We start from the raw sequence: 138,499 nt of genomic DNA on the forward strand, positions 1-138,499 counted from the left end.
GGGAGAGGCATCGTTGGTGTCTGCTTGAGGCTATAATGCAATGCTTAAACTTGCACATATGTAAGGAAATATAAGCCTACTGAAGAAAATGCAAAGCTGACACAGCAAGGTGGCTGCAGTCTTGGAAGCTGACCTGCAGTAAGAATGACATCTGCAAAGGAGTGGAGGATGAAGTGAGGTTCAAGTAGCACGTAGGTGTCTTTTCATACACGGCTTGTTCAATCCATTTATTCCATGTTGGCTGGTGTCACATCTCCCCAGAGGTCTCAGGGCCCTTCTCTGCCCCAGGGTTTCAGAGCGGTTTCAGCTGCAGAGCCACAGTCTGCCTTCACCAGGCAGCCGCGGCTGCCAGCCTGCAATCAACTGCAGCATCTGCATCGCAGCCAAACTCCTCCAAAACCGTGGCCAGTCTCTTCATTAAGGAGCTTCCCCTTTGGACTGACACGACGTCAGTTTTCCCCTGCCTGTCTCTCCCTACTCAGCCAGGGGCCAACCTGCCGCAGCCGAAACAGGGGGTGCCCTAGCTGGGACCTGGGGCAACCTCCACAGCTGCATGAAATGGGCGGTGGTTCAAGCGAAGCCAGTGAAAATACTGCGGTTCACACCACGGAAAGAGACTCTGCCCCGTTATTCTTGAGCTCTGCCCCTCGCTTTGTCTGCACGCCACCTCCTTTCCCATCTCACAGTTTCTTCAACCTCCATCACAGCTCAAGCCCCCCCCGGCTGGTCCGTGCCCTCGCAAACAGCTCATGCCAGCAGCACCCTGGCCACGGGCTATATTTTTCATTCAAATATTTTTTTGTTTTGTTTTATTAAAATACTCATGGTAAATACATTAATTAGGAAGACAGGGCAAGTAGGAAACACGAGTTGGGATGGAGAGATTTGACCAGCTATAAATAGCGGGTAGAATAAACAGAGAACTGTGAATTATGAGCTGCAATGCTGGGCTTAGCGCGGAGCCAGCACCTGCTACTGGGAGACTTTCACCAGTTTATTTGTTTGCTTTTAAAATAAAAACTGTTTACAGCGATGAACTCCATGCTGACGGATTTGCCACTTTCTGGGAAAACATTACCACACAATGACCACTCGCAGGTGTTTCTCCTGCCTGCTTTGCAGTATTTGCCCCACTCCACATGCCAGAGGCAAGGTAGGGCTTTCGGCACGGACTCCCCTTACCCCAAAGCCTTGCGATGTGCTGGCAGGCTGGGCAGCTGCCTGCAGATTAGCAGGACGGGTCACAGCACATTAGCTGAGCTTATGGGAGGCTTAGGGCGTTTCACAGAAATGAAGGTTTTGGGAACAGGCGGTGTGGTTAGATGAGGGGAGAGCAGGGAGGGCTCTGCCCTCGGGGGTGCACAACAAGAGGGGACCCCAAAAGACCCATTGAGGGAAACATGCATTAAAGCTGTGGATGAGCCTTGGGAAGATTTTTGAGCAGGGGAAGGAAAGGATGCCAAGGCAGAGGCTTGTCTGAGATGAGCCTTCACGGAAAGGCTTCCTGGGCAGCAGGGACGGTGCCTCTGAGCAGCCCGGGCACGAGCTGCCGGCAGCACTTACAGGGTGCAGAGGCTCAAACATTTTGTTTTGCCTGGAGGGATCGCCCAGTGCGGCTCTCACAGTGGCTGGCGCCAGGTGGATGTGTGTGAGCAGCAGGCACGTTCCTGCAACACCGCAATGACTTCTGGCCCCACGCCTCCACTCAAAGACCGCGGCCTGCGGCTGCTTCCCTGCAGACTAACCCCGCTTTCTCCTGGGCAATAAAAGTATGCACGCTTCTCTCGGCCATACAAGCATCACAGCCCGTTTTGAAGGTGACTGCGCTCGCCACCACCCTGGGACCATCCCTATGGATGAGCTGTTTGGGTCAATGGTGTATTTTTCAGTCAAGCCTCTCTCTGCCTGAATGAAGAAAAGGCAGGAATTCTTAGCCTGACTAATGCTCTGCCATACATCACCGGTCGCTGAATTTCAGTCATCGCTGCAGTTGAGCTCAGTACCTGGTTTTTATCTCCCAGAAAATCAGCCTGTCTGGACACAAAGCCGTTAAGAGATGGGGAGCCTCAGACCCCTCCCGCTCTGTTTCGATGTGTGCCAGCACCCCCTGTGCAATGTGCTTCATTTCTTATTTACATTTGCCTGGCTTTAAATTGCAATCCCTGCTGCTTGTTACGCCTCTCTCTGCTAGATTAAAGAGCCCTAAAATGTCACCCTTTCAGTGTTATCATCTGCCCTCTGCTATTATTGCCTTGCAGTAAATAAAAGGGGCTTCCCAGTCATTATTTTATACCCCACAATCACGGTGCTTTTTCAGATCAATTAGTTTTCACTCCTCTTATCTGCATTCAAGCCTCACCTCCCTTTCAGTGTTTCCATTGCCTGCTCAGGGACCTTTCCTGTGTCTCCTCTGACCTCTGGGAGAGGAGCTGAGCTGACTCAAAAGGGGGGCTCGGTGAGAGAACATCCGATCAGCTTACGGACCAGCCGACCTAACGTTGAACGCAGCCAATGCTTTTGTGCATGTCTGAGCTTCTCACCGTGCATCCCAGGAAGATAACATGATTGCTTGCTTGCCTGCAAAGTTACATCCCCTTTGGCACAATCGGCTTGTGTAAGACATGTCAGATTGTGTGAGTTGGTACTTATCTATAAGGACTTTCATCTTCTACCTTGTGGCCAATTACCTTTCAATAGGATACTCTTAACTGAAACCATTTTATTTTATACACTCTCCCTTTCTTTCCTGGAGTAGATAAAAACATCAGGGCAAAATCCTTTGTGCAAACAACTGCGAAAACTAACTTGACTGGGGATGCTCATTGGATTTTCTCCCTCTCTCTTCTAAATCAGTATTTTTTCATTTTGGCAAGAACCCACCCAATTCCCCAATCACTACTCGATAACACATGGAAACCACAAATTAATCTGAAGAGGGCCAGACCAATTTTATTGTCCAGCTTGGGAAAAGTTTAAAATCTAAGCTATCAAGAATGCATAGCTAAAAGCACATTGGAAGCCATTGAAGGCCAGTTTGGACTACATGCCAGCAAAATGTCTTTTAAGGGCTGGTATGAAATTATTTAGTTTTTAAATATAGCTTTTCAACCCCCTGGTATGATTTTATGAAGTAGAGGCAGCATCACTGTTCCCCAAAATATCCTAACCACATCATGTTAGAAACAGAGCTTTACTACTTCGTTTCCTAGCTACCGACAATTTTTTTTAGCTTAGTAGTAGAGATGAGCAGTGAAATTTGGCATTCAGACTATGTCTTCATGAAATCCTTTTAAAAAAACCTCATACATATACATATATATGCATCTGTAACAATTACAGTTGCTCGCGTAGTCACTCTTTTCAGAAATGTTTCGATTACTGACCTCGATCCTTGATGCCCACTCATTTCTGTCTCACCGCCCCCGCCAGCCCAGCCCCAGACCCCCCCAGATCTTCCCCTACCCCACAGCCCCCTCCAGCCCGGCCCCAGCCCCCCGGCTCTGCCCTACACCCCTTTCCCACCCCAGCCCCATCTGCTGTCAGAGCACTCTCTCTTCTCTCCTCTCACCCTTCCCAGCTCTACCAGTCCCTTTACATTCATCACATTAAAGAAAACATTTCATGGTCATCTCTTTTATCTCCTTCAGTGAACAGTTAATCAGAAAAAATGCTTTCATGTTGCTAAATCAGGGCCAGTGGGCAAAGCCAGGCTGACAAGAGACATTTTCCTCTGCCACTAACCTGGGCTAAATAGTATTAATTACAGAGGCTGGGCTTTGATTGCTGGAGTGTGGTGGGGCTGGCAAGAGCTCTCTCCTCCCCCTCCGCTCCCTCCACCCCAGGCCCACGCTGCATGTCCCTTACCTGCCTGCCCTTTGCCGCATCCCCGTCCCGTGCCACGGCATGACTGCAAGCGGGATCCCCCTGCAGACAGTTTTTGGGCACAGTCACATCCATCCTCACACATGCCAGAAAAGGAGCAGAGATAACAGGCAGTGGGAGTAGAAGGCAAAGTGAGGGCAACGTTGTACAACTCAGCCCAAAGGTGTTTATTGCTCTTTCCAAGAAAGAAAGGTCAAGAAACACCAGGCCAGTGGTGGTGGATGAGAGGTCTCCATCTCTGTGCATCTCCACGGACATGACGGGAGCTGGACATGGCTTGAAGGCTTCACTTGTGCCTGATGCTGTGCCCCTCCCTGTGCTGGCAACAGCATCCCCCAGGTCTCCCAGGTCAAGGGGGCGACAACCTCACATCGTACCGGCGGCATCAGCAAACAGCTGATTAGCAATTCTGCTGAACTGGCTTTCCGCAAATTATCAAAACAGGCCGAATCCCCAGACGCATGAATCACAGCTGCTCTTTAAAGGCAGAATACCACTAACCGCCTTCCCCGTCCCTCTCCGAGCTGAGCAGGGGTTTACGAAAGTGACCACAGGAGGAATTTGCACGGCAGTCACTCTCCGTTTCAGAGACCTTCCCTTGGGTTGGGTGGCACAGCTGGGGGCCTGAGTCAAGTGGCGGTTTAAGCCAATTAAGGTGACCGTCCTTGGTGACCCATGGTGACAAGCTCTGCTCCCATGCAACTGGTTGGCAGCACGGTGTGAGCACAGAGCTCAAGGCACGAGGCACGTCCAGACTCACTACAAAACTCAGCTGGAGCAGCCAGGCAGGCCAACATTTTTAAATGCTTTTTTCTTTGTTTTGAGTGTTTGCTACAGTATATCAAGACCTGTTTCTCCAGCCAGCACCCCAGCATGGTTATAGCTGCCTTTCTACCGCAGTCAATACCTTTGGTGTGATCCCAGCTCTGTGCCCTTTGCAAGTTGAGGTCGCCTCTTCCTATCCTATGATACTGCAAACCCAAGGTCCTTCCTCTTCCAAGCTGCAGCTGGTTTCCACAGGCTCGCCCTGCCTTCTGAGCCGATGCTTTGCTCTACCCTGCACAAGCACAGAGAGAAGCAGAAGTGATAGATCTGCTCCATTTTGCCCCAGTCCACACTTTAATCTTCTGTGCGCTCTTCCCAAGGAGGCACAGACCTGGTCTTCCCAGACAGCAACAACAGGTTGGAGTCTCCACCGGGACAAATTAGCACAGGCATGGTCTAAGCACTTAGTTCCATTCGCTCTGAAGAGCAAAGCATTGGAGAACTGGGAAAACACCTAGGGTGGTCAGGGCTCAGCAACCAAAGTCAGCTAAACCTTGATATACCAGTAGCTTGCATGGACCCAGCTGCTCAAGGCAGGTTTAATCCAAGTTCTTTGGGAATGAGGCCCTTTGGACAATCTGGATCTCTAGAGCAAAAGACCTCAGACTTGTCAATAGCTTCATTCACACCTTCAAAGTGCAGCACTTATAGGATGAAATATGCAAGTAACCCAACCAGGTAGTTGCCCCCATGCTATTGTTTTTGAACTTCAAATGTATTTTAAGCCGACAGTGCTGTATTTACAGAATACAGTACAACAGTTACATGCAATGCCCTGGAAGAGTTGTTGAGGGGGCAGAAATTGGCATTTTGATGGCTAGGAGGGCAGTAAAGAGCCTCGGGGATAAGCTCATTCTCAGCCAACATGCAGCAGTGAAGAAAGCTAAGGCTTGAGTTGCCATTGCTGAGTTTAGAGTTAACAGTCTCTTGATATGAATGACAGTTCAGAGCCCTTGTTGCAGCATACTTCAGACCACAAACAATGTGGTTGCATCTTTTTGTATTAGCTTCAAATATTTAGGGCTCTCTTCATTGCCAGAAAGATATAAAACTTTTCTTCTTTCTTTTTTCTTTTTCTTCTTTACAGTGGAAATGTAGAAGATAGATAAGAATGGCTGGCCTGGATCAAATTAAGCCTCCATCTAGCCCAATGTTTTCTGGCGGACTGGTTTTGGTTGCTTCTAAGAGAAAGGCAAGAAGCTTTGCAGCAGTGGGATAATGTGCTTGCCAGAAGAGTTTCTCCCTTAGAAGCTGTCTCTCTTGCTTAGAAGTTGTCTTCTGCCTTGAGGCAGGATGGTTTATGTCCAAAGCTACTTGATTTGACTTTGTTCTTTGTTTGTTTTCAATTCTTCAGGCTGTCACTGTGAATAATGGGTCTTTGGTGCTGGAACACAATTCTCGGACAAATATTGGCTTCCACGGTAAATTCCAGGGCTGCTGAATTGAAGAATAAATCTCCATTGAGTGGGTGACTGGTGTCTTTTGGGGAAGGTAGAGGGTGCTGGTATGGCACCTCCCCATCAGCCCACAGAAGGTCATAACTCCTCGCTGAAGTTCTGCATGTGGAGGGCCAGGCCATCCTCCAGCCTGAGCAATGAGCCCGGCCTGCCTGAAGCTCTCCTGAGCTCCACACTTGGGAATCTGCTGCCACATGGTGGCATCCACTCTCTCTTCCTGGCCCCAGGAATCCCTCCTTGGCTTCCAAGAGGTAGCACGCGTGAGAAGAGCACTTCTGAGCTCTGCATTGTAACTACCCCACCGAGTTTCCAGGGATCCATTCTGGAGCTGCTAGGAGCTTTTCCAAGAGCTCCTGTTTGGAGCTGCACAAAAGCATCATTCTCAGAGAATCTCAGGTGCTTTGGGGTCAGTGGGTAGGATTTGTAAATGAAAGACCTTTACCAAACTCACAAAACAGGCCAAGGTCTGCATCTGCTTCCATTTCTGCTCTACAGCAGTTGCAAGGGCAGCACCAGGCAGGAAAGGAAACCATTGAGATCATTCCTCTTCCCAACAGAGACTGAAAAGCAGAAAGGCAGTTGTCACAAGAGCTGGTGGAGAGCATCAATCTCTCTGGCTGTGTGCAGCACTGTGAGTTTTCAATGCTGTATTTCACTTCTTGAGGCCACAGGTTGCTTTGTCCTCAGTCGGGCAGCCACATGCAGTTCAGAGAGGACGCATTTACAAGGCAGCTGCTCAGAACAAGGCTGGCTGCTTCCTTCTGGATGGGAGGTGTCACCTGTGGGTGAAAAACCCATTGGAAATGCCTTGGGGCCACCTTTGCTTTGGAGACTGTGAGGCAGCATGCTCAGAGCCTGCTGTTCCCACCATGCTGCTGTGTACAGGGCTGGAGGGGCAGCGTTAGTCAGCAGGCTTGCCTGGCTGCGAAACGCAAGGAGCCATCCACCCAAAGAGGGAGGGTGGCAGGGCAATGGACCTGCCCAGCTGGTCACTTAGGTATGGCCACTTGGTTTGCAAAGGACTGTGGGGAACCTGGCCCAAACCAACAATGCCCAGAGTCTGAAGAGAGAAGGACTGACGTGTGGAGTTGACAGCATTCCTGCTCTCCTCCACGTCAAGACAAAGTTGAAGTCCATCCAGCACCAGCTCCTGGATGCAGAAAAAATACAGATTCTGTGAGGATGATGAGTTACTATGGACCTTCTTCCCATCACATCACAGCTCATGCCCAGTGGCAATAGCTGCACCTCTTTCCTCTTCCAGCTTCGCCCTGGTTGTGGTCCTCCAGCAGCGAGAATAATGCAGGGCAGCACGCTAAGCTCCACCTCAGAGGAGCAACACAGGATGGGCACGGTGACATCAGGAGCAATAAAGCATGAGAATAAGGATTCGTGTGACCCCTGGGGAGGGAGAGGAACTGTCCAAGAAGCAGAATGGGGATGGGGAAAGGAATAAGGGGGCAACATATTAGGAAACTGTGCTGTGGTGAGATCTCTATGTTGGCAGGACACTGCTGCCCAGAGGCATTTAGTACTCAGGCTTGCAGAGCAGGGATTGGAGAGAGCATCTCTCCAGCGGGCCAAGGGGACATCTTCATGACACACAACAGAGCTGCCCCATCTCCTGCCTCTGCTGTTCCTCAGCTGCCTGAGCTGCAGGGGAGGAAGGGGTAGCCAAGGAAGGGGATTTTGCAAATGTTGGGACAAAATCAGCAACAAAGCTGTTGCAAGCTCAGCCACTGTCATTCCATATGGCTTGGTGTCTTGTGGCAGTACATGCAGATCTTTGAGATCATCAGTGTCCAGCTGTTGAGTATGCAGGCCCCCGGGAAGAGCCCTGGGTCCGTGCCACAGCCTGTGTGGCTGCAAGCAAGCCCACTCACCTTTGGCTGTGCCTTTCTTCTTCTCCTAATGGAGACTGGCTAGCCCTCTGCCCCAGATCCTCTCTCCTCATTGCTGTTCTCTGCCCTAGCTTGCTGTATCTTGTTTCCTGGAAAAGGATTCACTGTGTGGGGCAGAGGCCACGTCTGTGCCCTGGGGGGTCCTGCTCTGCCTGGGAGACCTCAGCTATTGGGGTAACTGGTCTAGGTAATTAATAGCAGTGGAAGGTGCTGGAGAAGTGCTAGGGCTGATTACACGCGCCACAGCAGAGGCTCTGGGTGAACACATCAAAGGAGGTCTCCCTTTCATCTCACTGCTCTGAGCAGACGGCTCCGAAGCATCTCTTCCAAGGACAATACGGGGGAGAACTCTAATAACCTTACAGTGTGGAGCCCTGCCAGCACTCCCAGCGGCCGCTCTGGCGGCGGCTAAAGGGGCGCCTTCTCCGCTTCCACCCTAATTGCCCTTAATTGGCTCCTGCCTGCTGGCAGCAGAATGGCAAGGGCTCTCCAAGGATCGCTGCGCTGGTGTGACAACGTTTGGAGAAGGATCACCCATCTCTGCCTTGCCCCACCTCCCTCCCGCTCTCCCCCACCCACAAGAGCAATGCAATAACCTTCCAAAGTATGAGAATTTTCCTGTCCATGCATGACTTTTTCTTCCCAGGCCCCGCTCCCTGCTTCTCTGGAGGGGTCTTTGCCAGGCAGCCAGGACAGAGGAATGGTGCAGGGTCTGTGTCACGAACCTGGAGGGGTGCGTGCACAGTGGCACGAGGCTGAGGGGGATATTAGTACTGTCGCTTCATGTAGCACTGAGACCGTCTTGCCCAAGAGCATGTGTCGGAGCAATGAGCCCTGCTGCTCTGCTGTGGATGCTGGTGACCAGAACTTTGAGGTGCCCCATGCAGAACCAGCATCCCAGGGGACTCAGCCTGTTCCATGCCACACAAAATCCCACTTTCTCTTGAGAGAGGTGGCACTGTCGCAGGGCAGCCAGGTGGGAATGGGGCTGCATCCCAGGTGATCTCCCTGCTATGACCTGCACTGTTATCCCAGGGGAATGGAGGGGAGGCAGGGAGGACTCCTCTCTGCCGTCCTCTCCGTGTACCAGAGCTAGATGAGGGCACACAGAGCAGAGGGCCCCCACTGCCCCCCCTCCCTGGGAAGGGTTCTCCGGGACACGCTGGCCCTCGGCGCATCTGGCTCCGGTTTCCTGCAGCAGACCTCCCTGCGCTTTCCCCCCTCCGCCTGACACTCACACAAGTTGCTCCCTTGTGTCAATAGGAGGGTGGGAAGCCACAACACGAAAAGCACCCTGTAGCCCAAATCAGGCACGTCCCTGCCAGGCTGCATCCCCGCTCCTGCTCCTGGCCAGGACAAACACTTGCTGCAGCAGCAAAATATAGCCGAGCATCTTCCTGATCCCTCGTGGTCACCCGCATCCCAGCCAGAGCCAGCCTCCATGGGCAGCGGGCATCACGTGAGCGACATGCTCCCGGCGAGCTGGCAGGGGTATGGGTAAGGCAAACACAACACAAATCCAATTCTGATGGAGGGACCTGTGATGTCTTTCCCACTGAGGTTATTTTTAAACTGTTTATCAAAGGCTTGCTGCCCTTGGCAGCAGGGTGGTGGCTATTTTTGGATGCCTGCTTCATCTCTCCACGGAGATGGGCTGGCACAGGCTTGTGCCTTCTTTTGCCTGGCACCCTCAGACCTCCCGTGGTCTCTGAGGTTTGTCCCACTAAGGTCACCGCTGTATGCTTACTCACATGCAGAGGGGCTTTTTAAGCAGGAGGTCTGAGCTCAGGTACAGCCTCATAATTAGTCCTTATTAGCAAAACTCCTTTCATCCTTTCCTGTTATCAGTGGTGGCACAGCTGCTTGGGTGTGGGCAAAATACATGCTTTCGCCTGCTAGTGTCCTTCAGGATGGTGACATTTGTCCTGACCTAAGCCTGGCACTCTGGAGCTTTGCATTCAAGTGATGTCTCTGGTACTGGCTTCCCACTTGCTGCTGTCACGTCACTTTGCCCATCCAGAAGATCAAAACCATATTTCCCTACTCCACTGGGTTGCTGGGACAAGTAATTGGGGCAGGCCGAAGGAAAACTCAATGCTGTTCTCACAGGGCCTCTGCTCTGTGGGTGGGTGAAGGACATGAGAAGTTTCACTGAGGTGCGACATTGGGAAAGGCGGTCTGGTAAGGTGGGGTCCAAAATGAGTGCAGGGAGACAACAGGGGTGCATGGAAGTGCAGCAGCTGTGTGTTGGAGTCAGTAAAAACGCAGACTAAAATGGCAATGCATAGCAAGCCATCAGGCTTTGAGGTTAATAATAGTCTGCCTGAGTCTTGACTGTGTAGAAGAAAATCAGTCCTTAAAAGAAGCTCACTGGCACTGTGCTTGGCCCTGACATAGTTATCCACGGGAGCCTGAACAAATGACTGGCCTCATTACCGACCTGCAGCCAGAAGCATGGCTTGAGATACTTTGGGCTCACATAAAGAAATCAGCACTGTCCACATTGCCCTTGCAGTACCAGGGGAAAAGTCTTGGACAAGTCTCCCAAGAACATCAACAAATTCAGGGATTTCCTTTTGCTAACAAAGCACAAATCTTCTGCTGAAGGAAGATTTTCTACATTCAAATATGACTTTGGAGAGCCAAAGGTATGTGCAGGCCAGGAGAATCTCCTCCAGGAATGAGGACAGAAAAAAGCCAGTGCTGGCATGTGCATGATTTTGGACTCAAAGTGGATGGACATGTCTTTTCTTACAGGAAGCGACTGGATGAAAAGGTGAAAAACACTTTCCTTCAAAACTGGCAGGGCTGGCTAGTCATCCTTCAAGCTATGCAAGCACACACAACTTTCCAACCCTGAGAGTTAAGAGGGAGACAGATTTCTCTGAACCAAGAGACTGGTGAGAATCTAAAAGCCTCATCAGCACACATGCCGGAGAAAATGAGGGGAAATTCATTGTCATCTGTGACAACAACCACCCAGCCACCCCTGTGGCCTAGCTGGTCACCATCTCCATGGGCAAGATAGTCAGAGGGGGCTGATAATGCTGGAGGGTGGCAGATCAACAGCAAAGAGCTCAGGGGGAAAATCTTTGGGGTAGAGAACCAAGGGGTAAATGCCAAAGGAGAAACATGGGTGAGGGAAAGGAGATGCACCTCCGTGTTGAGGACACGTAGCTATATCCAGCAGCACCCACCAGTGCTGGTGTGCATGTCAGACTGCTGTGCCAGCACAAGGCAATATGTCTGGGGAAACAGAGTGATTCAGATTTCTAAGCAAGTTAGGAATAAAATGGGCAGGGTCACTAACCAGCTCCTGCAGACATGCACCAGGGGAGGTGACCGCAGCATGCGGCTGGCTGCAGGAGCCAGCACCGTAAGCATGGCCAGGGCAAACCCACTGGGGAGGACGTGCTTGGGGAGTGAGTCCCTTGGGTGCACTGAGGCTGCTGGCAGAAGAAAGTGTTGCTGGCATGACCTCTCGCTGAGGCAAGTTGCCCCCTGACATCTGTGGGCATGTGGATGTGACCAGACATTCCCGTGGTGAGTAAAGGTTATGCCATGTGGCGCAGTCAGACAGGCACGTTCGCCATGAGAGGGTCCAAAGGAAAAATCATGCCCTTGGCCCTTCCTCTTACTAACAGGGAGGGAGTGACTGTGAACAGTCTAGGGCACTGACAACAAGAACCTGGAGCCTGCCTGGATGGGGGATGAGTTCACTCTTCCCAGTCAGACACCTCAAGGGGACAGACTTTTTGGAAGAAATTAAAAAGGAATGGGAAAAAAAAGAGAGGGGGGGAAAAAACCCCCACAAAACAGTGCCAAGTGTGCTGTTGCTGTCAGCAGGATTCACAGGTCAATGAGAGCAAAACTCAATCCTGTCACTCTGTAGACCCCCCTCAAACCCAGAGTCAGAGCATACCCAGTTGCCTTCTGCCCTGGGCCACCTACCAGAGAGAGATGGAGAAAAATGCATCAGGCGGCTTTGCACAGCACTATGGCCCAAGAGTCTGCCATAGGACCTTTGCCTTTCTGGTGGCATGACAATACAGGAGCAGGTTTCCCAGAAACCAGTGCAAAGACCTCAGGCTGGAAAAGTCCTGGGTTAGAAAGCTGGGGGAGAAAGGACTTGGAGTAAGCTGAAAAAGAGCCAGGGATTTGAAGGAACAGTGAGGAAATGGACATCATCTTCGACGTCATGGGGAGCACTAACAAACATGAATGCAAGCAACCCCTGAACACTGCTAAAGTCCAGAAGGGCCCTGGTGTCTTCCTTTTTATCCTCCCTCCATCCTTTAAGATCCCCAGCAGACAACATATGGGCCCTGCAAGCTTCATCTGACAGCGTTTGTGCCAGAGAGCTCCTTGTCACCAGCCACCGCCGTGTTTTGTACAGTCTCCTGATGGGCTGCCACCCACCCCAAAGCCTGGGCTCGGCCGCCCAGCCCTGCGTGTCGCAGCAGGACCCTGAGATGACAGAGGGAAGGAGGAGAAGTGATGGCTCAGTTCATGTTGGAGAGTCCCAGGGGTCCCAGCCCCACCTGGCAGCAGTACCCCCCTGCTTTGGGCAGCGGGAGCAGGGACCAAGACACAATCCCAGGTACAGCAGCTGCTCTGAGAGCACTGCCTTCCCATGGAGGACATGCTCCCCGCCGGGCACAGAGACCGTCCTGTCCTCCTTTGTGGCATGAAACAAAGAGCGGAGGGAGGGAAGGAAGTGACTTCTCTGGAAGCGATTGTGGCAGCAGGATTAGCACCCATCTCTTTCCAGACAGACGGAGGAGTGATGCCCCCAGCCCTTCTCCCATCCCCTCTTGCCTCCCATTCAGTGCTGGCATCCCCTCTTTCTCCCCCCTCTCCCTCGCCTTCTGCAGTTTGTGAAACTGGGAGAGAGAAAAAAAAGAAGGGAAAAAAAGAGAGAGAGAAAGAGAGGGAGGAAGCGGATCCGGGGCACTGGCTGGCAGGCAGACAAGGAGCGCGGCAGGGGCGGCTGGGAGCCCGGGACGCGCGGCCGCTGCCAGGGCCTTCTGGGCTGCGGGGCATGTACGTGCGGTCAGCAACGTGCGAGCCGGTGTGTGCCGGGGCCAGGAGGCACGCGCTGCTGCGCCAAACGTCCCGGGCTGGCAGCCTGCACCCCGTCAGCTGAGGCTCCCTGCACGCAGCCCCCATCAGCTGGCAGGCAGCGGGGCGGGTGACGGGCGACTGACTGCTCATCCCTGGCCCCCCCCCGCCGCTCCCGGCCAGCCCAGGAGGGGGCTGCACCTGCCCCAAGGGCAGCACGTGCCGCCACGCACATCCCCGGCGGCCCCTCAGGCCCTGCCGCCAGCTGGTGCCATCCGGGTGATCACAAGTTTCCAAGCAGATGGGTCTGCTTTTCTATCACACCAGCCCGCCTGCCATTTTTGACCCAAGAAAGAGAAATCGTGACCTCCTCCATCCCAAGGCCACATGCTTCCTCCCGCTGGCTGACGGGGCGATGCCGCGCTGGGGATCACGCTGCTGTGGCTCACTTCTGCCTGTGTCAGCAGTTTCGGAGCGGTTCCCAGCCCGGCACGGCTCCCGCGCCCTTGAGGAGTTCGCAGAGCACAGAGGCTCCCTCCCTCCACTCAACCCCTTGCAGCTTGGCCACGCTCCTGCACCCCTCTTTGGGAGCATCCTGCCCTGCTGCCACTTCTCACCCACCAACTCAGGAGCAAAAAGAGGTCTCGCTTGCACCCCCCACTCAAAAATGTCTCCCCAAATGCACCCAAAATTCATATTGCACACTCAGACATACTTTCATTCTACCTTCATATCAAATTCACACAAAGAAGAAGGGAAGGGAAGGGAAGGGAAGGGAAGGGAAGGGAAGGGAAGGGAAGGGAAGGGAAGGGAAGGGAAGGGAAGGGAAGGGAAGGGAAGGGAAGGGAAGGGAAGGGAAGGGAAGGGAAGGGAAGGGAAGGGAAGGGAAGGGAAGGGAAGGGAAGGGAAGGGAAGGGAAGGGAAGGGAAGGGAAGGGAAGGGAAGGGAAGGGAAGACACTGTGGAGCATTTTATAAGATGTGTTTTCTTCATGTGCACCTTCTGTGCATAGGCCAGCTGGAAGTTAACTAAGTCTTAGTCTCCTTCTCCTCATCTCCTGAAAATGAATGAGGTTTCCAGCTGTTCTGGAGACCGGAGAGCAGTCTCCAGAGGCGGAGGTGTGCTGAACCCATGAGTCAGCAGCTGTCGGTAATGGTTATACACACGTGGGTGACACCGCTGGGGTAGGAAAGTCCCTGTAATATCATGCACCGGACAATAGGCACGTAGTAACTTGGCTACTCAAACCCATTCTTGGTGCAACTAAGAATATATCAACACCGCCACCAAGGTGTCCCTACGTTCTGGGGAGCATGAACTACTTCAGCTCTCTGGGTAGGTAGTAGCAGGGACAGAGCCCGCAGCAGTCTCTGTGCGTCACGGCTCTCATGCCAGTGGCTGTCAGCTGCGTTTCACTGCCATCCTCATGTTTGCTCACTTTTGGTATATCCAACCCATTTCAACTGCTCCTCGGAGTAAAGCAGACCCACTGAAATCCTCTGAGAAAGATGTTCAACCCGCAGCAGACAACCCAAGGGAAAGTGGTAGCACATGGGGCTGGGGGTGGCTGGTGCTTTTTCAGGGTGCTGAGATGCTCCTGGGCAGCAGGTTACCTCCTTCGCTGGGCGTCACTTGCAGAACAGCCCGGCGGGGCACTGCCGCAGAGCCCCAGCTCTTTGCATGGGAAACATGAAAAAGGCCGCAGGCAGGGAAAACCAAATGTCACGGGGAGGCAGGAACACCAGCTTTTGAGTTCACACCAGTTGTGCTTGTAAATATTTTATTCGTTTCTCAGTTATTCGCTGTAGCCTCTGGCTACCAGAGGGCAAAAGCGCTAAAGAGTGTTAAGTGTATAAGCTGGCCTGACACGTAACAACTGCTGCGTGAAGGCAGCACTTTTCATCTCCATGTCCGTACCGCAGGTTGCTAGCCCAGCCCCAGGCCCCCAGCTCTGCCCCTGCCCCTCGCTCCTGACCTGCAGCACACCTGAAGGCTGTTTAACACATCACATACACAGCAGATTTGTAATTTATACTCTCACTCCCAGCAAAATATTAATTTTCGAGGGGCAGGGGTGCCAAATAATAATCCAGGTTTCTCAAAGCAGATGAGTAATTACATATCTATAAAACTAGACAAAGCTAGATTGGAGATGGGCTGCCATCACATTCCCTTAAACAAAGGAGGCAGGTGAGGCAGATCTAATCACATCCTTCATTTACCCCATCCTGCAAACTGTCTTTGCAAAGTTCAGCAAGGAAGGGTGAGCTTTTGATCCAGATGGCCTCAGCTGAGCAGCTAAGATGGGTAGAGATGCAAACAAAGTCCAAGCGAGCCCTAGAGAGCTCTCCAAATGTGGGGGCTGTTCAGTATTGTGCTTCTAGTGAAAAGGCATCTCGGCCTGTTGGCCAAGGCATGGCAAGGTCCAACAAAAGCACATTGGACTTCATTTCAGACCGCTGGGCACAGCACTGGCATGACGTGACAAGCTCTTTGCCACCATGGGGCTAAGCGAAAGGCCTTGCTCTCCCATACAGCTCTGCCCGTCCCATGCCAGGTGCCAGCTGGCTGCAGATAGCTTTCCAGCTCCATGCCCAGCACACCTCTTCCCTTCCTTGCCCAGGCTGTGGCAGATGGGCACCACCAGCATTTCCTTCTTCAGCTTCTTCATTGTGAAGGGCATGGCCAGGTGAGCTCAGAGCCTGTGCCAGCAGCAGCAGAGGAAGCGGGAAGTTCCCACTCCAATTTGCAAGAGGCTGTGGCACACAGGCAAGGCTGGCCACTGCAGAGACTTGTTTCTGGTGTCTGTGGAGCAAATTCAACGGGGTACTGCTGAGACAGGAAAGCAGAACTGTGGAGAACCTGCCCTCCCATGTTCTCCAAGATCTGCCTGTTTGACGGTTTTGTGCTTTCTGCCATTCATGGCAGAAAAGGTGAGTGCTTACACTGAGTGGATGTCAGAGGAGGTTCAGTTCTCCCTTTCTGCCTCTGGAAACCAATCAGACATAACTCTGCTGAGAGCATTACACCTGAAGGCAGGTGTGGGAATCTGGGTCTTGCTGACAACACAGAAAAAGGAGATGCAAAAGATGCCAAGCTTGTCAGTCCAGCCAGGTGATGAGGGCAGATCCCCACCTGCTGTCAGCTATCGCAGCTTCCCCTCCGCCAGCAGCCCTTTAGCAGGCACAGACCTTCCCCGGGGCTGTGCTGCTGGGAGGCTGCTCTTTGCTGTAGGAAATGGGAGCAGCAGCTTCTCTGTCTGTGTCCGTGTAGAGACCTCAGCCCGGGCATCGTGCTCTGGGCTTATCGCCTGCCTGGCTGTTTTCCTGCTTTCCCCAGGGGCTCTCAGCTCTGCCAGGGCACTTCCTGCCCCCAACTCCCTGGGACCCTCTGCCTGCACACTAGCAATGATGCCCCCGCCCCCCGTGCCCCACTCCGGGCAAAGGTGGGGGTGGCTGAATCCCCACGGCAAGGAAGCTTTGTCCTGCTGGCAGGCTTCCCACCCATCCTCCACCTATTCCTCGCCTTCCTACCAGCACCACTCCAAACAGCAAGGAGAGCTATCTGTGGGAATAACAGGGTGTATTAGGCTGAGGCTACTTACTGGGGCTGTCTGTCCAAATGCCTTGAAAGTTTCTCCCGTGTCAGCCCATGCTTGTCCCTCTGCTGCCCATTTTGGGATGCTACACCTCTGAATTCACCGCTTTGTCCCAGAGGCATGGTCATGGTGAGGACCCCCCCCCCATGCCTCTTCCCTGGGAAGCAAGCAGATCACTGGAGGAGCTTTCGGGGAACCAAGCAGATCACTGAGGGAGAGGAAGAAGAGGTGCCAAGCAGTAGCAGAGGGAGGAGCTGGGATGAGTAGAAAGCAGGGATGAAAAGCGAAAGAAGTGACGGGGTCAGATAGGGGAAGGAGCAGAAGGAAGGAGCCAAGTTAAGGGATAAACTGAAAGGACTAGAAGGGAAGAGGTTGCTCAAAGGGAATTACCAGGGGTTGTTTAAAATGAGAACTACCTGGGACAGAGACTGCCTCCATGGCTGCCCAGCCTCTAGGCCTGGATCCCAAATGAGCAACAAATTAATAGATGTGTGAACTCAAAACAGAACTTAGAATGGAGATGAATGGGTGGGAATTCACAGCATTCGGAAAACTGAGGAGACATCCAGACCCAGAAAGGCAAACAGAAAGAAGCAGGAAACACCAAAGTAGCCAGGTCTCTTCACTGAAATCCCTAACACAAGAAGGGAGACTGAAGGAAATGATGAAGCTGAGCTGGCACACTGGGAAACAGCCTGGCCCCGCCATGCACCGCCAGCGCTGCTTCGGGGGAGCTTAGCACCAGAGCACTCCGTTTGGGAAATGCCGCTCTGGAAATAGCCTGCTTGGTAGTGAGATCATTCATTCTTCTCAGCTGGAAACCTGACCCTGTCGCCAAACTTATTTTCCAGACTAAAAGCTGACGTTCATGGAAAACTTCAGCCCCAAGGTCCAAATAGTGAGATCCCGAGCTCATCAGTGCTGCTGGGGTTCAGCACCTCGGCGGGCTGCACAGCAATCTCTCTCTGGCCCTATTGCAGCCTGGCTGGTGGCTCAATTGGGGAAGAGAAGCATGGCCAGCGTGACTCAGTGACACCATGACCAGCTCCCAGGCAGCCCGTGGGCCGGCTAACCTTGGGTTTGCATGGAGTGCTCATTGGATGGTCTTCAAACAGATTTTACAGGGGCCAAAGCCTGGCAGTAAGTCATAAGAGGGCTCAAATACCTGGTTTGATATTAGGTCTGCTGGCTGCTATTAGAGGGAGTTAATTCCTCCTGGATCTCCAGCAGCAGGAGAGGACATGTTTTTGGAAGTCTTTTCTGGCTCCCAGCATCACATGAATGAGTGTGGATATGTCAAACACTTTCAGTCATGGCTTTTGTCACGGAGTCATGACTCTGCCAAACCACCATCCTACTTCTGAGGTTTTGGGCGACTTCCACCATGGAAGGATGTGAGCCACTGCATCGGCCCAGCACCCCCCCACCCCGCCTCTGCACTACCTGCCATCCGTGCTGCTTCGGCTGCTTTTCCATAAGAAGTCGGCCCCAATCCAAAGAAAACAGGAGCAGCGATGCCATGCCATTGCAAGCGTCTGCGGGAAAGCCAGGCCTGCCACGGGCAAGCAGCCTTTGTGGAGCTCGGGGGGAGACTGGGCGCACTCCAAGCCCTGTGCCTAATATTTGCCGTGACACCCAGATAATATTTGTGTGCGGCTGGCAGGTGCTCACCTCGCTTTGGCTGGGGCGGTATTTGAGTGTGTGGTGAAGGTGTGAATTATACCCTGTTTCAGGCACTGCGGAGCGCTTGAGAGACAGCCAGGGCTGCAGGCATCTCCCCTGCCTCCAGCCTTGGTTGCCGGCAAGCTCCTGCAAAGCCCTCGCCTCCCTGCCTTGCCCTCTCTGCAAAAAGCACCGGCCTGGGGGGACGGGGCAGCCCTAGATGCCCCCAGCCACTTGGCTCTCAAGGACCCCAGGGGAAACCAAAGCACGATGCTCCTGAGGAGGAGCTGAATTTGGAGAGTCAGGAGCACACCAGTTGCGAGGCTGGAGGGAACCGAAATGCCAGGTGTCCGGATGGAGGGGTGACCCCGCGGGGGAGACAGTCCCCGCTCCCGCCGGCAGTGAATAACCATTATCCAGGCCGCCTACAAAGGCTGCTGCCTGTTGGGCAGACGTGATTGCAGGCACAGCCTCGGCTCCCGCGCTTGTGGGAACCCGGCGGAAACCCTCCCGGTTTCCCCTGGGCTGGGCTCGGCTCAGCTGCGCCGGGAGATTTGCATTGGCAGCGGGGCGGCGGGGAAGCTCGCCCGCCCCTTGCCCGCACGCTGCCAGCGTCCTGCCAGCGCCGGCAGCCTTTCGCCTCTGTGAACTTTTTGTCTGTCGTGTGAAAGGGGAGCGGTTTTGAAAGGAATCATTTAAACATTGGCATCTTAATTAGAAGTGTGCAAATGGCACGAGGAGCCGTACCTTTGGTTCGGAAGCGCACCTTTGCCCATGCGCTCCTCTCTCTCCTGCAGGCACCCCGCTCCGCCACCGTGTCCCCGGGGACCTCGGCTGGCCGAGCCCCTCGATCCACCCCGGCAGCCCGCAGCGTGCCCGCAGCCCCCCGCCGCCCCCGGCCCGGCTGCGCGTTACGCACGGCCGGGTCAGTGCCCCCCTCCGTCCCCTCTCCCAGCCTCCCGCTGCTCTCCCAGCCCCAGGACCCTGCCCCCTCCCGGCCACCCCTCGCTCCTGACCCTGGTGTCACCTAGAGCTGCAACAGCTATTCAGCCTATATCCATTACTAAATGAAGAATCCTCTGTGAAGCGTCAGAAAAGCCCCGGCTGTACAATGCGCCCGGAGTGAAAAGGGAAGGCTGTTAACACCACTTGGAAAGGGGCCTGCATTTGACAACAAACACGGCCAAGTTTCGAGCTCCTCGCTAATTAGTCTATTAGCTGTATGAGCAGAGAAAGCCTCTCACCATCCAGCGCCGCTCCGCTCTCGCGCTTCAGCCGTGTCACCTCAGGAATCCCCTGCCTCGTCTCTGTGGCGCGGTGCTACGTAGGCATCACACCAGCGGCTGCCTGGCCACTCGCCTGCGCCTGGACAGGAGAGCCAGCCGGAGACGGTTCCTCACTGCCGATTCTCTCTAAGGGACAAAAGCTGCTTAAAAAAAGGAGCCAAAGCCCCAGGTGCTGCTGGGATGCTGGGCTGTGGAAGGAGAGGGCACCCTGCAGTAACCCATGGACCCGCACGCCCAGGATGGACATCCCCAGCCTGATGGTGCTGGCAGGACCCACTGGGAAGGTGTTGGGGACAATGTGCCCCCCTGTCAAGGCCCACACCTCCTGGCCACGCTTGGTTGCCAGCAGAGCCGGCAGCCTAGGGAGGAGGTCACTCCCCAGTGCACCTTCGAGCAGGGAGCGAACAAAACCATTGCTGTTCCCCCGGGCAGACAAACCTGCACACCTTTGCACCCCCAGCCTTTCAGCAGCTTTCTGGCAACCCAGCCAGCCAGCCCAGCAGAGAGAGGCTCCCAGTGCTTCAGCAGCAGCTGGGGAGCGTCTGTCCATCTGTCCAGGGAATGGGTTAAACAACCCATGCCCCACCCCTCAAGGCCAGCCTGGGCTTCCAGGCATGGAAGGGAGAGGCTTACAGCTGGGGCTCATTACAGGGCAGCCATAAAGAGGGTGGAGGTGCTTCCTCCCACACTGATCAGAGGAGCTTTGCAACTGTGTGCCCTGGAGCCAAGGGATGAGGTCCAGGGATTGTTTACCTCCTCCTGTGAAACAGGGTAGTTTTGTCCAGGCCAGGGAGAAAGCTTCCCACCAAGAAGTTATGTGCTCCCCAAAGTGAGGGGACTACTTGATGACCACCTGGTCTGCTTTTGTTGACTTCTCCAAATTAGAAGGGCCTGATTGGCTGGGCCGCCTTGGGATATTTATTCATCTAATGTTCCCCCCTCCCAACAGGAGATAAGAGGGCATGCTGTGTTCCCTAACCTTTTGCTGAGGGTGTCCTGCTAGCAGAGCCTGTTGACAAGCCGTGGATACAGAAAACATAGAGCTGTAGTGGCAAAAGGTCTAATTCATTCCTGGACTATGCAGGACTTGCAGAAATCAAAGGAAAAGAAGAGGTATCCTTTCTGACTTGGCCACAATGCACTGAGGGATTGACACCAAAATCTCCAGATGCTGAGCTCTCTCCACTCAGATAGACTGTTCAAAAGACTTGGAGATCTTGGAGGAATTTAACAAAATCCTAAGGGATGCACTAATAGCAGAGAAACTAAGCAGCAGCCATTTTGTCCTGTGGATGGCATGTTGCCTGGCCATCAACAGATGAATGGAAACCCATGTGCTAAGGGATGCCGGAAGCATGGCCTTTTCCCTTGGAACGATGGAGAGCTCCACATGAAAAATGGATGACTCACTCTCCCGAGCACCACAGTCAGACGTGGAGGGGAGGAGGTCATGATATTCCTCCAAGTTCAGCCCCCAGAACAAACTTGCCAGATACCAAAATGAGACGTTATGAGATGTTTGGCTGGTGTGGCTGGTTTCCCTGCTTTACATCCTTGAGCAGCAAAGCTGTAAGGGCCAGTTGTAGCTTCTGAGGGCTGCTGGGATGGTTGTGTACCTCTTCAGCAGAACTGAACCAACTGCTGGGGCAGTTTTGTCTTGGCTGAGCGGGACAGTCAGAGAAGGTACTTTCCGAGATCTGAGCTGTGTTATTCACTGTGACCCCTTTCTCCTCCCTTACAAGCACGGGGGATTTTGTACTCCCTGTGGGATGGCCTTATCAAATGCTCTTGAGCTGCAATATGAAGTCTTGGAGGAAGCTATTCCCCTTGGTTTCATCCTTCACCGTTAAACAGGGGCGAATCAGCCAAGGAGTTTGGAAGAATTATTTATTAATGGGTCATGAGATCACTGAGGTCACTCATACATGAAATTGTTGAGGAGCAGAAAACGGATCATTGGCCTCAGGTCCTTGAAAATCATATAAACCTGTGGGGAATGTCTCTGCTCCAACCCTCATCTGCTCTTGACAGATGTTTATACCACAGTGGCCTCTCTCATCTCAGTGCTGTAATCCAGGCAACGGTCAGTCCTTTCATTGCCAATGCTTCCTTTAGTGTGCGCGGTGGGTTGGCTTTTCCATGTCAACGAGGCTTAGGGTCTAGTTTTTCCATGCAGCCTCCACCCAGCCTCTGTGAACACGCTCACCCTCTGGCAGAGGCACCCATTTGCTTGAGCCAACCTTCACAAAGCGTTTGAGTTTGAAGGGGCGGTTTGTATGCTCCAGCACGGGGCTGAACCATCACAGCCATAAGTTTTCCCATACAGACTATGGCACCAGGTCTGCGTGAAAAGGAAGGTAGCTCAGGTCCGCTCTGAACAGCCTTCTTCAGAAGTGACTCTGAAGGACTCCTGTGGGTTCACTTTCCCACTGGAGGACTTGCCAGTTTCAGTGTGTTCTCCTCCTGAAGGACTGCTGTGAGGTCTAGTAGTGACTAGGCCCTCTTTCTCCTGCCATCATGAAAGCTCATTCAAGGACTGATGTTTACTCCATGCTTGCAGCTTACCCTGGATTAGTGGTTTAACTTCAGCCACAAGAAAGGGTAGGCTTCATCCACCACTTCCCTAAATCTTTACTTGTTATCTAGCCAGCACCGGATGAGGAATCCATTTTAAGAAGTCTTCTCATCTGATTCTTGTAGACAGGAATGATGTAATGAGCCTTTCTGGTTGACCTCCAGTTCAGCAGAGTTAGCAGCTTCCATGGTGCAACTAAACCACAACATTTCCCAGCAAAAAGCGATAGCAGCCTTGCTGTCCTCTGCCAGCTGAAGGGGAGAGTTGTCTGAACAGTGGGTTAAGTTTCATCTGGGAAACTGACAGTTTGCTGGTGTTGTGCCATGTATCCCACAAGGTTATCTGCTTTTTGAAACAGGGAATGTGGTGTGGTGTCTGGACAACATGACAATGTGAGGAGAATCAATGTTCATTGATTTTCAGCAACACCCTTTGTGTCAGCCTGCAAAGACCAACTCACTCCTGGAACTGCATGGCTGCACCTTACCATGACCAAAACAGGGCTCCTGAGTCATCATCTAGACATACCCCTGCCCAGGGAGGGATACCACTATCTAACTGGGCCTGATAGGTATTTGTAATGCCTTGGTTTTGGAAATTTCTAGAGAAGGAGATCGTGTGATCTCTGCAACGCACTCTGTCTTAAGAGGACTGGAGCCCTTAAGGGCTTAAGGAGCTGAAAAGTTTTTCTGGATGTCTAACCTTATGTCTTCTGGAGATGGAGAATAATCTATTATGTTCTTTTTTCAGACACTTTTTACAAATCTGAAGGTTGTTATTTTTTTTCCTTTCCTCTTCTCCTAAGCAGACTAAACAAATGCAGTTCTTTCAACCTTTACTCATAGGTCATGGTCACTAGGCTGCTGATCATCTTGCACGGACTCTAATAGGTGTAAGCCTTTCTTGAACTGCATTCCCCGAAACTGGATATATCCAGAAAGTATGAGGCTTTCCTAATGCTGCATAAAGCAGAATGATTGCAGCACGCATGGTGCATGTGGCACTCTTGTTTACATAGCCTAGTAGGGACGTTTGCTTTTCTTCACGTCTGTGTGTTGTCAAGTCACCCAGTGATGACACCCATCACCACAATGACACCCGTGTCCTTTTCCGAAGGCCTTGTTGGCCCCTTGGATATGTGTACAGCAGATTATCGTGCTAAAAGCTGTGGCTTGCATTTGCCCTTACGAATTGCATCCTGTTTATATCCATTTCACCAATGTCACAATGTGCTTGAACTCTCATCCTGATCTCCAAAGTGCCTGCAACCACCACACGGCCAGTCATTGGCAGCAAATGTAATGTGCATCTTCGAAACCAACACCCAGGTTGATCATGCAAGTAGCTCATAGCATTAGGGCCAGGACACATCTTCATCTCCTTGCCCTCCAACCCTGCTGTAGAAGGAAATAAGGCTGTTCCCAGATCAGTGTTGGCTACTACTTCTCACCTTGCTATCATGGTCAGTCTTACAAATAGGGCATCTGCTCCAGGGCCCTCGTCAGCGCTGAAGGCAGCCTGGCAGGTCCGCAGTCCTGTGGCTCTATTTCCACTCCTTTAAGAACGGGTACTGTCCCTCTGCCTCTTTCCCTAGTCATCTGGAACCTCACCCCTTCTTCATGAGATAATTACTACCACATTTGAGACCATTTCAGCCAGGATTTCGGCAGGGTCAGCTAATCCAAAAGGAGGGGAGAGACGACTCATCTGAGGTGAAAGGACAAGGGAAATGATGTCTCTGCCCCTGGCAGGGGGCACGCAGCTCAGACCTCTCTGCCTGGCTCCAGGAGCCCACAGGTGCAAGACCAGCACCTCTTGCAGGACGAGGAGGGTACGTGAGCCTGTAGACAGCATCCCGCAGCATCTGGCCTGTTTACATAGCAGGGAGCTTTTGTTAACATCAGGAGGTTGGCCAATGACGGGAAATTTTACAATTGCACCACACAGCTCTGTTGACTCAAAAGGAAGAGTTAGCTTCAAAGCAAAACAGGCTCCACGTAGCCAGGCTCACGTAGTCCGGCCAGCTGCACAATGAGGCGTTTCAGCAGAGGGCTGGGAGGCTGTTGGATGGATGCACGACATTCACACGGGGCAGATAGCAGCTCTCGCTAGGCAGCTGGCAAACGGGCAGCTCCCGGGAGCCAGAGAGCACCCTGGGAAAGGGGCAGGCGGGGGGGGGAAACAAAGGCTGCCGGGTGACTGCGGGCAGGCTGCGGGCGCGATGCTGATATTCTCTCCATCAGGCAGGAGCTGGCAGCTGCCTCTGGGTACCCGGGAAGGGACAGGGGACAAGGGGCCGTCGAGTTCCCAGGCCCCTTGGGGGATGCGACAGCAGTTGCACAAAGTGCAGCTCTGCGCATCAGTGAAGGGAGCTGCCCCAGCATTGTGTGTCCCCCACCCCAACCGCACTGTTCTCCATTTCTTTTCCCAGACAGGAGCGGCCCAGTTCTTTGGTGAACCCTTTTGCCTTGCCCTTACCTTTAGCCATGAATGAATTTATTCTTTGCTGTGCTTTTTGGTCCAGCGGTTTTCCCAGCCAGGCAGTGAGAGGGAGGTGGAGGGAGCACTACACCCACCTCACTCGCTTCTCCCCTGCCCGCCGCAGAGCCAGGCAGCCCTGCACACCATTAATTACAGGGGACGGAAATGCCCCGTGCCCGATATCCGGTGGGGCTGAGTGATGACAGCCCGCTAATCATTTCCAGAATTTGTGATTGGATTTAAAGGGCCAGGTTCTCCTTCGGCGAGTGTGGGCAGGGCAGCTGGGGGAAGGGAACAGCCCCTGTTCGGGTAGGGAAGAGACGAAGCTGTGCAGAGTATCGCTGCGCTGCTGAAGCGATTCAAGCATTGGCCAGCTGCGAGGTGATTTGTGAGCCTATGGGACAGCCATAGGTGTCCTGTGGGACATCTCATGATAGCAAGCAGTTAGAGCTTTGCCGGATGACAACCTTCCTCCCTGTCTATCACACACAGCACCTCCACTTCCAGCATCCGTGTGGTCCCTCCCCAACTTCTTATGCTCCTGGGAGAAAGCAGGTCCTGCTTCTGTTCTGCCAGCCCTGCCAGGCGATCAGTACTGCCTGCTTGCCTGCTTTCCCAACAAGCACCTGCATGCTCCCTCCCTTCTCACCCACTTGTGCCTGGGAGAGGCTTCCCACGCACCTCCTCCAAACCACTTTCTCCGCCGTGGTGTTGGAGAGCAGAGGGAGCCTGGCCACTTGCTTTATCCCAGCTGGGGACTCACCCCACTGGATTGCCTGGTGCTCTCCACCTCCCCAGTAGCCAGGGCTGCTGCTTGGCTGCCTGCTCGAGGAGATGTACATCCTTGGGAAGGAGCCATCTTCTGTAGTTTTGCGGCTCAGCAGGATCCAGCAGCACCCCAGGGACTCTGCTTGCACGGGGAGTGCTTTGTCAAAAATGGCCCCATCAGCTCCTGCGCTCCAGACACAAGGTGTGGACCAGGGCTGCAGGACACCAAAGGCAGCAAAGCCTTTTATTATTATTCATGTCACCAAGAGACAAGCACTCCAGAAGAGAAGCAAGCCTGTGCTTGCTGACCTGGCTCACTGGCCCGAAGCCTCTCATCCAAAATCTGCCCTGAGATACTGCCCTCTCTAAGCACAGACCAGAACTGTTTTCTCCTGGGAACAAGGCACTGCCCCCATTTTCCCCCATGCCCATTTTAGTGTTTTCTCACATCTTTGGCTGAAGCTACGCATCTGGTCTATAAGGCAAGGAAGACCCCCGTGGTCTTCCCATACATCTCTACCCTGGGCCCCAGCTATGAAGCTCTTCTGAAGGGAGGCTCAGGGCAAAGTCCTGTGGAGATGAGCTGGAGAGAACTGTGAATAGAGAAGCCAGCAAGAGGGTGGGACGCCTGGAGGGCTGCAAAGAAACTTTTAAGTAATTGTGTCAGAGGAAGAAGAGATTGGGTTGTGGAATGGAAATTAATGAGCTGTCTGCAGGGCATGTGCAGGACAGACTGGAAGCCTTGGGAGCCTCCTGGAGCTGGCCAGCCAGCTCGTGCAAGAGGGACATCATATGTAATACCCTTGTGTCAGTGCTATGCAAGGAGCTTTGGCAGCAAGCCCGTATATTTTGGGATAAGCCTCGCTGCCTGACTTCCAGATAAGGATTTTACAGAGATTACTTGCTCCCAATTTAAAAACCACTGCAGATGTGACATGTTTCCAAGCTTCAGGTGGACGCTTTTTCTTGACTGCCACGGGACATCCCTTAGCAGAGGTCATCAGTGCAGGAAACTCCTTCCCTGCCGAGCCTGCCAAACGCAGGGTTTGACAGCCTTCTGCAGACCCCGTCTGCCCCAGCGGGGCAAGGAGGATGTTTGCAGAGAGCCTGGGATGAAATCACAGTCTGGGAGGTCTCTTACTCCTCTTTGCAGCCTCAGAGCTGAGCTTAGTGCCCAGCTAGGATCCACTTTATGAGCCGTCACTGTCTGATGTGAAATCTCCATCCTGAGCCCAGGGCTTGAGATAGATACAATTAACAGATTTGATGAAATAACCGAGATAAAAGGTGTCTGTTGGATGCTGGCCCAAGCCCTGCCCGAGATCAAGCCAAAACACACACATTTTGGAGAGCAAACATGCCGTCAGGAGTGGGAATTAATTACCTGGGCTCGTTTATCACCGCTCTCCCTCCCTGCCTCTCACGGAGGCTCACACCCCGTCTCAGTGCCAGGCTGCACGTACGGTGGCAGAGCTCTGACTAAGGCTTGCCTAGGGATCCCAGGCAGCGCGCTCCCCTCTCCGCACCCTGGCCGCCTCCAGCCCCGCCGGGCTGGGCGCTCACTCCCAAGCCTGGCAGGCAGGGCAGAGCCACGGGGCAAGCCAGGAAGGAGGGTGGCAGCCGCCCGCTTGTGCCTCTCACCTGCGCCCGGGGGACCTGCTCCGAGCTGGTGCAGGTGACCGTCGGGGATGCAGCTCGCTGGCCGACAGGGCCGAGCAGAGCTGGGGGATGCCAGGGTGCTGCGACAGCGCTGGTTAGCTTACAGGAGCGGGACGGTGGTTGCTGAGGGACTGGGTGATGGTGGGGTCTCAGAGGGTGATATGGAGGACACAGGACCAGGATCAGCCCTTCTCAGATGGACACCAAAGCAAGGAAGGAACCCAAGGACCAAGCAGTGGTGTTGGGACAGGCCTGCAGTCACATCCTGAGGGACAGGGATGCTTGGAAGTCAGGGCGGGTTCGCTCTGCTCCGACTGCCAGGGCCATGCTGAGGGAAGCTTCCTCCCTCCAAAGCCTCCAGTCCCGCTTCAGCACGTCCCTGCCTACGCTCACAGCAGAGCTGGCATGCGGGTGCCAGAACGGGACTGTGCGCCTGTGGCAGTGGAGGTGGTGAGGGGTGGGGGGACCAGCCCAGACCTCCCGAGATGCAGGGTACCTCCCCCAGGCTAGCCCCATCTCCTGGGCCCACCCCTGGCTCCTGATGGGCTGCATCTCCCATCACCCCATGGTTGCCTCTTCCACCATTGGCCACCAAGAGCTGAGTCCATTGGTGTTGTTCGGATCAGCCCACCCCAGGCTGTGAGATCTGGGGATGCTACAGAGGAGCTGGAAACAAAGAAAACTCCGTACCACTGCCCAAAGATCTCCCACACCCTCTGAAGGATATTTAAAGATAAAATCCCTCTGGCTTGTAAGTGAGATGCAGCCACTTTTTGCAGCTTGTTTAGCAGAGAGCACCCTGTGTTCACCGGTGCCCCCAAGCACCCTGCCGAGGGGTCAGGTCAGTACCGAAGCAATGAGAAGGTGGTACGTTGCCGATGTCTTCTGGCTAAATAGCCCCACAGCTTTCTGAAACACCTCACGCTCTGCATGCCTATAAACTCCTGCAAGCACCAGCCATGCTGGAACTGCAGCTTGCAGAAGAAGAGGGCTTGGATCTTAAGGAGAACTTGAACAGTGTTAAAATCTTGGGAGATAAAAGACCAGTCTTGTATGTAAAATACTCCAAGGAAGAGAGAAAGCTTGTAACCAGCTCAGGGGGAGCAGCTCATGGGAGGACAGGGAGCGTGCTCCGCGGGATGGCACAGCACAAGGTCTGCACACACAGAGCAAATCCTGTGTGCAATGAGCTCTTGGAGCGGTGGCAGGGAAGGGATTCAAATATGAGTCAGATGGGCGCTCACTTAGAGGAAGGAAACGGTCCAGAGGACAAACACCAGACAGTCAGGTGGAGAGAAGGGCCACCGCCTCCCCTCCCGAAACGCTGCTCTGGCCCTCACGTACCGCAGGTTCCTGCAAGAGGGACCAGCGGCAGCACCTGGGGGAAGGGACTCGCTCCACCTGCCCAGCTCTGATCAACAGAAATGGGGGAGCTCCTCAACAGGCTGATTAGTAAAACACAGCAGCAGCCCAGGCACTCGCCTTGTGAACATGTCCTAAAAACAGAGTGCCCACCATGTGCCCCTGCCCTCCAGCGACATCTGCGTGTGGGCTCAGCACAGCCACGGCAGGCAGCCCGGGTGGTGTGCGATACAGGGAGTGGAGATGAGGCACCGGGATTTAGACAAGCTGATGAGCTGCCCGGTGCAAAAATTGCCCCCTTCTCCCCACTCCATGTAAGAATTTACAGCAAATTTCTTTACTTCATTGGTATCTCCCTCAAACATGCGGCAGGGTACTGATGGAGAGAACAGGCTCTTGGGCTTATAAGATGTTTGTTCCAGAGAGCATATGCGCTGTCCTTGCAAATGGCACAGCATGCTGCAAAGGACTCTCTACCAGTCCCGAAGGATGTACCCAACCTAGCATTAAATCTAACTGGCTTGAGTGCCAAAAGCAATGAAGCTCTGGTCCCACAGACTTCAATATGAGTCATTTACCCCAGCATGGAGCCTGGACCATGTCCTTGTGGTGACTAACTATTGGCACCACTAGCTCAGAGGTATCTATATATGTTCTATACCTGCCTAGCTGCTGTCCTTTCCTAGAGCAAAGCCACACACACACAAACAGCCCTTGGGCTCTGCCACCAGTGCCCTGCACAGGTCCTGGCTTGTGCCTGCCTTTGCCTTGGCTGAGGGGCAGCATAGCTGTGCTGCGGGTGCCCCAGCTCTCCCTTCCCCGGTGCTGCAGCCACTCTGTGGGGACAAAGACTCTGTCCCAAGACAGTGATGATGGCAGAAGCCCTCATAAAGCAGCCCACAAGCACTGATGCTAAGCTGGTTGCCACATTCAATTCCTGACCCGTAGCACCTGTCCTTTCTGAGTGCCTGGCGTTTTCTTTTCCTTGTCAGAGCAGGCTACACCAAGCATTGGGTATTTAAAGAGACCCCCTCCCAGTCAGTACAAGGCTTCCTTGGCTGTCCCAGTCCCACCGGCTGATGGGCATCTCACACAATCAATACACACAGTGTATTTGTGTTCTGGCCCCAGATCGTGAGCAGGATGAGCAACGGGCTCTTCTCCAGGGTTTGCCTGGTGGTTTCACCCTCCTTGGTTACTGGAGAAACCAATATTCCATTGGAAAAGTGAAGGAGTAAGTATTGCTGTGTCCCGTCTGTGAGCAAATTCCGGAGACACTGACTGGAGGGGAGAGACACGAAGGACCCCCACAGCTCTTCCCACTGGGAGAGAAGCAGTGCAAGAGATCTCAACGGAGCCATGAGTCCCCAAAGCCTCCTTTCATCTCCTGCTTCCCAATACCCTCAACCAATGTGTCCCCCCCCCGCTCCCTTCCCCTGCCGGGTCAGTCCGGCTGTGCTTGGTGTATGGTTCAGTCATTTCCTGACATTCAGCACCGTGCAGGATGACCAGGAGCAGATGTACACGAGCGGAGAAGAGCGGGAGCTCTAACACCGTGTCCAACATCACGCTGACAGCGTGTCGGGCAAGGGAAGGGAAAAAAAAAAAAAAAGAAAAGAGAAGGAGAGAGGAAAAAAAAAAAAAACCACACACGGCTCAATACTTTCCATGTGCTGCCGCTAAGGAGGAAATCGCCTCCATTTGCTACGTGCAAAGCCGGGTGTCTGCACAGCGGGCCGGGAAGAGAAGGGAGCCTGTTTCCCAGGTGGGGAGGAGGGGCTGCCGGAGGATCTGCAGAAGGGAGGAAGGTGCCTCCCACACCCACGCGGGACGGGGACGGCGGGAATGGGGGGGCGGCCTGAGCTGCAGGTGGCGGGGGAAATACCAAAGGTCGGGGGCTGAGTTGTAGGAGCGCTTTGGGAGGAGCGCCAGGTTAGGCGCTGCCCGGATTTCCCCACCGCCGGGCTGCCGGAGGGAGGGGGAATCCAGGCGCCTGCTGCGCGGCCCCGCTGTCGGCTCTGCCCGGCGGGAGGCAGCCCCAGGGAAGAGGCAGCCCCAGGGAAGAGGCAGCCCCAGGGAAGAGGCAGCCCCAGGGAAGAGGCAGCACGGGCTGCCCGGGGGCTCCCACGCCCGCCTGCCCTCCCAGCACCAGGGGCTGCGGGAGACAGGCTCCTTACCCAGCACCCAGTCTTGCTTCTTGAGCTGGGGTGCCAGCTGTGCCCCCCTTCCCGTGGGGTACCGTGCGCTCTCTCTCACCCCTCAAAACAGGGAGGTGAGGATAAATTTCCCACCCCCCTAACCACCTCTGAACAGCGAGGGGGAAGGGTGGGACAATGCCTGCTATGTTCCTCTCCTTTCCCGGGACTGCAGCTCTGCCTCTGAGCACACCAGGTGCTGCCAGCCCGCAGGGGCAGCTGCCTGCTGCTCTGCCCCTGTCCCCTCCCTGCGCCTCCTGCCCAGCCGCCTCTGCTAGCTGCTGCCCCTCTGGGATTTCGAGGGTTTATCCTGTGAGACACTCAGCATCCCCCCTCTGGAGCTGAGCACCTCAGAGGATGCGGGTCCCCCCTCTCCAACCACTCCTTCCCCACTCCCACCAGCCCAAAGAACACAGCAGACACCCCTCCTTCACCCGCGCACTTGTTCCCAGGCTTGTGCCACGGGGTCTTTGCTGTGGCCACAGCTCTCTCGCGCCCAAGCCCCTGCTCAGCAGAGCCCACAGAGTGCACGGGCTTGACATCTCACTGGGAGACTCTCTTGTCCAAAGTGTTTCTCCAGCTGTGAGTGGGGGCTGCCAGAAAGACTGGGAAAATACCTTCTGCTGTCTGCAGCGTACACCTCAGCTGTAAACTCTAAAGTCAGCCTGGTTCTGGTCCAGGCTGCTTAAACAGCGGCCCAGACCCCTTGAGCGCCCATTGTATCTGCAGGCTCGCAGCTGCTGAGGAAGTTACAGCCCTCCCAGCCCCTCGCTGGGAAGCCGCTGCTCTGTCCCGATTTAACCCATGTCCCCAGGGCCTTGTCTAATCTCGTTTGCACAGGTGTCCCACAGGTGGGGAACCCTTGGAGTCCACAGATCTGCATCCATGCCAGCTAAAGCACAATCAAGCTTTAGGCCATTGCTGTTCCCTGGGAAAAGACAGGATTAACAAGACCAAGCAATGGGAAATCCAAATGGCCCCTTTCAGAAACTGAGTCTGCTACAGGAAAGGCTTGGGAACGGTGACAATATTTTGAAGGCTATGGGGTCTTTATCAAATTCATCAACCGCAAAACACAGGGAAGCAAGACAGTATGCAGCACAACCTATACCATTTTGGCTGGTCCACCCTTTTTCATGTAGTCCTGCTCATCCTTGGAAGACCCAATGTGATGGGTGCCAGGACCCATTGCAGGTTTTTGTGGGGCACACGGGTACAGATCATTTGGCAAAACCTTCTGTGATATGCAGAGGAAAGCCTCAGACTGACACACCCAAGGCTTGAGCACCCCAGTGGAGAGAGGAGGATGGCACTCAAGCTCTCAAAAATGTCTCTTAGTTCATTCACCTCCTGACCCACAAGACCCTCTGGGGTTTATCTGTGGAATCAGGATCCTGGACAGTCCACCCTGAGGTCCTCCCCCACCTTTTGCAAAGAGCAGAACTTACCTCCAAATACCTCCTGAGATGTGTGACTCTCCCCATTGAGATGTCTCATGGTTCCCCTGCAAGGTGCCACAGCTGGAGACCTCCCGCGCACCTACTGCAATGAAGAAGGCTGTCAGGCGTAGGGTTGTGAGGTTGTGTGTCCTAGCCCTGCAGCTGTCAGCCACCTCTCACTGGAGGGGCTGTCCAGCTCTGCATTCGCCACCTCTGTGCTCTATGGGCTGTACACTGCAGTCAAGAGCTGATGGTGGCTACTGAGGAAGGTCCAGTCCATCTACCTGCAGGATGTGTGGCCCCCTCACCACATGGAGAGAGCAGAAGCAGCCCCAGAAGCAGCAGAACTGGGAGCAAAGCCATGAGACAATGGCTTGGTTTTTCTTGGGAATCAACGTGGTGCCCAGAGAAGCTAGCAGCCCCTGAGCAAAGTAGGGGGACTTCCAACAGGGACCCCAGTTCCTCTTCCAGGAAGATGTGGGGAAGCAACATCTTCTGCTTGCTGGTGGTGAAGGCACAGTGAGGATGATTGTGCACCACGCTGCCTGGGGGGAAAACAGCTCTGATGGCAGACATCCCCTTCTACTAGGCATCTCTCCCTCTCTTGGTTTATGCATTTATTTTTCATTTTCCCTCCCTCCTCCTGTTCCTCCTCCTTCTTTCCCCCTAATCCATGAACAAGACTTTCAGAGCTAGAAGAGAGGTGAAAACCAGCACAGCTGCAAATTCGATCAGCCGCGCTCTGGCAGGCAGGCACGCACAGCTGGGAGAGGGGAGCGCACTCTCACACACACAAAGCAGCACCAAATGGAGCGCATGGACGAAGGCCAGCGGAGGCCGGTGACTCACATACCCTATCTTCCATCAGCTTCAGACTGAGGAACATCAGCAGATGATCAAGGCTGGCAGGAGACACTGCAACACTGGGGCTGTGCTGAGCACCCACTGGCCACCCGAATCAAGGATGGGCAAACTCTCCTGACCTCAGAGGCTGCTCAACACATCTTGGTGGCAGCCAGATCTAAAGCACCACGTTATCTTCTGTGAATCTGAGTCTAAAGTTTTATTTCCTCATCCAGGTCCTAACATGTCCCTCCTCTCTCCTTCCTTCGTCAAATTGTCCATACCACCAGTGGCAAGAGGTGCCTAAACAGGAGAGAGTGCCTGGTGCCACAGGCCCGGCAGATGGGCAAAAAGGAAAGTGCAGCTTGCTGCTAGCTGAGCGCCGACAAGACATGGAGAGCCCTTCATATGGCAGAGGTGGGGAGCAAGGAGGCTGTTGTGAAAACTGCAGCTGCCTCACCACGAGCCCCTGCTCTCGGGGTATTCTCTCCCCTCCCCAAAACACCCCAGCAACACAGCGGGGCCAGCAATGGCTGCCAGATTCTCCTTGCTCAGAGGCTATTTAGTATTCCAGAGAGGAAAAAGCATGCTTATGGGAGATTCTGGCAGCAGAGCAAACCCAGCACCTCTGAGGACACGCAGCAGCTTTGCAAAGGGCAGCGCTGCTCCCCAGCCCTGCCTGCACCCACCGCAGCAGCACCGCGGCTGGGCCGGCTTCTTGCCTTCCTCGTCTGTGATGGAAGTGTTGTGCCAGGGCACAACAGCAATGCAGGAGAGAGAGGAGACAAAAGGGCCCTGCACTGATGCAGCATCCATACCAGCCTCTCAGTGCACGGTGCTGCAGAGGGTGATGCTAACCGGGGGCTTCAGGCTTCTTCCACCCTCTTAATGCCTTAATGCAGTGCAGCTCTATGCCATTTGCTAAGGTGCAACTATACATGCCAGTGCCGATCTCCTTGCAGTACGAGTTCCTCCCAGTTCTGGGCAGCATCACTTTTATTTGGGATGCTGACTCCCCAGCTTGACAAAACACAGACACGCCGCAGAGCACCAGGAGGGAGGCCAGTGAACCACCGTTTCATCATGCTGCAGAAAAATGGGAGAGGATACTGTACAGACCTGAGCAGTGGTACAGCTTCGCCCAGCCCTGCCCGTCCCTGGAGCCCTCATCTTCTGTGATTTCTTCTTGCACAGCAGCTCTTCCCAGCGCATCGGGCTGTGACGCCTGGCTCCCCTCTCTCCTCCCCTCCTCGCCCTGCCGTGAGGACAACGCAGCCTCCCCCGATGCAGAATATGCTGCAGGATATGCCACCGTTCAGAGCTGTCATGAGGTGTAAGTTTGAGGTAGCTGGCAAGCACTGGTATAAGCTGACCAACTCTCCTGTGCGTAAGCAACTACACCCTGTCTGCCCAGAGGTCCATCTCCAAACCAAGGCTGGAGCATGGGTACCGCTCACGGGTTAAAGATTCGGACTGCTATTCTGGCTTGAGGGGAGAAAGAAAATGAAGGTGGAAAAGGATGGAAGTTTTAGGGTTTTCTCACACTTCCTTCGCCCTGACAAAACACAATCTCCACTCCAGCAGCTGTGTGAAAGCAGATATAGAAGGGACAGACATTGCAGATAGGTCCACTCCTGCCAAGCACTATGAACATGCTGTTACTCTTCCCACACCAAATGCCAGTTTTCAGCTGGTTTTAACTTGGCCATACTTAAACCATTTGGGCTGGACTTTGTCTTGCTGGTTGGCTGCCTAACGCTGAACTATCTATACAAATATAGATATAAAATACATAATTTCAGCCAAAATGATTCATCTGCTTCCAAGAACATTGTAAGGGGAAATACTTTGGTTTCTCTTGCTTTTGTTACAGAGAAATCTGATGACCTTTTCTTTGAAGAACTCTTGAAGCTGCATGCTTTTGGCATGCGGACTTGAAGTTTGGCAAAAGGAGAAGCAGGGAAGGCCTTTGGTTTAGTCCAGATGCACCCTTTGCTGTCGCCAAACTTAGCCAAGTCTTTGAAATATTCCATTTCACATGTGCTCCCTTAAGACAGCCTTACAGTGCTCACCGACTAAATTCCCTGAAACTTTTCCCCTTTCAGGATGCGTATCAGCCAGGGGCTGAGCAGGATTTCCAGATAAGTAAAGCTGTGGATCGCTGTGATCCAGGCCACAAGTTCAGTCCCTCCCTGAGATTAGGCAGCTCCTGCCCCCTCACACTGGTGAGCACATGAAGGCTGGTGGGGAAAGGAACTGACCGAGTGCTGGGATGAGAGAGGATTTGGGATGGGGATGTGGCTGAAGGGAGATTGGACTGGATCTGGGAGGGGAAGGGAAGGTGAGCATCCATGAGGACTCAGCATGAAGAACTGCGAGCAGCTAAGAGCACGGCACAAGGATGCAGAGGATCCTGCAAGGATGCACCCCTGGAGAAAGCCAGGGTATCCCAGGAGCCAGAGGAAATGAGGAGCAGGGCAAGAGGAGAGGGGCAGCCAGCTGCTGAGTATCACCAGCACTAAAAGAGGCAAGGGCCCCGGCAAAACCAAAAGGTCTTGGACAGCATCACAGGCAGAGGTGACAACCAAAAGGTGCGCAGGGAGCGTAAGAGCTGACATTTGGGGGTGTCAGGACAAGATCACATCTGCAAAGAGGTTTCTTTAACACAAAGCATAGAGGGGAAGCTGCATATCATGGAAGTATTACTATGAGTGCTCATCCTAGTAGGGGGTAAATTAGCCCTGCACCATGAGGTCAGTGTTCTGCCCTGCTAGTGGATATCAGCAGAGCTCTGTAAGTGTGAACTGAGGGTCTTGCAGAGATGTGCGGGCTCCACGCTCTAAAGACAGAGGAGGGAATTCATTGGAAAGTAATAAACTGTAAATCAGGACGTTGCTTCCAAGCAGGAAAGGACACATCCTGCTTGGTATGGTGCAAATGAAACCCTCCAACGTGGCTGAGTCTCAGAATAGCTCCATTTGTTTATTTATTTTCATTGTGATGCTCTGGTTTTGCTTGGAAGCAGCCGCACTGAAATCTTTGCAGCTCCGAGGTCTCCAACCTCAGCTCCAGCCCAAAGGAGGGCAGAAGGTTTGGAGACCATCCAGGCAAACATTTGAAGCTTGTGAGCCTCACTTTGCACTAGCATTTAGAGCCCCCTTCACAGTCATACTTCATTAGCTCTAGGCACCAATACAAACAGTCTCTCTATGGACATTAGCTGGCCTTTCATGGGACCGCTGTTCTCCACGGATGAGCAGTCAATGCTACCAGTCTCTGCTTTTGCTTTATTTTTCCTTTAAGGAGGAAAACTTTCTTACCACTTTCTTAAAAATAATAATAAATAAATTTTAAAAGCACAGAAAAAAAATGCAGTTACACTCTCAAAGCAGTGATACCTTTTCAATTTTCCCCCAGAATTGCACAGGATGCCCAGGATGAACACTGCCACTTTTTCTCAGGAAACACATCTCTTCTTCCTCGTTTTGTACCTAGGCGAGAGCAGAAAGTTTGCATTCAGGCTGTGTCAGCAGCACCGGGGTGACTTGCCCATCTTCCAGCCAGGGTGCCAGCCAGTGACTCATCTGTGATGGAAATCAGGCAGCGTGAAGCAGAAGAAGAATGGAGAAAGCAGTGGTCCATGTTATGCTGAGTGCGTCACTCTGCCAGGAGATGTCTTCCTCTGCAGACGGGGTCACAGGCCCTGGCAGACACGATGGGCAGAGCTGGACCTCAAGCTGTGGGGAAACCTGCGGTGGGGAGTGTTTGTGCGTACGAGCGTCTGAGAAAGGGAGAGTCTCTGGGCAGCTCTCCGTTTCAACGCTTCCTATCTGGAGCGGCTGGAGATTATCTGTTGGAGCTATTTCTTTGTATTGAATCTTCTGTTCTGTTTTAACGGCAGGTTCTGGATTCTGCAGGGAGCTTATACTTTTTAACACAAACCTGAACGCCTGGAAACCAGGCGGTTTGGCCAAACACTCTCCCTTCCCCAGGCCTTGACCCCAAAGCACTGGGGCTGCCCCCTGGTCCCCGAGCCCTGCCTTGCCATGCTCTGCCCTGCCCTGCCAGGCTTTTCCCTGTCCTGCCAGGCTCTGCCTTGCCGTGCCACACTCTGCTCTGCGCTGCCGTGCCAGGCTCACATCCAGCACCGTGGTCGTGTCACCACATTTTGTTAGCAGGGTATCCTGGGGCACAGTGGGATCTGCAGTCCAACCAGGGTGCTGGGCCTGTGAAAGGGCAAGATGAGCACAAAGCACCTGGAATGCAGCTCCCAGGAGACAGAGCAGCATCAAGAAGTTGTGAGTGTGACAGGATCTGAGCTGCTAGAGAAGGAGCAATTCTTCTCTCCCTGTCTAGAGGAGAGCCAAGTAGCCATCTGAACTGGGGTAGTCCTCAGAAACTGCACAGCAGAAGTGGCTTCACAGGAGAATTTGGCATTGGAAGAAGGATCGGATGAGATTTGGCTGCTGAAGTCCTTCTGTCCTCAACTTCTCCTCTGCAGGCTGGCTCCTGCCAGCTGTTCCTCCATCTCTTTGTCACAGCTCTGCCAGCTTTGGCCAAGCCGAGAGACGAGCCTTTCCAGACTCAAAGCTAGGAGCCTGCCGAGGGGAGCTAGACCTTAGCAGAGATCCTTAGCCTCGCAAATTGATCTGAGAGCTCCTCCAAGGGGCAACAGCACCGTGGAGGAAAAGCTTGCCCACCGTCTCTCTCCCCCTGCATCAGCAGGTGTCTGCAGAGCCATCAGACCTGCGGTGCTCCACAACCTCGGGCGTCTGCTCCACTTTTCTCTGAGAGAGACAGCCAGGGCGCTTCCCTGGGTGTGAGCAGCTCCCACGCAGCGGGCCAGCGCTCAGTGCCAGGGGATGTGTGCGCAGAGCCAGCCGGAGGTAAAATGCAATCCTGCTTTCTCTGAGACAGCCAGGGCCAAGCCCAGAGAATGAGGCAAAGAAAGCCTTTGCTGTCAGAGTCAGGGTTTACAACCAGCCGTAAATGGCCTCAGTCCCTAAAGTTCCCATGGTGACAGTCCTGGTGGGAACCGAGCTGTCTCCTCTGCCCCGTCCCCACCAGCCCTTCCCAGGTGGGGGGGTGCAGCCTCCTGGCACAGCCTGGGTGAGCATGTCCAAATCCAACATCCCCCAAGATGGGGAAAGAAGCGTGGCCCCATCTCTGGGAGAGCAGCAGCCAGGGCACCTTGCATCGCATCCCTCTGGGGCCAGGCTGCAAGTGCAGCAGCTTTGGGGTTTGCTGCTTCTCATTTGGCTGCGTGCAGGGTTTGGTATTCGCCTCCACTCAGGCTCCAAAAGGGAAAAGTTTGGTGACAACAGCAACGGATGAACCAGCTCTCCCTGAAACACAGACACAGAGCACCTACCCCCGAAGCCAAAGGCAAGCTTTCTGGAGAGAAAGGCTGTTTGTGATCCACGATCTCTGCTATCAGCTCCTCTTGAATTCACCAGCTAGTTTTCTTGGCTGGTGCATGGCCAGCTTGATTTGCCACTCTTTCCAGCACATGACATTCCCTTGCTTGTTATACCAACTTGCTTATTTAACACATTCACACAGGGAAGGGCCCATTGCAGAGGCATTGGTGTGCGATGCAGACCTAGGTTTGCTCTGAAGGAAGGCTTCCTTTTGACTTGCTCTGAGACAGTGGGCAAATCCCTTAATCCTTCTGCAGCAAAGATTCCCATGCATTAAAAAAAAGACATAGCTTTTCCTCTGCTCTTGCTCTGCCTCCCATGCTACTAGAGAAAAATCTCTTTCCTTGTGGAGATGGATGTATGCACCACATCATCCCACCACGAAACCTACTCTAGACTCCCTCCCAGTGGGACTGGTCCCACCAGACTATCCCCAGGGTGGACACTGCTGCCTGAGCTAATTACCCCAGGCTCCCTGTATAGCTGGTGGGAAGAAAAAGCATCTTTAGGACTTGATCAAGCTAACTTATTTGAGATGTCAACTTGAGAATGAAACAACTGATACTGTAAGTGCTGCTGGCTGCTCATGAAGCCCAGGACATCTTGGTCACATCAGATGTCTCCACTGCAGAGCCCAAAATGTGGTCAGACAACTCGTGCTGGCCACAGCAGTTGCAGTTTGGATGCACAGATGGTGTGACACCAGTGAGTGAAAAAGATGACTTTCCCCCAATCGTCTTTCTGAGTGTAATTCCTCTTAACCTTGGCTGGTTACGGCATCGCTGTGCAACGAACGTGAGTCACTGCTGTAACAGACTGAATTACGACTCCTTGCTTGCTGAGTTTAAAACAGAGGAAGGCAGCTTAAGCAAACGGAAGGGGCTAAGCATGTGAAAAATGTTCCCTTTTCAAAACTGCCATTAGCCAATTGAAAATCTTTGTATTTGGGCTGCAAGTCTATGCCAAGTCTCTGTCTGAGGCTCAGTTCAAACAGGCTATATAATCCCTTCCAGTCTGGGCTCATAATGGAAATGCCAACAGACCGTTAAGCACAGCGGTATTGCCAGGTTCTGCTATAATTAAACACACACAGGAAAAGGTATAAATAACCAGGTTAAATTAAGGCAGGGGGCTGTGATTGAAGGGATCACCGGGAAAGCCTGCAGCCTGATTGTGTCTGACCAGTTCAGGGGTGGTCGACCAGGGACCTGGGGTTTGCGCCTGGCCCAGGTGAGCCCTCTCCAGCAGATGCTGTGTATTAAAGCCAAGTCAACTGGCCATGATCACCTGCAGAGCGTGATGTCCCAGCCCCCAGGCCTGCGCTCCTGCCCTCTGTGCCTTGCAGAAAGCCACATGAAGGGGAAGATGGGAGCCTCCCTGCCTTCTGGGCCATGCTCAACCTTGCTGGGTTTATTTGCCCCACTGGGGGGCCTTGTTTCTTGTTTGCCACCTTGTCCTCATTTCCACAAAAAACAGATAAGGTGGCTTGAGGAAATGATGATGCAGACTCCACAGATAGATAGAAAAGCTCAAAATACAAGAACAAAAGGGAAGCAGAGGATGCAGAGACTTCTTTTGGGGACATTGGTCCCGAGGATCACTTTACCCACAGCCTCAGGGTCCTCCGAGGGAGGGAAGCACCTCTCTGCAGCGTGGAGGCGATGCAAAGCAGCATCCTCTCTGCAGGTTGTTACCTCTGCCACATCCCGGCTGTCTGGCAAGACACCCTCCTGCTGCTGGGGAAAAGATGGGACGCTCCCCCGCAGAACACTGGCCTGGCCGTACCAGCAGACAAGCAAAGCCAGGAGTAAAGGCAGACTGACAAGTGAAATGGTCCCACGCCAGCCTCCTTCCTTGTGCTGATGGGTGCACGAAGTAACACCACGTGAATGCTGCGGGACTCCCGGGTAAGGCTGTGCGGGCTGCAAGACCCACAAACGCCACCACACAGTCCCATGCTTGCTCGGCACGGCGGTGCTGGCTCCCGAGCTTTTCCGCAGGATTAGCTGCACGCACTCATCCCTCCTGGTTTTCCTCCTGTGACTCCCAGCTCGGTTTGACTGAGTTTTCTGGGACAACTCTTCTAAATTTGTACAAGTATCCAGGGAGCTTTAGTAAATAACACAGTAAATATTTGTTTTCAGTATTTGTCTTTCAAAAAGACAATGCGGCAGCAGCCACGCAGCCACACATAAGGACGTGGCTACGCGTGCGACCCCGGGCGATCACAGAGCACACCCTGCATCTGAAAACTGCGGCTCAATTTTCTATCTGAAGAAATAACTCCACCAGGATTACGTGAAAAAGACCCCCCTCTGCTGAAACCAGATACACGCGTGCTCCAGCGCATATGTATATTTGTGTACGCTCGTATATTTTTCTGACCGCAGTCATCAAGCATCAAATCTTGCACTTTCCAAAAAAAGAAAAAGCTCATTTCCAGCCTGCAAGACCGACTCTGACCTCAGCCTGTGCTTCCCCAGCTGAGCTAATAACGCTCCCAACCCCCAAAATATGGAGGCAGCTCAGAATGGAAATGTTAAAGAGCCGTAATTCCAGAGGATGTGAATGGCTAATTCTGTACATTCAAATGAAACAGAGGGGAAATATACTGAATGGAGCCCATGTATAAGATCATATGAAATGTAAAAAGACTTGTTGTTCGGCACACACACTGCCTCTTCAATCTAGTTCTGTTTAAATGCCCATTCTTTTCGTTTGGCATCTCCTTGTCCCTCGATGGCTGAATCAAAAGAGGAACGAAATAATGACACAAAGATTTTAAAAAACTCAGCCCCAGCTGCAGCAGGGAGAAGCCTGAAGCGAAACGTGAGAGCGTACGGCTCTTTGTTAAGGTTTCCTTGGCTATAGAATATGGTATATGAAACGCCTGGCGGATCCCGTTTGGTCCTATGGAAGGAGAGCTCTTAAGGTGGCTCCCTTGGGTTTGGGGAGGGCTGCGGGAAGGCTTCCCCGCATTTGCAGGCAGCAAGCGTCCCACCTGCGGAGACCCCACGGCCCGGCCAGTTCCCCCTCCAAACGCCCCAGGGGTCTGAGGCGGTCTCTCCCCTGACGGTGGGTGGTCCAGCCTTTTTTTGTCTTTTCCTTCATTGTAGCTGCCACTTTACATCAGGAAACCAAACTCAGTGCTTCTTGATGGGAGATGGTTCCAATTTATATGGGTTTCCAGGAAATAAATATGGTTTTTTCCGTGCCTCTGAGGTATTTTGTGTATGCCCATCCCCAGCCAGCAGAGCCATGCACACAAGCAGCTACGAGGTGCTGGTGCCAGCAGAGCACAGCCCATGCTCCCCGGCTACAGCCTTTTCTAAACTCTGAATTTAGAAGCTGGTGGAAGAGTTGACGCCCTGACAACTGCAGGGACCCCGGCGTCATCAGCCCAGCAGAGCCAGGGCAGAGCTGGGGCAAGGCTGCCTGTCACCTCCTGGTCTCCAGCACCTACGTGCACAAGGAAAGTTCGGCAGGTCCTTGCACCAGATGCCCCCACTGCAACCTCCTTGCAAATGCTGCAAGAGATAATGCCTTTTAGAAAAGGGCATCGCCCAGAGCATCCACTTCTGGGAAGGAAACCCAGTGTTTTCTCAGCTCTCTGGCTATGAGGAGCAACCAGGGAGAGAAGGTACGGTGTGGAGGAGGAGGGTCACGAGGATGGGGCCAGCTCTGCCCACCACCACCCAGCCACTTGGCCAGTGCCACAAACAGCAACACCAAAAGACATCTAGTAAGTGCCGTGGTGACCAGCTCCCCACAGCTGAGTGGCTTTGAGCCATATTGCTTAATCTAAACAAATGTTCTGTGAATATCAACACTAATTCATTTTCCGTGGGCTGCAGTTTTCCTCTCGGAGGCTCTTCCAGCAGCTGCAGCTGATTTCTGCTTGTGCCCAGCATGTCTTCCCCAGGACCCCCCACCTTCACGGTCACCAAGGTGGTTCCCAGCGTGTCCACTCACAGACACCAGCCTTTGGGACATGCTGGGAGTGGGCTCTTTCCAGGGGTTCCCTGTGGGAAAACCCAGTGATGCTGGCTTGCCCTGAGCTAGCATCAGCACCGAAGGCCCAGTGGCCAACCCGTACCACCTGGATAGGTACTAAAAGTATTCATTGGCATTGATGAATTCTCTGCATTGTGTGTTACCTGGGACAGACTTGGGCTGTGGAGTCCTTGCATGTTGTGCGTACCCCACCTCACAGCTGCTGGGCACCCACCGCAGGCCAGCACAAGCGGGGTGCCATGCCCGGCCAGGCAGCAGGATGCTTCTCTGCAGCGAGGAGCGCAGGTCTGCTCTGCTCAGCTCTTTGCCTGGCAGGAGGGCCTTTGTAAACCACCGGGGAGACATTTCCAAAGCCAACGGGTCACTCCAGTGCCCTTGGCTATCTTGGCTAAATTCCAGAGAGGAGGGGTGCCACGACCACTGGTCCCCCCTGCCAGGGCTGCACGCCGGCCATGTGTGCTGCTGGCACATCAGGAGACTTGTCACCCGCCTGTCCCCAGGGCTGGTGAGGAGGAGCACGTTCCTCCATGGCCACTGAAACCACCTCATGACGCTCGCACGCATGGCTGCCAGGAGGCTGGCACGGTGCAGGGGAGGACAGCCAGAGTGCCCATGTGATCCCCTCGCTGCTATTCCTGGTCCCGGGAGAGGCTGGAGGACTGTCACACGGAGTGAGAATCACCCGGCTGCAGCATACAAGCCAGGTGAGTCCAGCTGTGGTGACAGCAAAGTCCTAATTAGTTCATTGCATCAGACCGGCCAAACACTCACAGTCATTACCCAAGGATGGCCTACGTGCCGGGCAGGGTGTACTCCCCTGATCCCTGCTTCCCAAAATGGGACCGGGAGAGCCAGACTAGCTCGCCCTGGAAAAGGGACATGCTGTGTGCTGTGCCCGGCAGGCCAACCAACTCCAGGTCCCATAAACCACATGGAGAAAAACCAGTGAGACAAAGTGCCAGGCACACAGCAAATGGCCCGAGAGTGACTGTCCTACACGGTGAGGTCTCATCCTGCTCCATGCATGGATGTGGAATGGGTGTCTCTTACCCACAGCCACAGGGACCCAGGCACAGGATGATGGGGTGCACACCAGCTCCCCCATCCTGCTCCCCTGCACCTGGGGCTGTAGGCAGGCATGACCCACTCCATTCCGACCAATTCCTGAGGTTGGAGAGCTGGGCGCGCGTTTGGAAGCCCCTCAACACAGCAATAGTGGGGCGAGCTCCCCGCATGCTCGCTGGCAGCTTTGCAGAGAGGTGCTCTCCCTGCGAGCTCAGCCAGACACTGCGTGAGGTCGGAGCCCTGCCATGCACCCAGTCCCCGCAGCATCGGAGGGCAGCAGCACCGCTGCCTCGGAGGTAGCGCAGGCAGGTTTGGCAGGGAACTATGTATCTTGGAGCTGCTTTCCCCGCGGCGGTAGCTGGAGCTGATTCTGAATACTTAGCTGGTTTAATATGCAAACAAAAATCCCTGGATTGTCAGGTCTTCCAAGCAAGGGACCATCCGAGTGCTTGGCAAATACGCAGGGTGTGGGGGGAGCTGCTGTAGCCGAGCGGCGATAGCCAACGCTGGTCACAGGGTGGAGGTGAGAAACTGCAGGCCCAGCCGAGCAGCCCGGGCTGGGCTCTGCTTCATGCTCGCTCAGGTTAGCTGCTCTCCTTTGCTCAAGCCAGGCTCACATGATGGGGCAAGGTGTGCCCCAATCCTCCCGGGGCTTGAGGCCCATCAAGGCCTGTGCTGCTGCTGGCTTCAAGGCGTCACAAGGTGCTGGGCCAGGCAGGGACCTTCTGCTGACTGCGAGGTGGAAGCACCCATGCTGCTGCAGGTTCTCCTGTCCTCCTCCTGCATCACCTCCAGGTCCCGGGGGCACCTCACTCCGCTGGCTGGAGAGTCCCCCTCCTGCCAGCCCTCTGGATGAAGGATCCTGCAGGACCCAGGATGCCGCTGAAGCATGGACTCCTTTAGGGTGGCACACAGTAACCACCTCCCAGCACACAGCAGTCCTACCTAACTGGTTCAGACAAACCAGGGGTGATAAAAAACTTTGTGTCCTGCTGAAACTGCTGTGGGATTTAGGTCAGGCAGGTGAGATCACCCAGGCTGGAGTGGGACCAGCGGTCAGGAACCGGTGCCCAAATGGTGCCAAAGTCACCACCAGATCTGCAGGACACCACCCCTGAGGCACAGCCAGCCACACTGCGGGGCGGGGGGGGGGTAAGTGCTGCAGCACCAGCCTCGTCCATCCCACAGGTAACATGGGCGCTCCTGAGAAACAGGGCCCAGCCGCTGCGAGTGCCGTGCTGGGGCTTTCTGTGGGGTCCCATGCCGCAGGATGGCTCTGCTCCTGCACTGTGGCACGGGGGTGGCACAAGGGTAGGTACCCCCAGCAGGAACCAGATCAATGTGCTGTTCGGAAAAGCCACTTTAGAGCTTCCCTCCTGGAGAAGCACTGCTCTTGGTGGTCTTCTCCAAAGCTTCCCCTGAGAATCTCTGCACCTCGAACAGTCCACAGAAGGAAACTCAAGCCTCACAAATGCAGGCAGCCAAAGCTGCCTCTGGAGGAAATTTTATCCCCCGTGTGGCAGAGTGGGCAGAGTGGATGGGAAAGCAGCGATTCCCTCAGCCCATTGCCTCCCAGGAGCAGCAAGGGCTGTCCATGTTGTGCTGCAGGCACGACCCACACCCGCCTGGGCGTTCAAGGGAAGGCTGTGGGGCTGCGCACAGTCACTTCTGCTGCTCAGTCACTAGTCCCACAATTGCGCCAGCAATGCTAATGTCCCAGTCCCTACAGTGGGAAATCCTGGCTGCAGCTGAAAGTGGCCAACACATGCAGTCCCAGGTGATACCTCAGAGGCCCCAAAAACAAAAACAAAGGGCTTTTCCTCTCCTTATCTCAAAGCACTGAGCACTCACCCCCAGCTTCTCTGCCACCAAATGGCAGGGAGTTACTCAGCTTCTTCTCCCAGCTTTCCCCACCAAAGGGGACCTGTCACGGGAGAGCAGGATGGGGGGCTGTGAACATCCCCCAGGGCACAAAGAAGCTGCAGGGGAGGAGGATGCCCCCGCACTGCTTTGCAAGGCCGGGCATAGAAATGGGCAGTGGGGAGAAGGGAGTTTGGTGACAGCAAAAGGCAGCTGTGCCCCCCCAAAGCCCAGCCTGCTCCCAGACACACACACACACACACACACACACCCCGCTGGCCCAGCGCCCCCACCCCGGGGCTGCCAAAACCTCTCCAAAGGGTGCACGGTGAGCATCATCGGGGCACGCCAGGGCCCAAGGTCACAGCGGCAGCCCAGTGTGAAACCTACGGGGCCGCGCTCGCCCCGAACCGGGCTCCCCTCCGAGTGCCGCCGGGGACCCCGGTGCGGCGAGGTGCCGGGGTTTTCGGGCGGGAAGCGGCGGGCGGCGGTGCCGGCATCTCCACGAGGACACCTTAAAGTCGGTGCCTGCGGGCTGCCTCCCCGCCGCCCCGCTCCGCTCCTCGCCGCTCCTCGCTGGGAAGCAGCTGACTCGGGGCGGCTGCCAGCGCTGCTGGCTGCTGGATCCGGCCGCTGCAACGTGCAGCCTGACATGTAAACCCGGGCAGGCCTATGCTAATGGCTGGGGGAGGGCGCCTGGCGCAGGGGCGAGGGGGAACGGAGGTGGAGACCGGAGCTCAGCCAGCAAATTTCCCCCCCCTTCTCCATCACCACCTCCCCGCATCCATCTGCCTCCCCTCCTCCTCCTCCTCCATTCATAAAATCCGGGCGGCACTGCCATCTACCGTAGCGTGCGATGGCCACCCCGCCGCCCTGCTCGGTCCACGGGCAGCCCCCCAAGCCCACCGCCCCGCCGGCACCCCCGCCCGCACCCCGACCCCTGCCCGTGGGTCCCGGCCCCATTGCAAGCCCTCATTGCAGCAGCGCTCCCAAAGCCCCCACGAGACTTCCCATGGGACAGAAGGGAGATCCTGTCCTCGCCCTTAATGCCAAGTTGGGGGTCTCTCCATCCAGCCCCTCACCCCAGCCTCAGGCCTGCCCCAGCTGCATCTGAGGGGTCTCCCCGCTGCCCTCTGGGGCAGCACAGCCCAGAGCTGAGCGGTCAGCCCCACCACTGCCGATCAGGCAGCTAGAAATCAGGAGGTGGTAAAGACAGCAGTCGCCAACCTCTGCTGTCTGGTCTCCCACCCTTAGGAAAACCCTCAGCTCCTGTTTTCAAGCACCTCCTTAAAACCACAAAGTCCTCTCTCAGTGTGAGGAGATAAGGGAGATAAAACCCGAGCTTCTCCTGTAACCATGGGCCTGAGGCTTTAAAAAAAAGATGAAAGTAGACTTGCCCGCCAGGGAAGGGTGAGTTAGCCATCAGCCGTCCCTGTTGGGGAGGAAACCCTCCCAGGGCCAAGCAGCCCCCTCCAGGAGGAGAAACTGAGGGGCAGCCCCTTTCCCTCTGCAAGAGGACGGGCCCAGTGAGCCGGTTCCAGTTCCCCACTGGGGAGGGCCTGGGGTCCCCCCACCCCCCTCTGCTTACAGTGTTCTATTCTCCCTCCTCAGCATGCAGTGGGGCAATCTCTGGTTGGGTCTTACTCCACATCCCTTACTATCACCCACAGGAATAAAGTCTTGCCTGCCGCTCCTCCTCCTCCCCTCCCCCCCCCGCTGGTCAGGGGACCCTCCCCAGTCCCCCATGCCCTTCCTTTCCTTCCTTCCCTCCCTTCACTAGGAAGGATTATCCCCAAACAGCAAAGATGGCAACTCCACACGGCAGCAGGAAGCGAGCAGCCCTGCGGGTTGGATGGGGCCGGACCTCCAGGCTCATGGGTGGCGGCGAGCAGGAGCAGCGGGCTCCCTGGCCAAGTCTCCCCCCTGGCAGCATCTCAGCTCACACCAGCTTCCCTCTTTGTTCACTGGAGCTCCCCCTGCCAGGACTAAGGCCCCAGGGGAGTGAGAGAAGGGGAAGGGGGTGAATTTGGACCAGCCCAACAGAACAACCTGCAGGCGGGTCAGTGTGTGCAATGCATGTGCAGGTGGGAGACCTCACGCTTGAAGCTGAATGGGGAGCACTGTCTGAGCATCTCTACAGGGAGGAGAGAGAGGGAGGGAGGGAGAGAGAGGGGGAAAAAATCTTGTGAGTGCAGCGTTTGCAAAATGAGCTGGCGGTAAATAGCTGGAGGATAGACAGCGTCTCTGTACGTGATGCACAGCACGGAGAGCTGCACCTGAGCGAGGCTGGGCCTCTGCTCGCTCTGGCATCACACGTCACTTACTGATGCATCCTCCTCAGCCTGCCCTCTCTCTGCACCAACTCCCCCGCCTCCGTCACGAAAATGCAGCGGGAAAAATGGGTTCCCCCACACACCCAGTGCAGCAGAGAGCCGGGAGAGGCACAACTGAACTTGATCCAAGGTCCAGCTCTTTCTGGAGACATCCAACAGCACGAACCTCCTGATCCCCTTTTCCTGCTGGAGACCCACACCCCCTGAGCTCAGCCTCTCCCCACGCCCCTGCTCAAGCGCTTTCTTCCCCAAGCAACGGCAGCCGTGTTGCCAACACTCCCTGCTTGCAAGTGTCGGTCTCGCTATCCACGTCCCTTTGTTCCCCTCTCAGGGCAGCCTTCCTCTGTGTTTTGTGGCAAGAAGCTGAGGCCCAGCACAACTCATCTCACTTGGGGCGCTCGGGGCGGGAGACCACCTCCCCTCCTCCCCCCCGCTATGAAAGACCAGGCAAAATTCACACAGCGCCTGAAAAATGCTGCACCCTTCCTACGTGCTGTAGGAAAAGGAGCAGAAACCCTCCTTCCCTTATAGAAGCGCGCACTCAGGGGAATAGCTTATAGCAAAACCGGCCAATTATTTGCAATTTTCCAAGGCTTCCTCCCCAGGCCCACTGGGTTTGCTGGTCCCAGAGGCGTTAGCGAGCGGTCCCGCACCCGGTGCTCCGTGGGAAGGCCGGCACCCGCCTGACACCGTGTGGCCGCCGCCCGCCTTGCAGGGACCCGGGGCGGCGGGGAGGGTGCCGGAGCCAGCCCGGGGATGGGGACCGAGGCGGTGGGAAGGGAGGAATGGCTGCGTGGGAGTGGGAACAGAGGGTCTCGCCCAAAGTGACTCTTAGCAGAGCAAAGCTAACAGGAGCAGGGAGAAAGTGCAGACCGAGGGCGTGCCTGGCTCCCGCCACCCGCCATCCAGGGATAAAACGCTACATACTTTAATAAACCAGCACACACGTGTCCCGGCAGTTTCCATAGGTGCCCGTGAATTCAGCCCAGCATGTCCAGAAGGAAAAGAATTTCAATTTACTGCTAGCTGATACCGCAGGCTCATATGAGAGCACAAGACCTCTTGCTCTATGGGCAGCACGTCACAGCGGGGGGCTGCTATGACAATGCCTCAATAGAGGAGAGGCCCCTAAGAACATCCATAGGGGTTTCAAGCCCCTCAGAGTCCTCTGCATTGCACGGCAGGGCCTTTCCCCTGCCCTTCCATGGTTTTGCTCACCTCCTGCCAGGAGGCTGAATTTCCACTTCCCGAAGCACAAAGGCTGAGGTCTCTGTAGGGGCTGTGCAGGAGTAAAACCCAGTCATCTGCAAGGGTGAGGGTCAAAGTGGCCCTGTATGGCACGTGTCCCACACAGGTCATGGTGCCTGTGCCAAGTGTCACACACTCCTGCAAAAGTCAAAACACCCCAGCAATTTCTGCTGCTTGAGGCTGACTCTGCAGCGTGTCTGAGGCACCACCAGCAACTACAACACAGCAGAACCCCAGCCCAGGAACGCTCCAGCAGCAGCTGGGGACAGGGCTGGCACTCACCCTTCCCAGGGAATCAGGAGGCATGGCTCCACATGGTGCCCCAGGGAAGTTACTGACCCTCAGCGTCATCTCCTGCAGGGACAGCTGAGGTCTGTCCTCATCTCTGGAAAAGCCGCTGGGATGTTGGGGGCAGGTGGAGGTGGTCATGTTTGCTGCGAGGGCTTTGAGAGCCAAAACCTTAGAGCAGGCAGCCCTTGCTCCAGGTGCTTACCCAGACACCCAAGCAAAGCCCTGCAAACTTCATGGAAAAGCTTGTCTTCATTTAGGAGAGGATCCTTTGCATACCCTAACTTACCTGAATCCCTTCTCCATTTTACAAACCCCAGTGGATGTCCCACCCTTACTCCTCCTGGGGCCATGGGGAGAGACTTCCAAATCCCACCAAGGCCTGAGCATCTGATGGCCACCAGCTTGGTTCTCCTGCAGGTACATCAGCTGTGCCTGGGGAGCCCATGGCCCCTAACCCTGTCGTACTGCTTGCAGCCTTCACAGCCTCCCCCAGGCATACCCAGCTCTGCACGCCTCTGCAGGGAGAGAGACCATTTCTCATTCCCAGGCCTTCTCCTGTGTGGGCAGCCAAGGTTGCCCATTTCTCAGAGCTTGGGGCAGAGCTCGCACTCGCTGTAGAGCCTGTTGGTAGAGGGACGGTGCGGCTATCAGCTGCTTTCTCTGCTCTGACTTCAGTTTCTCTAAACTGGCTGCAGTTCAGAGAGATTTCAACGTGATATTCTGCCCCAGCACGTCCCTCTGGCCCGAGCCCAGCGGGGAGAACCAGAGACATTCAGACGGCACATCGCAGGGGAACCATTTTAATTAAAAGAGATGCTCTGGTCAGCGGGGCACAGGCTTCTTTGGGGATATGGGGAGGAGGAGTGAGCTGGGTGAGTGATGCAGGTGGAAGACGTGCCTGCTCAGGGTTAGCTCTGGACTTGATAGCTCAGCGAGAAAAGCGGGAAGCAGCGCTGGTGCTCGCCTCCCAGTCGCATCATGGGGCTGGTGCTCCTGGCAATGCTTAGAGTGCCCTGAAAGCCCAGTGCAAACTGGGGGACTCCCTCCCACAAATTCAAAGCATTTGCTGCTCCCTGATACCAATCCCTCTCCTGGCAGAGAAGGAGGATGTCTGTGTGCTGCTTATGGATGTTTGGGGGTACGGGGGCCTCGTACTGGCTCTCTGTCTCTGCCAGAAAAGAAAGCTCTGCACCAGGGCGGATATTGCAGCATGGTGGGGAGTCACTGCAGTCACAGCCACTTCCCAGAGGTGGGAATGACCACTAGGTCTGATGTCCATCCCAGGGAGCCACAAAGCCCCGCTGTGCTCTCAGCTCAGGCGGTGGAGGGGATCCCTCTCTGCAGGGGCAATACTAAGAAGACCAGAAATAAATTGCAAGGAGGAGTAGGGTTTGAGGAAGAATTAGGCATGGGGATTTTTCCTTACGTAGAAGCACAGGATCCCCAGGGACTGGGAGGCTTGAAAGAGGGCCAAGCCCTAGTGTCCATCCTAAAAAGCCTCTCTCAGGCTGGCCTCCCAGCTAGAGCCTACTCCACCCTGGGTAGCTGTGCTCCTCCCGCCTTCACCTGAGGTTCCTGGGATGCTCTGGAAAAAAGCTCCCAGACACCAAAACATGTGGCTCTGAATCACCAGGAATGTGTCTCCTTCCAGGCACCCTCCAGGCCCATTTTCTGCTCCTGGGACAGCTGTGAAAAGCAACGGTCAGGCCCTCCATGCCATGCCTGCCGGCAGCTGTTCTCCTGCAGGAGTCAGAGGTGGAGCAGCCTCCAGCCTGGCACAGAGGCAGGTGACGTGATGGGGAGCGGCGCCATGCTCCTGTCCCAGCAAGGATGTGTCCCGCTGCCTCCCCGCCTCGGCTAGTGGCAGCCTGGCCATGTGAAACCACAATTATATTTCAAGCAGTGCGGAGAGCATTTCTAGCCCACGCTGCTGGTCGCTGTGAAGAGATGTATGTGCTGATCAGCACTGATGAGACGGAGGGAGCGTGGCAAGAGGATGGGTGGCACGGGATGGAGGTGGGGAAGCTACACTGCTGGTCCTCAGCAATTCCTGGCAAGACAGCAAGGAAAGGGTGGAGAACGACTACGTGATGCTTCGCAGGGAGAACTGATCTTATTAATAAAAACTGCTTCTTCCCAAGGCCTTGATAATCTCTCCTGCTGCAGATTATTTACAGCTGTGGAATTTAATACTCCAATGAACAAAGCTCCCCAAAGTGGAGAGGGAGCAAGCGGACTGTTAACCCTTCTGCATGGCACCAGGGGCTTTCGGCGCAAGTTTGATGTCTCAATGCAGCTGAGCCACAAGCTGTCGCAGCCCCACCAGATCTCAGCACCTATGTGGCCAGCACCCAAACCAGGCTGATACTTGGCAGAAAGTCAACCCAAAGCCCATTCAAACACCTGGATGGGGAAAACACCTCTTAATTAAAAAGACAGGCCAGTGAGTAGCGCTCGGAGGCAGAGCCTGGGCAGGGCTGGGGGCTGTGTTGTCAGCGAGGCGGTGCTGCATTAACACCACTGGGTAAGCACTTGACCTTAACAGATACCAGGCCAACAAAATCAGCCCCCAGGCTAAGAAGATTGCTGGCCCCAGCTAAGTTATCCACCCTAGACGCTCAGCGTCAGGAGTGTGTGAAACTGAGCCAGCTAAGCCCTGGGAACTTTGCTCTGGGTCTGCAACACCAGCAGGGTCATGAACTGCAGCACAGCGCTCCCTCTGCCCTCCCTGGGACCAGAAAGCCCATGGTTAACGTATATGCTTTAATATGCTCTGCAATGTACCCCTTCCTCAGCTTGTCTTGAAATTCAGTGCATCTCATGATGAGGGCATAGGACCCATTGGACTTGGCTTATTTACCTGAATGGTGCCTTAGATATAGCTGATTTGGAGGGAGAGAGAATGGGGTGGGCTTGAGGCACAGCCTGGCGAAAGCAGGGGTGAGAGGGATATATAGGAAGGACCGGTTAATCACACGGGCTGGTTTTCCCACCAGCACCTGAGCCTGGTTTGAGTGTGTTCGTTGCTGAATGGGATGGGCACAAGAGAACAACCAGAGGAAGGGGTGGGCAAAGGGATGGAGAAAGAAAGGCAAATGCCAGGCCTCACTCACATGATGAAATCTACTAACCACCTCATAACAAAGTGGCAGGTTGTGGAGCTGTAAATCCAGCCTGGTTTTGATCTCCACCTCTCTTAGCATGCCTGTACTTCATACATTCCCCAAGGACCACACAAATCCTTGGTCCAGTTCTGCACAGCACAGTTTAAAGGGTCACAGTAGCATCCCTACTGTGAACTACATAACTATGATCCCTGGACATGATAAACAGCCCCTATCCACCCTGCATGGCCCATGCAGGAAAAAGCAGAGCTATGGCAGAGATATGGGTTCTGCTATCTTCTCTGTCAGCAAAACCCCAGCTTCCGAAGTACAGAAAACACAGAGCTCACGCACCAACCCACGTGTCTCTTGAGATGCCTGCCCGCCTCTATTTGTCAGCAGCATCCAGCCTTTGTGCAGCGCCAGGTCAACATACACCTGCCCTAAAACCCCAGGAGGTGCTTCCCAGGTTATGCTGCCGCTTTGCTCTTGACTTGCAATGTCCCTCCCTGCAGCACTTCTCCCACCCGCTGATGCCATCTGGCAAGGATCTCTCAGGGCTCTTCCCCATCCTTCAACCACCCCACGTAGGAGAAGCTGGAGGCTGTAGAAAGGAGTTCAGCGCAGACTCAGGTGGTCCAAAATTTGCACGGGACAGCCCATCAATGCTGCATTTCCTCATTCTTAAAAGTCTTAAGGTTTGCTCAGCTTTCTGCAGAAACACAAGATACCATTTGCCAGCCACCACTCTGCATTGCCACAGCCTTTTGCCACTGAGTTTGCCAGCAAGCCACACAGGCTGCTGTGAGCACACCGAGTGGAGGCACCAGCAGTGAAGGGAGCCCAGGGGGCAGGGGAAGGACGGATCCTGCCCTGCAGAGCCCGACGGGTGTTTGGAGACCCTCTCTGGCAGGCAGCAGGCCAGCCTGGCTTCCCTCTCCCCCCCTGCCCCAGTGCCCGAGCCACCAAGCCTCTGGGAGGGAACTGCCTCCACGGGTCTGGGTTTGATGCCCTGGAGGTCCTCATGTCCTCATCTCACCCTGCTGCAGGTGAGGCCTCCTGGGGACCTGTCCCTCCTCCGCAAGGCAGAGGGAGGCACATCAAGGGCAAAGCAGCAGACTTGAGAAGCCAGTTAAACCAGTTATTTACTGCTGTTAGCATCATGAAAGGCAGATTCAAGGCTTCCTAGAACTGTTTAGAGCCTCCTAGGGAAGGGCCAAGAGGAGAGCATCAACCTCAGGAAACAAGGGCAAAGATAACATCTACCTTCCTACCACCTCCTCTCCTCACTTTATCTACCCCTCCGAGCAATGAGTTTTGTGCCATCAGTGAACCGGAGCCTTTCCCACCACCCTCCAGACACACGCAGAGGATCTTGGGCCTTGTTTTGAAGAGGAACGTAAACATGGTCAGGAGCAAAGCTCAAGTGGCTGGGCAGCACCCAACCATTTTCTTTGCTGCAGGCATGCACAAATGCAAAAGCCCAAAAGCTCATTGTGCAGAAGCAATAGCCCTTCCTGTGCTGGAGATGGGTACCACCTTCCAAAGCCTCCTGTGCATCCCAGACAGCTTGGACCAGACCATGGATCAAAGTGTGAAAGTCAGGACAAAATAGTACCTGGGGAGCCCCAGGCAGATGGCCCCTAGGGATGGCCTGAGGCACGGTGGTAAGAAACACGCTCTGGCCTGTGCAACTTTTGCCAGCCCTGGTGAACCAAGAGTGGACTGCTGTCATCAGTGCCTCCAGGGAGCTGCTGCTGGGCCAGCAGCGTGGCTGGGGCATCACTCACTCCTCTGTATCTCCCCCCGCCCCGTCCCAGCATAGGGTGCGTGTTTGGGTTAGCAGGACCAGGCTTGGCAGGACCAGGATGTCAGGGAACCCCTCAACTTTTCCTGTGTCCAGACGCAGGAGGTGGAACATGCTCACCAGCAGAACATGCTGCCCCTAATGCTTGACTGCTGCTCTCCCAACCCACAAAACATTCCTTGTTTCAGAGCCAAGAAGGCACCACCATGATTTCTAATCCCTGCATCATGTCATCCCAGAAATGGGAGGAAGTTTTATTTTTACCTCATAGGGGTCAGTCCCTATGCTCACAAGGTAGAGCAACAAATTCTTTAATCCCAAGAGATGCATCTAATATGGGAAACCACATTGGAATGCCATGGTCACAACTGGGGTCCATCAGAGGAGAAGGTTTGGTTCAGAGTCCAGGCCACATGGCCATGGTTGTGAGCTCCGTGATGGTTCTCTTTGGCTAGGGGTGGATGTCACGGGGTGATGTGAGCATACGTGGGAGGTTTCAGTTCTCAGGGACTGACAATCTGCACCATCCACATTCATACCGGGGAGCTAGAGCAGCAGGAATCCCATAAAAGCATTGTCCTTGGTTTTGGTTTGAGGACAGCCCCAACTTGGGGCACTGCTATACAAGGGGTAGGAGATGAGAATTTCCTTGGGGTGTTCCAACCTTAGCTCATTCCTCTTCCTGCCCTGTCCTGCCCTGGTAGATCCTGGCAGCAAGAGCAGCTGGTGGGCTCTGAATGCAGCTTCACCTCCTCTCCCCACACTCCACAGGCAGCCTGGGGTGCAGCTGCTGTAGGTTGCCACTGGAAGCACCCTGGTACCCAGCACAGGATACCCACCGAGCCCTTCCCACAGCTGCAGTCCTTTGGCAGGCCTGGACACCAGCAGAGCTCACCCCGCCATGCCCCCAGACACGCAGAGGGCTGGCCTCATCGTACGGGAGCCGCGGGATCACCGTGTCCCGGCCCTGGGCAATCCTCACCAGTGCACCCCTGAGCTCCGCACCCAAGGCCAGAACTATGAAGAGCTCATTTGAGCTAAAGAGAGAAAGGCCTGGGGTACAATCTTACACCAAATGACCTTGGATTTGCTACACAGGCTCTGCCTTGGCCCACAGTGTATCTTGGGGCTTGCGTGTTTGTTTTTAAAAAAAACACATTAGGTTCATGGAGTTTACAGCCTTCAGCCATTTTCAAAGCAAGCTCCTTTTCCAGATGCCCAAGCCACAGCCTGTGTTTTGTGTCCACATCACAATAACTGGGCACATCACTTCCCAACCTTCCGGGGAGGGCGTGTGTACTATTCATACCGAGCACACTCACTCTAGCTGGCACGGAGGTGAGCGTCCAGGGTCATTTTGAGCTGTATTAAGGAGTGAAGCTTGCTGGTGCCCTAGAGCAATGAATTCCATGGAGCAACTTGTGCTTTGGGTGAAAGGAAAAATGCAAAAAAGCTAATTTTATTTCCTCTGCCAGACTGTTTGATTGAACATCGCCTCTATTACACACTCTCAGCAAGGGTGAATGAACGTGCCTGATGTGCTTTCTCCGCATCCTTCTTTTTATCCTTCCATCATGAGCCCCCATTAATCTTCCTTCTCCCCAGGCTAGACACTCCTGAGCTTTCCAATTCTATTTTCTTATTAGAGGGTGGATCTGCGAGAGGCCTAGGAAAATTCCCATCCTCTACCCCTGACAGCTCCTGAGATAAGCTGACCAGCCCGGCATGCACATGCTCACTTGAGGCTCCATCACTGATTTATGGAGATTTATTAAGAATAGATTCAGTATCGTTCACCACCCCGTTTCTTCTGCTGGAGAATGGGAGAAACCACTTAGAAAACAGGTCGACAAGGCTGCAGTCAGTGCTAACTCAATCACAGGAGAGTGAGAGCCCTTTGGGCAGCGACAACACCAGCTTTAACCTCGGGGATCTGCCCTGGCAGCAGTGCCAGCTCCAGCCCCCTCTCCTCACTCCCAGCTCCTCACCCCCCCCAGCCCCTCTGGGTTTCCCAGTACAAGCGCCCAGCCCACGCAGTCTCCCTGATGCACGCTCTCCCCCCCGACCTTGTCTCTCTCAAACAGTAGCAGCAGGATATAAACAGGCGAAGCCCCGGGTCCAGCTGTTTCCCAGTCCTCTTTGCTCTCCCTGGGTCATGTGGAACCTAAACGGCACAGCCACGTCCAGAAGAGAAGCAGACAGGAAAAAAAAAAAAAGACAGACCTTATCAGAAGGGCTTGGCAGGGTCCTCCCACTGCCTCCCCACCAGTGGTTGGGTAGAAAACGCTGCTCAGGCTGCAAACCACACTCAGGTTTGGCAAGCCTCCCCCTCAGGGAAGGGATTTAGCATCTGCCTCTCGGTGAAAGTTCCCGGCAGGGGATTTCAATGCATTTTGAGGAGATGTTTTGCATCAGGAAAGCGGCCCAGCTCTGGGCTTCCCAAGAGAGCCGGGCTGCACCTCCCTGCTACCTACCCCTGTCCCCTGCCATCCACAAGCCAGCATCCTGCTGCCGGGCAGGACATCGTGTCTCTCCTCTCCCCGCCACAAGCAGCTACGAGCCCTGTGGGAGTCACGGCACCGCTCACAGACCCATCTCTCCATTGATTTCTCTAGCCCAGTTCACTCTCACCAAAACAGCACGGGGGTTAGATGTGACCCTGCCACTCCTGTCTGTGGAGACAGGGCTCAGCCCTCATCAGAGCTCCCTGGCTCTCGCCACGTCTTTCCCCAAGGTCAGGCTTGATCGCCCCAAAGTCTCCATCTTCCTCCTCATCGGCCGTGGCTCCGCTGTCCTGCTGTGGGCTGGCAGCTGGGGAACGTGCTGACAGAGGGAGATTTCGGCTCTGGCGCGTCAGTCAGGCTTAGGGGCCCGTTGAGGGCAGTGAGGGCAGGCTGCCGGGCACACCATCACGCCCACATTGCCACCTAGCCTCCTGCTCTGGGATGTGCAGCTCACCACCTTCACCCCCACCAACCAAGCAACACTCGCCTTGGACCAAAGTCCGGCCTCTGGCTGCATTGGTCCCAGTTCAGCCAAGTTTTCAGCTGTCTCCCCCTTCTCCCAGCCCCCGAAGTCACTAGCTGCCTCCCCCAGCTCTGCAGTCCATCCACCGTGCTGGCGCAGGGCCATGAGACGGGGCCGCCTGTCTCCCAGCCTTGGTCTCCAAGCAGATGGAAGACATCAGCTCCCTGCTGCATCCCTCCGTGATAATCTGTCTCGCCCGCTTCCTTTTGGGGACACCCCTTCTCACGGCCAGCTAATCCCCAGTGCTTGCCTGTCTCTTTCCAGACCCCAGTCCTCACCGGAGAACCCTGTTGTATGTCTTTTCTGGGCAAGCATCTACCCAAAGACCATCTCTCCCTATCCACATAGGATGCCCTAAAAAAAGAGACCCCTCTCCCCCAACTCCCATGGAAGAATGTCTGGGCATGAAGTCCCGGCCATCAGAAGCAGAATAGGCACCCTCTCGGGAGCTTAATCTGATGCAAACCCCACATGCAAACACACGGGAATGGACACTAACCCAGGGACCCAGTTGGAGCTGACCAGGGAGGCACATTTGTAACAGGGCAAGAACCCTGGAAGGACTCTGCTTTGGGCTTCCCCTTCCCTCTGCAGTGGGTGGCAGCTCCCCCAGAGGCTGCTCAGGAGATGAGAGAATTCCTCCTAAGAACTGTCTCACACTGGGTGAAATTTTCTCATTTACCATATAAAATCATATTAATAGCAGAATAATAAACATAAATAGGGAGCAGAGGAAGAGAATGACCTTCTAGCAGCTGAAGTAGGTGGTGTTTTGGTTTATCTTCCCTCCCCTGATGGAGTCATCCCACCAGCCTGCAGCCATCCTTCAACAAAAGGACCTGCAAGAATTGCTACCCACAGAGGAAATCACATCTGATTTCCTGGCAGGATGGATGCACGAGCAAAAGCTTCCCATTTGGAGAGAGCACAGTCTCAGAGGGATCCCAGAGATGGATCCCTCAAGCCAGAGCCGAGGAAACCCAGCAGTGGCTCCCGGGACACCACCGCCTCGCTGCTCAGAAGGCTCTGGTGCGTCCGGAGCAGAGCAGTGGCCAGTCTGAAGCGAGAACAAGCAGGTATCATCCCCTGTGCTGAAACAAAAGAGAGGACCCAGAATATGGGTCCTGCTCAAAAGAAAAGAAAGAGAGCCCGGAGAACCTACATCAGCCTGGGCCGCTGGCAAGGTGCCGTCCATCTGCCCCTGCCTGTGCAGGCCCCGCTGCCGGAGCAGTGCTGGGGCAGTCAGTCAGGATCTGACCATCCCACAGCCACAGCGGAGCCAAATTCAGCAGGACAGGTGGGAGCAGGCTAAGGGCTCATCCATGAGCCAGGCCCTTTCCCCTCGGAGAGATGCTGCTACAGGCAGTGCCTGGAATTTGCCAAGCACAGAGCTGTCACTGCGGGCCAAGGATTTCTGTCGAGGCCATGATCCTTGTTAGGGAAAGACGGGTAAAAACTGCAGGAGACTATGGGATATGCTTAGCTTAGCTGTCTGCATGTCTGCTTATTAAGCTCCGAGGTTAAGGATTTAGTTCCACATATCAGTTTACTTAGAAATAAAGCATTGCTTCACATTTTAATCTCAAGTATGCCGCATTGTCTTGCCTGCTTCCTCTTGTGCCCTCTCCCCACGACCTCTTCCCCAGCAAAATGCTAGAAAGTTATTAGCAAATATTCTGTGAAATATTTAATATCCAAACAGCGGGATCTATGCATCCCATGAGGGACTCATAGCCCTTATGCTCAGGACAAGAAAAACAAGGATTGTTTGCAGGCCCCCAGGTCCTACTGGGAGACACATTGAGGCTGGAGCTGTTGCCAAGCAAAAACCTCACAGTAAAGCAGCCCTATAGATGAGATACAAATCAGGCTAGCTGGGATGAAGGTAGCCCAGTCTGGGATGGATCTCACTTCCACTGTGCCCACAGCCTTTGAACAGAAACGAATTACCCCATACAAGTGACATTTGAAAGTATATTTTCTGGCCCTGTGTTAGTGGAAACCATCCTTCTCTTCTGTTCTCAAAAAGATTTACCTCAAGGACGTCTGAGCTCCTTCTGTCTGCAGGAGGAGCATGACAGACATGTCAATTGGCTTATGATTTGTTTATTATAAAAACTATTAGAAGTATTTGTTTATGTGTTTATCAGGGTTGGGGGACTTGCAAAGGCTGCAGGAATGTTTTCTAAAGGAAGAGCATAGAGCTGCTAAGTGGTGTAAACACTTTCCCTAAATACACGTAAAAACATACACCCTTTTTTTAACTTGAAATACTGCAGCCTGTTACTGGGATTTGCTTCAAAAAAGCTAAAAAACACAGCTAAACTTGGGCTGTGAAGATTTACCGGCTAACAGCAGGGCACAGCGCTGACTTTCCCACCCCTTATCTGCACTGGGTTAGATCAGCACCCTGCAGCCCTGCACAAAGATTCCCCGGCGCCAGGATCCGACCTGCACGCCCAGCGCTGGCTGCAGCCCCTTGACCTTGAGCAGAGCCCAGCTAGTCCCACGGCCACGGCCCCACTCCGCTCCTGCAGCCGGGGCGGGCTGGCGGAGGGCCCCGCCTGGCTGCAGGGAGCCGCTAGAGGGCCCGGCCGGCCCGACGGAGGATGCCGGGGCCAGGCAGAGCCGAGCCGGGCCGGGCCGCTCCCCGCCACCCCGCTCCCGGCATCGGTGCGTCCGCAGGGCTGGCACCGAGCGTCGCCAAGAGGCACTCATAGAGCAGTGCTCATCGCACACACACACACGAAAAAAAAAAAAAAAAAAAAAAAAAAAGGAGCTCCAGGAGCATCCCACGCTGATCCGGGAATAAATTCAACCAGGGGAAAAAAAGGCAGTGAGCAATGCCTGAGCAGCCAGGCCATGCCATGCCCCAGCAGCATGGTGGCAAAGCCCACCCGAGGGAGGGAGGACAGTCACGCTCATTGCTGTGACCAGCACACGCAGTTTGTTCGCTGTCCCGCTTAGCAAAGTGGTATAAACATCTCCTCCGAGCACGGAAAGTTCCTCCTGGAAGTTGACTGCACTTGGATAGACTGGACACTGACATCAGCCAGGTGAGCATCCGCTCTGCTGCTACGTCAGTGGACAGACACCTATGAAGCGAGCAGGCTGGGGGTTTAAATGCAACACGCAAGGTTCAGGACTCGGAGCAGCAAACCCAGCATTCACTGGCCCATGGACAACAAACAGCAAGCAAGAGACATGCTGCCAGCAGCAGCCGATTCTGCTTTCCCACTGATCTGGGCAGCACATAGGCTGGGCCGCTCCAGTTTACAGGGAAGTTTTACTAAGGGGGACAGTGCCCTTACTTAAAGGTCAGGACTGAATTTAAATTTAAAATATCATCTTACCTGCATTACCTGGAGTAATGGAGTGTGAGGGATCCAGGGCTCACCTTTTCCATGGGCAATGTGGATTCCACAGCAGGGAGCACGGGGCAGATACATCTGCCAGGACTATTTAAAGTGTGGTACAGCTCAGCACTGCAGTCCTCAGATCTTCCCACAGGGGCAATGTAGGGCCGAGGTGAGGAGCTTTCCCGGCATGACAGGGAGGGCAGGTGGAAGGACAAGGCACAGCCAGCTGCCACCGGACCCGTGAGGAGTCAGCTCAGGGGCCTGAAGCTGGCCAGACTCCCGCTGGCTGCCTCCCCTGCACCCTCTTCACCAGCACCGCTATCTGTAGGAGTGCTCTGCCCCAATGTTCCTTTACCTGCTACAAGCACCAAGTTTCTCTGCTCAGCTCCATATAACAGGAGATGTTTGGCTCCTGGACCGCAGCTGGCCCTGAAAGCAATACAGTAGCATTTGCCCACTATCGTGCTCAAGCTTAGGAAGCACCACTGGACAACAGCTGGTCTCACCAACCGACACATGCTGCCTATTGACAACAGGTAATGTCTGACGTGGTCCCAAAAAGCAATCCAAAAGGAAAGGACCTTTCCATCTGAACCCAGCCCTTGCATTACTCGAACACAATTGCCTGAGGTTGGTCAGGTGGAGAGCATAGGCTGCATCTCAAACCTACCGCATTCACCTCCTCTTCCTACCTCTGCTCCCCCATCCACGGTGTACCCTGCTCAACCACACACCACCAAAGGTGTAGCCCATCGTGCTCTCCCAATTCCGATTCCTCCTAAAGACTTTTCTTAAGCAAAGACGTAGAAACTAATCCTTTTACTGAATGTGCCCAGGGCACCAATAGTTCATCATATATCTCTCCTACTCTATGACATGAATCCATTTTGTAGACTCATGTCATGGGGCCAGGGACAGCGCTTTGTGTCCTGCTCCTGGGGAACTGGGAAAGGCTGAAATAGGGAAGAGAGAGCATAAACAGTACAAAACGAGAAGGATTTTCATGTTCTCATTTTAATGTTAGAGACCAAATTAACACTGCCAGAGCAGTAAAAATGAAGGAGCATTGCCCCAACACACTGCACAAGTTCTGCAAAACAAATCAACCTTATTTTGGAGGAAAACAAGGTATTTCAATATTTAAACTAGCTGTTTGTTTCTTAAACAGGAAGGGAGACTTGATAACTCAACTTTTTCACATTTCACCGTTTTCTAGAAAAGGACCAGGGAACAGCTACTGTATGAAAGGATATAAACAGGATTGCCGGAAACCTTTCTTAGCTTTCATACAAAGTTGCGGGCAATGGCCAGTACTTTGGAGAACTCTCCTTCTCTCTGTCGCAGGATATACGGTATTGGTGTTTTTATTCTAGTCCCTATCGGATTTCCGTTGTCTTCTATAAGTACCACATTGTTGGAATCGAATCTTGGTGTCATGGGTGGGCCAGGCATCTTGTGCCCTACAATCAAAGCCTTCTTCTTTTCTCCTTTGATAGCCAGAAGGATCTTATCTCCTACTTTGCCAACTCCTGTCTTGTTATACACGTGGATACATTTTGGTGGCCGGTGGTACGGTGTGTTCCCCAAGGCGCTGTTGTCCACCACTCGCACGCGGGTGAGTTTCTGTATTGCTTGGCATGCTCCAGTGATACTGGCAAAAGGAAGGAAAGAATGAGAGACGGACCTCCTCAATAATCCTTGGGGACCAAGGGCAAACCCAGCAGAAACCACTCGGAAGGCGCCAGCAACAACTACATACCATATGGGTGACACATTGACTGCATTCAATGTGCTCTTTGAAAGCCAGATGCTACTTTGGGCTTTGCACACTCTTTAGTAAATGTCAAACATAAAATGACTGTTCTACTCTGAGCCACAACTAAAAGATGGCATGAAGAGTGGCTTGCATTTACCGGGCTTTTTAGCAACTGCAGATGATTCCATTCAACTTCAACTTACAAGAAAAAAATATGTGCTTGCTTCTGCCACAAACAGCCTACAGGAAGCCAAGACTCAAGTCAGGCTTTTTCAATCTTGTACACAGTCCCCAGCAATAAGGACTTTTCTGACCAATCTTTTCAGTGAAGTCTATGAGGGTCTCCCACCTTATTCTGGTCTCCTTATTCTGCCTGTGCTAAGCTGCCACCAACTAGAATCTAACGGATCATCACCTTCCTCACGTGGGAGGAATCCAGAGACACACAGTCTCTTCTCTATCTGCTTGTTCTGTGGGATTATCAGGAATAAGAAACAACAGAAATAAACTGCACAATCCTAAATTGTTAGATCTGACGCTGAATATGCTTGGGAACAACAGGAATAAACTAAGAAATAATTCAACCTCCCTTTCAGGAATGGCTATTCTTTTATCCAGTAAGCTCAAATTCAAGTGGTTTGTTGCTTCCCTTCAAAGGACGCCCAAACACAGACCATCAGAAAAGCAGGAAGATCCTTTCTACTCCTAAACAACTGCTTTACAGGAAGGTACTGGAAACATGCTGGCCAGACAGCTGCAGGAATGCCAAGCTGCTGTCAGCTGAATTACTCAAATAGACAGCATATGGAATCACCCTAACTGTTCACCTTGTTTTGCAGAGCAGAAGCGTGTACAGTAAATAAAGACCAATGGGGACCATTACCCCTTCCTGAAGACAAAGGACCTGTACGTGCAATGGTGCCTAAAAGAAGAGTAAGCCATTTGCTGCGTATCAGACAGTGTGGATGGACATCAGTTGAAGCAGACATTTTTACATGCAGTAAGGGAAGGCTGGCTGGGTCAGTCTGCGTTAGTCTAACTGCTCTAGAGGTCCAGTGCTGCCTTTCAAAATTTGTTTCCCGCAGCAGAGGTCTACCCCAGCTTTCCCCTACAAGCAGACACCTCTTCTCTCAGAAGTCACTCACCTCTGCAAACAGCCACCCTCTCCCATCCCATCCCCTGGCAGGGACTGTTGTATACCACACTCTATCCTCTACTTGCCAGGCTGTGGCTGCACAGCAGGGAAGGCGGAAGGGAGGAAGCTGGAAAGGGACAAGAGCATTGTCGCAGGAAGGAGAAGGGGAAACCAAGATGGGACCGAGTACACAATGCAGCAGTAGCAAAACAAGTGTGATTGCCCAGGTACCACTAGATGAGACTAACTGTACAAGGACTTTTTCTTTCCCCTCCTTTCTTCATTTCTGCCACAGTCTTGGAGCAAAACCCCACCATATCCAAAGCAGGCCCACCACAAAGGAAAGGTTTTCCCGTTAAGACTGCTGACATCCTGCAGAAGCACTGCTCACCTCTGTGGACTCGGCCTCCCTCTCACTGTCAGTATATATATATATATATGTATATACACACACACACCCCTTTTGAATGTCTACTGGCCAATGCTCTCATGCAGCCCATTTACAGAGAAAGCCAGTAAGACTTAGATACCTCCTGGGACTATCACAGAGCCTAGCCCTGAGCATTGTCTTAATCCCCTCTCTAGGCCACAGTCATGGGGATGACTAGTCTCACCCTATAAACTGAAGCTCTGACCCTTCAAAGAGGTATATGCTAGAGACTCCCCATACTTGCACAGAGTGTACTGTGGGATTAGGCTCTAAGCTTTGTGCAAGGCATTGCAGAACATGAGGTCCATAAATTTAAGAAGCTTTAAATGCCTTGAGCCTGGAATTAGGACCTAAAGAAAAATAACGAAATGGACACTGTTAAAGTAGAAGGCATTAATTTTGCAGGTGACTCTTGTTCTAAATATCTGAAATTATGAACTCTGGAATAATTTTAAACATGTAATTGGCTTTACATGAGCAGGGGCTGGCTGTTGTTTTTTTTGGACTTGGCTGAGAAACACAGGCATTTTCAACTCCTGCTTGCAGGCCTGTGCATCACCCTCAAAGGCCTAAAAGCCTCCTTACATGTATACAAAAATGCAGAGTTCAGACCACACTCAAACTGCCAGGAACCTGCATCTGTTGTTGTGTCTGGGCTCACTTTACAACCTGTGAAGAGACAACTAGATTTTGTTTTATTATATTATCTTTTTTGAATTAGAAATATTGTACCTTATGCTTGACCTGCTTAACAGCACCTCTTTCAATTGGGGAAATTCGCGCAAGAAAACAAAAGCAAAAGCAGGATTTGAAAATTACCTGAAGTGTCGCTGGATCACTGTGCTGCTTAGAGAGGTTAAGGATAAACCCAATCGCATATTCGAGAGCGCCATTTGGATTCCGTAACCCACCCTGTGTAAGAAACAAGAGAATTTTGAACTCGCGAAAGCGGACAGAATTTGTTTTGCTTCCTTTCCCTTATGTGAATCACACCCTAGAGCCTCAGCACCTCTTCAGAAGCTGCAAACCACAGCACACAGAATGTGTGTAACAGCATCCACAGCACGCTACAAGGCACATCAACAACCCGTGCCTGAATTCAGCAGACAATCTAACTCAGAGGTGTTTACTACAAAGCTGAACTCAGAATCACCGCACTGCCGTTTCCTGCACACAGAGGTAAGGGCCCTTCTGCGTGCACTGTGAACCATGTAACAAGGAGGTTTGAGAATTTTGGATGTGAACCAATTTAGAGGCCGCAGCGACCAGTAAAAGCTACCATAGTTACTTGTAAAAACTACCAATGTTACCTATAAAACCAAGTGAAAAGCCAGAGGTGCTCTGCAGACTGGCATCACAGCTTCGAGAAACAATTTGCCAGACAAGGGACAAAACACCCCTGCTGAGGGCATGCTCCCTCTCAGCATACACAAGGTGTTCAGCAGCCCAGAATCACACTTCTGCCAATCTCACCCTGTTACGGCTACCCAGATGAAACAGTTCCCAGTAACTTTATGGTGCTCGCTCAACCCAAACTGAAACACCCCTCTGACTGCAGCAGAGCTGGGTTGCAAGGTTAACCTCTGAGTTCACCACACTCTCTTCCCTGACTGCATCTCTGGCAGTTCCCTAACCTCATTCTGTCAGACTGACAGGGACCAGCTTGCACGCACAGTTGCAAAGGCTTATCTGAACCCAGATCATTTTGCCAGACATCTCTTTATTGTTTTTATTTTTCCCCAGTGTGTTTGCTTACTTGGGGATGTATGTTATTTTTAAGGTTTGTGGTTGTCCTAAAGAGCAAGCGTTACCTGACAGCAAGATGAGAGGCACTGGAGAGGGGCACCACAGCAATTCTGTAGCAGCACTCCCTGAGCAAAGCACACCATCCATAGCAAACCGTCTTGCCTGTCATACAGGCAGGTTTGTAAGAGATCAGCAACAGCCAAAGCTTACATTTATTTGCTAAACAAAGACACTTTTCAGTGAGGTAGAAGATCTCCAAACAAGTTCAAAGCTTCTCTTCAGAGCTCGGCTCCACTGTTTGCTCTCTGAAAAGATATTCCAAGAAGGCAGTGTTTTTGCCGCAGCTCCTTACTGAGCTGTGTGATCCTAACGAAAACAAGGCCCTGCAGTATTTATAGTGCTGCTGGCAATCAAGGTCCAATTACCTGGGCCTTGCTGCTGCTAGGATATCTAAGCAAGTTCAACTAGGTTGCCTTTCTGTAAGCTCACGCTCTGCGTTGGCAGGGAAGACGGCCTGTGTCCCGTTCTGCGCTTGGGTGTACTGTTTTCTTGTGTGAAACTCAAACCCAGTAGGTAATATAAACTCCTACTTCCTCCAGAATCGCATCGAGGCTTTGGATCCCTCTAGAAAACCCAAACAGCAGCAAGTCGGCCTATCTGTTGTCTCTGACAGATGCTTCCTGGGAGAGTCCAGCTCTATTCCCCGGTAGGGATGGTGGCCTCAGTGGCAGGAAAGGATGGGTCTGCTCATCCTCATCACTACCTAAGACAGATAGGAGAGGTCTGCTGGCTCATGGCAGGGCAGGCGCGGGTGCACGCTCTGCCCGTGACGTCAGGACCAGCACAGCTAGATGTGCTCGAGGCTGCGTGCCAGAGTCCTAAAGCACTGCCTAAACTCTGAACTCACTCCCCACTCCAGGGAGGAGTCACCATTTGTTTCTACCCTCTGGAAGCAGTGAAGGTTTGAAGTTACAAAACTACCAGCAGAAGCATCAACAGCCTTAAGTGTCCAAGGACTGTTTATTTTTCCAGATGACTCAGTACCCCCTTCTTTGCTAAGAATTATTTCTTGACACATTAAGATGTGTCATGAGCTAAGAAACTTCGTATGATTGATTATTTGGTATGAAGCATCCTGTTAGGAACGGAGTAAACAGGGGGGATGCTTCCGATTAGCAGGAAGGTTCAGGGTGGAGAGAAGAATGCATCTGTGGCATGGAGTACAGCATGCAAGGATGCAAGTGGGTTCATGAAGAGTGAACCATGTTTTCAGCTATCATAACGTGTCAGCTTCCCTTCTAGAAATGAACAGCTGATAGTTTGAGTCTGTCTCCAGGCGTTCCTTGACCAGACCCAGTCCTGATTTACTCCCTTCGTGGCTGTGAACAGGGCACTTCATCTCCTCCGCCCTCGGCTTCCCCCTCTGTGGAGTGGCTAATTACTAAACTCCAAAGGGCCCAGAAGCCACTCACTGTGCCACGCTGGGTGCTGTCACACGAATGCTCCGAGTCGGTGCCGAAGCTGAAAAGCAGCTATAAAGCGATGACACCCATCAGCCCCAGCGCACCCGGCACCTCCCTCCTTCCCAGCAAGGATGTTGCCTCACACCAGCAGGGCTTAAAAAGGCTCAGAGGAGGCTGCACTTCACACAGGCGTGAGGAACGCACGTGCCCCGAGTTTGCTCCTGAAGGTGGCTCTCCCAGGGTTGTCTCTGACCAGGTTTCAGTGCTTGGAGGTGTATGGGAAGAATACCCCCATAACCCTCAAGCACAGGAAAATTTGCAGGAATTCCCAGAAGTCTGCTATTGGTATTGCCCAACTGATAGAGAAGTGTACCCTACAATACCCTGGATGGGCAAAACACCACTGCTGCTTAGTACTTATTCACTAATACACTCCTGACCAAGGAATTATCTCGGAAGGGACTTTTGGAGGTCATCTAGTCCAATCTCCCGCTCAAGCAGGATTAATTTCCAAGTTGTTCATGCTAGGCAAGAACAGTATTTGAATGGGCACTATCCTGAAATGAAAGGCCCAACACAAAGATAACTATTGATATAGCATAAGCCACACATAGCTGCACCAAAGCAACGACAAAGAACCACGCAGAGCAACCTCTCTCCCAGCTCCTACTCTGCTGCCCCTAAATTCTAGCAGTGGCTCCATCTCATGGTTACAGAGCCTAGTTTCTTAAAACCAAAATCATAGAGATGCTTTGCTTCTCTCTGCTCCACATATCAGTTAAGAGTTAGCACAGACCTCAGACTGAGTTCAGAATAAGATTCAGAACGGGCGAAGGAGTCTGTTAATCAAATATTCACTAAAATGACCCAATTTCTACTTCACTGGATAAGTCTGAGCACACAATAACCTGCTACAGCAAACACTCCCTTCTCAAGGGCTCTTCAGCCATACCCCATTCAATGCAACAGACCAACATCAAATTCCAGCACCGCACAACAAAGGAACTCTTCATCAGTTACAAACCTCTGGAAGTTATTTACCCACTGCACTATTTTCAAGTGCCATACTAAAGCTACCACCTTCACCGTATTCACTTGAGATAAAAGAACTTATATTTACTGCAATTTTGAGTGTTTTTTGAATGGAGGAGTTCTGGAAAATTTCATCCCAGCTAACAGAAGCAGGCCACATACAATATTTTCATCAAATGCATACAAATGCGTGAGTAGACCACCTCAAGGAGCTGATACAAAGCAAGGACATCTTCCAGATAAGGAGGACAGGATTACATACTCACGTTGAACCAACGTCAGGGCACACCGTACCAAGAAAGGAAGCCCTGTGTCCCCCAACACACATTTCCATCACCTCCTTTATGCTGGCTCTAGCATTCATGTAAATCAGTCACAGTTTTCAGCTAGATCAGTTCCCTGATCCAACTCATCCCGCGTCTGTATGAATGCTGGTGCGAGGGAATGTGGCAAAACACAAGACTGGGACTTCTCCTTTCACTGCCAACCCAGACTTACATCGTGACAGTAGCTTCGGAGAAACAGAGAGATTTGGACAAGAAAAGGATCTCTTTAATTTCAGCAAAAATACTGATGTGCTTCATGAGAACAGTCTGTATGAATCTGCATTATTAACACAACCATGGAAGCACTAAAAAGGTCTGTGTCTGAACACTCAAGAGGCCAGTGCAATGGCTCTGACCAAGTTTGTATCAGTAGTGTGTAACCTAACAACCAGCCAAGGTGCCACTCTTACTCTGCCTGCATCCTAGAGTAAATGTATTTTTAAACAGTGCTGTTACCTAGCAATCCAGTATTACTTTTCTTTTTAATCACAAGTTTTGGAAATGACACCTGCTCCCTATATTCCCAAGATCTGTAGTTCCGCAACCATTCAGCTATTTCTTTTCCTTCTTTCTGCTACCAACCCATCCACACAAACAGGCCCCAGGGAAAACCATCGTACATTGCAAAGCAAATGCTGAGGCCTACTACCAAAAGCCTGCTGTCAAACATACAAAATAAAAAAGGGGAAAATATTCTTCACTTTGATAATAGTAACCTGATCTGCACAAACAGTGGGGGCCAACATCCCCTTTATCCTTCTAAGAGACCAAAATAGACATGCTCCAGGCACCGCAAAGGTTTGAACTACATCTGTCATCCATCATTAAAACGCAGGAAATAAATCCAAGACAATATGCGCGATGCAAATACCTAAACCCCTACCCTGCCACTGCAGGTTTATTTATAGACCGTCTGCCAGGGTGAGCTACAAGAGCCAACTGTGAACTACCGGACTCAATCCATTCACAGCTCTCCTCATAAAGGAAATGATGTGATTAAGGGCTTGTGTGTGTTAAAAATACACAAGATATTAATTACCAAGACATAATTGGTTTTACATTAATGACAGCCAGAAAGGCCAGGATTCACAAAGAGGAATTAAGTCTTTTTGAATTCCGTTTATGAATAGGATTAGCTATTAAACAGGATATTTATTGATCCAGGTTACCAACAGAAACTCATTACAGGTACATCTGTTAACAATTTTGAAGTAAAACACAGTAACCTCATTTTCCGGATCACAATCAGGAAAGGCAGATAAAAAAAGAGCTGAATACCTTTAATGGAAAACTTACTTTTGACATTTTAAGTATCCAGAAGCCCTAGCTCTAAGGTACTTATGGCTCTTATTGTTCTGGTATCCAAGCACCTTAAACCATTCTATATATTCATATTCACAGCACTGTACTAAAATAGGAAAGGATTATTCCCAGTGCATCAGCAGGAAATTAAGCTACAGAAAGGACAACTTCCTCTGTGAAGTCAAAGGAAAGGAGCAGTAGAACAGGCACCTAACCCCAGCAGCTCTGCTCTGGTATGGTCTGTGGGGCTGGACGTGAAGCCTAGCAAGGTGTCTCTGCCTTCTGGAATTACATGTGAACCGAGAGAACTGCCCACACTCCCATAGCTTAACACTGCTACCACCTCTCAAATGTATCTTTACTACTTCTAAAAGCTTTGAGGTCTCAAGACAATAGGTGGCAAGCCACAAGACCAGATTCTGTTCCCAGCCCTGACCTGGGTGACCAGGTCCCAACCAGCAAGGTGTGATTACAAACCAGATAGTAGTAACCACACTGGGAGGAGCTGTGGCAGGGAAAAGGCCACAAACAAGAAGGAAGAGAAGCTGGGGAGCTGTGGCTCAACCTATTAAAAAAAAAAAAAAAGTCAGGAACCACTGACCTAGGCTAGTTGTTTACAGAACAAAGAGCGATAGTGGCTACAGGCCTTCGTGATGAAGCTACACCAGAAAAGCATTCCTAATACAGACAGAATTCAGCCTTAAGAGAAACCTAACCTGGAGACAAAGGCACACCCATGCCACACGGCAACACAGAGCTACCTGGAGCTTTGCTGGAATAAGCCTCACTTCTCACTCAAAAAGCTTCCCTTAACTCCTTCCAAGACCCTCACAGGTAAGCTTGGGGAACTTTTGAACGAGGCAAGTGAACACAGCTCAGATGAGCATCTGTGTCCTGGTTTTACAAGGGCTGGCTGCTTGCCTGTCTGCTTTTACTACCAAGTCTTTCAACACTTATAAGAAACCTGTCATGCTGTCTTCTTCCCCAAATTGCCTCCTCTTACTCACCGGACCTCCAAAGAAGTTTTTTGGAGAATAACCAGCAAAGCACAGACTAGCACCCACACTTCCTGAGTCCCCATGACACACGAGTAAATGCCACGCTTGTCAGGACACAGGAATTTTGGTCCAACTTTGCTGCATGACTACTCATACCCACACAAACCTAATCCCAGCAGCACTGCCCCACGTGAATTCTGAAGCACAGAAACACTCCGAAGGACACACGTTGAAGAGTATCAGAATACACGCTGAGTTTTCCTCCTTCCCCAGGCAAGACTGCTAGGGCACAGGCTGAAGCCCGGTGGGAGCAGAGGGTGCTGCTGCCTGTCAGAGGCAAGATGCTGTCGGTCACCCCACCTGCAGTGCCCTGTCTGCAGGCAACACGAAGGCTGCAGGCACCGCACAGCCCAGGCTTGGTCTCCCAGGTGCTTCCGTGAGATGTCACGGCCCTGCTACGTGCCGCTCAACCCACATGCCGTCTTCAAGGCCAGCATTTCTGTCTTCTTAGAGCAGCAACCCGTGCTCAGGGTTTAGACCTTTCATGCCCCACATACTGAGCGTCAGCAACGCCTGGGACAAACGGCTCCCTATGAGAGACAGGCAGCAGGGCCGGCACCCGGGGGAAGGGAGGCCCCGGACAGCCCGGGCGCCGCAGGGCCCACCTGCGAGCACGGCAGCCGCACACGCACTGCGGCCCGCTCTCGCCCAGCCCCAGCGCCCGGGGGCTGAGGGGGGCCGCCCACGCCCCGAGCGGCTCGGCCACACGGCCAGGTGAAGGTCCGGCGCCGGCTCCAGGGGAAAGCCAGCACCCCTGGAGCAGCCTGACCCGGCGGCGGGGCAAGGCCGCCGGGTCCGCAGACCGCGGCCTGGCCCCGCCCGGGAGGCCTAAGGCGCCGCGGCTCAGGGGCGGGGCGCCCGCTGCCGCACAGCTACCTCCACCCGGCGCCCGCTCCGCTCCCCACCACCTCAGCCCGCTGCCGGGGCCGCCTTTGCGCCCACCCCCTCCCGCACAGAGCGCAGACCCGGACCCCCTCAGCCCCCCCACCCCCCGCCGCGCACCTCCGAGGGGAACGCGGGCCCTCCGCCCGCAGGCTCGCGCGCATGCGCAGCACCGCCACCCGCGGGCCCCGCCCACCGCTGTGCAGGACCGGCGCCTCCTTGCCCCGCCCACCCGGGGCCCCGCCCCGCGCCGATCCCAACCGAACCGAGCCGAGCCGACCCCATCCCAGCCGGGCGGTCGCCGCTCGTTCCTCTGTGCGGCGCAGCGCGGTACCGCAGCGCCCGGCCCGGCGGGGCGAAGCGGCAGCCCGGGGGGAGCCAGTCCGCGCCTGACACGGGGTAAGTGAGCCGCCGGTGCGGCGGGGTGTGGCGTGGGGCGCGGTGGCTGCGGCTGCGGCTCCTCCAGGCCAGGCGGGCCCGGGGCCGCAGCTCGCAGCCTCGGTGCTTGCCGGGTGGGTGGGGGCCGCAACGGCCGCGGCTCAGGCCCTCGTGAGGGCGGAGCGGGCCGGACCGGGCTGGGCGGCGCGGCCGTTGCGCGGAGCTCCGCAGCGGGGGCGGCCGAGGGCGGGGGGCGCCGCCTGCCATCTTGGGGCGGTGCGGGGTGGGGGGCGCGCCCGGGTGCGGTGCCCGCGGAGCGGCCTGTCCGGTCTGTCTGTGCCCCCCCCCCCCCCCCCCCCGCAAGGCCCGCCGGGGCTACGTAAAAGCACGGTGGCTCGGAGCTCCGAGGCTTCTCACCCGCCTCCCAAACGCCCGTCCTCTGCCGTCTCCCGGTGCGCCGTCCCTCGGCTCGGCCGCTGCTGGGTAACGTGGTTTCTGTACCCCGGGGGTCGTCGGACCCGTTTCTGCGGTGTGGCAGCGGTTCCCATCTCACCTGCGAACGCCGTCGGAGGTGCTGAGGCTGCTTTTGTGTGTGCTCGGTCCTGGGAGAGCTGCCTGCCCTCCTCCCTGCCTCTCTCCTCCAGGCATTGCTGTGAGGGAGAGTAGCAGGGAGGCAGAAGGGATGTGTCAAGGCTGGGAGCAGCAGGCAAATTTCTGATCTTGCCCTGCCTCTCGTGCCCTGGAGGACTTAGCAAAGAGCTATTAGATGGGGCTTGTGTCTGTGGTCATGCAGCCAAGCAGTTCCTTTCTGCTCTTGTCTTGATCACTAGCCTCTCCGAATCAGCAAACCATGTTTTTTTCTCCTGTCCTGGAGTGTGCCCTGGATGTCTGTACGTAGCTACCTGCTGGAGGCATCATGCCAAAAATATGTGACGTGGCTGCAGTCAGCCTGGTGCCTGTAGTAGGTTTGATAGCTCTCAGCTGGATGGAGCCCAGGTGTTTGGGGAATTTGGGATTCTGGGCACCTCCCTCCCTTGTCTTTCCCTCAATAGCAGGAGTTGAAAGCAAAAGGCTCATCAGTGTGTGCTCGGGGTGTGCTAATTTAGTTGTGCATAGTCCATGAGGAGCCCCCGTGTATTTGTCTGTTACTGTGGAAGTGCCCTGCTCCATCATGGCATCCTCTGGAGCGAGCACGCATGGAAAGCTGTGGGCCGCACAGCAGGAACGTCCCATTAGCAGCAGTCACAAAGCCACTGAAGGGTTGCATGGCACAGGTGCCTCTTGGATGGTCCTGCAGATGCCCCACCCAGGTGTGGGACAAAGCCTTCACAAGAGCATTGCAGGGACCTGTACTCTTCCCCTCCAAACACCGGTGCTGTACATCCCTAATAGCCTTTTATTCTCTTAATGCTTCTGAGAGAGTGGAAAGCTAACCACTCAGCTTATAATCGACTCCAGGAGGACTCCGTTCAAACCAGAAATAGCAAAGCATTAAGGATGTTGCTTCTAATGACCGCAATTAGCTGGTATCTACCTAGGAAAGAGCTTTATTCATCTCGAGCCTCTTCGTGGTAGGAATACGCTGTCTTTACAGGGAGAGAAGTCCTTTTCTGCAGCCTTCACCTGGATACAATAGGAGCAAGATAAACATGAAAGAAGATGCCTTTGAGGGGGTTGGGAAGAGACTCTGGTTTGGCTCATGAGTATGTTTTGTTGCACTAAGTTTGCTCTATTTTTGTCTGTTCCTGTCTTCAGTAACCTTGGAAGGAACTGAAGCTACTGTATTTTCTGAGGGTGTCGGTTTTCTTGTCAAGAAGGCATTGCAGTGAGGCTTTGCAATGCTCCATTTTCTCCCCCTTTGACCAGAGCATGGTGCAACTATCTCGAAATGTCCTGAAGCTGTGAGTTGAGCCAAAAAAAAGAAAAATACTGAGTGCTTTGCTGCTTGTTAATTTTTGGGGATTTTGTTTTCATCTGGGCTTTTAAAATATCCTTGGTCATATTTTTTCGCTTTCTTCAGCAATAAAACGGGCTAGGAACTAGCGTGAGTTTTCTTGATAATTTTTTACATAAAAAAATATCCTCGTGAAATCGCTTCATTCTGGGAACTAGGACTTTAAGAAAATCCCAGGTAGCGTGAGATTTGCAATAAAAGCCTGAGAGCTGGCAGTGCTGAGGGCCTGCTTTTTGTCCGTTTCTAATTATACTTTCCTTGAGCCCAGAGTAACTGGAGTGCCTCGGGTCATGGGGAGCCCTGCAGCGTTCTGCCGGCAGCTCCTCTGCCACCCTCCCCATCCATACTGAGGTGCAACTCCAGCTCGCATCCTTTCTGTAAGCCTCCATCCTGGCGGCAAGGGTGAGGCTGTATGCTGGGCACCCATGGGCTCTGCGGGCGGCACCTTCCGCTCCCAGGAAAGACAGCTGGGATCTGCACTGTCTGACGTGAGGCCTGCGCAGCCATGGGGTGCTTGCTTTGTGCTGGAGGAGGAAACCCTGGGCATAGGATACTCTGTGTGCCGTTAATTGCAGACAGTGCTGGTTATGGATCCTGTGGTCGATTTGCATATCAAAGCATCTGAGAGCTCCGTGGTGGGTAAGGGAGGCAAAGATGATAGGGCTTGCTGGAGGCTGGGGCTGGATCTTCCCTGGGGCTTTTTGTGGTGCAGAGATGAGACAGGATGGTGGGGATGTTTGGAAAATGGAGATTGTTTCCATGTCCTTGAATGACAGCACCGTAAAAGCTTTTTTAATCTAGCAGCTGCTTTCTAGGGAGTGGGAGTCAAGGAGAGGGGGAGCAATCCTTGGTGGCAGTCCCTCAGGCTGCTCCTGCCCTACCTCCTTCCTGCCAGCGAGAGCTTGCCCAGTAGCCTGCTGCGTTGAGCCTGGCAGCCCTGGCCAGTGGCTCCTGCAGCGAGTGACCACTGTGCCAGCCTGTTGCCTGGTCTCCATGCAGCTTCTCGCACAAGGAGGTGGAGGCCCTGCTTGGAGCCTGAAGCAAAGGAGCAGGTTTGCTACTGCCTGAACTGGCTCTGCAGGGTCCCAGGTCTTGCCTGATGGCTCAGGAGGCATTGGGGGGGAGCAGCGGAGCCTCGAATGGGCCGTGGCCTCTGGGATGCTGTGTGAGTCAGAGGAAGGTTTGCCTGTGTCTGGTCTCAGCACAGCTGTCTGCTGTTCCTCCTGGCTCTGGAAATGAGCCTGAGGAACTCAGAGCTTGCTTGCAGGCTGAGCTGGAAACAGAGATGCAGGTTTCTAGGCAGGGAGAGAGGGAGGCAGTCCCTGTGTCCCTCTGTCGCTTTGATCTTAGTAAGTGTGGTGCCTGTCCTGATGCACTTGCTTTGAAGGACTGTGGCATGGGGCAGCCAGCTTCTCTGAAGGTAGCTCCGCATTCATCGTGGGAGTGCCTGCTGCCTGGAACTGCCGCTCTTGGCCTCTCTCCTGTGCAGCTCAGGCTCTTGCTGGGAAGGACTCCTTGTCTCGCCAGCCATGTGGGGAGTTGGTGTGTACAGGAACTACCTTGAGTTCAGCACCTCTCTGCCTGCAGCCATTGTCCTGTCGGCAGCTCTCTGGCTCACTCGGGGGAGTGAGTTGCAGGGGCAGGCCTGATGCATTGACTAGAAAGTTGGTTAAAAGGAGAAAAACAAAAATCAAGGAATGAAAAAGAAACGTGCATGTGTGTATGCACTGTGCAACAGAGAGAGGGCGAGATTCATGAAGCCGGTGCCAAGCCTGTAGAGCAAAGGCTTGCAGTATGAAATGGCTTTTCTCTGAGTCTGCAGGCCTGTGGTTGGCACTGCCTTCTCGCTTCATGTCCTTCCAGTGTGGAGCTGGTGTCTGCCCTCTGCTCCAAATACGGATTAGCTGCAGGAAGCCCAAGACTCTCTCGCTAAGCATGAGATGCAGAATATTTTGCTCCATGCTCCTCTGCGTGGCACTTGTTGCCCTTTGCAGGGTTCTCTTTGCATGCTTGTTATATGTTCCCTGCACTTGATTGCTAAAATGTGCTAGAAATACTTCTGTTCTCCCCGTGGTTCTTGCATGTTGATATTATGTGCCTGCCGTTCCCCCTCTTCTGCTTTCTAGTCTTTTCCTCCTCATCTCTCATAAAGCCAGGTGGGGAAGTGGGAATGCTTTCCCAGTGTCCCAGTGCTCTCCTTAGGCCAAGCTCTTCCAGTGGCTACACAGCTTATACGGGTGAGATGGGAATCCTGCTGACATAACCCACTGCATCTTTTGAGTAAGGTCTCCTGTTTTTGATGTGCTTTGGTCTAATTGTTGATGCCAGCAGCTTCTGCTCATGTAGTTATTGTGCTGGGAAGTGAGAGAGGTCTTGTTTTATGCGTGCTGGTTTTCCCTAGAGAAATTGGCAGTTGATAGTATGGGTCTGGCTCAAAGCAAGGTTTTGAAGATTCCCATTTGTGTGGCCTGATCGAGGAAGATGTTTGTGCTATTGTATTAAAGAAAGGGGCTGGATCTCTCAAGGGATTGTCTATTCAAAAGGTGGCACATTGCATCAGCACCAGGAGAAAGCAGCTGCAGGCAGGATTCATGTCTGTCTGTTTTCAGTATGTTCTGCAATTGCTTTCCTCAACCACCACAACCGTGCTGCCTCTGAGCAGCAAGCTGAAGAACCTCTCTGCCTTTCTCTGGCTGGAACAGCATCTGCTGTGGGTCTTTGCTGTCTGACTGTTGCTTGTCGTTCCCTAGAAGGACTGTCTGTCCCCAAAGCTACTCCTGTGACTCCCTGCATTGGGTTTGCTCATCCCCTCTGCCCCCTCCTGTAATTCTGTGTGCAGAGCAGTTGCTTGCTTTGACACCCTTTTCCTTTCCTGTAGGGATGTTCCTGCTGGGTCTGTGCAGGTCTCTTCTCCTGACTCAGTGCAGAGCATCACCCTGCAGATAGCCAGCTGCTGCCAGCAATGCAACCTCTGGCTCTGTCATGCCAACAATGAGGCCACGTGGTGGTGATCATGGGGAGGTGTTGTGGTCTCTCCTGTTGACCTGCGTGGAAGAGCAGTTCCCTTAGGAGCATCCCACTACCTCCTGATGTATTGCTGACATGGGTCAGGGGGAGGATGCTGCTCTTAAGTGGAATCTCTTATGAGAGTGCACTTAATGGGAGAGTCGTGTGTTGGCCTGGCCCTACTTTTGCTAATTAAATAGGGGCTCTGTCTCGGGTCCCTTCAATGCCAGGGGGTGAGACAACCTTGGCATCATCTTTTACTTAGAGGAAACTCAGATGGCAGCAGGCTTGTCTCCTGCTTGAAATAATTATCAACATTTGATGTCTTCTGCTTGGAGGTCAGACGCAGCGCCTGCCTGTCAGCGACGCAGGCTGGGGAGGTCTCTGCAGCTGACCTTAGGATACTTGGACTCTTAAGCAAAAAATTTAGTGCCTTTGGGTCCCAAAGAGGATCTTAAAAGGGATTCATCCCTCAACTCCCTGTGCGTATGGTCTAGACTCCCTTTGTGTGAAACCATTGGACTCTGGAGGCTCTCAGGTGATGCTGGTAAAGCCGACATCTTCCCCAGGATGACTGCGTATGCAAGTTGGTGATTTGGTTTTGCTGGGCTCTTGTCTACGATTGAGGTACAAACCTGGAAATGAATTATTGTGTGTCTGCTGAACTGCGGTAGCTGCCCAGGGGCTTGTTATTACTCACAACACAGAAAAGGCAGCTTGAGTTGGCATGAGTCTCAACATTATAAATCTGTGAGGAAGGAACTGGATTTGCAGTGGATGTGAAACTCAATGTGAGCTCCCAGCTAGGGCAGAAGGAGCTGATGCAGCTATTGGGTAGAAGAAGGAATTGGCTCCTGGCTGCGTAGAAAAGAGGAATAAATAAAATGTGACAGTAAGAACTCTGTCTTCACCTTGCAAAGAAGGTCAGGGTGACAAGATACTTAAAGGAGTTAATTTTAAAAAGTGAATCCAAGCACAAGTCAGAACAGATGACAAGACTAGTTAGGAAAATTAGATGTGGGCAAAGCCTTATGAAATTTCCCTGAAAGTACTTAAAGTATAGACTAAGGCAACTTTCACATGGTGAGCAGCCACCTTAGAGAATATGTAGTGGAGGGAGATCCCAAGGTTTGATTCCTTGAAATACAGGGAGAAGGAATGGGACTACATCCAGCCTATCCAAATAAACTGGAATAAACAGTTAAGCAGTTAGTGTTTATCCTGTTAAGGAGGTGGGAGAATATGCTGATTAAAAATCCATCAGCGTGCATTGGAATGTACCATGTCAAGTCAGTCGATGCCCTTGCCTACTGGCTGAGCGGGGGCGACGGTTGTGATAAACCTTTACTTAAGTCAGCCTGTGTCACTGACCCAAGTGTCGACCTCGTAAACAAACAGTCAAGGGGTGGGAGATAGGAAGCATCCCTCAGGTGGACCCGCAACCAGTTGAAGAGCTGTACTCGAAAGGGTTCCTGTCTGGTAAGGAGACCGTGGCTAGGCAGGGCAGAGGAAAATGTTGCTGTTACCAGGGTTTGTGAGTAGGATGAGTTAGTGCTCTGCTGGAGAGGAAAAAAGCACGAGGCAAGCCTTGTGCTAGGCCGTATGAGGAGTGGTATCTCTAAGGTACAGGAAGCAATTAGTGCTCCTATTGACACAGATGAGGTGTTGCTGAAGGACCAGGCTCAGATGTAGATGCAACCCTTGGAGAAGGATGTGCACAAACAAGAGTATCCAGGAAAGCAACAGAAATTATTAAGGTCTTTAGAAATACAGTGTGGGAGGAGGGATGAGAAGAACTAGGACTGTGTAGCCTGAGGAAGAAAAGATAGAAGAGGGAACTTTGTGGTCTTCGAGGACATACAGCAATGTACTTCTACAAGACTGTAGTTGTGGTGAAGACAGGGCAGGAAGTCACTTTACCTGTAATAAGGGAGTTCAGACTTTGTGGTTTTCTGTAATATCAGTTGGGATAGTGAAGCAGAAGAGGAGGCTACCTTGAAGGGGTTTATATGTTTTTGGGGATGTGTGTGGTTTGTTTTAGAACAAATTAGACAAAAGTCTGTAGATATGGATGACTTGCAGCTGTCTGTGCCTAAGGAGCAAAGAATCTTGCCAGATGGCCTATTAAGGCCCCTTCAAGCCAGGTAGTTATGTTTGACACCTGGAAAGGCAGCAGAGGGTAGCCCTAGGAATGAGACTTTACTGCTGTAGGAGGTGCTGGGGAGACTGCTACTAAAATATTCTGTCTAAATCTAGTGTCAGTGCTCGGAAAAGGATGCTGAAAAATTGAAGAGAACGCAGAAAAGAGTTGCAAAATAATCTGAGGGCTGGAGAGAAAGCTTTATCTTGAGAAACATAAGGAGATCAATCTGTTTTATCTAATCAAGGAAAAGATTGAGGTAGGACTTCGTTATCCTGCATAAGCATAACATATCTTATGACTGTGTATCATTAGCTTGGTAGGATAGAAATGGCCAGGCTATGAAGAGTGGTAAGAAAAACCTGTGGTGAGGTGCTGGGGCTGTGGTCACCTTCAGAGCTGTGCAGCCAGCTCTCCCTTCTCTTGCACAGGTGGAGGTCCCTGTCTTCACCTGTTACTGTTTTCTCAGTGCACCCCTGTTCTCTGTGTTTCAAAGCCCTCCTTTTCTGTTGCTCCTACATTGGTATCTATCTAAGCCCTTTCCTTGAGACTCCTCTACCTTCTGAGGAGGCATCTTCAGTAAAAGAAAGCACTAGCCTGGCCCCACCTGATGTAGGGTGATACCCTGGCAAACCTACACCCACTTTCTGCACATATGTCTCTGAAATTGTTCCCTGCCCTTCCTTGCCCCAGCCCATCATCCACCTCTGAGTGATTTATAGTATCCCTTCCCTTGTGGCACCCGGCTTCTTTGCCAAACAGGTACCTGGGAGCAGCCAGCACCTACTACCTCTCCAATCTCAGCGCCTGTGTCGGTGAAATTGATGAATGAAACCACATGTCACCCTCACCTCTGGTTCCTGCCAGCCTGCAGTCCAGTGCTCTGTCACTCATAGCTGCTGGTTTATTTAGGGTCATTACGCCCATTTTCAGTCCGTGAGGCAATGTTTCTGCCTTAGCCTGATGAACAAACTTTGAGAGGGAGATTGGGTGAGATGCCGCAGCAGATGGCTCGCTAAAATCTTGCTACATCCACGACTTCCCTTTCACCCACTAACGCTGTAATGCTGTTAAAAATAAAGATGATCCAGTGTGCCTGACAGGATGTGTCCCTTGTAAATCCCTGCTGCCTAGTGCTCCTGGAATCTCGTGCTCTTGTATCTTCATGTTTTATTATCGCCTGGGGCGGGAGGGGAATTTCAAAGCTAGTAGATAGCTCCTGACTATGGTTGTGAGTCAGGGGAAAGCAAATGCTTTGATGTGTTTTAAGGGAGAAGGGGGGAAACCCCCCCAGCGTTTCACTCCTTTATTTTGTTTTTTGTCAAGCTTCGTTCCATTTGATTGTTGTAGAGCTTTGGTTTGCAAGAAATAACCCTGGTAAGTGTTTGTGTCCTCTGGGGAGTTGAGTGCTACAGGGTAGAATAGCCTGAGTTGTTCCAGAAGAGTCTTGTGGAGTAGCAGCCGTAGCTCAGCTCTTCTCCGGTGGGTATGGGGTGAGGGATGCACCTTTACAAATCAAAGGCATAAAAACATGGTACGGTAGCAGTATTTGAGCATGGTCTGGGCCATGTCTGTGTGATGCATTAGGTGCCTCCTTCAAAACACCTGCAGCTTCTGGCCTGCTTGATATGTAGGATTGCCTGTTTTGATTGCACTCGTGATATATTATTTTGGAAAAATGCTTCTGCTTCTCAGCCTGGCTTATTCCACCACCTCAAAACATTGAGAAGCAGTTTTGCCAGTATAACTGCACCTCCATCAGCAGAGTCATGCCTGTGGAGACATGTTGATCGCTTGGGTCTTTGCCTCTGTGTCTAACAGCTATGCTTGCAGACGTCTCTGGGATTGGCTGGGTGTGAAAGATCAAATAGGACCTCTAGTTGGAGCTCAGAAATCTAGGGAAGAATGGATGGGGCAATCAAAGTAGAGGAGGTGTGCAGCTTTAATGAACCTGTTTTCAAAATATATGGGTGTGACTGATGTATGGGTAGGAAAGCAGTGCTGGAAGTGTGTAGCTGGTGAATAGAGAACAAAGCAGGTTTCAGACAGCTTGGGGAGAGGAGGCTTTGCTATTTGGACTGTAGCATGTATGCTCTGTCTCTTGTTTGCACTGCATTTCCTGGAGCAAGAAAAAGGGTTTTTAAACTCATTTAGTGAAGGTAGACTCCAGCCTGTCCAAGCAGCAGTGCAGGTAGAGCTGTGCTTTGTGGCCAAATGGGTGTGTGGACTGGAAACTCCCAGCTTAGTCCTGAAAAGCTACTGCAGAGGGGTGAGCCTCTCTGGCCCAGAGCAAGTGTGCCTGCTCTTCCTTCTGCTCCCCTCCTTGGCTGTTTCCAGCCTGTCAATCATCCTGATCAACCTGTATTTGCCTCCCAACTCACCCCAGTATTTCAGAGCATCCCTTGACTTGCAACGTGTTACTGATTGTGAAGCCTGCCCTTCCTGCCAACCCCTCCTTGCAGAGCTGGCTCTGGAGGCTCCAAGCAGAGCTCTGGGGGAACACCCTCTCCTCCTACCCCAGCACCCAGGCTTGGCTGCCTTGTTATTCCTGCTCTGCCTCCTCACTTAGAGGGGTGTGTGTGTGTGTGTTTTAGTGCCCCGCTTTGCCTGGAGGAGCCTCATGCCAGGCAGATTTCAGGATCAATGAGGGTTTGAGACTCTAATGTGACTGGAGGGGTGGTTTGGAGTTTTTGGTTGTGTGTGGGTTTTTTTAGTTTTTTTCATCTATCCCTGCTGCTTATTAAGGCATGTATGTTGGGGATGGTGGGACAGGAACCTCTGCCCCATTCCTTGGTAACCCAGCAGGCAAGAAGGTCCAGGAGGAGGCCCTGCTGGTGCATACTGCTGCCTGCTGTGCCAGAGGAGGAACCTCCTGCTCCTTCCCCAGCGCTGCAGCATGGAAACAAGTACCAAAGGTGGGGGGGGGGGGGGGAGGAGGGGTGGTCCCATGACTCAGGCCACAGGTGGACAGAGAGTGGATTTTCCTTCTTTCTCACTCCTTGAGACAAATTTGCTGCTTGGTGCTGCTGCCCCCTCCCTTGAGGGCAGGGAGCATACCAGGTCCTGAAGAACCTAAGCGCTGACCTTGGATGGAAGGCTAAACTAACAGTGGCAAAACTTCATAAGGTGCACTGCTGCCTGCCTGGGCATCTCCCTGGCTGCTCGGAGCTGACCTGAGCTGGCAGAGGCAGTGTGAAGCTTGTGCTCTTGCAGTTACCCCAGCAAGCAGCTGGGAAAACATCAAAGAACATCTTTGGTTTTAATTCTGTGGCTGGTGATGCTCTCAAACGGGGACAGAACAGGTGTTGCTCACCCAAGAGAGGGGTCCAAAAACCCCGGTGGAGGAAGGGGCAGCAGGGCAGTGACAGTCCCCTGCCGCTTCCCTGGACCTTACCGATGGGAGCAGAGGACCATAGCTCCAGGATGTACTTACTCTTCACTCCTAGTAACTCAACAGGGATTTCAGCTGGCTGTAGGTGGGGGTGCAAGCAACAAGAAATACTTGTGTGCTGCTGGTACGTCTAATCTGGAAAGTGGAGTCTTTCTAATGCCCATGAATTAACTACATGATCTTCCTGGGAGGGGTTGTATGTGATTCCGACAGACAGCAGCAGAGGCACAGAGTGTATCAGCAGCATGCCCGTGGTCACAGCCAGTCAGGGTGGCATGCAGAGCACAGCCAGGCTGTCCTGTGTCGCAGGTCCATGCTGCTTCGCTGCTGTTCTCTAAAACAGAGTGCTGACACCTTGTGACTCGGGGCAGCTGGATGTGTGGTCGTGAGCAGCGGGGTGTGAGTCAGCGCCGGGAGTGGGTGAGTTGGTGCTGGGAGGGACAGGTGGGCTGGGGCACGGGTGGGGATGGCCAGGAGCTGCCACGTGGATGAGCAGGAAGCTGGTAGAGAGTGGGGGGCCCAGCAGTGGGTACCGGGGTGAGCCAGGAGGATGAAGAGAGTGAAGGATCACTCTGGGCACAGGCAGCGCTGCTGGTGCCTCCACCTCTGGTGGTACATGGAGCACAGATGCCTGCACCCTCCCTGAACCCATGGCTTGTCTGTGGGGAGAAGCTGTGCTGAAGGGATGGCATATGAGTGCGAGCTGGGCGGCAGCTTTTAGCCGAAACTTGTGCAGTTGACCTGGGCCTGGGCCCTATGTGTGACAATGTCCCATGTTCCTGCCGTGAAGGCGGTGTGCTCCAGGCACACCTCTGGACTCCAAGCCTTGGCTGAACATGTGCTAAGCCCCAGATGAGACTTTCTGGTTAAGCCCCCAAGACAACCCTCCCTGTGTCCATTAGGAAAGGTTAAAAACTCAAATTGATCCAACCTCTTAATGCAAGTGTGCATCCTTGCCAGCCTGTTTGGGGCTGGTAAGTGTGGTGGCATAGGAGGTGCATCTGGGAAATGACAGAGGGGGAACAGAGCCAGGAGGTCCATTACCGGTTTGGTAGGGTGGAAGAGATGTTTGCTTTCCTGCCCTCAAATAGCCATAACTTTCTTGAAGACAGAGGAAAATGTGAGGCTCTAAAAATGAGCCTGGCATGAGGAGATGGCTGGGTTCAGCTGGGAGGGTGGAATGGAAAATGTGGTGGTGTCTCTGGAAGGAGCCAGGGGCTGGCACCAGTTATTTCACCCGGATGGGCTTCAAGACTCTGATCTACCACCATATGGGTGTGCAGTTCAATAATGTCACGTGGGGTCTGTTTCCAGCCACCCAGGAGAGAGTAGAGCTTGGATGCTGGAGAAAGCCTGCAAAATTTAAGGAGCCCTAGGAGGTACTAATTTCTTGCCTTATGTTGCTCAGGAGCACATTCCTGGACAGTATCCCAAATGTGAGACAGTGCCATGGGGACATGAGACATGCCTGGGGTCATAACCCTATTCCCCCCCACCAACCTCGCTTTGAGACCCATAGCTTGCCTCAGCAATCAGATGTCCTTGCTTTATACAGCCCCCCAAATCTAACTCTTCCCAGGGGTGCTGAGCAAATGCAATAACAGAGTGACTGTGCAGAGGGGAGGCTGGGCGAGGGTAAGCGGTGGGGCCTGCCAGAGGAGTGCTGGCTGGTAGGGTTGTGGTTCCCCCAGGAGATGTACACTGCCTGAAGAATCTCTATCAAAGCATTGGAGCAACCAGCAGCCCTGGTTGCTGGAACCTACCAGAAGGTCCCAGGAGCTGTCAGGAGGCTTTTAAAGACCTTATAAAATCTGTTTTTCAACACCTGCTGGCGCTCAGTGCTTCTCAGGCCTGGAGCAGGCTGCAAGGGGATGCTGGCTCACTCCTGTGTGCTGGATCTAATCTCACCCTCTCACAGGAAGATCCTCCCAAAGCTTAAGGGTCTGATGTGCCGTGCTGCAGCACCTAGCCCTAAGTAACCCTTCCACAGTCCCCTCATCTTGCCATGACAGGAGAAAGGTCCCTTGCTCATGCTCCCTTGACTCATATCATCCTCCACTTCCAACGAGAGAGTGCTTGGTGTTGGTAAACAGCATGTTATAAATAGGAAACTGATGCTATATTGGGAGGAGTTTTCTGTGCTGGTGAGCATAGGCATAGTGGGACCTAGGCCTGGAAGCTGTGAGCTTGGCTGGCAGATGTGTGGGGGCACTGGTAACTCTTTATCAAGGGGCTTCTGTGGGCATGGCTGGGGAAAAGCTGCCTGAGCACCAGCTCTGCCCCTCTAGCCCTGGGGAAACCATCCACAGCCTCCCACCCCTACCAACATGCACATGGGGGCATTGGAGAGGAGGCTTGAAAGCAGCTAGGATTCAGGAGGAAGGAGAGAGGTGCACATGGCTGTGTTGGGCTGCAGTTATCTCTGAGGGGCTGCAGGTGTTTCATGTAGGGACAAAGGTACTGCAGCTGGCAGCAGTGAGGTAAAACTTGGGGCAGGTTTGCTGTCAGCTTCCTCCTGTTGAAATGATCCCTGACTCAGGAGAAGGTATGCGGCCAGCATCTGAGCAAGACTCTGAAGGTGAGCAGATGACTCCCCCAGGCTGCTTTGCAGTGCCCACCAGGGTGCTGGGTAGAAGGCGCTAGGCGAGGGATCTCTCTTTGATTGCTGCCTGGTCACACACATGCACGTCCCTATGCCTGTGCTGCTTGGAGAGCAAGCATTGACCCTAAAGCGTTGCTGGGGCTGTCGATTTCTGATGAGCTGCAGTAAATGAGTCAGCCCCTGGGTGTGTGCGTGACGTGGAGCCCAGCAGAGCTCCGTGTGGCAGGTTTGATCTCGGAGGTCCCATCATTGACCCTGGCGTGCCCCCCTGCCACCAGACCTGGCAGTTGGTCCCCGGTAGCTGTGCTGGGTGGCTGGCACTGCAGCCTTGGCGAGGGCCTGATTTCCGTATGTGGGGATTCCTCAGAGGCTGTGACCGGGATGCCGGTCGGGTGGTGTAAGCAGAGGGCAAGGTGCCAGGGGTGAAATTCCAGCCTCCCCACTTGCTTACGGGGCCACGGCAGGATTGCCACGGCAGGCTTTGGGCAGAAACAGGTGGGCAGGGTGGCAGCGGCGGCTCTCGCTACCCAGGAGGAAAGGCTGGAGTTGCTGCTGCCCTCTTGCATCCCTATACTTTCCCATTTCAGGCCCTAGAGGAGCTAAGTGTGGCTGCCAGGTTTGCTCTGGGGGCAGCCCAGCACCTTCCCCTCTGGAGGCTGGCCAGGGAAATGCCCTCCCAGCCCCAGCAGCATGGGGTGGAGAGGGGATGTCCCCACCACAGGCAGCTGTGATTCAAGAAGCTATGTGTTGGCATGCCTGGGATATACCTCCTGCTAGGGTGATGTTTAGGCAGGGGACCGCTGACTTTGCAACCTTCTCCCCTATCAAACAGGAGGGTGATGGGGGGAAGGAGCAGCTAGGCTTGCCTGGGAGCTCTCAGGAGGGTGGTGGTGGCTTGCATAGTGCAAACTGAATCTGAAAGCTCTCCAGTTTGAGGAGTGGAGGCTTTGCTTGGTCCGCTGTTCAAATAAGCAGCATTGTCCAGCCTTACTCTGCATTGTCCAGGTTGTATTTTAATGCTGCCTACTGCTTTCCTGTGATGTATCGGGCTGGTTCCTCTGATCTGATTGGGAGAAGTTGGAAGAGCCAGGCAAAAAGCATCCGAGGAACAGCCTGACCGGCATGTGAGATGAGGCAATGTGGCTGCACTTTCTCCATTGATAAAAAGCAAAATGCCCTGTAAGAGGCTCCTGCCTTATTTCCAGCATGTGGCACATGTCTTTCCACACCATGATCTTAAAAGCAGATGTTAGGAAGCTTCTCCTCCATCATGTGTTAATGGAGTTCGCCTCTGCCCTTGGCATCTGTGGATCGCCTGCCCTAGTGGGAGTGCAGGAGACCCTAGATTGTACAGCTGCTTGGGGAAGCTCTAAGGTACTTGAGTGCTTTAGTGCAGGAGACCCTTTTCAAAATACTCCGTAAAAGTGATGGAGAGGCAAAGGCCGTGTTCGTTGTGTGGTAGTGTTTGCCAAGAGCCAGGTGAGTCCTGGCACTAATGCTGATGATCGGTAGCGAGTCTGGCAACAAGGTTCATGTGTGTCCCACTGTGTAAAAAATGGGACAACTAGCACATTTGAATGTGTGTTGATTTAAATTGGAAAACTGAAGTTTACCACATAACAGTTGACACCTGACAAACTACTGTGTGTGTTTAAAAATAAAAAAAAGCTTGCTTTGCTTGCTTTCCCCTTCTGCTGTGGATGGTTTGGATGCCATAGGAGACAGCTGTGCTGGAAGGAGATGGGAAGCGAGAGGACAAACTAGGATGACAGGGTATAGGGGTTTAGATATTTGGCCATGATGTGACTGAAAGAGAATTCTTTGGCCTCTCAGGCTATGAATGCAAAGGAGTTGTGTTGCAAGGCCAAGGAGACCACAGTACTGTTCTCCCTCTGGCTCTGACCATATTCGTGCTTGGGATGTTCAGGCACAATACGACTAGGAAGATGCTGACCATGTAGAGATACATCAGGCGTGGAAACAGTCAGAGGCTGGAAAGGTGTGCTTGGAAGGATGTCAGATGTACAGAGCTTAGCTTAAGGAGAGCGGAGGCAGGTGAGAAGTCTCCTGACAGTAAGGGATCTTCAATCGCCTCGCTGAGAAGGGGAAGCAGTATTTTTGGAGGAGCAGCCAGAAGCAGAAGTAATGAAATTTGGAAACAGAATCACCAAGAATGGCATGCCTTTCAGGCCTGCCAGAACCATTTCCCCAGGAAGAGAAGAAAGCTTTCTGGTTTGGGATCATTTATTTAACCAGTCACTATGAAGTGTACTGCAGGAACTGATTTCTCATCAAAGAAAAATTCTGGTTAAGCTACTTGTTCTTTGCTGCCTCCACCTTGTGATGCTCAACTGGGGCTGGATTGATAACCAGTGCACATAGCTGGGGTTCAGAGAATGGTCTTGGAAAACATCTGGTGCTTGAAGCCGAGCACAGAAGTCTGTCCCTTTTTAGGTAAACACTTTAATTTAGCCATGTACTTAAGTTATGATGACTTCAGTGAGAGTGTTTCAAGGTAAGTATGTACTTAGGAGCTTTCCTGAGCAGACATGATTTCTTTTGCATGAAGATCCTTGGAGAAATATCTCTAAGCATACATTTGGCAGCATACAGCTGCCAAAACTAGATTTGCTTTGGGAGAAACACTAAACGTTAACTTCATCTGGGTTATTAATTAGTAATTAATCTTGGAATGCCATATTCTACTAATTGTTTATATACTCCTGCTCCTGTGATGTTTGGGAAGGCCAGGCAGACTTCATGCCTATAAGGAAAATTCCAGAGGAGCTGTTTGCTGTTCTGTTGCCTTGTATTAGAGGCCTCAGCCACTACTTTAATGAGTGATTTGTCTTTTCATGCAATACATGTTGTATGTTGTCCTGATCCAGAAATGAGGTACGCAACAGCATGTTCAGCCTCTCCAGCATGTGAACCAGCAAAGAACAGCTTGTTGTCTGAAGCTACCCTGATTGTCTTTGGGGTCCACTGGCTCCTTTTTATTTGGGTGTACTGCTCCTCCTGTACACATCTGTGATGCCGCATTTCACATCGGTCCATACAGCCAGGTGCGCCTTCCATGCAAGGGGAACACCTAGGAGAGGTGATTTCTTGGTGGAAACCTATAGCACGCTTTGGTGCATCCTGCCAGTATTATGCTGTGTACTGGTACCCACGACCAGGGAAGGATGACCTTCAAACTTCAAGTCTTCATGCAAGGATGGAGACACAAGGTCAGAGATGAGATTCCCCCTAGGCTTGGGGCACCTGGACCCCAGCCATCAGTGCTGTCACGCTATTTTTCTTTTGGCATCAGAAATCATCTGGAAGCACAGTGTACAAGGGAGTGCTTTGAGAGGGACAGGTGGTCTCAGGATACATAGCTAGAATAAGCAATGGGTCTTGGCTCCCACTGACATGTTAGGATCAGGGCTGAAGGGCTTGAGCCTGGCAGCAGAGGTGGTGGGATGGGGGCAGTGCAATTCTGAGTGTGACCCCTCTTGGGGCTGCCGCTGTGGCTCCAATCAGGCAGTTCCCCACGGATTTGCACTCTGCTTAGGGCACATGGAAAACAGCATCCAGGTGTGCAGGCTGCCCTACAGCAGCTCCAGGCCATGATGCTTAGCTGCCACTCGGTGTTCTTCAGACTGAAGCCCGTGGGAAAGCAGCCACTGCTGTTTTCCTCTCAGTGCCGCAGACTGGAGGAGCAGAGCCTGGGAGATGCTCTGGCCACCTGGCAGGCACGCCTGAGGGGGCTGCTGAGTGCCCAGTTTTAGTTCTTCTGTGGGATGCTGGTCTGTCTGGGAAGGAGAGCGCTTCCTGACTTCACCTCTAGCAGCCCTTAGTGCACAGTATTTGGTGTGTTCCACATTGCTTCTGGGGTGACCTCTAAGCCATCTGCTTCATGTCAGGATTTCAGTGGTCTTAGAGAATATGAGCACCCTGGCTTCAGCTGGGGCTGCAGGCAAGAGGTTGCCAACTGCAAGTCTTTAGTGGACTTTAATAGGCTCGATATTTGCTCTTGTGGAGCTGTGCTCCATGGATAAACAGTGACTCAGAGCAGCTTTGCCCAGTTAAAGTACTATTTCTTTGTTTGTCCTAACATTGAGATAGGAGTCTGGATGACATGAGGCTTGCACTGCTGTGTCTTACCAAAAATTCAGTGCCCTCCTCCAAGTCCAAGCAGCCGCTTTATCTTGCACACCTTTATCTGTGGGTCTGGGAGCCAGGCTGCTTGCCTTGAAGTACCACTTCAGTGTTCCTGGTCTCGGCTGGATGCCGTCATCTCTGTGCCCAGTGCCGGACCGGCACTTTGTTCTCCGTGTTCCCAAGCCAAGCCCAGCTCCTCTTGCCAAGACCTGTGGGATGAAGAGAGACCATTGAAAAGAAGAGCCTGGTCTGCATCTCTCAAGTGCTCGTGGCTGGCTGAGAGCCTGGCATCCCCAGCCTGATGTGTGAGAGTGACTCCTGGCTGCAGACCCCAGCCTCAGCAGTCAAAGGTAGGCAGAGCTGCCCTGAAGACTCAAAGAGGTGCTCAACCCTAATTCTTCCCAGCAGGTAAAGGTTGTTGGGGAGCTGTCTCTAGATTAGATCCCTCTGGCAGCATCAGACCAAACAACCTGCAGAAGAGGAATTGGGACATCTTTGGGCACTGATATGCAAGTGGGGTCTAGCGACTCTTTCTGGCATAGATAGGGCTCAGGGACAAGGACATTCTCAAGGCTGTGTTAAATGTCCATCTCGCTCTGCTATGACCTTTGTTATTTATTCAGTGCTCAGCGGGAGCTCAGAATTGGTCTCTCTCAGCCTCTGTCTCCCTCGTTGGAGTTCAGTAACTGCTGGGACAGAGTGTGTAAGGGGACTGGTGTGTCATAAAGCTTCAAAGTTTTTCCAGCATCAGAGTGTCCTAGTTTGGACATCCTTGTGGCCAAGGTTGCCCCACTGCTCTTAGTTGTACTGGATGCTGTGCCAGCCCTGTGCTTAGTGCTATGGCGCTGTGCCACAGGTTGGGCTGTGCTGCTGTTGCCGGAGCTCTGGCAACACTGTCATGCTTTCCCCAGCAGGTGCAGGATGCTGGTTCCTAGATGTTCTCCTATAACTGTCTTAGCTTGCTGGCCACATCCAGACCTCCTGCTGTAAGAGCCCTTTAATGATGTCTGCTGTCACTGAGGAGCAATTGACTTCTTTCTTCCTCCTGCCGTGGCTGCCAAATCTCTTCTCAGCATGCAGTCGTAAAGGGACCTCTCTTCCGGCTGCAGGGTTGTGATTATGTTGGCCTTTGTTGCTCTCCTGTGCTGTGGGTCCTTTGTAGACCAACCCCGCAAGGCAAGCGCTACCCTAGGAGTGCTGCAAGGAAGGTGAAGAAAAGGCAAGAATATACCCAGCCTGCAAAATGCAAACACTTGGAGCTGCAGTCTGCTTAGGGACCTTTGAAGAGGATCAACCGTTTTGTTATAGGAAGGGTGCAGGTGCCAGGATTTGGAGTAGGTGTTCCTGTTGTTGTAGGAGCAACACTGAGAAGTTGATCCTGCTGCAGGTCATGCAGCATACTGGCTGCTTGCCCCCCAGTGCCCACAAGTGAAGGGGTTTTCCTCCAGGCTTCCTGGTTTTACATCCTGTATGTTTCCTGCTGGATGAGAGTACCAGGCTGGTGGACCCTTCCTTGCTAGTGCCAAGCTTCCTCACCTTCTGATGTGAAGGAGGGTTTTTCTCTGTGCCGCTAAGCATCATCTCCAGGGTTGCTGCTCTAAGCAGCCCATGTACCTGCTTTGCCACCATTCCTGAATTGATGCAAGGTTTCAATTTTCCTGGGTCTCTGGAGCAATTGCTAAAAGCAGGGGCATGAAGCATTTCTGCAGTACCATCCAAGAGAGATACTGCCCCAACCCCGTGCATGCCGAGCGTGGTGGTTGTCAGTGCTTAGGGCAGGAGGACCGTGCAAGAGAAGCTTACCCCCAATAACCTCTGAGTGAGCAACTTGCATGCTCCAGAGTAAGGAGTAGGGACATTCCCAGGGCTGATGCAGCAGGGTATCCTACCAGCCCCTGGTGAGGAACCAGCTGTGGAGCCCTGAGAGGTGGCTTGGACAACTCAGAGATGCTCCTTGCCACTACTTGGTGACTTGCATCACCAAAGGTTTCCTTGGTGGGAAGTGCTGACCACACTGTGTAGGTAAGTGGTTGTAATCATGCCCAGTGGACAAAATTCCTGTGTCTGAGTGCTGTGCTGCAAAGAGGTAGACTCCTGTCATGCAGAAGTGAGGAGGAGGAAACAATGTGACCTTGAGAGATTAGCTCAAAAACCTGGTTTTATGAGGCACATATGCTTCACTCAAGAGGAAAAGCCAAGTGTAGATGAGAATACCCAGTCTGTGATGACTGGTAGAGGACAGATATGGGGCATGAGGAAAGGCAAGTATGTTAATACTCCCCAATGCACAAGAGGATTAAGACCAGAGATAAACAAGAAGCTCTAAGATGAGGTGAGCTTACTGATAAACAAAAGGAAAAGGGATGAGAGCTGGGAGAGGTGCGAAGCTCCTGCTAAAAATGTGTACCTGTGCAAAATGGACAAGATGGTATTTGGTCACTTAAGAAATAGAGGGGAACATGAAAAACTTCAGAGTAAATAAGGGACCACCAGGGAGATTGGTCCATGTTTCAGCCAAGCCAGATGTCATGCACCTGAACAGCTTTCCTTAACAGTGCTTGAAAGCTGAAGTGAAATTTGTGCAGAAAAGATCCTGTATGAATTGTCACTCTCACCTAAAGAATGACATATGGGAGAGCCAACCGGGGGCAGGCCCGCAAGTATTTTGCAAGGAAAGTGCAGACAATGTGCAAGTAGCGTAAGTGCTGATAATAGACATGCAGGAGATGAGATAACCAAGAAGGCCGCCCCGGAGAAACAGCCCATGTGCTACTGGGATCCATAAACCAGAAGCTGAAAAACATTGATGTTGAGAGATGGTGGAGTCTCCATCCTTGGGTTTAGTAAATGTCCATTGGGAATTGGTAGAGTTGCTGCTGCTGAGGTGTTAGGTGATAGATGAGGAAGCCCTGTTTTCTGGGACTTACTCCCAACCAGGATTCGGTTGCCATATGGCCACTGAATTCTGGCTCTGTGGAAGCGTGAAGTCCAGCACTTCATCAGTCTCACCACTCAACTTATTTATGTTGCATTTGCTGTATCACTACCAGTATATGCCTACAGGAAACAAGGGAAGCCAAACAGTAAGCGGTATTTCTTTATAAAGTACAAGCTGGCAGACAAACTTGATTTCTTTGATAGATTTACAGCCCAGGAGCTTGAAGGGAAAGTGACAGGTAGATATATCTGGAACTAAAGCGTTTGATTCGGTGACTCATGAAATCTAACACTCAAAATTTAATGCAAATCAGGTTGACTGTGGCTCTGCCGTGCAGACTGAGAGCTGATTGATGTGGAGAACTGTTGGTTAGGTTTTGGCTTCCTCTTGATGGTAGAGGAAGAGATGGCCCCTGGCTATGGACTAGGGTGGGACATTTGGATGGGACCCTGGGGGCGTCCAGGCAGTGTCGAGACTCTGTAGAGTTTATCAGGAAGGAAGGAATTTATCAGGCATGGAAGTAAAACAGACTAGCCAGCTGAGATGAGAGGAGTATTAACCACAGCATACCAGGGTTTTGAGCTGTGGTACAGCCCCTCTTGGCATGGTACGTTATGTTCAGGGCACCATACGACTTGCAAGCGCTACCAGCAGATTGGAGGGAGTTCCTGTAAAAAAGAGGCATAAACAAGACCTAGCTGTCTGGAGCTAAATCCGTATCGCTTGGCAAGGCAGGCAGTTTCCAGTGGGCGAAGGCAGCATGAAGGGTTTTGCTTATGTTCAAAGGCAAGGTTTTGTGACTGTCCTGGTGATCTTGAAAAGGACAGAGTCATGAAATAGCTTCCCTGACCTTCGTGAAAGTTAGCACCCAAAATCTCTTCTCCTTATTGAAAATCATGGATGAGAAAATAACCCCCAGGAAAAACCCCCATGTGGTCTGGTCAAGGGAGGACTGTAAAGATGAAGTTGTAGAAATAAAATGGCTTGGTTTCACCCGAAACCTGAAGATTTCCCTGATGTTGAGATTCCTCGGCTTGCAGAGTGTTTTTTCCCAGGGAAGGGAGTTCTTCAACCCTGTTTTGAGCCTTTGAAATGAAGGAGCAGCCCAATACTGAGCCCAGGAAGTGAGCAGGGGCCTCCAAAATGTCTGTGTCCCTTTGGGATCACGCTCTAGCAGGTTCAGCACAGAATGTTGGGAGGAGTTCCCCTCTTCTTTTTGGGTGGGGAAGCCATGCTGCCTTCCCATTTTGCTTATTAAGTGAGCTGTGTAAGTCTGCGTTGCCTTGAAGAGAAAATCAAACACAAGTTTTTTCAGGGATCCAAAGGTTCCTTGCTGTTGCAGTCTACTTCCATCCCTGCCGGGCACTGTCCCAGTGCAGACAAGTCACTTGTGTGGTTGGCTGTGTTTACAGCTGTGCCAGGAGCAGGAACAGGGTTCCCAAGCAGGGGGATGTACGCAGCCAGCAGTACACAAGCTGCAGCAAAGTGATTCTTGGAGCAGCGTGGGGCCAGGGGCTTGCTGTGACAGTGATGGTACCTGCCAACACGAGGGCTGGGAGCTGATATGCAGGGAGAGGTGTGATGCCCTTTGGTAGATATTTGAGGCCTGATGCAAAGCCAGCTGGAAGGACTTTACACCCAGGGCAAGAGTGCACTTTGGTTTTGCTTTGAAGAAGCCAAGCTTGCCAGATGAAAGCTTTGGAGGCCCAGTGTCTGCTCAGCTAGCCCATACAGATGATGAAGCATGCAGGGAGCTCTGTATGTTGACTGGAGGAGATGGAAAAGAGGCAGAGAGATGCAGAGTTTTGGTAGGCCCTCCTCCTTCCTGGTGATACAGGACTGATCCCTATTGTATGCTGTTCGGTGCTTTGTCCAGGCTTGTTTCAAATGCACCGGTAGTACATTTATTTCTTGATGCTTTTTCCCTTGGCCTGCAGATTGCATTCCTCCTCGCTGCATCTGGAGTGTCAGCACTTCTCAGGCCCTCAGCTGCCTGAAAGTCCCATGCCAGGTTTGAAGCATGGCATGAGGCAGCTTTCCCACCGCTCTGTCTGCAGCAAGAGTGCTATTTACCCCTTTTCTCTGCTGCTACACTCTGGAAAAGGCTTTCAAAGGGCCTCTCCTGAGGCTTTTCCCTGCTTGCTCGCCAAGAGTCGGACTGTTCTTCCCATGGTCTGTTTGTGACTGTGTGTGGTTTGCACAGAGTTCTGCTGGGCTTGGCCATTGAGGTGCAGGTAACCTAGGTGGCTGTTTGGGGGGTGAAAGGGCTCCCTCAACTTCAGGTGCCAGCTGCTGCACGAGGGTCCCCAAGTGCCCAGCACAGGCAGGTCTGTGCTGCCCTGGCAGGCAGGGACTCAGGGTGGCACATCCTCCAGGCTCAGGTCCCTGGCATCATGGTGTGGATCACCCATGGTGCTTGGGAGACCAAGGGCACCCCAGAGAAGCAAGCCTTCAAGGTACAGGCCATGTCCCCAGCACCATCTGGGGCCAGGAACCAAAATGCACCTCACCTCCCTGAACATCATGTCCTAGTGATTTAGCAAATATTGGGTTGGTTTTGGGGGTGGGGTGTTGTTGTTTGTTTGTTTTTGAAACTGGAAATCTCTAGTCTCCTAACACCAGAGCTGCTGGTATCCAGCTGCCTATCTCCATGCCCCCAGCCTGTTGTGACACTGTCACGTTTCCATAAACAAATGCATCTCTACCAGAGCACAATCTTGCTGTTCTAATTACAGGTGGGGTTATTAACATTTACCGGTGAGAAAACGAATGTAGCTTGTGTGCTTACGTCGTTCTGGCTGCAAGCGCAGGCATATGCTTTATTGATTTATATTTTTCTGCAAGTGTTTCTCAGGCTGCTTCTTCATGTCTGGCTGACATCAGTGGTGTGGCTGGAGGAACACAGCTAGACACTTGTCCATGTCTGTGCATCTGTAAGCTGGCTGTCCAGTTTCTGCATCACTCCTGCTCAAGTTGCAGCAGAGAGCTTTCTCTTTCTTCTTCCCTTCTGGTGCCAGGAGTGCTGGGCGTGAGGGGCAGAGACATCAGGATGAGCTGGCGAGAATGGGAAATGCTCCACTTGGGAGGGCCTGCAGTCTGCAGTGCTACTTTTATTGCATGCCCAGGCCATGCTGTGCCATGGCAGAATTCAGCGTAGAGCAGGCAGTGGCCTCAATGGGTGCCTCCTGGTCCCCTGCCCTGCAAGAGCCCCTCGGGGCTCTGCTGGGTGTCACACCCAGCCCAGACTGTGGGATGACTCTGAGCGTCTTGATGCACGCTCTCCGTGGCCATCTCTCAGGCTGCAAGAGCCAAGGCATGTCATCCTGACCTTCCCAGCCTCATGCTGCCTTCTTTCCTCTTTCCTGCTGCAATGGACAGGTGGGAGCATGGAGACGTGCTTGGCTCCTGCATGGGTGCTCATCCAAGATGAAAACCCAATGAGCTGTGCTGACTTGCAGGCCAAGAACAAAGGCGAGGAGGAGGGCCCCTGCCCTGCTGGGTCTGCCAAACCCTCAAGAATGGTGGTTCCCAGGGCTACATTTGTGCTGGGCTGGGCTGAAGGCTGCATGTGCTGCAAGTGCCTGCCTGGTGGGATGTGCTTTAGGGACTTCAGCTAGGAAGTGGGATGCCTCTGCCCCTGATGTGTGGGGGTAGAAACATGGGGCAATGTGGACATGCTGGGTAGAGGCTGTGGTGCAGGGCAGGGAGCAGGCTTCTCTGGGGATGGGGGAAGCAGAGGGACTGCCATTCCTCACTCCCCATTTCCTGCTGCTCATAGGGAAGGGGATGGAGCCCAGTATTGCTGAATAAGAGCCAAAAATGTCTTTTGGCAAGTCTTTCTATGCTGTCCTTGCTGTTTTGGGGAAGTCAGCATTAAATGTGGAAAGTGCAGGAGAGGAACGCTCTGAGGCTTGCGTGGGACCTAGTTCGGTGTCCTGCTCTTACTGCCTCTTTGGACCTGCTGTGTGCTGTGATGGGAAGCCATGCTTATGGTTAGGAACGGGCTTGGATGCCTTGGGCTGGTTCCCACCACCCCAGCCCTCGCAATGTTTTCCTACCAACTGCCAGGGCCCTGGCTGTCTTGATGAGCCAGAGCTCGTGCTGATGTTAGCATCACAGCCCAGGCAGGGCCAAGCTCGCAGTGTCCTACAGCCTGCGAGGGGAAGGAGGGACCAAGAAAGGCACCTTTAACCGTGTCCCGCTCCCAGTACAGCAGAGCCTGCACAATCACAGGGGCTCCCTTACCTGCTGTGGCAGCATAGGTATAAGGAGGCACCCAGAGCTCTTCCCCAGAGGCAGGCAGTGGTATCTGAACAGAAAGCTTTGAAAAACCATCTGTGCTGTGGGTGGAGGCAGGGCATCAGGTGTGTGCTTGGGGAGGGGGCCAGCAGTTGCTGGATAAGTCCCCTTCTTCCTCCTGCACTGCTGGAGGGAATTTCCTTTCCGTAATTGGGAGCTATGCTACTGTGCTTGCTGCGAGTGCCATCTTCCCTGCCTGTGCTTTGCCTAAAACACCGCACCTGATGTTGGCTGCCTCCAGGACCAGCCCTGCACCTTGCAGCACAGGACACATTGCCGTGTCCCCTGCCAGGTCAAGGGCCCCCTGGAGTGGCCATGAGGACCAAGGTGCAAACTGAGTGTGAGGACAGAGATTATTGACAGGCCCACGGGCTGCGCTGTGCCTGGCCAGACCAGCCAGCCTCCTGCCCAGCAGATAGACTCCTGGGGAAGGCCTTCAGGTGAAGGATGCTAGGTAGGCACTATCAATTAAACCTGCAGAGATGGTCACTGAGCTTTTCCTTAGTTGCCTAATTTGTGTTGTAACCCTACAAGAAGCTGGGCACCTTAGTGGGTCTGACCTCAAGCAATGTGATGGCAGGTCGCCTCTACCCTGCTGCTGGGTCTACCTGCATCTGAGGGAGCTGGAAGGGCAGAAGTGCTCAGGACATCCCTGCAAGCTCTCCCAGCCTTCTCATGCACCTGAAGCACCTCTGTCTCCATGGGGAGCCCCTTCTTGTGCTCACTGGGCGGGTGATTGCATACCCTAGGGAAGGTGTTGACTGCCACTGTGCCGTCTGACTGGGCTGATGAAAAGGCAGTGTAGCCCTTGGGCATATGCCACAGGTTTTGCATTACTGGGTGTTCTGGCCATGTTACTGGAGAGACTGGGAAAGCTTATCCCCACTCCCTTCCAGTCCATCTTCTAGGCTTTAGAAAAACAAATACATCTCTGGGACCTCTCTCTGAAATGTGGCTTAAATTACCGATAGGCTTGCAAAGTTTGTCTTGAACACGTAATGGTTTGTATAAGTCATGATTATGATAGGGTCGTGGGTGATGTGAGCATGAGCCTCTTTTCTTTTAAAAGATGACTGGGAAATGGGGCTATAAAATATGCAGGAATGAGGTAAACAGTTTGGTCTCTGCACAGGAAAATCATATTCCTTGATTTGTTTCAAGTCTTTCAGTACTTGAGTAAAATAATAGATAATACTCGGCCAGCTTGTGTGATTTGTTTGGATGGTCAGAAAACCTCTGAAATTCCTCAGAAAACGCTTAAGAAAACTGTCCACTGGAGGAGACTGGACTGGAGTCCTGGATCAAAAACTGGCCAAGGGTCCACAAACAAAGCATAGAAGTGAATGAGCGATTTCAGTGTGAGGAGCAGAGGGGTGAGGTCCTTTGCTATTAATGACCTAGAAAAGATGATGTGTAACGAGGTACCCAAAACCTCCAGATACCCCGGAGTTGTTCAGATCTGTCAAGGTAAAGCAAATCCAAAGTGACACTGTGTGAAGTGGTGTAAGGTGAGGAGAAAGCAAGTACTGAGAAAGCGAGTGCCAAGAAGCATGTAGCCCAATGTATTGGAAGGAATGATTGGTTCTGGGACATGGCTGGCTTCTAACTTACCATGGGTACTCAGGGCAGCATCATTGCAGGCCAGCTACCGAGATGCTTTTCCTTAATACACAAGGATGCTGGCAGAGAAGTAAATCAAGCTCAGCCGCACAAGGAGTAGTATAAGGAGAGATGCTGAGAGCATCAGGATGTTGTTCTGGCAGTCAAGGACATTTCCCTACCCAGGATATCATATGTGGTTCTGGTCACCGTTCCGTAGGGTCAAAAGAGAGGATATATTGGGGATGTGCAGTGAGAGTGGTTAGACCTGGAAGACACCTCGTGTCGTGGAAAGGACAGGGCACTTCACAGTAGTGAGCTTGGTAGGTCTCGAAAAAACAAAGGCTTTTATTCTCTGCCTTTTCTCACTATGCAAGGAGAACTGAAGGCTGTGGAGTTGCAGTGGGATAGTAATCTTTTACTCAATATCTGGACTTGTTGTTGCAAGATACCATTTACAACCTAAAAGTTTACAAGATTCCCAAACAGAGGAATGAGAGGTATTTCTCTTTGCATCGAGTCCATCTAGGCTGGTACTTTGTAGGTAAAAACAGAGGGCTGTAACCATTTATGCTCGAAAGCGTGTGACTTTCCTTTGGTGAGTCTTATCCCATAATTTCTTCCCATCCCTTCTCTGGAGCTTCTGAGTCTCTTCTTAATTCAGTCAGGGTGAATTATCCAACTGTGTTCCCAACTGTCATCTTGTGGCTTGGTGTTCTTCTCCTGCTTTTCTGCTCCCTTTTTCTGCTCCTGGCAGCCCTGCTCCAGCTCTGTACCTGTGAATATCTCTTAACAGGCTGCTTGGTGGCTTTTCCAATTTGGCTGACCCTCTCAATGCCTGTACCTAGCTGGGCTTTTGCTTGTCACGGTGCACTCTGTCATTGGTGCTTCAGCTGGTTTGCAGCTGTGCATCTGTACCAGCTGAGCTGGGAAAGATCACTTTGAAGCTGAGTTCTCTAGGACACTGTAGCAAATGGTTTTGTGGTCATTATCCAGCCAGCATTGTGCTGCGATGCTGATAAATCTCTGCAGGCAGGTGGAAGATTGCCAGGATATACCCATGAGCTGGAAGGGAAGAGCCCTGTGCCCTCTCTGCTAATGTCACCGTCCAACATGGAGCTAGAAGGGCAGGGCTGGCGGCAGGGAGCATCTCTAGGACAAGAGACCAAAACCAGCACAGGGCAGCGGTGGTGGCTTTCTTGTGTTTTGGGCAAGTGGTTGCTCTTTTGCCCAGCCCACCAGGACATCTGGGCTTGGGTAAGCAGCCCCTGAGCATTGCCCAGCAGTGACGCTGTGCCAGCCAGCCCTTCTGCATGGTATGCAGTGGTAGTAAAGGATTTGGGTGCTGGTTGGTGGGTGCTAGATAAGAGGGGCGGTTCAGGGATTGGCAGCCTGGGTAGATATTCCCATCTATTATTACTGCTTCCTTCTGCTGCTGATGGGGTTTTCTCTCCCCTGTTTCATGAAGTGGTTGTGTTCTTGCTGTTGATTTGTTGTTTCCAGACAATCCCAGTGATGCTCAATTTGCATTTATCCATTGCTGGCATGGTCTTCTCTGTTTCCTATGGAGCTGCTCTGCAGAGGAGGAAGATCTCCCCATGTCCAAGCAGTTATGCTGCAGTGATGCTGACCCAAACCCAGCTGTGGGTCTTGTAGCAATTTGGGGAGGGCACTGAAATAAATAAAATATTTGACCAGCTAAATAGTAGAGCCTAAGCCTCCTCTCTGCCCTCTGTGTGGTTGCATCTAAATGCATCCAAGTCAGAGGAAGGAAAGGAAAGGAAACAAGCAGGGGGTGTAACCAGCCCCTGATGGGTGCCCTGGGAGCTGAGGCCTGCAGTGAGCGGAGGGTGGTGATTCAGGCTAGTAAAGCTAATGGCACGCCGCCAGGCAAAGGAAATTGTGGGATCATGATGCAGCAACTGTCCCGTAGCAGTTTGTTTCTATCATCCAGACGTGACTTCATGCCCCCACCACCCCACCCTTCTGTTCTTTCCTGTACCTAAATGTTCTCCCTGTGGAGGGGAAGGGGCTGAGACACAGTGTCCTTGGGAAAAGGAGCAGTCCATGAGAAAGAGGTGCACCTAAATGGTGGGAGAGTGGGGGAACAAGGAAGGAGGCTCTGGGGCTGTGCGTGGTGTGACCTCAGCTGCTGAAGCACCCAGGCTCTTCCAGCACCCCCCCAAACTCAGCAGGCTTCTCCAGATGACCTTGTCCGTGGACACTGGTTCCCAGGGAAATCCTGTAGTGCAGAGGAGCCTAAGATAGTGGGTGAGGTTGGCCCCTAACTCTTAACAGGGCTAAGCTGTCATCTAGCTGGTGTGTGTCTAACCAGGCCTTTCCTTTCCCTAGGGAAGACGATGAAGCTGTAGAGATGCTTCCCTACGTGATTGCCACCCTGGGCTCGGCAGGGGCCACCTGCAAAGCCTCCACATGCAACAACAGCACCAAGGACTACTGCTACAGTGCCCGCATCCGCAGCACTGTGCTGCAGGGGCTGCCCTTTGGTGGGGTACCCACTGTCCTAGCCCTCGACTTTATGTGCTTTCTGGTAAGTCTGCCTACTGTTGCTTCAGCACCTTCTCCCCTAATTAGCCATGAAGGGAGGACTGTGGTTGGGTGGTTACAGTTGAGGGCCCCAAATGCTATCCCAGGCTTTGTTGCTGGCTGACTTTATGGCCCTGATCATGTCCCTTAGCCACCATTGACTTAACTCCAGTATCACCACACTGAGCCTGTGGAAAGGAGTTGTAAATTTACCTAAGAAGGTGAGTCAGGTTAGATCAGTCCTGCATGCCAAAACTCAAGTCCCTGGAGCTTTACCCACCTGGTTTTACCCACTTGTTCCTCCTTAGGAACTGCAGAACCACAGATGTTGTAGCTATAATCTTGCTTCCTTGGGACCTGAGGGCCTTTTGATCCTGTGGCTAAATTAGCTACTGTGTGTTGCATCCTGGACCTCTGCCTCCACAGCCATCCAGATAGTCTGGTTTTAACAGCCCTGGGGAACTTGTGCTGTCCAGTGGCCTCAGTGTGCTGTTAGCTGAGCAGTCCTGTCCCTTCCTACCTTCCCTGTTCCTGTGGCTCTGCATGCAGCAGATGAGGACAGAGCTGGACAATGCATCATCTCACAGCTCCCCCTTTGCTCTCTTCCAGGCGCTGTTGTTTGTCTTTTCAATTCTGCGTAAAGTTGCTTGGGACTACGGACGCCTGGCCCTGGTGACTGATGCTGACAGGTAAGCATGGGAGAGGGACAGGGAAGCAAGGCATGAGTGGTACCCTCCTTTGCTGTGGGGCAGAAGGGATAAATCCCCTTGCACATGCTAGAGGCAGCTGGGGAGGAGTGCCAAGCGTGCCGGTTGTCTCCTGAGCTCCAGGAACAGGAAAAATCCCTGCTTACCAGCTTTTTTGTTGCAGCATCCTTCTCGCAATGCAGGGAGTGGTCCCTGCTGGCTCCATATCGCCTATGGTCCCTACAGTGACAGAGGTGTGCAGGGGTCCTTACAAAGGAACAGCAGGTGGAGGCGAGGGAGGAAAGAGGAAAAGAGGTCACAGGAAGGGTGAGGGCTGCCACAGTGAAGGCTTTGTTAAGCCTCTGAAAGTGTCTTCATGGCTCTGCTGGATGCAGTTCTTAAGAGCACTTGAAAAGCAGTAGGCTGTGTTCTGTGTTTCCAGGTGTGGTACTGCAGTGCTAATACAAGTTTAGCTCTCCTCCCAAGTGTTGATAAGTCCATCTGGATCCTTCCTGCCCAATGCATTCACGGGCTACAGTGTCTGTCAGCAAAAGCTGGGGCCTGTTGGGGATGGCAGTTCCACAGAAGAGTGAGATGCTGTTCTTGTTTTTGCTGTCAGCAGCAGGAAGGACAATTATTATTTTCTTCCAGTGCAGGATGAGGAACTCTTTGATTAAGCTAGAGTGGTTGTGTGGGTAGTCTGCCTCTCTCCAGAGGTGGTTTGCTGAGCCCATTGTGCTTTGTCATGATGCTGGAGGCAAAGTGTGGCTTCTGAAGGCTGGCTGTGGTAGGTTCTTCCTCTGGATCAGCTTCACGAGTTCATTGTGCCCAAAGGCTCAGATGGGGCTGAGCTCCAGCCTTTGGTTCCTTTTGGCAATACAGATTCAAGCACGCCGCTCTCGAGTGTTCCCTGCACAGCAGTGGAAAGAGTAAGAGTTGTTTTCTTCAAGCACCAGACCAGGAACTCTCCTGGTTTAGATAAGTGGTCCTGGATAGTGTTAGATAAGCAGCTATGTCCCTGTGGCTCCTCTGCCCTTCCTTTCCTGGCCTGGTAGGGGAAATCAGCAGTGCAGGGGCATTGGGGGGAAGCAAGGAGAAGGGAATAGCTGTATGGGACTTCACCGGGGAGAGGGGAGCAGCCCCTTGGGGTTAAGCTGTCTGGACCCAGGCACTGGCTGGTAGCCACAGGGGCTGCACAGCTCTGGCCTTCAATGGGGAGAGAAGACTGGCCCTTCTTGGAGTCTGTGCTTGAGTACCTTGGGTGCAAGGCAGTGGGAGCGGTGGCTGTAGGCAGAAAGGCAGAGGGTTGCCAGCTGTTTGGTGAGGGAGGGCTGATAAGTGCAGGGAGGGGGACAGCATGGCTGTGGTAAGGACTGTAGATCAGCAGGACCAGGATCCCAGGGAGGAGCCCCTGCTGCTTGGTCCATCTGTGGACTGGGATGAACATGTCAGGAGGGTGGGATGCAAGTGTGTTGGCTGCCTGGGTGAGGAGGAGAGGCATGGAAGGGGAGCTTGGATGCCAGATGGGCAGCCCTGGCAGGCTGTCCTGCCTGGTCTCATCCCTCAGGAGCTCCCTGGGACACCCATGGTGTGTAGCCTGGCCACCTTCCCAGAAAGCCAGTTTCGTCTTAGCTGGCAGCAAAGTAGTCTGCTCCTGGGCCAGCAAGGGCTCCAGGGTATTGTGGCTTGGGGCAGCACTGGGCTTTGGAAGGAAGGGGTCTCTCCAGCGTGACCATTGGCAGGTTTCTCTTCTTCAGGATGGTGTGGAGCCCTGTCGGGTGTGTAACTTGCCATGACAGAGGAGACCCAGCGCCTGTTCCCATGGTTGTAACCTCTCCTTTTCTGTTTCTATGCCCCCAGGCGCCGACGCTGGCAGACGGAGCGAGAGGAGCGGGAATAGTATGTCATTTTTTCAGGGTCTTGTTTCTTCTCCTTCTTGCTCACATGCTCTCTCTTTTTCCTTTTCTCTTACAGTTTTCTGTCTTGCTTCTGAACTAATCTCAGTGGCTGGGAGTTCAGGCTTGGATTTGTGCTTCTCGGTGGATTCATGCTCTTCTCTTTCCCTCCCCTTTGTGTCAGCCACTACCACAGCTGGATGCACCCTGGTTTTCCACTAGTGACCCTTAAACACTCCCTGAGGGCATCAGTGCCGAGCACCTCCCAGTCCCAGCCGAGGCAGAGGGTACCACATCTCATACCCTGCTCTACCTGTCCGTGTCCAGCTATCCTACCATATGTTGGAGAAAATAAGCCTGGTTGCCTGTGCTCACAGCACACTCGGGTCACCCAGGTGCAGGGAAGCCTCCTTTATGTGATTCGTCTTGTGCCATGGTGCCACAAGGGCTGCTCCCACACCAGCTGCAAGGGCAGGCGGGTGCATGGAGAGGATCTGGCAGACGATTGCAAGACTCTACTCTCTTTTCTTCACCCCACGAGGCTGCCAGGACCAGGGCAAGTGTCGGCCCTTGTCCCTTGCTGCCTACTCCTGGCTGGCAGCACATCCAGCAAGGCAGCACCTTTGTCCTTTCTCTCTTCCCCTGCAGAAGCAAACTTCCTGCCTCAGCACTGCTGAGAGCATCCTTCGGCACCTTGGCCAGGTGTTGCCCATTAAGCACTGTTCTGGACCCTCCCTCTCTGCTCTTTTCTCTTTCTTGCTGCTTTTATGCCCAAGAAAAGAGCATCCCCTATGCCTTGCCAACTGGCTGGGTGATGTACGCTGCAGAGGATACGATGAGCTGGTGGTGCAGAGCCTGTGATGGTCACTCCAGCCAGGCTAATGCATACCTGAGGCTGGAGCAGCAAGCTGCAGCTGTGCTTCTCAAACTCCATCACTTGCAAAGCGGGAGCCTGCTACTGCCTTGAGAGGGTATAGGGATGCTCCTATTTTTGTGGTTGCTCCTTGCCCCCGAAGGAGGAGAGCAATTGGAGTTGTGAAAAGAGGTGGTGGTAGCTGTGGTGTATGGCACAGAGGGGACCCCTTGCTCATGCTTAACTAGTGGTTGGTCCTGCTTCAGGTGTGCCTTGCTGCTAACACCTTTCGGGGGGAGTAAGGCAGACATAGCAGAGCTGTCATGCTCTGAGGCTTTTCAGAGGGGCCACCTTGGTTATCCTCATGAGTGCTTGTCCCTCTCCAGGGGGCTGCTGCTTCTTACTCCCACTCTTCATCTGGGCTTGCTGGAGCTCTCTGCTGACACTCCCCACAACCCCCCACAACCTACTGCTTGAGCTGGGACAGTGTTGGTAGCCAGAAACATTCAAAGTCTGTGGATCTCAGGAAGGAAATGTTGTCCTGGCTGTGGTTCTGCAAGGCTGGTGGCACCTTCCCATCCCAGCTGTTCTCTGTGCTGGGGGTACAGTGGCAGGTGATGAGTTACGGACACACGTGTGCTGCCTGGTGCTCCCAGCCCTTGAATGTGCAGCATCGCTCTTGGTGCAGGAGGGCATCCTCCTCTGGCATGTCCCTTTCCCTGAGAACCGGCAAGTGCCTTTGTCCTGCCCCTTGCCAGGGCTTGTGGCAGCCATCAGCACTCTTGATTGGTGACTCGGTCTGCACTGGGAAGTTGTGGCAACCTACCCACACCTCTGTGTAAGGGCAGTGATCACAGAGCCCTGCAGGGCTTGCCACCCACACAGCTCTCTCTTGCCTCACATCACAGCAAGCCCCTTCCACAGCAAGCCTGGCCTCCCCTCCTGGAGCCTGTGATTCCCTTGGCCTGAGGCTAGCCATGCCTCTGACCCCATCCTTTTCCCTCCCTGGCAAGGCCAGCACCAAATCTGGGGCAGCAGGCATGGAGAAGGCCTCTTGGGTCCCATCTTTAATCTTGTGGTTTAGGGCAACCTTGCCTCCACCCACTTGCTCTGTTAGTGCTTTGCTTTAAAAAGTCTCCAGCTAGGTGCAGGTACCGTTGCAGCTCCCTCTTCAGCTTCTCATCTTTGGCAAGGTTTGGCCACCTCTGTCTTCTCAGCACTGCTGGTCATCCTGATTATCATCTCTGCATCCTGATGAATGGAGCTGAGTTAGCCTGGTCATCTCACATGGCATTCAGTTGTCCCTTCAGTGCTGCTCTGCCCTCTGCTTTTCCAGTACCACGGAGCCAAAAGCACACCATGTCATTGTGCTGGGCTCTCCTTGGAGCTGTGAACAGCATCACCCTTGCTCCCTATGCCCCAGCTGCAAGGCCTCTGGGGTTTTAAAGGGCTGAAGGTCTGAGAGCTTGGTCAAAGCTCGCTCTGTCCTTCCAGCAGAGCAGGGTGCTGGGCTGCACAGTCGCAAGGCTGCACACCGCTGTCGAACCTGCACTCTTGTAGTCCCATGACCTTCAGCTAATCTCCTTTCCTCTCTCTCCATTGCTTCCAGCTAGGGATTCAGCAGGTGCTGCTCTGCTCTGAGGGACACCATGTGTCCCATCCACCTTCCTTCAGCGGGGCCACAAGAGTCTTTGCTTGTTCTCCTTCCCATAGTGTCATCCACCTCATCTTTAGCACATCTCTCAGCTGCTGCTTCTCCGGGTTCTTGTCCATCTGATCCTCCTTGAGCCTGTACTGGTTACAGGGAGACCGTGTTTTCATCTATTTTTTTCCTTTGCTTCTAGCCTTCAGATCAGCCATAACTCTTCTTGCACCTCCAAGGTCCTGATCTGCTGTTCTCATCTTGCAAGTGCTATTTAATTTAGGTATCTGGACCTTTTTCTTGTCTCCTTTGCTAGCTGCCCTCTACCTGTGTTCATAGTGCGAGCTGTTGTCTGCCTTGGATACTTCTGCTGCAGGTTCTTCATCTAGGTACCTGCCCGCACCTGGAGTAAAGCGGTCTGGGATATTTGTGTCTCTTGCTTTCCTGTCCTTTAGCCTGCAGTCGTTCACTTCTAGCTGCCTGCCCTGCTCCTGCTGGAGGGATTTCCAGGTGGGAGGCACAGCTGAGGTTGTGGAGCAGGCTGAACTGAGCCTGGCTCCAGGCAGCACGGCTACTGGGGCTCAGCTGCAGTTCTTCTCCTGGGTTTCCCTGCACTGAAGCATTAAGGGCAGGGAGGACTGGCGTAATGGGAATATGGCCCACCAGACTCCCAGCCTTCCTCTTCCCTAAGGCAAGTGAGGCCCTCCAGGATGGGAGCCACTGCCAGTACCTCTCTGGAGCGCCGGAGCTGCCGCCTCGTGGCCACACCAGAGCCAGAAGGGCTGCAGCACCCTCTGGTTCCCACCTCCTCTCCTCTGTCTAAACCTTGCACTAAACAGTCCTCATGTCTCCTCTGTGGCAGCTGCTGCCCGCCCCTCCTTGTGGGGGGAGCCGCATAACATGAGTGCCTCTCAGAAGGTGCTGAGCAGTAGCATCCATGGTTGAGCACGTGATGGCTGCAGGGCTCAGGGCACCGTCTGAGGTCTTTGCTTACTACTACCCTCTGCGCTCTGATCTCACTTCTCTCCTGGGGCAAACTGACCTGAATTAACCTCTGATCTTCTGGGTGCTCTTGGTTCCTGACCAGGCTGCCTCCTTGCATCTTCTAACTTTCTCCCTCGCCTCCCGCTTGTCATTTTAGTGTAGCCTCTGCCCTGCACTCCGACAACCATGACCGCTACGAGCGCCTCACCTCTGTCTCCAGCTCTGTGGACTTCGACCAGAGGGACAATGTGAGTAGCAGCAAGAGTCAAACACCTTGCCTTTGAGTGGCCAGGGGCCCACAGCTTGTCTGAACCAAGGGCTCTTCAGAAGAAACACTATTTGTCCATCCCCAGGCCCTAGGTCCCACACCTTGCAGTGTGTGAGCGTGGTATAGAGCTCAGGGAGACAAAACTATACAGCTTCTAGGGATGTGCTTAAATAAGTAGGCTATACATCCCTGCGGCTTAATGGATATCTGTCCAACCTGTCATCTCAGCATTACAAACAATACTTGCCAGCTCCTCTGCCACAGCTACTGCTGTTTTCCTCTCTAAAGGGGAGGCACAGTTCAGTAGCATAAGAGTGTGATGGATGGGTGGTTGAAGCTCTCAGGAAACATTCCTCCCCCAGGGGTCCTTTGAGGAACACTGGCTTGCCCCAGCCTGCCTTCCCAGTTCCTGCAGAGCTCCTCTTGTCTGGGATGATAGCTAAAGTACCTATATGACGAATTTTCTGCCCTAGGCTGTGGAGTGTTTCCATGCCAGTTATGAGCCCACAGATTGCCTAGAAGGTTGAGCTGGCAGTTGGTAGGGGACAGCCACATGGCAGAGTCCAGCCTGTGTTGTGCCTGTTGGAGTAGCACTGTCATCTCCTTCACCTTGGCCCATCTATGGCTCTGCACGTCTGGATGCTCGTGGTCTATCCTTCCCTGAACCAAGTCTGTGGAGGTGCAAGGACACTAGCGTGGTCCCCTGAGCCTTTGAAGGAGGGAGCAGGGTTAAGGGAACACAGAGTGATGCAAGACCCTCCTGTCTTCTTTCTGCACAGGGTTTCTGCTCCTGGCTGACAGCCATCTTCAGGATAAAGTAAGTGCCCTAGGACCTGCATGGGGAACCCACATGGTGAAGAAGAAGCAGTGTGGGGTGTTGGGACACCCAGCGCAGTACAGCTGTGTGAAGTAGCTGCCCTCGTTGCAGCCCCTTCTCTGAAGAACACAAGCAAAGTGTGTCCTCTGGAGAGGACAAGCAAAGACAGGACTAGATGAGGCCGAAAGCCAAAACTGAGGTCACACAGTGAGTCTGTGACAGAGGAGAGCACCCAGCCCAGGTCTCCCCCACCTCAGTCCCATCTCAGAAATACTGTCTGCTCCTCTACAGAGATGCTCCTGTCCCTGGGGCTCCTGCTAGGGGCACTTCTGTCTGAGGAATGGCTACAAAGGGGGGACTGGAGCATGTAGGGAGACATCCCCAGCCTGATGATGCTCAGGAGTAGTCTCCTAAGCATTTCTTGGCTTCAGAGCGCTGGGGGATAGTGTCAGCCATCCCATATCTCAGCAGGGTAGGCAAGGCCCATCAGAAGAGTATGAGGTGGGACTTACATGTATCCAGCTGCCTGTCCTGGCATGCAGAGGGCAGGGGCACGGGGAGCGGGGCTGCAGTAAACATTGCACAGGCTGGTTTCTGTCTAGGCTGGTTCAAGGCTGGGTCCTGGGCTCCCTACCCCAGGGCCTGGCCACAGCTCTGTAGGGCAGAACCAGGGGTGCTGTGTGGGCTCAAACCAGGAGGACAGCCATGACCCTGTGCTTTTCTCCAGCACTTGAGGGAATATAGAAGATTGCCTGATGGCCTTTCTCTCCCCGGCAGGGATGACGAGATCCGGGACAAGTGCGGGGGTGATGCGGTGCACTACCTCTCCTTCCAGAGGCACATCATCGGGCTGCTGGTGGCCGTGGGTGTGCTCTCCGTGGGCATCGTGTTACCTGTCAACTTCTCAGGGGACCTGCTAGGTGAGAGCAGGGAGCCTTTGGCTGTACTGGGAGAGGTACTTTCAAAACCCTGTCCCAGACCACTGGGGAGCAGTGGAGGGCAGGACAGGACTAACACAGACAAACCCTGGCTACTGTCCCACTTTGGGTATGGCGCATCCAGAGAGTCGTCCTGGGCAGCTTGGGTTTTGGGGTGTTCGGCAGGTAGATTCCTGCCGTAGCCCACCCCAGTGGTGCTCTGTGCCACCCAGTATAACTGAACGTGCTTGTGTCTGCCTCTTTCTCCCTAGAAAACAACGCCTACAGCTTTGGGAGGACAACTATCGCTAATCTGAATTCTGGGTATGTGTGGGCGGGGTGGGATGGATAATTGAAGCTCTGGGGAGTATTTTGTAAATGTCCATTTGTTGCAGAGCCTTGCCTCCTTGAAGGCTGAATTTCTGCCCTTGCTGTGAGGCTACTGTCCCTGCTCCAGTTTCCAGGCTGAGCTTCTGGAAGTTGGTTGTAGGGCATGTGGGTGTCGTGCCGGTTATGCTGCTCGTGGCCTCACACCTTCAGGGCCAGGCTTGTAGTGGCAACCTTGCGTTGACCTTTGTGGTCTCCCTTGTGACAGGAATAACCTGCTGTGGCTGCACACATCTTTCGCCTTCCTGTACCTGCTGCTGACAGTGTACAGCATGCGCCGGCACACCTCCAAGATGCGCTACAAAGAAGATGACTTGGTGAGCAGGATCTGGCCACTCTCCCAGGCACATTTTCCCATGCCCTTCTGTCAAGTCAGGTGGCCTTGGAGAGTGCAGAGCACCCCACTTCCCACAGCAATTTGGGGCTATCTTGTTTTGGCTGTTCTTTTATTCTTCCTGGCCGAAGGCAGATCTCTTCCAGAGCAGCAGCCCTGATTGATTGCCTGTGGGGAAGCACAAGAGACCTGCAATGGGTGAATGTGTGCAAGCTACCCCTTGTCTTCCTCAGAGGTTGCTCCAGCTGCTTTTGCCTTCTTTGTTTCTTAAAGGTACCCCCTGTTTCTGTTCAGGCAGCTGCAGTGTAAGCCCCTAGCCTGTCAATCTGCAGCACACCAGGATGCCAACAGCTAGCGGAAGCATAGGAGACGGGGAGCCCTGGATGCTAGAAGTGATGGGGCTGCCCTTTCCCATTGCTGACTCAGGCCTTGGGGGTTTTTACTGCAATTTGGTCTTTCACACCATCCACGCCTATCTGCCCTCTCCTTTTTTTCTTCCTTCCAGGTTAAGCGAACTCTCTTCATCAATGGGATCTCAAAATATGCTGAGCCAGAGAAGATCAAGAAGCATTTTGAGTGAGTTTCACTGTGTCCCAAATTAAAGGCTGCTTTGTAACAGGGCTGTTTTTATTGGGGTAGTGCTAGTGTTACCTGGAGTGGAAATAATATATTGAGAGCAGGAAACTAGTCAAAATCAGTGGACACTTATTTTGGGCATCTCCTTGTCTTTTTTTTTCTGCACAAATTTTTATCTGAATGTATAGCGTCCTTGGTTTTGTGCCTTGGGATATGCCCAGCTATCCCTTACAGAGCCATAGGGGGTCAGCGTGGTAAGTAGTGGGCAGGGCATGTCCTGAGATGTAGTGAAGCTCAGAGATGAGATGCAGGCAGGAGGCGCTCAAGCAGTGACTATGGAATGTTGCGCTGCTGCTTCTGCCCATGTCACAGTCCTTGTATAAAAGTGTGTTTTTCTTTTTAAGAAAAAAAAAAATTAAATTCCTTTTCCATCAGGACCTCAACAGACTGTCAGGGCCATGTTTAGAAGCACCATGGGGAGAGGAGAAATGCTTTCTACCCTTTGGGAACCCTTCCACTTCTTTCTGACCCCAAGCCCTGTAGCCCATGAAGGCAGAGCGAGGGTGTGGGGTCAGAGGGGTGCCTTGCTGCCACAGGGCAAAAGTCCAAAAAGGATCCTTGTGCCAGAGCCCGGAAGGATGTAGTGTTTGCCCCATGTGTTGCTTCTGCTATAAGGGAAGCTCTTGCTATGCGTCATGACGCTTGGCCCCGGGCAGGAGAGAAGCCCTGGATGCGTGGGCTTTGCTTGAGGGTACAGCCTTTGGTGTCAGGTGTGATGAACTGGTGCTTCCTGCCCACAGAGAGGCTTATGCCAACTGCACCGTCCTGGAGGCTCGTCCCTGCTATGATGTGGCCCGGCTGATGTTCCTTGATGCAGAGAGGTAACCCCTGGTTTGGGAGAGAGGACAGGGCGGGCAGGGGCTGCGGGCTCCCCCTCAAGTCTGGTGCCACTGGAGCTTTTCTGAGGCGCCCTCTTTCTTCCCTTCTCTTCCAGGAAGAAAGCTGAGCGTGGGCGAATCTACTTCACCAACCTGCAGAGCAAGGAGAACACTCCATCCATGATCAACCCCAAGCCCTGTGGCCACCTGTGCTGCTGTGTCATCAGGGGCTGCGAGGAGGTGGGGGGAGAGCTGGAGGTGTTGGGTGGTGGGGCACGTGGGGGCTTGGATCCCCAGGTCTCTGCTCTGAACCCCTGTCCCCCTGCCCAGGTGGAGGCCATTGAGTACTATACCAAGCTGGAGGAGAAGCTCAAGGATGACTACAAGCGGGAGAAGGAGAAGGTGAACGAAAAGCCTTTGGGGATGGCCTTTGTCACTTTCCACAACGAGACCATCACAGCCATGTGAGTGCAGAGGGTCCTGTCCTGTCCTCCCCAGGAAGGTGACCTGTCCCAGCTCTTGCCTTAAATCAGAGCTGTGCCAGCACTAAGGCATCCCCATAAGCTTGTCCCTGCCAGCCCTCTGCATCAGCATCTTCCTCTTTCTCTTCTCCAGAATCCTCAAAGATTTCAACGCTTGTAAGTGCCAGGGCTGTGCATGCCGTGGGGAGCCCAGGGCCTCCTCCTGCAGTGAGTCCCTCCATGTCTCCAACTGGACCGTCAGCTACGCCCCTGACCCACAGAACATCTACTGGTGAGTAGCTCTGTGGGGCTCAGCAGGCCCTGCCGATGGGAAAGGGGTGCTCCCTCCCCATCTGCTCCTCTGGTAACTGAATGAGTTGTTCTCACTGAAGCCCAGCCTGGCTGAGCTAGATGTCTGATCTGACTTGGAGGGGGAAAGCCTTGGGCTGGTGCCCCAAATGCTTTTTGTGAGGCTGGGCCATGGTGTGAACATGAGGCCCCAGACCTGCCCTTCTCCCCCATGCAGCCATCCTGATGCCCTTCTTCCCCCTCCCAGGGAACACCTCTCCATCCGGGGCTTCATCTGGTGGATCCGCTGCCTCGTGATTAATGTGGTCCTCTTCATCCTCCTCTTCTTCCTCACCACCCCTGCTATCATCATCACCACTATGGACAAGTTCAACGTCACCAAGCCTGTGGAGTACCTCAATGTAAGGCCTGTGGAGATGGGTGCAGGATGGGTAGCAAGGAACCACCCCGAGGCACAACAGCCCCTGCAAGGGAGGGGGCAGGGAGAGAGATTGTCAGTGTTCCCCAGGTCCTGTCAGCCTGACCGCGAGGGAGGTGCTGAGACTAGCCAGGGCGCAGTGGCAGCTGCAGTGCTGGGGACTCAGTGTCAGCAAAGGCAACTGTATCTATGGCTGGGACCAGAACTGCCGCACGTATAACACGTGGTCTCTTCTCTGTTTCATTGCAGAACCCTATCATCACCCAGTTCTTCCCCACCCTGCTGCTGTGGTGCTTCTCTGCTCTGCTGCCCACCATCGTGTATTACTCTGCCTTCTTCGAAGCGCACTGGACCAGGTAAGGACAGCCAGCACCTGTTCTTAGTCATACCACTGTGCTGCCTGGCCACTAGACACTTCTCACTGATGTAAAGCTCCTGGCTGGATCCTTCTGCTTGAACTTATGTCTTCTGCTCCAAGCATGGTGTTATGTTGCACCTCTTGGACACCTGGGGTCTGCCATGGACAGCTGTTCTGCCAACAATTAGCTGTTGTTGTGCAGCATGGCTGTCTTGAGCAGAGCTTGACGTAGGTCTACAAGAAGAAGAAAGCTGGGAGGAGTTGGGGCTGTGAGAAATGCTAGTAGCGATGAAACTCTTGGCTCAGGTGAGCAGGCAGGGGTGATGTGCCTGTACCTGTGTGTGTCATAGCTTTTCCAAGGGAAAGTCACCTTAGCTGCTATGGCTTCTGGCCATAGGGAAAGTGTTTGAAGTGAAGAGTACTAGAAATGTGCTGCTTGTGAGCCACATTCCCCACAGGACGTGCGATGAAAGCTTTGTTTTCTGCTCTGTGTTGCAAAGACTGATAGGGAGGATATCGCCAGCACTGAGGATTGCAGGTCAAGAGAGGTGATTATAGAGAATCCTCTAAAGATACAAGGGCTAGGAGGGCCTGTGAGACAAGGGGGAAGGAACTAGGACTCAAGACAGACCTCAGACACGCTGGAGGGAAAGGGGGCATATTAATGTAGCAGTGGTGGACAGGGTGGGATTCAGATTAGATGCTGGGAAGTGCTTTCTGATGAGAAAGTGGTGGGGGCACCACTCCTGGGGCTGGCGGGGTGGCAGTGAAAGGTTAACATCCTCCTCTCTGCCCTCAGGTCTGGAGAGAACAGGACGACCATGCACAAGTGTTACACCTTCCTCATCTTCATGGTCCTGCTGCTGCCATCGCTGGGCCTGAGCAGGTAGGGCTGGTAAGAAGGGAAAGCAAGTGCAGAGACCTGGAGCATGGGGAGGTTTGAGATGCACCCCAGTTGTTCTCCTACGCTGCACCCTTTCCCTGCTACGCAGGTGCCCTAGCTGCTGTCCCCTTGGGAAGGTGGCGTTTGGTTCTGGTTGGGGGCACAGGACAGACAATACCTGGCTGGCTCTCTAGGAGCTTTTGAATCAATCTGCAGATGCATTGATATCTGTTATGGTGTTACAAATAATGCAGCAAAAACTGATACAGTTGATGGACGCATGTGAAAAGCCCTGCTTGAGGTCTGCTGGTGAAGGAGGCGCTCCCCACCTCTGCGCTCAGTGCGCACTCCGAATTTTGCTCAAAACTAGTCAATTCCCAATTTGAGCCAGAACTGAGTATGTTGCACTGCTTGGCTGGGTGGGATAGTTATGTGTAGGCTGCAGCAACGCTCATCTGTTTGGATGTGAGCCCCAAATCTTCCTGCAGGGGTTATAGAAATGCCCTGTGGCAAACAACGGTGCATCAGCTGCCAGCCATCAGCATGGGCTCCCAGCACTGAACAATGACTGAGTAGGGAAACGGTGAGGAAGGAAAAACTGGGGGGCAGGAGTGAGACAGGAGATCATCACTGTGATAGAGAGTTACTTACACGTTGTAGGATGGGGGTTCTACACCCCCTTAAATTCAGGATACAACCCCTCAGTGGTGAAGTGAGGCAGCTCCTGAGAATAGACAAGTCCTCTGATAGAGGCAGAAAGATGAGTGACTACAGCAATGTTTCCCAGCCAAATTAGAAATGCCTTGTTGCATATAACCTTACGACCTAGGCAGGTGAATGCTCTTGGAACATTTGCATTTTGACCAGATACCATTAAACAGACCATGCTTCCTTCAGAGAACTCAGTCCCTCCTGCTGTTGCCTCTGGAGCTCTGTAGTCCACCAGTACCCAAGGTGTCAGAGGATTGGACAGTTTTATATCAAAAAATCAGAATTGAGGAAAATGGGATTTGTTTCTCCTAAGGGATTCTTTTTTTTTTTTTTTAATCTCTGTGTTGGAGGGTACCTCGTACCTAACTAGTTTCTTCTGTAGAGTCAGTCACCTGTTCCTTGTGTGGATGTTGTGCCCAGAGGGGTGAGGAAAATACTTTACTGATAGGATCAGGGCAAAGGGAGAACAGCACACATGAGGGTGGGATGCTTTACATCCCTTTTTGGGTGCTGCATTGTTTTTCCCAGTGTCTGATTTACATAATTGCTGGTGACACATACCCACACGGAACAAAACACTCTATGGTCAAAGCTTTGGGTCCTTCTATAGCAGCTTCCACATATTTGCCTGTGCATATCTGTCTGTTGCTGCTTCTGACTGTTCCTCTTTTCTTGCCCCCTTCCCCCCACAGCTTGGATGTGTTTTTCCGCTGGTTGTTTGACAAAAAATTCCTCGCCGAAGCTGCTGTGCGATTTGAGTAAGTGGAGCTGGGCGGAAGGCCCCTCTTTGCAATGGGGGGAGGTTCATGTTGGCGTCCAAAGGTACCAGGGGCTCCTGGCTGCTGCCCTGCAAGGAGGGAGCATCTCCGGCAGCCTGTTCTCGCTGCATCTCCCCAGGTGTGTGTTCCTGCCAGACAACGGGGCCTTCTTCGTCAACTATGTCATCGCCTCTGCCTTCATTGGGAACGCCATGGACCTGCTGCGCATCCCCGGCTTGCTCATGTACATGATACGCCTCTGCCTGGCCCGCTCAGCCGCCGAACGGAGGAATGTCAAACGAGTATGTAGCGGGGCTGAGGTGGTCTCCACCCAGGCATGGGAGTGCTGCGATTGGGCCCCAATGGGGCTTGCCCGATGTTGTGTGTACATCTGGGTGTGTCACATGCCCCTGCTCAGCTCCTGGGGTCGTGCCAACGGGTCTGTGTTCCCTTTTGCAGCACCAGGCCTACGAGTTCCAGTTTGGGGCTGCTTACGCCTGGATGATGTGCGTCTTCACTGTGGTTATGACATACAGCATCACCTGCCCCATCATCGTCCCTTTTGGTAAGTGATACCCCTCCGCCTCTCTGTGTCAGAGGCTGGGGATGGCTCAAGGTGGGGAGGCAAGAAGGGTGGGGTGGGGGAGGTACTGGGAGATGGCTGATTCCTTGCTCTGCTGGCATCCTCCCCTCTTCCCAGGGCTCATGTACATGCTGCTTAAGCACTTGGTGGACCGATACAACCTGTATTATGCTTACCTGCCTGCCAAGCTGGACAAGAAGATCCATTCAGGGGCTGTGAACCAGGTGGTGGCAGCCCCCATCCTCTGTCTCTTTTGGCTTCTCTTCTTCTCCACCATGCGCACAGGTGAGCACTGGGCTGGGATGCCAGCTCCTGGCCTCCTACAGAGCTGCATCCCGGGCCAGGCTGTGGTCCTGGCAGCCCCCAGCCACAGAGCACAGTCACGGTCCCTCTGACACTGCCACTTCGGTTTTCCTTTGCCCCAGGGTTCCTGGCCCCCACTTCCATGTTCACCTTTGTGGTCCTCGTGATCACCATTGTGATCTGCCTGTGTCACGTCTGCTTTGGGCACTTCAAATACCTCAGCGCTCACAACTACAAGGTGAGGCGTAGTACTGGGTGGGGGTGCGGGACCCTTCTCCTTGGGAGCACAGCTCAGCAACAAAACAGTGGGGGCTCTGGGAGGGCCTCAGATTGCTCCCAGGCAGAGACTCTCAACCCTGGCTTCATGGAGGGGACAGTCCCAAGGCTGTTCCTGCTGCCTGTATGCTGCTCCTGTGGTGGGACAGCAAGCATGTTGCCCTGGCAGTGTCTTACTTTTTTCCTTTTGTCTCCAGATTGACCATACAGAGGTGGACACCACAGAAAACAGGCAGAACGGGAGACCTGCCACCAGTCTTCCAGCACCCAAATCAGCTGTGAGTCCCTGTCCCCACCTCCATGTCCTGGCGCGCTCCTTACCTGGGTTTGGGAAGGGGGAGGTAACTCTGTGTCCGAGCACCTCACTCCTCACCTCTCTGAGGCAGCAGCCATAGTCTCCCAGTGAGGGTGAGAGGCAAGTGTTGGGTGCTGTGCCCCTCACGTGAGCTGGGTGAAGTGTAGCACCCCACACACACAAAACCCTTTTCCACTGCTGCTCAGACACTGCATGTATTTTCTGCCTCTCTCTCAGCTGGGATGGTGAATCCAGCCGGGTCAGTCTCCCTTCCCGTTCTGCATCTTTGCATGCTTGCCTGTTAGGAAGGGCTGTCATCCACTGGGCTGGTCTAGTGACAACGCAAGGGGGTCTCTGTGAGCATTGCCGTGAAGGCCATGGAAGTGCTTTGGGGACTCTCCCCTCCCCTGCCTAGCTGTCTGAGATCCCAGAGTCAGTTTTCTGAACCTCTCCTGGGCTCACTGGCTCATTCCAGCTGTTTCCTTCCACCATGAGATCTTTTTTTTTTTTTTTTTTTTAGTTGGGGTCTGTGCAGAGCTGTTCAGGGGTACATGCAGAGATGGGGTAAAGCAGACCCTCCTGCCTCCACTGGCAGAAAAGGGAGCACAGTCTTCCAGTCCACATCAGTTCCAAATGGCTGAGAAGCCCCATACTCTCCTAGCCCTGACTTCCTGGGGGTGCTGCCTGTCCCAGGATGCTGGGGTTTGGTACATCCACTGTTGCAGGGCCAAGCCAGCTCTGCTTTTACCCCCTCTCCCAGTACATCCTATGGAGTCTGGACCCTTCCTTGCCCTCCCAGCATATCCCCATGATCAACCTGTTGCATGGTGCTTTGTGTGTTGTGCTCTGCTGCCATGAGAAGCCCCCCAGCCTTACGTGTGTTTCTACTCTCTCCCTGTCCCTCGCCCTCCCTATGCCTGGCCCTGGCAGAAGTACATCGCCCAAGTGCTGCAGGACTCCTCGCCGGAGGGCGAAGCAACGGAGTCAGAGGAGCAGGGGTCGCAGGACGAGGAACTCATCAATGCGGATGGCATGAACGACACAGATTTCCAGTCGTGTGAGGACAGCCTGATAGAGAACGAGATCCACCAGTAGGGACCTTGGAGGGTGGGAGAGGAAGGAGGCCCAGGAGCAGGGCAGGCTGTGAGCATGGAGACCTAGGGAGAGGCACCTGAGGGTGCTGGCTGCTGCCCTCGCCTGCCCCCACCGGGGCCACTGCCTTCAGTGAGGGCAGGGGCCCTGCCACAAGCTCTCCATTTCCCTGCCCCTCCACCCCTGTGCTGGCCCGGCAGCTTGGCGGGCATGCTCTTTACTAGCTACCTTCTTTAACGTGTCCCCAGACCCCAGCACCCTGGGGTCTGGGGAGGAGGGGGGACTGTGACCCCCGCGGTGCTGCTCTGGACTTGCAGGGAGGAGGAAGGCTGGGTGCTTTGTGGGGAGGGGGCGCAAGGGGAACCTTTTGGGGTCTTCTCAACAGGCCCCTCTGTCCCCTGTCCTCCTGGCAAGAAATGCTAATTTATTAGATTTACAGGAAGGTGATAAAAAGCTTTAGTCAGTGTATTGGAAGCCCCACTTAGGGAGGGGGGTGGCTTTTGTTGCATCTTCTCCCCCTGCCTGCACATGCCCTTTCTCAACCCCTTGCAGCATCCAGGAGCTGGGCCAGGCACAGGGGCTGGTGGCAGAGGCTTCCCTCTGCTCCCCATGGGGAAGGCAACAGCCTGGCCTTGTGGTCAGGGGTGGCATCACACTGGGGAAGGGGCGCACAGGGTTGGTGTGAGCTGGGCAGCCCCTTGCAGGGTGAGGGGTGCTGAGGTCATTTCTCACGGGCAGGAGGAGGCGCAGGCAGCCTCTCCCCCAGGTCCTGTCCCCTCTTCCCCCAGGATCACAGCATCATTTTAGGCGGCATTTTTTTTGCACGTTTTACTCCCCTTTCAAACACAAATCAATCTGACCCCCGTGTGGTACCATGACCCCTTTGCTGCCCTGTGGCTGCACAACAGGGTCAGGCCTGGGGATGAGGGGGCTGTGCTGGGGGTCTCCTGGGTGCTAGGGAGAGGGGAGAAAGGGTCCTGGACTGCAGACCCTCAGCACCCCGTGGGGTCAGCACTGCCTGGTTGCGACAGGGCCCCATGAGCTGCCTTCCCTGAGCTGCCACAGGGTCTGCCCCCAGGTGAGGCAATAGGGGAGGGAGGGATTCCTGGGAGAGTGCCCCTGGGAGCCCTCTCCAAGCAAGCTCACCATCTTCAGGAGCACTAAAACCTCATGGGGCTGTGCTGGCTTTCTTTACCTGCCCCAACTGGGTGTAGGCTCCTCTGGCATCACCCAATCTGAGAGAGGGGGAGGCTGTTCTTCCCCTACCTCTGCCCCCTCCCTGGTGATAGCTGTATTCCAGAGGTGGTGAGGGGACAAGGATGGGTGGGAGAGGTGGACTGGAACCCCTGGCATCCCCAGGGAGGTCTGACCCTGTCTGAAGGCTCTTTGTGAGGAGGTTTCTGGTCAGGATCAGTTGTCCTCAATTGCTTCCTCCCTCTCCTTGTGTAAAATGTAAAGGAAAAAAATATCTCCCTGCTCTTGAGCTATATTTATTTCCCTCAACCCCTTGCCACCATCCTGTTTGGTGCTCATTGCGGACACTACCACCCTCCGTTTGCCTGTCATCTGTGGGTGCTGCTCTGGCTTGCTGGGGCCATGCCTTCCAGAGTCTGATGGGGCTGGGTGGAAGGGGACAGTCATTTACCTTTTCAATCACTTGTGCTGGCCCTGGAGCTCCAGGCACTTTAATAGACCTGAACAAGTGAAGCGTCAGCCCTGCTCAGCTCTGCTCCAGGGAAGGGCGGTCACATCCCATGGCTTTTCTCTCCTTTGCCCCCCTGTTAGAGGAGGGGAGCCAGAGACACAGAGCAGGCAGGGGGCTGCTCTGGGGAGGACATAGCTGACTTTCCTGTACACCTCTCTATAGGAATCCTGGAGATGGAGGAAAGGGGGGACAGAGGGGAAGAGATGTGGGTCTTTGATGCACGGGGAGGGCAGGCCACCCTGGCTCCCAGGGCTCACGTGGGTGCGGAGGGGCATGGTGAGCATCACCTGTCCCCTCTAGGGATGGGCTAGAAATGGAATGAGCATGTGAGCTGAGAGCTCCCAGTCTGCTCCCAGTCTGGGGTTGAGGAGGATGTTGATCCTGCTTCCCTGTTCTTGCACCCACCTACTGCCCTTGTCCCCGGTCCAGCAGGCGGGCTGGGATGCTCCAGTCTCTGTAGGTATGGCTGTGGCCCTGGCTGCCTCTGTGGCTGTCAGGGCTCTACCTGCAGAGAGCTGTGTGTTCTGAGTGGCACTGTCTGTGTAGAGATGTGTATAATACCCTGTATATATTTGTGTACAAAAGAAAAAAGGAAAAAAATGAGCTATTGTTCTTGCAGTCTTTTCTTTGTGGAGTGGGTTGGGGGCTGGGACCTGGGAGGGGAGGACCTCAACTGTGGCAGGGATGCAGGAGCATGCGTGGTGCTAAAGGAGGAGTGGGGGGTTGTGTGCTACCTCTGTGTGAGCATAAGCCCTGCCCTGCTGCTGGGAACCCAGCTGTGGTTCACAGGCTCTCCCAGCCTAAGCAGGCTTTCTCTCTGGCTTGCAGAGGCATCAGAGGCTTTGCTGCTAAGAGCAGGTGAATGGTGAGCTGCGTGCGCTGGGGCTGGGATGCTTTGGGAATGGGAAGGGAGCTTTGCTGATAGCCTTGGTGGCAGATGTCAGCGCACCCTACTGTCCCAGTAGTGATTTACATGGCCACTCCTGCCATCTCTGTCCAGGGACCAGTCTCCTAGCCTGGTTTGGGTGGACAGCAAAAGGGTGAGGGGTGCGTGACACCTGGAGTGCAGTTTGGCTGTGAGCACTTTCTGGCCATGTGATGCACGGGGGGAGGCAGCGAGCAGGACTGCTCCCTGCTGCTCCTTGGTGCAGGCTGGAGCAGGGGTGGTTCCCAGGCAGCTGCTGCCAAGCGTGCTCATTGATTTGTGGCCAGTGGCTGTTTCTTGGAGGGTGGCGCAACGCAATGTGTGGGGCAGGCCTCAGAGACAGATGGGCAACCTCAGCCACCGACCTCCCTTCCCCCCTTGTGGTGCTCAGGCTCTGTGGCTTCACGTGCCAGCAGCACGGCGTCAGCAGGGAACAAAAAGCTCTCCTTCCCCTGGCAGCCGTCAGCTGAAGGACTGGGAAGAAGCAATGCCTTGGACACAAAGAGAACCAAAGTCCAACAGCATGGTGCCTGTTGCCAAGTCCCTGCAGGCATTGCTGCAAAGGGAAACTTGAGAGAAGGGAACAAGGAAGTTATGCAGGTATTTGTGCAGGTGTTTGACAGAAACTGTTCCCAAGCACAAGGGGCAGCACATGGGACAGCCTGTGTTACAGGATTAGGCAGGAGCTCTGTTGTACCTCAGGAAAGTCAGCTGTGAAAGCAGCTTTAAAGGTTGCCGAAGGGTAATGAGGTAAGAGATGAACAGGAGAACCGGGTCACAACAAGGACAGGCGCTGTCCTGGGTGGATCTGAGCGGGCAGGGTGCTTGGTGGTGGTCAAAGCCTGAGGAAAAGCTGGTAGAGCTGTTTGGGTACAAGCCCAAAGCAGGAACAAGCCCTTGCATCTCATGTCTGAGAGCATGCTGCTGCCTGCAGCTCGGTGCAGAGCTGGCTGGTGACCGCAGTGGGGACTCCCTGCTTTTCCGGCCTGTGGGCAATGACACAGCTGCCTTCTGGCTGAGGATAAGATGGAGCGGCTGCTGCAGTGCCCTGGAGCAGGGCACTCCAAAGCCTCCTCTGTGCTGGGGATTCAGAACAAGCTGCCTGTGGCGGGGATGGGGACAGGGCAGCTCCTGTGGGTCCTGGCCACGGCCATGTTGTTCCTTTGTGGGTGGGGCAGCAGGACCATGCTACAGCTGGTTTTGAATGTCCTGGTTGCCCTTCCCTCAGGCAAAGGACACAGCTCCTGACCTGTATGCAGCCTGCTCCCTGCTTAGAAAGTTTTCCCCCTGGGACGAGGTGGGTGGGTTAGAGAGCAGGCGCTCTGGAAAGGCCCAGAGGGAGCAGCTGCATGCCAGCTCCTGCAGTGAGGTGGTATGGACACAGCCTCCCTGACTGTAACCTGTTCCTGCTTTGGGCTTGTACCCAAACAGCTCCACCAGCTTTTCCTCAGGCTTTGACCACCACCAAGCACCCTGCCTGCTCAGATCCACCCAGGACAGTGCCTGTCCTTGTTGTGACCCCATTCTCCCATTCGTGTCTTACTTCATTACCCTTCGGTGGCCTTTAAAGCTGCTTTCACAGCTGACTTTCCTGAGGTACAATAGAGCTCCTGCCTAATCCTGTGAGGGGAGGAGAAGGAACCCCACAGTTGGTGACACCGTTTGGGATCACCACGTTCAGCCCTGGCACTAGAAGGATGGCAGTGCAGAGCTTCTTCCTGGAGCTGGGGCAGGTGGGGTTGGGGTGGGCCACGCCGAACAGGACTGGGCTGAGCTGGTCATGGCAGGCCAAGCCAAGCCATGCTGGGCTAAGCCACACCAGGCCAAGCTGTGCCAGGCCAAACTGGGCCTTGCCAGGCAAAGCCATGTTGTGCTGTTAATGGGTTGCACAGTGCAAGGCCGAGCCCAGCTGTGGCCATGCCTGCTGGCAATGGCACCACCTGGCATAGCCGCACCATGAGTCACGGAAGGCATGCACAGGCAGACCCGCTGCAGGAAGCCCCAGGGCAGTGGGACCTGCTCGGGGTGGGCCCTGGCAGCACCTACCACCGAGGGGCAGCTGGTGGGGTGGGTGCCAGCTATGACTGCCAGGGTTTGCAGGAGTGAGGTGGCATGGGCACAGCCTCCCCAGGTATGAAGCAAGAAGAAGGGACCCCATGGTGGGTGACACCCGTTGGGACCACCGTGCTCAGCCCTGGCACCAGAAGGTCAACAAGCCCTGGGACAAGGCGCAGCACAGAACTTCACCCAGCTAAGCCGGGCTGCCAGCAGTGTGGGGCAGTGCCATGTCATCCCAAACCCTTTCCCAGGGGAAAATCACTTCCTCTTCTCCTTCCAGTGCCCGTTTCCGTGTGCAGCGAACCTTTTGCTCGGAGGAAAGGTGGAAGAAACGCGCCCGGCCTGGCGCTACGCCTCCATCCCCGGGAGCTGGGAGAGGGTGACAGCAGCCAGGACCGCACCTTCAGCCCCGGTAAATCCCTTCCCGTTAGCTGTAAGCGGTCGCTGCGCCTTTAATTCCCTCTCCCACCGCCCTCCCGGCTTTACTCGCACATCCTGCCTGCCTAAACCCCACCTTCCGCGGAGCTGTGCCGAGCCGGGCAGGGCTGGGCTGGGCTGAAGCGGGCAGGGCGGTGGCGGCAGCAGCTTCCGTAAGTCCACCCCCCCCCCCTCCACTCCCGTCCTCACCTTTATCCGCCCCCCAGCATGGGGTTAGCACCGGGGGGGGGGGGCTGCCGCCGGGCGGCGGCGCCCCCCCCCCCCCCAGCTGCTTTCCCTGGGCTCTGAGCTGCTTCACAATTGCCTATCCCCTCCATCTCTTTTTCTGTCCGCGGGGATTTTTGCATTAGATAACGCAGCCGTAGAGACCCGGAGGCTTCCTAATCAGGGCGGCGAGTAAACTGGGTACCGCAGCGACCCGGGATTGCGGTGCCGACCCAAAGCTAACGACGCATCTCGTCGAGTGGGTGCGGGAACATAAAGGGGACCTTGTGGGAAATGAGGAATTTTGTTATCCGGAGGGCTGGGAAGGGCCTGAGAGCTGTTTGTGCAGTGTGGGACCCTATGGGGGCTGTGGCTTCTTGCCCTGAGGTGGGTATGCGGCAGGATGCAGTGTCTGGGCTCGGCCTGGCTGGCTTTAAGGAAGGGAGCTCCCCCTTCCTTCGATCTCCGAGAGCAGCTGACGAAACAGAGTTCTGCAGAGATTTTTGGCAGGACTTCAGCAATGATGCTGTCCAGGGGTTTTTCAGTATGTGCGAAGGTGCACTGAGGTATCAGGAACTCTGCAAGGACCAGCGTGTCTTGCTGCTCCCACCTGGGAGGGATCAGAGGTGCCTCCAATACTGGAAGGCATCATATCGTGGTTGGATATTGCCTGGTGTGGAAAACTGCCCTGGGGGCTTGGCTTGTCTCTGCATGCCCTTTCCTCCCCCGTGGAGAACCTGCAGTGTCCATCAGCATCAGGGATGTCAGCAACTGACCCCATTGCTTGAGGCCCCACGTGGTTCCTGTCCCATCCTGGGGTCTGAAAGGTTTTTTTCTCTCTGCGCTTGCGTGACCTCCATCTGCCACTGAGCACCACCTTCCCGAGTATTTTGAGCCACAGAGCTAAGAATAACTCACATAGTGCCCATGTCTGGGCTGCACACAGCTCCCGATGTCCACGGCCATGTCCAGTGCCGGTAGGCAGGGCGGGAGAGGGTGCATGGAGCCTGGCAGGGGCTGCGGGCAGGGGGAGTTCCCTGGCCCTCGGCAGGCTGCAGTGTGAGTACCGGGGAGGTGGCGAGGTGGGAGCTGGACGCTGTATGGGTGGCTGCATTTGGGATTCCTCCTCCCACAGCCCCCCTGGGCTCTGGGCAGTGGCTGGGACCAGAGGAGCCATCCTGACAGCTCTGCAGACAACAAATGGTCTTGCTGCTGGGGGAGGCTGCCAGGGTGCTGGCTGCGGAGCAGGAGTCAGAGGGAGGAGATGATGGAAAAGGGCTGAGCTCCATAGATTTGGGGCCATTGTAGAGGAGAGAAGGGCTGGCACTGCCTTGGAGCAGGAGACTGGGTTTAGAGCATCCCAGGACAGGCGGAGTGATGGGGAGGAGTAGATTTTCCTCCTGAAAAGCTTCTGGTTAGGGCAGCCCCTCGGGTTAGCAGCCAGGTTTATGTCCTATGTGCATGCCAAGAGCTTGCACCCTTTTTGCTGTTGCCTGCCTTCCCTTAGCTACCACAGCACTTCAGGACAAGGAGAGCTGCCTTTCCAGAGCCAGGCTGCACCTTGCTCCCCTGGGACGGGGTGCTGGGGAGGCAGCAGGCCAGCACAGGCATCCTAACCTGCTGCTCTGAGTGGGCTCCCGACTCCTGCGGGGTTATTTACCAGAGGACTGTTCTGCTGCCTCGTGCAGAGAAACCTCCGGAGTATTCAGCACCAGCCCTGCTGAGCAGGAGGCTGAGGTGCCTGAGGAGTGGGGGCATGGTAAGCCACAAACGCTGGTGGGCCCATGGTGGTGGCACTTGGCCCACAGTCCTGCTGCAAGTGACTCTGCTTGCATGGGGGCGTTGGACCAGATGGCCCCTGGAAGCCCTTTCCAGCCTGGGCGGTGCAATGGGCGCCCTGCCACAGGTGCCCGAGCGGGGCCGAGGGCAGCTGGGTGCAGGGAGGGGCGTTGGGGCTTGCCCCACCGCAGTGGGTGCAGTGGGGCCGGGCTGCGGGGCCAGGCATGCCCGGCAGTTGTGTCATGCTGGTATGAAGCGCCTGGCCGTGAGCTGCTGGTTAAACCGCCCGGGAGGAAGACCTGTGGCAAGGCCTTCACCAGGGTGAGGGACCGGTGCGGTGGGGGGGGGCTCTGAGGGGTCTGCCCTGCCCCGGTATCCTGGTGCCGGGCTGTCCTGCTGCACCCCACATCCCTTCCCCGGTGCCTCCCAGCGGGCTCCACCGCTGGCAGGGTTTGAGTCACTGTGTGTGTGTGCCGGGCAGGGCCATCCCGCCTCTTCCTTCCCTCGTCCTCCCCCGGCCCCGTAGATAGAGCTGTCTCTGCGCCTCGCTGGGCTCCTCCCTTCCCGGCCCTATTGACTCAGTGCTCAGGCAGCCGGGCGGCGGGAGAGGGAGAGGAGCCCATGGCTGGGAGAAGCTGCAGGGCGGCCGCTGACGCTCTCCCAGCTGCGACGAGTAAGGAAGAGCTGGGACGAGTGAAGGTCCGGGAAAGCTGTGCGGGGAGGAGAGGCTGGCGGGGCGGAAAGCGCCCAAACTTCCTCCGGACTCAGCCTGTCTGCACAGCAGGGACGGGACAGGACGGGAGAGACGTGGCCTGGCTGCCGACGGGCTGCCTCCTCCCAGCCGGCCCTCAAAGCCTCTCTGCTCTGTCAGTGTCCCCTAAAGACAGCTGGGCTGTGATGGCCGGGCTGAGGCCGTGGCTCAGAACAGGGCTGCTGCTGGGGATGGGATTTGGGGAGGCCCTCCTGGTGCCTGGGCCCACCCCAGGGATGCTCTGGGTGCTGGCTCTGCTCACTGCCCCGGGGCACTGCTGACAGAGAAGGTCCCCGCTCTGGGAGTGCTGGGGAATTGGGGATCTGGCCTCTGAGCCTGGCACTGTGTGAAATGGCTGACGTCCCTGGGGGGGGGGGTGTGCACCAGTGCTGGGCCCTGCCTCAGCCGGGCCATGCCTCTTTCATTGCAGGGAACGGAGCTGAAGGTAGCGCTGCCGGTGCCCAGCCATGATGCCCTTTGGTGGGATGGCTGCCCGTCTGCAGAGGGACCGCCTGAGAGCCGAGGGGGTTGGCCAACACAACAATGCCATCAAGTACCTCAACCAGGACTATGAGGCCCTCAAACAGGAGTGCATTGAGAGCGGCACCCTCTTTAGGGACCCCCAGTTCCCAGCTGGCCCCTCTGCCCTTGGATTCAAGGAGCTGGGGCCACACTCCAGCAAGACACGGGGGGTGGAGTGGAAGCGTCCGTCGGTAAGTGCTGGGCTTGCTTCTCCTCGAGCTGGACTGACGTCCCTGCCCTACGATGTCTGCACTGACATGTTTTGCCAATGTGCAGCCTGGCCCTGGCCTGCTCCTCCCAGTGCTCAAAGTTCCTTGAGTGCTTCATAGCCGCCTTTCCCAAGGGCCTCGAGCAATGCCCCATGAGTGTCTGCTCAGAAAAGCATCATGTCTAGCAGGGCCTGCTTCCTCTAGGCAGCAGACCGTGGGCTTTAAATTGAGTGAGCTACATCATTGCTTCTAGGTGTCATGGCATGGATGTGTCACCCTCAGTGACTGGGGCTTTTGAGGGTGTATATCCCCTGGTGCCACGAGTGCAAGGGGAACGCTATTAGTCTATCTAGCTGTGTCCTCCCATGGCTACAGCAGAAGATCTTGCCTTGCTTTACTGTGATGGCCTTGGGGTTGCAGTCACGCAGGTTTCCCTGGCAGAGGGCAGGTGGGGTGCATTCTCGGGGACCGTATACTCTTCCTCCCAATACAGAGCTGCAGTGGGTGCCAGCCCTGCAGAAGCCTGGGCCCTGCCGAGATCCAGCACTGGCATCTGATTCTCTCCTCCTGCAGGAATTAGTGGATGACCCTCAGTTTATCGTTGGTGGTGCAACCCGGACAGACATCTGCCAGGGGGCTCTGGGTGAGTGCTGGAGCTCTGTCCCTGGACCTTGGTCCAGAGAGCAGTGGCTGGGGAGGGCTGGCGTGGCTGGAAAAGAGGTGTTTGTGTATGGTTGAGGGTGGAACAGTTTCACAGCACCTTTCCCCAGGTCTGTGCAGCACACTTTCATGCTAGCCTGTGCACAACCATCTCTGTACCAAAGGCTCCCTTCCCATTTAGTGTGGTGGAAACTGGAAGGCAGGGGACACTGTATGCCTTCTGGTGGCCCTAGGTTAAGGCTCCACGAAAATGGGTTGATGTGTGCATAGCTTGACCATGCTAAGATCAGGGGAGATGTCAGGTGGAGCCATGCCTGACACACGCTGACAACAATGCCAGAAGCTGCTCCAAGGAGCTCCCTGCTTTGGTAATGGTGAGGGATGGCAGCTGGATGACAATAACAGACTGAGGTGAGGATGAGCTGGTCATGACAAGGTGCTTGTGAAGCAACATGGTGTTGCAGAAGGGAACTGAGAGGAGAACTACGGAGTACAAGAGGTGATTTGTCATTTCTCTAGGGGTATCTCCCAAGGTACAGGCACTGAGACAAGGAGAGCAGTGTTAATGGGCTGGCAGGGCTGGCAACTGGGATTTCGTGGTCATCGGAACCAGCGCTGGGTACCACCAAGAGTGTTGTCCTGATCTGGATCATGGTGGGCACTTGATTGGGAGTACTGTGTACCTTCGCGCACATAGCATGCTGGTTTCAGGGCTGACCACATTTAATGCATCCAGTAATTAGAACAAACTTGAGGTGGTAACTGGAGCACGGAACAGCCCAGAGCACTGCGGTGGTGTCCAATTGGTCATTAAAAAGTCTGAAATGCCATTTTGTCAAACCACAGCTCTGTACAGGTTATCCAGGCTCAAGGCTAAGGTGTGGCAGGCTTCAAAGGCAAAAAACAAAGGGGAACGAAGGCAAAGAATTCAAAGCGCAGTGTTGGCCTGGAGCAGCACTTTGTGGTTAAGAGCACTTGGAAGGAAAAGTGCCGTGGTGTTGCTCGCAATTTGAGAAGCTGGGGCAGCACCAATAAACCTCTATCTTGATAAAATGTTTCTTTAAATGCAAAGTGTAATTCCGCTGCAGAACTCACTGTCTGAGATGTGGAGGGCAGTCATATGAGGGTCTAGATAAACTGCTGCAGGACGGGGCTGTTGGTGCTGACTGTATGTGGTGGGCTGAACACAGGCTCCACGTCAGGGAGGATCGTTCTCTGTTGCCTTGAACTAATATTTCTCTCCGAGGCAGGCTGAACGAGCCTCGCTCCCTGACCTCTGTTTGTCTGCTGGACTCTCTCTGGTTTCTCCGTGTGCTTTTTGAGCTGGGGAGCGCCAAACATTTGCAAGGGGAGCACACCGTGGGCTCCTACACGTCCACTGCCAACCCCCCAGCTAGGAAGGAGGTGGGTGTTCACACCGGCTTCTTCTCCTTCCCCAGGTGACTGCTGGCTGCTGGCTGCCATTGGCTCCCTCACTCTCAACGAGGAGCTCTTGCACCGTGTGGTGCCCCATGGGCAGAGCTTCCAGGAGGACTATGCCGGCATCTTCCACTTCCAGGTGGGCTGGGAGCTCTTGGCCTTCCACAGCTGGGGGTGAGAGGGAGGGCAGTGTGTTGAGGGCATTCCTCTGGGGTAGGGATGAGCAAGTTGCGTGATGCTCAGAGCTCACCCCATTCTCTTCTGATCCCCCAGATCTGGCAGTTTGGTGAATGGGTGGACGTGGTGGTGGACGACCAGCTGCCCACCAAGGATGGGGAGCTCCTGTTCGTGCACTCTGCAGAGTGCACCGAGTTCTGGAGTGCTCTGCTGGAGAAGGCCTATGCCAAGTGGGTACCCCCGTGGCGGGCAAGTGGGCAGGTGGGGGGCAGGGCACCTCACTGTGCAGGGGTCTCTTCTATCGCTGTCCCTGCTTGTGCTGGGTGCCAGAGGAGCAGCAGGGTGCTACGTTCTTGTCACCTCACGCGCCCCTCTTGCTGGCTGGTGCTCAGGCTGAACGGCTGCTACGAGGCGCTCTCAGGGGGCAGCACCACCGAGGGCTTTGAGGACTTCACTGGCGGTGTGGCAGAGATGTATGACCTCAAGCGGCCACCACGCAACATGGGCCACATCATCCGCAAGGCGCTGGAGAGGGGGTCCCTGCTGGGCTGCTCCATTGACGTAAGTGATGCAGTGGGATGAGCCAGGGGCTCTGCCCCAGTGATGGCCAAAGCAAAGCCTCACAGCCCAAGATTGTGTCAGCAGTCCCCTCGCTGGGACATGGGCTGGGAGGTTACTTCTTTCCCCTCTTAGCAGAGCACTCTTTCCAGAGCCAGCATGACAGCCCCAGGGCACAGCAAGTGGGGCTGCAGCCCAGCTGCTGGGAATAGGCTCCTTGGGATGGAGCAGGAATTTCCATCTCAACCGTGGGCTGTTGAACAAGGGTCTGCCTATAGCTCTGGCCATGTCTTACATCAGCATCTGAGATTTACCTAGAGTGGGATTTTCCATCTGTTCCCTCTCATGAAATCCTTTGCTTGCTTTCTGAAGTTTGGGTGTTTCCCTGATGGATCTTCAGGGTCTTCTGGCTGGGAAACTGTCTTTACATTGTCCTCAGCCTTTGAGCAGAGGGTGCTGGTACCTGCTGCTTCTCTTGGCTGGAGCAGTGCAAAGCAAGGGGAATTCTCCGTGCAGTAGAGGGAAGGGGTAGGGATAGGACTACATGAATTTAATCATATTCACTTGAGCCTTTCGCATTCTCCTCAGATCACAAGTGCCTTTGATATGGAAGCAGTGACCTTCAAGAAGCTAGTGAAGGGCCACGCTTATTCTGTCACAGCCTTCAGAGACGTGAGTTGGCTATGTGAGACTTATTAGCAATAAAATAGCCTGCCCAGTGACATGGGCTCATCCTCCTCTGTCTGGTGGCTGGCAGGTGAACTACCGGGGTCAGCAGGAACAGCTCATCCGCATCAGGAACCCCTGGGGTCAGGTGGAGTGGACCGGAGCCTGGAGCGATGGGTGAGTTGGACAGATGGGACTTCAGTCCCACTGCTGGCAGGCCAGCGAGCACTGCACACGCAGCAAAATGCACAGCACTGCCAAGGGGAAGTTCGCAGCGTGCAGTGCATTGGTGAGGGGGGCAGGTGAGGGCCAGATCCTAAGTGATCTTGATTCACCTTGAGTAGTCCTCATCTAATTGTCTCTCTCCTGCTACTCCAGCTCCTCCGAGTGGAACAACATTGACCCTGGCGACAGGGAAGAGCTGCAGCTAAAGATGGAAGATGGAGAGTTCTGGTGAGTGCCAGAGCAAAGTGCTGCTCTTCTTCAGCAGCCAACCTGGGAAAAGCAGAGGAGCTGGGGAGGAAGAGATCCCGCAGTCCTGCTTCACCTGAAACACATGACCTGCCTTCATGAGCTGGGTTTCCAGCACTGGAGAGCCTGCTAGTGTTTTCTCATCTGATCTAGTTAATAATTTTCCTTCCTTCAAGGAAATTCAGCCCAACTAAATGCAAACGAAACATGTAGGAAGGGTAAACATCCCTTATTCCCCAAACTCAGCAGCAGGCTTTTAATGAGCTATAACTGCTCAGGGTAAAAGATCTTGCTGTCACTTAGTTCTCCAAACACGTTGGCTGGGTCTGGAGCTGCTTGCGCTCTCCTCCCACCCGGCCCCAGCAGTGCCCTGTCCTCAGCCTCCGCCTGCCTCCTGCAGGATGTCTTTCCGGGACTTCATGAGGGAGTTCTCCAGGTTGGAGATCTGCAACCTGACCCCCGATGCCCTCACCAAGGACGAGCTCAGCAGGTGGCACACGCAGGTGTTCGAGGGCACATGGCGCCGGGGGAGCACTGCCGGGGGCTGCAGGAATCACCCAGGTACCTCTCCCTCCTGTATCTCCACTCTTGACAGTGCGATTGAGCCGGGTGTCTCATCCACATGTCTTCTTCCTCCCAGCCACGTTCTGGATCAATCCCCAGTTTAAGATCAAGCTGCTGGAAGAGGATGATGACCCTGGGGACGATGAGGTGGCTTGCAGCTTCCTGGTGGCTCTGATGCAGAAGCACCGGCGGCGGGAGCGGCGGGTGGGGGGCGACATGCACACCATCGGCTTTGCTGTCTACGAGGTAACCTCTGCCTGCCCCAATGCTGCTTCCTTGGGATCAGCTCAACCCCGCCAGTCCTGCCTGGACCTGGCACGCCAGTTCTCAAGGAAACCTTTCCCACCTGCTTTGGCCGGTCTGTGGGTTAATATTCCCTGTCCCATGCTCCTCGCACTGTAAGGGATGGGGGAAGGAACTGGGATTCTGATTTTTTTTTTTTTCCTATTTGTCTTCTCTCCACAGGTTCCTGAGGAGGTATGTCCTGAGCTGCCGGAGCCTACCCCCTCTTGGAGGGGAGCACAAGAGTGGGCAGGACTGGGTTAATGCCCATGCATGCATGTGCACCCAGTGGTGTGGGAGCTCCCCCTGTGCTGGTAGTGGCTAGGGTGCTAATGGGTGCTGGGCACCTCCATGCAGGAGGAATGGCTTCTGCTGGGATGGGCAGGGCAGGGTAGGGTTGTCCTGCACAACAGGGCTGGCTTTGGTTCTGCTGCTTCCTGTGGGTCCCCCCTCCTCTGGTGCGGGGCTGTGGTCCACGAGCATGTTCAATCCCCCAGGCCCAGGGCAGCCAGAACGTGCACTTGAAGAAGGACTTCTTCCTGCGAAACCAGTCGCGGGCACGGTCTGAGACCTTCATCAACCTGCGGGAGGTGAGCAACCAGATCCGGCTGCCCCCTGGCGAGTACATCGTTGTGCCCTCCACCTTCGAGCCGCACAAGGAGGCCGACTTCGTCCTGCGGGTCTTCACCGAGAAGCAGTCGGACACGGCGTGAGTCCCTGCCTGGCCAGGGGACACCCTGTGTCTGTGAGCGGTGGGACATATCCCCACCGCAGGCAGCCTGCTGGCTGGGGACCCTGCTCATCGCTTTGGTTTCCTCTTTTCTGTCCCCAGGGAGCTGGACGAGGAGATCTCAGCAGATTTGGCAGATGAGGTAGGAGCTGTCACTTTGGTTTGGCTGGTGCTGAGGCTCTGGGGCATGGGAGGGGGAGCTACAGGCAGGAGGTGGCCACCTGGGTTTGGGATGTCACTGTGGCTGGAGATGGGCTGGCAGGGTTGAGGTGATGGGGATGTGAGGAGTAACAAAGATGAGAAGAACAAAGAAGAGCTTCCCTTCCAATTTGGGTTTGCTGAGCCTGGGAGGCAGGGGTTGACCATTAACCTCTTCTTTCTGGCCTGTGTCACCCTAGGAGGAAATAACTGAGGATGACATAGAGGATGGCTTCAAGAACATGTTCCAGCAGCTAGCAGGGGAGGTGGGTATGGCTGTGCTGAGCTCTGGGGGGCCCTGGCCCGGGGAGGGTACGAGTTGGGACCCCTAGCCATGAGAGCTCCAGCCCACCCCATGATTGCTCAGTCGAATCCTGCGGACAAGTCCATCTCTGCCACGGCTCAGCCCAGCTGCCCCGAGGGGTGCTGTGACGGGAGCAGATTTGGGGAAGGGGCATCCAGCTGTGGCCCAAACTCTTCTGGGCATGCAGGAAATGCTATGGCACCCTGATGTTTTGTGACTAAGGCAGAGACGTTTAGGCAGGAGGGGGGGAATGGCCACAAGTGGGGTGGAGAGCAGGCAAGGGGTGCTGCTAACTCTGCTCCTGCTGCAGGACATGGAAATCAGCGTCTTCGAGCTCCGGACTATTCTTAACAGAGTCATCGCTAGACGTAAGCACTGCCCTTCCTGCCCCTTGCCCAGGCCTGCTCAGCAGGTTGCATTTTGATGCACATGCTCAACCTCCTCCTTCCTCCTCAGACAAAGATCTGAAGACGGATGGGTTCAGCCTGGACTCCTGCCGCAACATGGTCAACCTGATGGATGTATCCTCTTGGTGCTGTGGGCAGGGTCCAGTTTTCCTGCTGGCAACAAGACTTCTCCATAGGAGCTGGGATTGGCTGTCTGGCCATGCTGGGGTTGTTCAACCAGGGGAAGAGAGGGAGGGAGGGAGTCCTTGTGGCTTTAGAGCCATCTGCCCTACAACCCTGGGCTTTAGCAGCAGTTTTTTTGGAAAGGGCCATCAGTTCCCCTGCTTGCTTTGGGCCCTGGCTCCACCACCAGAAGCCCAGCCTAGCCCCACTTGTGCCTTCAACCTTCCCCTTCAGGAAGAAGCACCCTGTGCTTCCCTTCTCTGCAGGTTCCCCAGCCTAACGTGCTGTGATGCCACCCAGCCTTTGAGGTGCTCCTGGAGGGAATCGGGGGCTGTTGGGCTTCTTTTCCCCCAAACCATCCTGTCCAGCAGTTGAGGGTGAGAGGTGTAAAGCAACAGGAGCCATGGCCTGTGTTCCTGCTTGCACAAGGACATGCAGCTGAGGGGTCAGGCAAGGGTAGAGGAGCACCTCCAAGCCCTTCTCCAGCCTGGCCCTGCGGCATCCCCTTTTGCTGCAGGCCAGCCCAGTTTTGCTCCAAGGACACTACAGCGATGCGCTCCTTACAGCAGTGGCGCAACCACTCCTGGGGAGCGGCATGGCAGCTAGTTTAAGTGTTGCACTTTCCCCACTGGGTTGCAGGTTCTGATCTTGCTGATGCTGCAGGACAGAAAGGGGAAGTTGGGGGGGAAATTGGACACGCCAAATGTTGCCAGGCTTTTCTCACCTCGGGTGGGATCTCATGGTTTTGCCTTTACGCCACCCCCTTTGCTGGCTGCTTTCTTCTTGACCCTCTGTTCCCCAGAAAGATGGCAGTGCCCGCCTCGGACTGGTGGAGTTCCAGATCCTGTGGAACAAGATCCGGAGCTGGCTGGTGAGGAGGAGCGGGGGGCATGGTGCACTGCACAGCTGTAGCATGCCTCCTGGGGCAGCAGGGTGAGGGGACAGCCAGGCCAGAGGCCACAGCAGAGCCTGCCCTTCACATCCTCTGTGATGTTTTTGCAGACGATCTTCCGCCAGCACGACCTGGATAAGTCGGGCACCATGAGCTCCTATGAGATGCGCATGGCTCTGGAGTCAGCTGGTAGGTCTGGAGAAGGATGGGGCTGGGGAGGGACCTCCTGTCGGAGCTCTGTCCCAAGTAGCTGGAGAAGAGTGAGACCAGCCTATATTGCATCCTTGGAGCCAGTCTGTCATGGTAGTGAAATGTGGCCCATGTCTGCGCTGGGCTCTCTCCATCCCAGCTGTGCCAAGTGCTGGAGCCTTGGAGTTAGGGACACATGCAAGGTGGTGGCAGCCTCTGTCCTCCTCTGACCTGCAGGGTCCCATCCTGGCAAAGCAGAGGCCTGGGGTGGATCAGTGAGCTAACTAGTCATATGGCTCCAGGAAGAGCATCCCCTCTTCCTGCTGAGGCTGGACACAGTGCCTTTCCTTGGGTGTGTTGGTGGCCCCTCCAGGTGGGGGCATGGACTTTCATAGTTACACCCTCCTTTCCTGCCTCCCTGGGGTGCTGACTGCTCTCTGCTTTGCAGGTTTCAAGCTGAACAACAAGCTGCATCAGGTGGTGGTGGCTCGCTATGCAGATGCTGACATGGGTGTGGACTTCGACAACTTTGTCTGCTGCCTCGTGAAGCTGGAGGCCATGTTCAGTGAGTGGTGGCTCTGGGGCAAGGAGGGCAGGGGCAGAGGGACGCGTTGCTCACCTTGCTCTTGTGCCCCTGCAGGGTTCTTCCGCAGCATGGACGCTGAAGGCACTGGCACTGCTGTCATGAACCTCTCTGAGGTGAGAGCTCAGCCCAGTGGGAGGTGGGGTGGGAGACAGGGGGAAAAGGCATTAGGGTGAATGAGGCACCCAGGGTGGGTGGTAGGCAGCCTTCCAGCCCCTTGGGTAGGGAAAGAACCCATGAAAGATAAAGATGAGAAAATGAGATTGCTGCAGGCTCCATGTTTCTTGGAGGGCTGTCAAAGTTGACACATGAGGGCATGTAAAAAATGCACCAGCCCCTACTCATCCCTTCTCCCTCTCCTTCCCAGTGGCTGCTGCTGACGATGTGCGGTTAGGAGCCACGACAGATCCGCTGTGGCTGGGACACCCCAGCGGGCCAGGCCCCCTCCAAGTGCCTCCCCTTGGATCTGTGGACACAGGATACTCTTCCCCCTTTGCTCCATCCCATGCTGAGCCACCAGCCCTGCCTCCCAGCAAGCCCCGTGCCACCCTCTCCGGTGGACCAGGGGTCAAGGCAGGCGGGGGATGCCCTTCTCCTCTTCTGGGCTAGGCTTCTTTCCACTCCCCCCCTCCTCTCTCCCCACCCCAGAACAGGAGGAGAGCAAGCAGCATGGGGCGCATGGGGTGCCTGTGCATCCCTGCACCAAGCTTGGCGGGAGTGAAGGAGCAGGCTGGGGGCCCACTGTGAAACAGGGAGAGGCGGGAGCAGCAGGGGGAAGAAAGGGGGGACTTGTATCACTTGCTCTAGTGCTGTCCCATCCCCGCTGGCATGCGTTGCCTATCTCTGTGCACACTTGGGAGCGTCAGCAGTAACTGCCTCACTCAGGCAAAGGCAGTGGGTTCCCAGGGAGCCAGAGTGGCCTTCTGGGAGGAGGAAGGGCCATACTCCTCTTCTTCAAGCCCTTGCACTGCACTTATCACCACTAAGTATGACCAAAGCATGGAGCCCACTGGCTCTTACTGCGTGGCCTTCAACACATCCCTCCCACCTCCATGCCCCTGCCTTTGCCCCACCACTGGTCGAGCCCTGCAACTTAAGCACTGAATGTTTGGGGGCTCCCCCACCATGTGAACACATGCCACCCTGTAGTGCAGCAGAAACTCCTCTCTTCCGAATGGGCACAGCAATGCCACCACTGTCACAGTGGCCTGACCTCCCCTTCCATCCCTGGGAGCTCCTGGGGCATCTGCTGCCCGTGCTTAGGGCCCACAGCAGGGCTGGAGGGGGGGCAGCAACCAAGAGGTGATGCTTTCCCCCAAAGAGGAGGGGATGGTGGCTTGAGGGGCTCTTCTCCTGCACACAGTTGGTTTTGTTTGTTTTTTTTTTTCCCTTTCCCTCACCCTCCCACACTGTTACACTCTCCTCTTCCCTTGGGCCCCTTTGCCCAGTGCAGATGGACTCCCATGCCAACATATTTGCACTTCTCTGTGCTCCTCCACTCCCCTCACCTTCTGGGGTAATGGGGTGGCTCCAGCTTAGCGGTGGGCGACAGCCCATCCTTTGCCCTGTAGAGGCAGGTAGGCAGGCAGTTAGCTTCCCCCAGATCCCGTCATCGCTGGAGGACGCACCTGCAGCAATAACCACTGCTGCCCGCCCGGTAGCTCCGCTTCCTCACCCCGCTCGCTGCGCACACCGGGAATAAACTGAGATCTGTTGGACATGTGGCCCAGGCAGTGACTTGGGGTCGCGTCCTCCCTCTGCTCACCGTGGCCTGGGTTAGGGGGCGATGAGATGCGGAGCCAAGCCCAGGACACGCTGCTTGCCCAGCCTGGGCTACAGGTGGAGGAGCACCACCAGGTACAGGTCTTGCCATGGGGGTAGGGGGGTCCATAACCCCTAGGATTTTATAAAACTTGCCTCTTCCTTTGTAGGGGGGTCTTAATGCCGACACACAGAGGCAGCACCACGTCAGAGAGGTGCAAGGGAGCGCTGCTCTTCGAAGTGAGAGCAAGCAGCCTGCTGTTAGCAGGGCTGTGCGGCTATCCTAGGGACTTTTCAAGTGGAGGAAAAGCTGGTGCTTTCTCCCTGGTGGTGGTGGGAGGAGGAGTGTGTTAGTGCTGGGCTGGGGGGCCAGGGCAGCTTCACCCCAGCCTGTGCCCCAGGTATGTGGGTGCAGCCATGCTCAGGCTCAGCTAGGGGAGTCCTGGGTCTGGCCACAGTGTCCCAAAGACCTCCCCAGGGCACCACTGGCTGCCTCTGCCATGCAAGCAGCTGGAGCAGTTTAAACTCACCGTTCCCCTGCCTTACCAGCAGCCCAGCGTCAGCAAGACGGGATTTGGCCTGGTGGACTTTGCCCTAGGGTGGATTAATGTTGGTCATGGGTTTGCTGCCCTGGCCAGCCCTTTGTCAAGGTCTCTGCTGGTGGCAGAGCTGGGGTCTGCTATTAAAAAATGGTGTCTTGGGGAGGTTGGGGAGGGGAAAGAGGGTCTGCTTGGATAGGATGGAGTTAACTGTGGAGTGGGTGGGAGTAGAGGGCAGCCTGGAGCTCTGGACCCTGGGAAGGGACCACAGGAGGTACGTGACCCTGGGTAGGGGCTGTGTGAGGCCGATGTTTTCCCCTGCTTCCTTTGAGGCTGTGCAGGTTACAGCTGGAGGCAAAATCCTTCCAAGAAAATGACAGTGGAGGGCTGGGTGGTGGAGCTTCTCACTGCCTGGCTCAGAGCAGGACTTGCTGCCAGCATGTGCATCCTCCCCCTTGCTGATGCCCCAGTAGGGCATCACAGCCCAGATGTCCCCAGGGGTGCTCAGCATTGGGAAAAGGAGTGCACCTTATCCCCCCCAGCATCTCAGTGTCCCTTAGGTGGGTGCCCTTTGTGCCAGCCCAGTTCTCTGGGACCCCATCTCCCCGCAGTGGGACAACACCCAGCTCTAGGGCAAGCCAACCTGGCTCAGAGCATGGAGGGGAGCTGAGGTGCAACAGCAGGAGGGAGCAACCCCCTACCCACCTCCCCAGGCTGCCCTCTCCTCTGGAGGCTCCCTGGGGGCTGGATGGGGGTGGGCTACTTGCACTTGGCTCTCTATGAGCTGAGCTGCCCCCCGTGGGGTAGGGGTAACTTGGGGCTTGCCAGCCCAGGCTCCCTGCTCCTCTGTGCTACCCTAAAGCCCCGGGGAAGCAAAGGCTTAGGTGGGGACGGGACACAGGGGCAAGCATGTCATTGCTGTCCCAGCCGCGGGGCCTCGTAACGCACACACAGGCCTGACTGTAGGGCATGGTGACACCCTGGCTTCGGGATGACAGGTGCCCTCAGTGTAGCCTTACCAGAAGCCCCCTGCCTCCCTCCCTCGGGGCGCCAGCTGGCAGATCCCTTCCCTCGCTGGCCCCAGCAGCTGGCAGGCCAGTATCGACGGGGGGTTGGCAGGTGGGGGTCCCCAGCTGCTGGCTAATGCCATGAAGAGTAGCCTGACTTGTCCCCCTCTTTGCAAAGGGGACAAGGAGGAGGCCCAGCAGAGTCCTTAAATGCTGGTATAAGGTGAGGAGCAGGAAAGGCTGGGGGCCAGATGTGGCCAAAACTGCTCTTAGCCTAGGGTTTGTCTTGTGATGGGCGCTAGCCAGTGAAAGCTAGCCCTTTCCCACACCTACCCCACAGGTCTGCCTTGGGTGGGAGTGCACAAGGTGGGCAGGCAGCACCCGTGGGTGCACAGCACCACCGCTCCTGCTCCCCAGCATCACGGTGTCTCCTCTCACAGTCTGTGCCCCTGCCTCCCACAGCCCAGAGTCGCCTGCTCGCGCCGGGGGTCCCCCCTCTCCCACCAGCTGCTCACGTCCATCCTCCAGGCACAGGAGGGGGGGGCAGGACCATGGCCCGTCCCCACCTGGCCCCACCAGCTGCCCCAGCAGCTGGGTTCTGGTCCCATCTCCCCCTCGGCTGCACTTTGCCCCCGGCCCGCGGCTGTAGGAATGTCAGTCCCGTGGGCACAAGGGGCCTTTGTGTGAGCAGAGCCGGCGGGCGGGGGGCCGTGCCCCAGCCCAGCATCCCGAGCTGGGGCTGGGGAGAGCTGCAGCCGAGGGCACGTGTGTGGGCAGCAGCTGCCACTGGCGTGGCCTCGCAGTTCCTAGCCAGCCTCAGTGGTGTCCCCACTGCTGCAAGGGCTATCAGGGAGGAAAGCCCCCTCTCCATCCTCCTTGCCCCTCCGGCACCAGCAGCCAGGCAGTGGGAGCATCCTGCAGCCACCGCCAGCCTGGGGAGCAGCGGCAACACCAGCACAGAGCTGGCACCTCCTTGGTGAGCCTCGGTGCCCGTTCCAAGGGAT

General features: G+C 54.1%; 3 protein-coding genes across 10 annotated transcripts; 2 read left to right on the plus strand and 1 right to left on the minus strand.

Moving 5' to 3' along the window:
* Positions 1-61,521: 61,521 nt before the first annotated feature.
* MRPL14 (mitochondrial ribosomal protein L14) lies at positions 61,522-71,894 on the minus strand. Its single transcript, XM_054819773.1, has 3 exons — positions 71,772-71,894; positions 64,662-64,754; positions 61,522-62,172 (listed from the first exon to the last, which is right to left on the minus strand). The coding sequence occupies exons 1-3, from the start codon at positions 71,813-71,815 to the stop codon at positions 61,806-61,808; spliced, it is 504 nt and encodes a 167-aa protein (XP_054675748.1). The 5' UTR covers positions 71,816-71,894; the 3' UTR covers positions 61,522-61,805.
* Positions 71,895-71,898: 4 nt separating this feature from the next.
* Positions 71,899-119,643, plus strand: TMEM63B (transmembrane protein 63B). 2 transcript variants are annotated; one of them, XM_054819771.1, is made up of 24 exons: positions 71,899-72,050; positions 100,457-100,655; positions 101,261-101,340; positions 103,198-103,236; positions 106,869-106,959; positions 107,759-107,796; positions 108,574-108,716; positions 108,986-109,037; positions 109,309-109,417; positions 109,940-110,010; positions 110,811-110,891; positions 111,005-111,128; positions 111,219-111,352; positions 111,504-111,641; positions 111,906-112,059; positions 112,326-112,432; positions 113,234-113,320; positions 114,721-114,786; positions 114,926-115,088; positions 115,246-115,351; positions 115,487-115,654; positions 115,795-115,910; positions 116,146-116,226; positions 117,174-119,643. In XM_054819771.1, exons 2-24 carry the CDS (start codon positions 100,479-100,481, stop codon positions 117,336-117,338), a joined length of 2,490 nt encoding a protein of 829 aa, XP_054675746.1. In that variant the 5' UTR covers positions 71,899-72,050; positions 100,457-100,478; the 3' UTR covers positions 117,339-119,643. The 2 variants fall into 2 exon arrangements, with proteins under 2 accessions (XP_054675746.1, XP_054675747.1); XM_054819772.1 differs by lacking the exon at positions 103,198-103,236.
* A 2,773-nt stretch (positions 119,644-122,416) lies between these two features.
* CAPN11 (calpain 11) lies at positions 122,417-135,906 on the plus strand. 7 transcript variants are annotated; one of them, XM_054820581.1, is made up of 22 exons: positions 122,417-122,435; positions 125,626-125,908; positions 126,500-126,569; positions 128,026-128,144; positions 128,279-128,412; positions 128,575-128,743; positions 129,329-129,412; positions 129,498-129,583; positions 129,785-129,859; positions 130,278-130,438; positions 130,518-130,687; positions 130,907-130,918; positions 131,221-131,432; positions 131,556-131,595; positions 131,852-131,917; positions 132,266-132,323; positions 132,412-132,476; positions 133,327-133,395; positions 133,527-133,605; positions 134,054-134,170; positions 134,246-134,304; positions 134,556-135,906. In XM_054820581.1, exons 2-22 carry the CDS (start codon positions 125,663-125,665, stop codon positions 134,580-134,582), a joined length of 2,118 nt encoding a protein of 705 aa, XP_054676556.1. In that variant the 5' UTR covers positions 122,417-122,435; positions 125,626-125,662; the 3' UTR covers positions 134,583-135,906. The 7 variants fall into 7 exon arrangements, with proteins under 7 accessions (XP_054676556.1, XP_054676552.1, XP_054676557.1 ...); XM_054820577.1 differs by lacking the exon at positions 122,417-122,435 and adding an exon at positions 122,518-122,613; XM_054820578.1 differs by lacking the exon at positions 122,417-122,435 and adding an exon at positions 122,922-123,052.
* The last annotated feature ends 2,593 nt before the right edge of the window (positions 135,907-138,499 follow it).

This window comes from Grus americana, chromosome 3 (assembly GCF_028858705.1).
Source record: "Grus americana isolate bGruAme1 chromosome 3, bGruAme1.mat, whole genome shotgun sequence".
Lineage (NCBI taxonomy): Eukaryota > Metazoa > Chordata > Aves > Gruiformes > Gruidae > Grus > Grus americana.

Excerpts from the sequence above, each read along its gene's own strand:
- MRPL14 (XM_054819773.1), bottom strand. The coding sequence starts at position 71,815 with ATGCGCGCGAGCCTGCGGGCGGAGGGCCCGCGTTCCCCTCGGAG. Across the intron at positions 64,755-71,771 it reads GGCCCGCGTTCCCCTCGGAG|GGTGGGTTACGGAATCCAAA; the intron begins GTGCGCGGCGGG and ends TTTCTTACACAG. Across the intron at positions 62,173-64,661 it reads GTGATCCAGCGACACTTCAG|TATCACTGGAGCATGCCAAG; the intron begins GTAATTTTCAAA and ends TCCTTTTGCCAG.
- TMEM63B (XM_054819771.1), top strand. The coding sequence starts at position 100,479 with ATGCTTCCCTACGTGATTGCCACCCTGGGCTCGGCAGGGGCCACCTGC. Across the intron at positions 109,418-109,939 it reads GCTACAAAGAAGATGACTTG|GTTAAGCGAACTCTCTTCAT; the intron begins GTGAGCAGGATC and ends TCTTCCTTCCAG. Across the intron at positions 111,129-111,218 it reads TCATCAGGGGCTGCGAGGAG|GTGGAGGCCATTGAGTACTA; the intron begins GTGGGGGGAGAG and ends CCCCCTGCCCAG.
- CAPN11 (XM_054820581.1), top strand. The coding sequence starts at position 125,663 with ATGATGCCCTTTGGTGGGATGGCTGCCCGTCTGCAGAGGGACCGCCTG. Across the intron at positions 131,433-131,555 it reads GAGAAGCAGTCGGACACGGC|GGAGCTGGACGAGGAGATCT; the intron begins GTGAGTCCCTGC and ends TTCTGTCCCCAG. Across the intron at positions 133,606-134,053 it reads CATGGCTCTGGAGTCAGCTG|GTTTCAAGCTGAACAACAAG; the intron begins GTAGGTCTGGAG and ends TCTGCTTTGCAG.